Raw genomic sequence first — 144,179 nt, forward strand, 5'->3', positions numbered from 1 at the left:
TTAAGTTTGTATATTTTACACTGTCATCACTCTACAGCACTATGTTTTCACAGATTAAATAAAGCCTGTATGTAAGACACGTTAGCCATGCATCGAAATTGGTCATAGGTAATAGAAACCTAGCCCCCCGCAGGTTGTTTGTTTTATTGCTTTACAACTTTTATATGGCGAAAAACACAGATAAGACTGAAAAAGCAGTTTCTGCTCTTGCACTCCTCTTTAAAAGAAACTGCTGTATTTTAAGCCAAAACAACTGTTCTGTTTGATAGAACAATATGTCTATATGCTGCCATAGCAGATTCATGGCCCAAACTATTTTTAATTAGTCCGTTTTACCCTGGAAACCCCTGTTTACAGACGTCTCGCAACCGCTTTTGTTTCAACCCAGCCATAAAACGAAGGTAGCTAACTATATTTACTATTCAAAATGTCATTTTTAGCTTACAATCATTAATTGATGTCTAATATTTCGTTTAAAAAAAAAAAAACGACTTTAAAAATGATTCACTTGTATATTTTAAACTTTTAAACAAATGACGTCACAATGAAAAAAATGGTGTCTGTAAAAACGTCACAGATGTGTACGTCATAACTATCGCTTATTTGTATTTTTTTTTTGTTACTGTTCATTTTCTCCGATATGTTAGATGACATATAATCGATCCAAAGAAAAATGAAAAAAAAAAAACAACATTTAAAAGGGTAAATATATGAAAAAGAAAATCTCGACCACTCCTTGATGTCTGCTATTTTGCATCGCGACCCTTGTTAAATTATCATGTTTTATCCATTAAATCCCCCCAAAATCCAGCACTGGCAATTCACAGCTGTGTCTTGACACTCCGTGATACATGCTACATGGAGTTCTTTGATGGAAACAAGGTAAGTACGCAATAATATCTCGTTAAAATCATGGTGTCTGTAATTCTGCTCTCGCGTGCTCTCATCTCCAGATAGGGTTTTGCAGTTTTAAAAAAAAAAGTTTATTTTTAAAAATGCCCTCCTGTTCAAAATTTTTCTTCCCCGAGAAAATTGAGATTTTAATATTTACAATGATGTATCACAAGTGCATATCGGACAATTTAGAAATTTGGCCAAACTGGGGATTTCAGAGCGGAACTTCAAGTCACCTGAGAATTTTCCGCCATATACAATATTTCCTGGAAAACTAATTTTAAAATCATATATAGAAAAGTCAATTACGTACAATGACACTTTTCGGCCACCAAGGAGGGGCTCGCCCCCCGCTTATGAGCACATAAAGAAAATTTGAAAAAAAAAAAAAAAAACGTTCGAAAGGGTAAATATTTGAAAAAAAAAAAAATCTCGACCACTCCTTGATGTTGGCGATTTCTGCATTGCGACCCTTGTTACATTACCATGTTTCACCCATAAAATAAAATAAAATAAAAAAATCTGCCTGTGGCCATTCATTGCTGTGTCTTGACACTCGGTGATACATGCTACATGGAGTTTTTGGATCGAAAAGAGGTAAGTACCCGATAATATCTCATTAAAATCATGGCGCCTCTAATTATGCTCTCGCATGCTCTCACCTCTAGATAGGGTTTTGCTGTTTAAATTTTTATTTTTTTTTTTCAAATGCCCTCCTGTTAAAACATTTTCTTCCCCCAGAAAATTGAGATTTAAACTTTACAAGGATGTATCACACAAGCATATAGGACAATTTTTAAATTTGGCCAAATTGGGGTATATACTGCATCGATCTCGAGTTAACTACCAGTTAACTATGAAGCATGCGATTAACTGCGACTAAAAATTCGAATCCCTCGACAGCAGTACTTTTAACATTAAAAATGATCTCTCATCACAGGGATCTGTTTGTCACATATCATCGAACGTGAACCAACCTTCCTCCTGGAACTTTACTGCAGCCGCTGTCATTCCCGAACATTTTCTGAACACTTGACGATGTGCCTTGTAGCTTTGTTAGCGGTTGGCCAGCTAGGCTAGGCTAGGCTAGGCCAAAGTAGGTCGATAAACTTCAACAAGTGCTGAGACTTGATGACTGATGTTTAAGTCCGTAATGTGGCTGATACCGGACACGACGTCGAGGCTCCGGTTTAGTTAAGTGACTGAAATCGAGGAAAACAAGACGCCCACCAAGAAAAAAATGTTCCACCTTGGCCTATCTTTTATCATTTGCTTTTCCGTTCAGGATGATGGGAAAGACAGTGCTCCAGCCCAATTACACCGTAAAACCTGTGCAGCCCAGCCCTCCTCCCGCAGCCCAGCAAAGGAGCCATCGTTCACCCCCCCCCCCCCCGAATCCAGGTTGGTCCCTCAGGCCACCCGCGCACCCATCAACCGGCACGCACCACCAACCCCATGCCTACCCCCACCCCCGCCCGCTCACCCGGGCCACGAGCCACAGCCGCAGCCCCCCAACCGGCACGTAATGCCACGGGACCCCCAGCGGTCCACCAAGCCGAAGGCAGGGAAGGGTCCCCCACCAGTTCAGGCAACACCCCGCTGATACACCGGCGCCCAGCCAGCGACCCGCGACGGAGCGCAGAGCGGATGTCCAGCAAGAGAAGAGAGGGGAAGGCGGGGGCAGGAGAACGCCAAGGAACTGCCACGGGGTGATGCAAGATTGGAGCCCCGACCCCCCACCCCACTCCCGCGGCCGGCAGCCCAGGCAGAGGGGAGGCCACACCCCAGGAGCCACGCCATAAGGAAAAAGTGTGGGACCCACCTACCACCCTATAGACCCTACTCACGTGACGTCACAGCCACGCCCCCGCCCCATGTTGTCCGTCTACTCGTCATGTTAATGCATTAGCGCTTCGTAAATTCCTCCTATTATGGCGTGTCTTTCTGCTCGTTAACATTAATAATCAAAATGGTGAAGTCGTGTGTGGCGGTCGGTTGCAAAAACAGAGAAGATAGTTGGAGAGACTTGAAGTTTTACCGTATTCCGAGAGACCCGGAGAGGAGAGCGAGATGGACTGCTGCAATTCGACGAGAAAACTGGGCTCCAAACGACTACCACAGATTATGTAGTAGTCATTTTATATCTGGTAAGATGCATTTAATATATATTTAGAGGGTTTTGGGCTGACAACCACAATTAAGATCATTGCTGGGCTAATCGCCGACAACATACACTCAGACGTTGTGAATGAACTACCTGAAAATATATAATTATAAGGGGATAATAAGACAGTTGTCATACAATTAATTTACAATTTCACTATTGAGGTCAAAAGCCAAAAAATAAATTCAACTAGGGACAATCTGGAGTAGTGCTATGGCACTTCATATTTATTACATATTATATATGTATGTAGTGAGAGTGCTATCGCTAAACCATATAAACATTAAAAGCCGTCCATTGACAAATGACATGAAATACATTAGACTTGACAGTGGATGTTAGCAAGAACAAAAGATATTGAATTGAAAATTTCGTAACTCAAGTTCCCGAGCACAAGATAGATTCCTGCCGAATTTTCGTGGACGAGGACCTGTTTCACCCAACCAGCAACGAAGTAATTTATAAGCCTCCAAGCTCTTAAAGTTTTTCAAAGTTTCGTGAGAATAGGCTGATTTTGTGTGGACAAGATAGTTGTAAATATCAGCGTAGCAGATGTCAGGCAAAGACGGCGAAGACAGCGGGTCGAAAAAAATCGATGTAGGCATCAAATATGGATCTGGCGAATGGATAAACTGAAGCTTTTCCACATAACGCCTTTTAAGCAACGCATCCAATGAGTTTACAGCGTCAGATAACACCCGGGGCTTCCATGAATTGCTCTATAACTTGCACGACTAATTGAAAACAATGAGAATAGGTCTAAAAAATACGGACAATATGGCGGCTGGATACAGCGACACGTCATTTTGTGACGTAGGTGAGTAGGGTCTATTACTGTGGCTGCCAGGTTCCCGGCTGGCAGCCACCACCCAGCACCGTGATGGGATTGTGAGGGGAGGGTAGTGCAATGTATGCATTAAAATAGGAGAGCTTGGCTTGGGGCAGTGGGACCGCAGCATGGAGTTTCTGCCCAGCCGCCCGTCCCACCGCCCTTTGCCGGAGCTCTCCTGTGGAGTATGATGTGTGTGGTGCATTTAAAAAAGGTGCAGGGATAGCCCGCAGTCCATTGACAAGAAGGGCAGACCCAGATGGCGTCTGCTGCAGGGGCTTGTTTGAGTCCGACACAAGACAAATGGAACACATTTCTTTGTCAAATAATCCGAGAGACGGTGACCAGTCGGGATGTGTTGTCAGCATTTCATATGCAGGTTTACCTAGGAACAAAGCAGTGAGCATTGCTACCGATGCAGACTTACACAACGGGAAAAAAAAAAACGTATTGAAACCAAAACAGTGGATAAATCGTTCAACTTACAAGAGTAGAGATGACGGGAACACACTCTCATTCCAGCAGAAATATGATCAAAAGAAATACTTTTCCGACGAACTGCTGCGACCCAAGCCATCCTTCGTGCCTTCGTGATCTGATATTTGGTCCTGCATGCAGGACAACGGTGAAAAGTGAGTCCACTTTTCCTTGCCCTTTTTTGTCGTGGGTGGGAGACGGTGTTGCACCCGGTAACACAACAATACACACCCATAATTTCTTTCTAATACACCGGAGGAATTAGTTCAGCACTACCACATGTTACAATCCCTGTTGAGTCTGACGGACCGGAAGTAAAGGATATTACCAGCATGGTGGCATATCCAAACAATGACGTAGTAAGTCCCACTCCCTATTATCATTTCCCCTATAAGGATCATGGGAGATGTAGTTCTGCACAAGAATCATTCAGTGTGTTCAGCAATGCCCTCTGGCGGTCAGCAGGCATGAAGTAGAAGAACAATTTTATTACAGTACTGTATTTTCATTTCAAGAAATACTGTATAATGATTAAGATATGACGGTGCATTCATGCATTATTAAACATCAAAATGACATGTTTGTCAATACAAATCACTGTAGAAGTGCAACTTTGACAATATTTTCTAAAACCAATTCAAAGTGCATTGTGTGAACATCTTTTCTAAGGATTGGTGTCAAAAGATGAAGCAAATCTACCTGTCACAAGTCAATGCTTCAAAAACAACAACAAAAGTTTGCATCTAACACATCTAACAGAAATGTATCATTTTTAGAATTATTTTGTTGAATTTGACTATGTACCTGAAAATAAAAAATTGACATGAAGTTCACAGCTCACGCAATGTGAGGCTCTAAAATGCCAATTCAGCTCATTAGAGTGAAGATGTGGACATACAATAACGGGTACGGAGGGGAGGGGGCACTGAACTTTGCCAGGACTCTAACTAAAGTACTCTCATATAAATATAAGAAGGCATTTTAAAAAAGTACTCCGATGTGGCTATATGACGACTCCGATGTGGCTTTATGACTGTTATTTAGCCTATTTTCAAGTATTATTAAAAACACATGTGAGATACACAATTTATCTCTATATATTATCTGTATTCGTGAGTATTGGCAGGTGACCAGTGTGAGCTCAACTTTGCACGCCTCGCATCCAGGAGCAGGAGGGCCAGGAGGCCCCCCCGGTGGCCGAAACGTGTCATTGCAGGTGATTGACTTACCTATATATATATACAGTGGGGAGAACAAGTATTTGATACACTGCCAATGGATTATATATATATATATATATATATATATATATATATATACACACACACACACACACACACACACACACACACACACACATACATACATACAGTATATATAAGTTCTAAAGCAATAAAACTGCAACAAAAATTAATGAAATGAACAAAAAACATTTTTATAATGGATCGAGATTATTTTTCGAGCACCTTAAACAGTCATTTGCTTTGCATAAAGTTAAAAAAAAAAATAATAATAATATATATATATATATACACAGTGGGGAGAACAAATATTTGATACACTGCCAATGGGTTTTCCCATTGGCAGTGTATCAAATACTTGTTCTACCCACTGTGTATATATATATATATATATATATATATATATATATATATATATATATATATATATATATATATATATATATATATACATTGGGGCAAATAAGTATTTAGTCAACCACTAATTGTGCAAGTTCTCCCACTTGAAAATATTAGAGAGGCCATTAATTGTCAACATGGGTAAACCTCAACCATGAGAGACAGAATGTGAAAAAAACCCCAAACAAACAGAAAATCACATTGTTTGATTTTTAAAGAATTTATTTGCAAATCATGGTGGAAAATAAGTATTTGGTCTATACCAAAAGTTCATTTCAATACTTTGTTGTGTACCCTTTGTTGGCAATAACGGAGACAAAACGTTCTCTGTAACTCTTCACAAGCTTTTCACACACTGTTGCTAGTATTTTGGCCCATTCCTCTATGCAGATCTCCTCTAGAACAGTGATGTTTTGGGGCTGTCGTTGGGCAACACGGACTTTCAACTCCTTCCTCACCCCGTGGCGTGAAAATGATAATAAGAACGGGGAGCAAAAATCCCAGAACCACACTGGGGCACCTAGTGAATGACCTACAGAGAGCTGGGACCACAGTAACAAAGGCTACTATCAGTAACACAATGCGCCGCCAGGGACTCAAATCCTGCACTGCCAGACGTGTCCCCCTGCTGAAGAAAGTACACGTCCAGGCCCATCTGCGGTTCGCTAGAGAGCATTTGGATGATCCAGAAGAGGACTGGGAGAATGTGTTATGCTCAGATGAAATCAAAATAGAATTTTTTAGTAGAAACACAGGTTCTCTTATTTGTAGGAGAAAGAATACTGAATTGCATTCGAAGAACACCATACCCACTGTGAAGCATGGGGTGGAAACATCATGCTTTGGGGCTGTTTTTCGGCAAAGGGACCAGGACGACTGATCTGTGTAAAGGAAAGAATGAATGGGGCCATGTATCGAGAGATTTTGAGTGAAAATCTCCTTCCATCAGCAAGGGCATTGAAGATGAGACGTGGTTGGGTCTTTCAGCATGACAATGATCCCAAACACATAGCCAGGGCAACAAAGGAGTGGCTTCGTAAGAAGCATTTCATGGTCCTGGAGTGGCCTAGCCAATCTCCCGATCTCAACCCCATAGAAAATATGTGGAGGGAGTTGAAAGTCTGTGTTGCCCAACGACAGCCCCAAAATATCACTGCTCTAGAGGAGATAATAAAGTATTGAGATGAGATTGAGATAGACCAAATACTTATTTTCCATCATGATTTGCAAATAAATTCTTTAAAAATCAAACAATGTGATTGTTTTTTTTTTTTTTCCACATTTTGTCTCTCATGGTTGAGGTTTACCCATGTTGACAATTACAGGCCTCTCTAATACAGTGGTACCTCTACATACGAAGTTAATTTGTTCCAGGACCTTGTTTGTAAGTCGAAATGGTTGTATGTCGAGCAGGATTTTCTCATAGGAATGCATTATAATTCCATTAATTCCACAGCCCAAAAACCTACACTAAATCCTTAAAAAATACTGCTGGTACTATTAAAAATGGCAATTACACATAGCAAAACCAATAAATTATAAATACAAATCGGAATAATATAATAATAATAATAACAATAATTCCTGTAATAATGTAACAAATCAGGTTCCAATGTGGCGGACGTTTTTGGCTGTACCTGAACGCACCGCGGAGCTGACGTGCCAGAGACAGAGCGGTAAGCTTGAGAGTTTCACTTTCAATGTTTTCTTGAGAACACCGTCAATTGCGGTAGGCATTTTGTGTTGAATAAGTTTTGAAATAAATGATAAAAACGTGGCGAAGCTGGCGATTAAGTTAAGCTGACAATAATAATTGTCAGCTTAACTTATAAAGACTGGCGAACGGTGGTCGTCGGAGGACCGTGGAGATGTATTCTTGAGCCAGTTCACGGATGCGCACCCCACGCTTATTTTTCTATAATTTCCAACTCCATTTAAAAGCTAAGCGTCACCTTTTTCTTTGTTTCACCACCTGTACCAAGCTTTTTGAAACCTTATGTGTTGATTTCTCACACAAGAAAATCCGCCGTGCGTCTGCGGTGCTGTCATGTCATTGTATTTCGAGCATGTAGTCGGATGTAGTAAAAAATGGCAAGTCAAATTTTACATCGGATGTCGAAAAGATCGTGTGTCGAAGCGATTGTATGTCAAGGTACCACTGTATTTTCAAGTGGGAGAACTTGCACAATTAGTGGTTGACTAAATACTTATTTGCCCCACTGTATTTTGATTGAAGCAACTTTTTTTTTTAAATTGAAGCAACTTTTTCTGATTGAATAATGAAGACCCAAATCTACCACCATATGGCTCCGCTCATCGGATAAAATTTTTGACTGGGGTAACTACATTGGCACGATACAGGCGGGCGTACCAAATTCAATGGATGACCATCTTGGCAAAAAGTATTGACAAAGCAGCCTGATTTAGAATTCCCCTCAAGAATGATGGGAAACAAAAAACGCTCATTGACAACTTATTTTGATTATTCTTGTTAATTTTATTGCTAACACTGCGTTTTGGGGTCATCAACATATTGTGCCCCCCCCTTACCCCAAAAGTCAAACTCCGCCTATGCTAAGCCTGTGCTCCACTGTATTTTTACGGACTATAACTTCGCTTGCTAATTCCCATTAGCAGTTCTGGGGTTCCTGTCTATCCGTCCTGGGAGTGGATCTCTCCTGACTGTGGTACTCCTCAAGATTTCTCATTTTTCTCCCAATTGACTCTGGAGTTTTTCCTTGCCGGCGTGGAGGGTCTTAAGGATAGGGGATACCCAGGACTTGAACTGTATCTATTCATCTTTGTTGCTTCATTTCTAATTGTGTATCATATTGCCTCTGTAAAGCCCTTTGAGACTTCTGTTGTGATTGAGGGCTATACAAATAAAATTGAATTGAATTGAATTGTGCAGTCCTCCTCGTCTCGCAGAGCAAACAGGTGTTGTGCCGAAAAATACCCCCCGCGTGAACTGTCTCCTCTGACTGGAGCGCTTATTTATAACGCTTTATTGAGGTGAAAACATCAAATGTTTTCATGGACGCATTACAGTAATGGATTTAAGACTGTAAAATCAGTTTTACATGAATAAATTACACAAAATACTAGTACTGTATTTTAGTAAAAAATCGTGGACTGGGCCACATAACCATCTTTGAACAGAAATGTATTAGTCTAGAGGTTTTCACGACCATATCTCAATGAGAATCACACAGGTATGACTTTTATTAGCTCAAGCAGAGTAAAATAATACATATTCAAAGGACAAGAATTATTAGTTCAAGCAGAGTAAAATAATACATATTCACAGTACAAGAAAGTCATTTCTGTGTCCATCGATTGGTAAGAAAAAGCTGTTTGTACGAGTGATGTGTGGGCGCTCCCGTCAGGGGAGACCTTTCACGCGGGGCTCACATTTTTCGGCACAACACCGGCAGACACGTGCAAAAGCTGCATCCGCTATACTCAACAATAATGAAAGCATCTCTTGAAAGTGTGTTTAAGAATCAGTTTCCAAAATTAGGAAATCCTTTATCTTTTAGCTCTTCTAAATCAAATAAGGAATTGGATTAGAAGGAATTGTACTCATGCTTCGTCGTAGCTACCAGCTGTATGTAAAGTGCATAGCTGCTTATTCAGCTACAGTACGACTTTAATCTCATAGTCCTTTTATACCCCCTTTATTTGGCTTTAATACTGTTGTAATATATCATTGTCAATCAGGAATAGTAAGTTTTCATATTATATATAATAACCCCCCCCCCCCCCAACATAATATTTGTGAGCCAATCATAATTTTCCATAATAATATAATTATTTGATTCGTTAATGATTCTGAATTTTTGCAATTTAGGGTCTAATCTTTCAAATATTGCCTGTGAAAAGTGTAGTTTGAAAGAGAGAGTACTGTATGAATAATGCCACTTTACTTGAGAGTTAAATCAGGTCAGCCAATACTTTTGGCAATAGTGTGGATCCACATGATACAAGGACTGGACAAAGCACATGTAAGGCACCAAAAGGGCCAATCCTCAACAGGATTTGAGCAAGCTCTACATAATACACTCGTCCTGCGTGCACAATCTGATGAAGAGAGCATGGATTACAGGCAAAACACTCACTGTCCACTGCTTCTTACACAAACACACGCGTGTCTCTTCATCCGATCCTTCCGAATGAATCCTCGACCACAAACTGAGCATGAAAAAGGTTTTTCCCCAGTGTGGGTTTTTGTGTGTGTGTTTAAGTTGCTCTTGCGACTGAATCCTTGACCACAAACGGCACATGAAAAAGGTTTTTCGCCAGTATGGGTTCTGTCGTGTATTTTTAAAGCGCTCTTTTGACTGAATCCTTGACCACAAACTGAGCAGGAAAAAGGTTTTTCCCCAGTGTGGGTTCTTGTGTGTAGTTTTATGTGTTGCCTCTGAGCAAATCTTTGACCACAAACTGAGCAGGAAAAAGGTTTTTCGCCAGTATGGGTTCTTTCGTGTATTTTTAAGGACATCTTGCAACTGAATCCTTGACCACAAACTGAGCAGGAAAAAGGTTTTTCGCCAGTGTGGGTTCTTGTGTGTATTTTTAAGTGTTCCTTTTGAGTGAATCTTTGACCACAAACTAAGCAGGAAAACGGTTTTTCCCCGGTGTGGGTTCTTTCGTGTGTTTTTAAGGTTGCCTTGTGAGTGAATCCTTGACCACAGACTGAGCAGGAAAAAGGTTTTTCGCCAGAGTGGGTTCTTGTGTGCGTGTTTAAGTTGCTCTTGCGACTGAATCCTTGACCACACACTGAGCAGGAAAAAGGTTTTTCGCCAGTGTGGGTTCTTGTGTGTTGTTCTAATTGTTGCTTTACAGTGAATCTTTGACCACAAACTAAGCAGGAAAAAGGTTTTTCGCCGGTGTGGGTTTTTTTGTGTCTATTTAAGGTTGCTTTTTGAGCGAATCCTTGACCGCACACTGAGCAGGCAAAAGGTTTTTCACCAGTATGGATTCTTCTGTGCATTATTAAGGAGCTCTTAAAACTAAATCCTTGACCACAAACTGAACAGGAAAATGGTTTTTTGCCAGTATGGGTTCTTGTATGTTGTTCTAACTGTTGCTTTGCAGTGAAACTTTTACCACAAACTGAGCAGACAAAAGGTTTTTCACCAGTGTGGTTCCTCATATGCCTACGACAACCATATTTATTTGCAAAGGTTTTCCCACACTGAGAGCATTTGCAGAGTTTGTCCTCACGGTGAGATTTCTTATGACCATCATCATTGTAAGGAGAGTGTGACGTGGTGCCATTTGTGTCAGATGGAAGGATGAAAATGTTTGCTTGCAATCCTTTTGTTGAGCTGCTGCGGCCACTTGGAGGCTCCGCCCCTCCGCTGGCCTCACTCGGACCATCTTCAATCTTCAAGGGCTCACCAGTCGACCTGGTGATACCTTCCTCCTCTTTAACATATGGCAGCTCCTCCGCCTCTTTTTTTATTGGAAGTTGCTCTTCTCTCTCTGTCTGTTGACAGGGCTCTGGCTCCCCCTCCTTGATTTGGGGGAGCTCAACATCCTCTTTAACGCCAGGAGAGTCTGGCTCCTGCCGGTCAGCAATTAGATTTTTTCTGAAACCTGCAAGACACAAGAAAACCACTGAAATATTTTATGGACCAACACCGCGTCATCGGCCAGTCTGTCCTTTGTGCAAAACTTGAAGATGAGTACAGTGATCTCTCGAGACTTTGCGGTTCACGTTGCGCGGATTCAATGCATTGCGGGGTTAAAAAAAGTATTCATCAAAAATTAAAAGTGAAAAATTACTCATCATTTCATTTTGAGGCACAAGAGACATTGTTCCGTATCGAGATGCGACCGAAAATTCAGCGCTGAAAAAAATCGGCCAAAAAGAGCTAAATGGCACCGTTCATTTTCGGACAGAATTGGTAGGTTTAGCTCAGTAAACATCTCATTCATTCACTATTTACATGCATCTAGCATGAGGGACAAACCCAAGTTTGACCCCCCTAGCAACAGTTGCTAACGTCATGATTATTAATGAGCAAAGGTGACGTGCTCCGTGCGGTACGCTATTGTCGGCGCTGCTGTGATGTGTGCAACATTCCGCTGCCAATCTTTGCAAGCGCTACAGCATTAATTATTATCTAATTTTAGAACTGATATCATCTAGTTAATTTTTGCAACGTAACTCAATGACCAACTGGTGTCCAGCTAATAATACGATAAAGTTCACTTCACCTGCGCTACGCAGCCAATCGTAGAATTAACAGTGTTGTGCAAGCTAAGAAACGCAAATGCTAAGCCCTTATCATGGCGAAAGGAACGGAGAGCGATACTTCACTCATCAAGCCAATGTAAAAACGAAATGTGGTTCTTTTAAAATGGAATAGCTGTCAGTGTATATGCAAACAGAAGTACAAGCGGTGAAACTGAGCGATTTTTTTCTGTGCGTACATTGCAAATTTATACTGTCTTAATCAGATAATTTTCTTATATCTAGTCAAATAATCTTCTCCATCTCGTTTTGAATGTTAAAGACTTTTTAACAGGTGAATGCGTCAGATTATTCCACTTACTTTAAGTAAATATTACCATTTGGTCTTATTAAGCCCATACACCTAGTTTTTTCACCTCAATTCAGAAAAATCTGCTGTCAAATGATGTTTCGAACAGTTGAAATAAGAACATTTCTGACCGTTCAAAGCTTTTTATTAGGGCTGTCAAGCGATTCAAATTTTTAATCGCGTTAATCACAGCTTAAAAATTAATTAATCGTAATTAATTGCAATTCAAACCCTCTCTAAAATATGCCATATTTTTTTGTAAATTATTCTTGGAATGGAAAGATACGACACAAGACGGACATAAACATTCAACATACTGTACATAAGAACTATTTGTTTATTATAACAATAAATCCACAAGATGGCATTAACATTATTAACATTCTTTCTGTGAAAGGGATCCACGGATAGAAAGACTTGTAGTTCTCAAAAGATAAATTTGATTACATAGTATAGTAATTTTATAATTTTTGAGAGATAGGAATATCATTTTTGTTGTTCACTCAATGATACTGTAGCGACTTAACTGTTCCGCCCAAATGCGTGATACGAAGTTGGGCAACCATGACTGTCAGTGGTGGCTGCAAATGATATACAGCAGTGTTTTTCAACCGGTGTGCAGCGGCACACTAGTGTGCCGTGAGAGATCGTCAGGTGTGCCGCGAGAAGTCATCCAATATGGCTTTTTTTTTTTTTACGAGTTTGTAACAGTCATCTCCTTAAATGGTGTTCCTCCCGACATCCACCATGCGGTGGTGCTGCTTTATTTACATTGAATATCTTCTTCTGTTGCTGCTTACTTTTATGTTGGAGTTTGCGAACACGTGTGTGTGAACCGCTGAGCTCCCTAGTGACGAGTGGTGAAGGTGGATTTATTATTTTTTTGTGAATAAATGTGCATAGGTGGAAGCTTCTCCCCCTTTTGTTTTACTTTTATGCACGCATCCTACTTATCACGCGTTACAAGTTGCAGTAGGAAAGGAGTAGGTAGAAGCTTGCGGTTGTGTGCAAATGAGCAATGTGTCGCGTTCAAGAACTGCTCAGATTTTGAGCTATCAGCTACCTTGCTGTCCGCGAAAATGTGGACCCCAGCACGTCTACTGTCCATCATTTGATTAGAGTCGTCAAGTGCCAATATACACGGAAGTGTCCTTTCCATTTCATCCATATTTGAGACCGTCAATCCTCCCCCTGGTTTATTCCAACACATTGTTGAGGACAGCAAGGTAGCTGATGGCTAAAAATCCAAGCAGTTCTTGAACGTGATGCGAGCAGTTGCATTTGCTCTCGTTTCAAACCAAGTCGATTGACTATTTTGTTTGCCTCCGTGAAAACACAGGGAGAAAAAAGGCAACTTTTTTGAGAGACACTACAAAGGAAAATGAGAAAGCCCTTAAAGCCAGTTACCTTGTTGCTAAACTTGTTGCTGAATCCAAAAAAAGAGGCAAAACTACCTGCCTGCAAAGCCATTGTCAATGAGATGCTTGCGATTAAAGACAATTCTAAAGTACCCGTCTGACAATTCTGAGCTTTTCAAGCCTAACTGCTATAAAAAATAAAAACAGAGAGAGACTAAGAGCTGTTGACGAAGATTCTTGCAAGGATATCAGCTTTGTGTTCATCCATACAGGCTCAAATTTAACAAAGCGTAAGTATAAATATTAAGAAATTATTTCATAATTAAATATACTGTACAGAAAGTAATTTTGGAACATTTTTGGTTTGTGGTGTGCCACGAGATTTTTTCCCAATGTAAAAACGTGCCGTGACTCAGAAAAGGTTGAAAAACACTGGTATACAGTATGTGCTGCGTTGTTTTCAATTAGGCGTGTTAAGAAAAAGAACGTCTCTTGCTCCGCCCAAATGCATGATGGGAAGTTGGGCAACCACGACTGTCAGTGGTGGCTGCAAATGGTATACGGCAGGGGTCATGAATTAAAAATCCTCTGGATCTGAAATTAAAAAATTACAACAAACTTGGGTCCGGAAGTATTTTTAATGCTTCTTTTTTTCCCAAAAATACAAACGTATCTTCACGTGGCCATGCTGATAATTACAACATTAAAAAATGTAAATAAAAGGTGCATAAAACTAAAAAAAGTGCTTTAATTGGATCATTAAATAGCAACATAAGAGCTTGTTCAAGACTTTTTTTTTTTTAATTGTGGATGCTGACGGGGACTTGCTTTATTTTTTGACACCTCTTCTTTTTGCTTTCCATGAGGCAAAGTTTCAGCAACTGCACTCATACAATCCTTGACAATCGGTGCGTCACTGAAAGACTTTTTGTTTTGACCCAATATCCACGCTATTCTGAGGTAGCATTCATTTGCGTGTTGCTGCGCAGTGAATGAATGAACCATGAGCGTTGAGGTGCGATCATATTGAGCCCTTAAGCCCGCTATTTTTTGAGAACGGATGGCAGAGTTCATAGGGAAACTTTGCGAAAAAGCTTCGTGCTTCGTCTCATAATGCCTTTTCAAATTGCTGCTCTTTACAAGCGCTACCGTCTCTGAACAGATGAGCCATAGTGGTCTTGTGCTGCCGCCAGGTGAAATGAACAAACATGTTTTTGGCTGTCACTCCGCAGAATCTGGAAAGCGAGTGTGAGACATGCTGTTCTAAAAATAACTTTCAAATGCTTCACTCCCATTGGCTGGCTCACGCGCGTCAACGCTAAGGTTTTTGTTTGTTGCCCACCTCCACTCTGCAAACCCGCAGACAAAAATAATTTTAGTTGTTGCAACGTGTATTAGTCGCGACAGCTTGAGATCCGGTCCAGACGGCTTGGGGGTCTGGAACCGGACCGAGGTCCGCAGTTCCGTGACCTCTGGTATACGGTATGTTCTGCGCTGTGTTCTTTTTTTTTTTTTTTTTTTTTTTTTTAAACCTGTCCTGTACAGCTGTTTGACACAGAGAATGGAAGTCTAAGTGCCCGGATTCTGAACAGTTTTAATGTTTCACATTGAGAGTCTGGTGATCATTCAAAATACCTTTTTATTATGACAAAGCAGCGAACAGGAAGGGATTATGGGGGGACAGAAGAAAAGAAATACAAGAGAAGAAGGAAAAGAAACACATACACAAACAACAACTAGAAATACATTGAACATCTAAGCTAGTTACTAATATGCTGGTGCTATCGTCAGCGAGATGTATTTCCGGTTTACACCATGTGGGGGCCTATTGGCCAGTGAAAGAGGAGAATGCGGGTGGGGGTGTCTATAAGCTAAGTGATTGAAAGGGGTAGAGTGTACACAAATCAGTTCTGTGATCTAGAACCCAGTAATCGTGTGAATCTCTTATGAGTGTAAGCCCGTTGGCGACCAACCCTACGCCGCCGCATCGCCAATCCCGGCACCGGGACCCCCAACCAGAGCATGCCCTACCACATCCAGCAGCACGCAGGCCCCACCGGGCGCGTGACAGCCACGCAGACGGGCGGAGAAGCCGCGCGGGCGCCAACCCAGGGCCACGGCCCCCACCCAGCCAGCCCGGGGAGGGTAGGGCGGGCGGGGGGGCGGGGGGCCATGCGCAGCCCATCCCTCCTCCCGCAGCCCAGCAAAGGAGCCATCGTCCCCCCCCCCCCCCCGGGACCCAGGGTGGTCCCCCGGGCCACCCGCGCACCCATCAACCGGCCTTCAGGGATGGCAGGAGGGGACGCACCACCAACCCCACGCCTACACCCACCCCCACCCGCCCACCCGGGCCACGAGCCACAGCCGCAGCCCCCCAACCGGCACGACACGCCACGGGACCCCCAGCGGCCCACCAAGCCCCAGGCAAGGCAGGGTCCCCCGCCGGTGCAGGCGACACCCCGCCGATACACCGGCGCCCAGCCAGCGACCCGTGACGGAGCGCAGGGCGGATGCCCAGCCAGAGAAGAGAGGGGAAGGCGGAGGCAGGAGAACGCCCAGGAACTGCCACGGGGCGATGCAAGATCGGAGACCCGACCCCCCAACCTATTCCCGCGGCCGGCAGCCGAGGCAGAGGGGAGGCCACACCCCAGGAGCCACGCCATATAGAAAAAGTGTGGGACCCACCTACCACCCTATTACTGTGGCTGCCAGGTTCCCGACTGGCAGCCATCACCCAGCACCGTGATGGGGGTGTGAGGGGAGGGTAGTGCAATGTATGCATTAAAATAGGAGAGCTTGGCTTGGGGCAGTGGGACCGCAGCATGGAGCTTCTGCCCAGCCGCCCGTCCCACCGTCCTTTGCCAGAGCCCTCCTGTGGAGTATGATGTGTGGTGCATTTAAAAAAGGTGCAGAGATGGCGGGGCCTGTGGTGAGGAGGCAGCCGTGAGGTGCCCCCACCCCCAACAGGTCCCAACCATCCCACAACCTTGGTGTGTGGTGCATTAAAAACAGGGGGGAGCCGGGCCGGGACTGTAAAGCCCCGTCCCAACTCCCCCCGGAGAAATGTATGAGCATGTAAGTGCCAGGGTGAAAAATATTTACAGTGCCGAAGTGAGAAGTGCGTGAGTTAAGAGGCAGGCTCCCGCGGGCGTGGCCCCGTCCACCAGAACCACCGGCCGCAGGGCGGAAGAGGCGTCAGGGCCCCGATGAATCTCCGCCCCAGACCTCCCACGGCGCCTCCGCGACCGCCCCCACCCCCACCCACCGAGCACCCACCCCGCACCCCGAGCAGGCGCCACACCAAGCGCCGGCGACCAGGGGAGGTCCACCCCACCGGCAAGGGACAGCAAGCATCACCCAAGGCCCCGCGGGCCCCAAGAGGCCCCGCCAACGACCCCGCCGGCCGGGGGGCAGCAGCAGCCGCCGCGGCCCATGGAAGCGGACAGGGCCGGAAGCAGACCAAGGGGACGGAAGCGCGCCCCCAACAACCCACCCCCGGGCCATGAGGGGCGCGCGGCATGACACCAGAGGGCACCTCCCCGGCACCCGGTACAGGGAGACGCGGCTCCGGCCGGGCGGACCTGGGAGGGAACCATGGCTGCCGCATGCACCCCCCGGCCCCCACCCCAACTCCACCCCACCCCACCCCACCCCACCCCGGCCGGCCGGGGAAGGGCCGCGGCCCCGGACCGGGCCCCGGACCGGGCCCCGCGCGGCCCCCCCACCCGCCCACGACACCAGCGCGCACCTGATGGGACCCCCGCACAGCCAGACGCAACCAGACAAGCCCCGGCCGAAAATCCCGGGGGCCAAGACCGGCGATGGGACGGCCCAGGGCAGGACGCCAACAAACTCCACCTGTAAAGCTGACAGAAGAAGAGGTTTATCAAACACCATTAGATGTATGCCAAGGACCGGTGAAGTGTATTATTTACGCATAGTTCCTTAATTGTTCCAAGTCTGATGATATATAGGGTGTTCCAAAAAAAAAAGTTGCATATGTTCCCCAGCAGCTGGAAACCAAATTGTCTATGAGTATCCTTGTAAAATAAGCCCATTGACCGACTAAACTGTGAAGGAAGAAAATGTATTTATTACATGCTGTTGGGAGTGTATAAAACAGTTCGGATTTAAACATGTCCTGTTTCCAGCTGCAGAAGGATGCATACAACTTCCCTGGACACCCCGCATACATCAATTTATGTGTACATTTTTATTATTGTGGCATTCCTTCGCAGGTGAGAGAGAATCCTTATTCTATGTTCATCATTCTTGCGACCGTTTCCCACTGTTGTTCGGATTTGTCCATTTTATTTGTCTGTTTGGCAGATATTTTCTCTCATGTTATATATTCAATGATTAGATTTAGCCATTGGTTAATGCTAATGTTTTGTTTGTTTTTCCAATTCAACAACATTGTTTTTTTGGCTATCGTTAGACTTGCTAGTAGTGGACGGGTTTGATGGATAGAGATATTCACTGTATTCAGATCGCCAAGCAGACAAAGAGTTGGAGACAATGGAATCCTGCAGTTCAATAGGAAAGAGAGTTTCTTCGTTACCTGTGCCCAGAAATCTTGTATTGGTTTACATTGCCAAAGAGCATGAAAGTATGTATCTGAAGTATCTTCGTTGCAGTCTGTACATTTATCGGATTGGGAGAACCCCATTTTGTGCATTTTAGATTGAGTAATATGCCATCTGTGCAGTATTTTGAACTGTATGCGCTGTGTTCAATTAGGCGCGTTAAGAAAAAGATTGTCTCCTCCACCCAAATGCATGATGGGAAGTTGGGCAACCATGACTGTCAGTAATGGCTGCAAATGATACAATATGTTCTGCGTTGTGTTCATTAATTGAACACATCGTTAAGAGAAAGATCAATTCCTGCTCCGCACAAATGCATGATGGGAAGTTGGGCAACCATGACTGTTAGTAGTGGCTGCCAAAGCTTAAGCCAATAAAAGGCGCGGTCCAGTAAACGCCTGTGTCCACTCGCATTTCTCTGCCTTTTCGCTCTTGTTTTAAATGAACTTTGCGGAGTTGCCAATGGAACACAGCAACAGATTTGTGTCAGTGATCAAATGTGTATCGTGCATGAATTTGCCATCAGTATGTTTTACAAAGCGTTACGCTCTTGTTTGCTCTACTCAGCGTTGTACACAGGTAATGCGCATAATATACTGTATATACATCATGTAATTACTTGAAACAAAGCAAAACGTTTAATAAAGGAAATCTTTCAATTTGCAAACAAGTCAAATCTATGTCATGGCGCAAACCTTGCGTCGGTTAAAGAGTCCATTTCACGGCTACCAAGTAAGCAAAACCACTATATGAAAAAGGAATAAAAAACGCTAAATAAGACTGAGCGACATTTCCGTACTTATGAGAAGGTACGGTATTTAATTTTCTGCTTCATCTGACAAAAAAAAAAAAAAAAAAAAAAAAAACACGCTTGGGATGACCTTGAAGTTGTATGAACTCTTCCTCCTCCACCTTGATGAACGGCAACTCTTTCTCCTCCTCCTTGATGCATGGCGACTCCTGGAGCGCAGGAAGATCAGCTTGGCTGGCACCTGCAAGATAGAGAATAAATCTTGAGCCATACCCGCCCAAAATGTCAATTATGTACATTTGGGTCAGGTCGGGTCAGGCCGGACTTCTCTCTCGCTAACATTTTTTGAATATATACATATTTATATATGCATACTAAAACGATGTATGGACGTTAAACTAAGGAATACTTGTTATAAAATAAATAATTTGGATAAAACAGAGAAAGCGCTGTGCATGCCTGTACACGTGAACGCTGTGGCCCTGCCCTCTTTATAATCTTCCCCTCCAGCCCCTCCTGGTATTTCCTTTTCGATATGGGGCAGCAAGAAGTGAAAAACAAACTAAAGGCGGGGGAATTGAAAATGCAAACTTGCACCTGTAGGAGTGGGGTATGGAAAGGCTCCAAATTGATTGTTGAAGATGCTATACAGAAACCTGTGTCGCCTTCGCTGAATGTAAATGAACGTGGCGCTTTCCTGTCATACGAGAAATATAACACATTTTTCCAGCATAATTTTGTTGTATAAATGAAATTATATTGATCATAAAAATGTGTAGACTACAGTCCCTGACAAAAGTCTTGTCGCTTATCCATTTTGTAAAAACAATTGCTAATAACCTGACTTTTAATTATTCAATTGGTTTCAGAAATGGCTCATATGAAAGCTAAGGCCCTCACAAATAATGTTATATGTACAAAAATATATTTGTTTCACTGAAAAAAGATTTATCCCTTAATGAAGACATAAAGGTCAAATTTTGGCAAGACAAAAGTTTTGTCGCCGACAGAAAGTAGTGTGAAAATTGAAGAAAAAAATGTACTTCAAATACAAAAATATTTTACATAACATAAGCCAACTAGGCCTGCAAGCAGGACTGAACGGGCCCTCGCAATCTTGCGCAACTCGGACGTCACGCAACTCGGACAGTGTGCAGGTCAGGGTGGTGGCAGATCGTCCTCTCTAATCACCTCTTTAGAACCTAACATGCTCGAAAGTCGGCTCTTTAAATTCACACACCTAATAGATAAAAACCCCTATTGGAAAGAGTACTACAAAAAAGGAGGCGCTACTGAGCTGTGCAGCCAAGCCCTTATTCAAAACCAAAATGAATCTTCTAACTGGGCCTATTCGACCAAGTGTGCCAAATTCTGTGGCTCTATAAGCTGCCTGAGTCTCTGAAAAAAAATATTTCCTTTTAATGGCGAACAAAGGGTCATCACGGCAGCAGACAGAGACATGTGGATATGGGCCGTGAAATAAGTATTACTAAAGGTCTTGAAATTACAATGACCAACCTGAAAAGAACTGGACATATATTAGAAAAAATTAGTGACTTTCTATTGCCACTAGTTGGCGCTGTAGGGTTGATGCAAATGACCCCTACAGGACCCTTCAGCGTATGACTCAACAAGCACGATATGTTTGGCGGAGATGTGTTGTACAAGTTATGACTGTTCAAAACTTTTGGTGGGACGAAATGGGTTCAGTCATTTTTACTTCTCCTGTTGGACCCTTCTGCTTCACCCAAACCTCAGTATTTTTCATCAGGCACCTGAACACATGTCTTAAGGCTCCCCTCTTGCAGGTTTGAGGTCAACAGATTTTTTTTCCTTGGAGGAGGAACCTGTCTCGTAAAAAAAGGCATTTCCTGTTCTCACTAGGAGGCGCCAGGCACAAATGGTAAATTTTCAATCCAGTCCTGCTCAGGCTGGTATACCTCACACACATGCGCTAGGCGTAATGGGTAATATTTCAATGCACTCGTGTTAAGGGTGGGATGTCGCACATACATGCCAGATATGAAAAAGATTTAACGTTGTTTCAAGGAGCTATTAGTCATTTACTGAATTTGTATTTTGCCGAAAAAATGGCTGACTTTGGCACCACGCCCAGGTCAGACCCATGAATGAAAACGCACCATTTTGAAAATTTTAGATCTCCTATGTCTCCGAATAGTCTAACCAATTTTGAAGATGATCCAACTAATTTCCTCTGTGACAAGGTCTCAAATGTGCACCCTGTTAATTGATAAAAATTTCACATTTGATCCAAAATATCCGATTTCCTATTGGGTTTGGAATATGGGTTCAAGAGACTTTTTGGAGCAGTTTTGCACAAGGTATTGACTCCCCAAATTTCATAACTCTACATTAAAAAAACCTAATAGGAAACGCCTTTTTGAAAAATTCAAGGGGGCGCCACTGAGCCATTTTGTTACATTTTTTTGTAACGCCATAAGATTATCGAAATCCACGCAAAGCCGCACGTTTGTACACAATTTGGTGAGTTTTCGTGCATGTTCAGGCCTCCAAATGTATACTTTACTACAAATGGATAAAAAATTCACATTCGATCCAAAATAACCGATTTTCTGTTGGATTTGGAAAATGGGTGCAAGAGACTTTTTGGAGCAGTTTTGCATAAGGTATGGACTCCCCAAATTTCATTGCTCTACGTTGAAAAAACCCAATAGAAAAGGCCTTTTTTAGAACTCCTTTCTGTCGCCACTAGTTGGCACTGTAGAGTTGATGCAAATGACCCCTACCAGACCCTTCAGAGTATGACTCTCAACAAGCACGGGAAGTTTGGCGCAGATATGTTGTATATCTGCCGAGTTATGATTGTTCAAAGTCTTTTGCGAGACAAATTGTTGACGGTCATTTCACTTTCCTGTTTGGACCCCTCCGCTTCAACGAAACCTCAATATTTTTCATCAGGCACCTGAACACAGGTCTTAAGGCTCCCCTGATGCAGGTTTGAGGTCAACAGATTTTTTTTCCTTGGAGGAGGAACCTGTCTCGTAAAAAAAGGCATTTCCTGTTCTCACTAGGAGGCGCCAGGCACAAATGGTAAATTTTCAATCCAGTCCTGCTCAGGCTGGTATACCTCACACACATGCGCTAGGCGTAATGGGTAATATTTCAATGCACTCGTGTTAAGGGTGGGATGTCGCACATACATGCCAGATATGAAAAAGATTGAACGTTGTGTGATGGAATTATTAGTCATTTACTGAATTTGTCATTTTGCCGAAAAAATGGCCGACTTTGGCACCACGCCCAGGTCAGACCCATGAATGAAAACGCACCATTTTAAAACTTCATAAAACTTCAACCTCATATGTCTCCTGAATAGTCTTACCAATTTTGAAGATGATCCAACTAACCCCCTCGGCGAAAAAGCCTCAAGTGTGCACCCTGTAAATCGATAAAAATTTCATATTCGATCCAAAATAACCGATTTCCTGTTGGGTTTGGAATATGGGTGTATATGCTTTTTTGGAGCGGTTTTGGACAAGGTATAGACTCCCCAAATTTCATTGCTCTACGTTGACAGACCCTAATGTTATAGGCCAATTTTAAAATTTCAAGGGGGCGCCACTGTGCCATTTTGTTACATGTTTTCGTAACGTTGCAAGATTATTGAACGTTATGCAAAGCCACATGTATGTCCAAATTTTGGTGAGTTTTCGTGCATGTTCAAGCCTCCAAATGTAAACTCCTACTGTGAACCGATAAAAATTTCACATTCGATCCAAAATACCCGATTTCCTGTTGGATTTGGAATACGGGTGCAAGAGACTTTTTGGAGCAGTTTTGCATAAGGTATCTACTCCCCAAATTTCCTCGCTCTATGTTGAAAAAACCCAATAGGAAAGGCCTTTTTAAAACTTCTTTCTGTCGCCACTAGTTGGCACTGTAGAGTTGATGCAAATGACCCCTACAAGAACCTTCAGGGTATGACTCTCAACAAACACGGGATGTTTGGCACAGATATGTTGCATATCTGCCGAGTTATGACTGTTCAAAGTTTTTGGCGAGACAAATTGTTGACGGTCATTTTCACTTCCAGTTTGGACCTCTCCGCTTCAACGAAGACTAAATATTTTTCATCAGGCACCTGAACAAATGTCTTGAGGCCCCCCTGAAACAGGTTTGAGGTCAATAGATTTTTTTCCCTTGGAGGAGGAGCCTGCCTCGTAAAGAAGGCCATTTCCTGTTCCCACTAGGGGGCGCCAGGCCTAATGGGTAATATTTCAATGCAGTCGTGTTGAGGCTGGGATATCTCATATACATGCTAGAAATGAAAAAGATTGAACGTTGTATCACGGAGTTTTTAATCATTTTCTGAATTTGGTGTTTTGCCCAAAAATGGCCGACTTTGGGACCACGCCCAGGTCAGACCCTTGAATGAAAACTCACCATTTTGAAAACTTAAGATCTCATATGTCTCCTGAATAGTCTGACCATTTTTGGAGACCATCCAACTATTTCCTTCAGCGACAAGGTCTGAAATGTAAATCGATAAAATTTCACATTTGATCCAAAATTTCCGGCTTCCTGTTGGGTTTGGAATATGGGTGCCAGAGACTTTTTGGAGCAGTTTTGCACACTGTATTGACTCGCCAAATTTCATTGTTCTACGTTGAAAAAACCTAATAGGAGAGGCCTTTTTGAAAATTTCAAGGGGGCGCCACTGAGCGATTTTGTTAAATTTTTTTCGTAGATTATCAAAATTTACGTAAAGTTGCATGTATGTGCAAATTTTGGTGAGTTTTCGTGCATGTTCAGGCCTCCAAATGTAAACTCCAACTGTGAACCGATAAAAATTTCACATTTGATCCAAAATACCCGATTTCCTGTGGAATTTGGAATATGGGTGCAAGAGGCTTTTTTGAACAGTTAGGCATAAGGTATCTACTCCCCAAATTTCATTGCTCTACGTTGAAAACCTGAGAGGAGAGGCCTTTTTGAAAATTTTAAGGGTCAAGGGGGCGCCACTGAGCCATTTTTTGACATTTTTTCAAAACGACGCAAGATTATCGAAATTTACGCAAAGCCGCACGTATGTGCAAATTTTGGTGACTTTTCGTGCATGTTCAGGCCTCCAAATTGGCCATTTTCATTTGCCCTGAAAAAAGAATAATAATAACTAGGCCTGCAAGCAGGACTGAACGGGCCCTCGCAATCTAGCGCAACTCGGACGTCACGCAACTCGGACTGTGTGCAGGTCAGGGTGGTGGCAGATCCTCCTCTCTAATCATCTCATTAGAACCTAACATGCTCGAAAGTCGCCTATTTACATTCCCACACCCAAGAGATAAAAACGCCTATTGGAGAGAGTACTACAAAAAAGGAGCCACTACTGAGCTGTGCAGCCAAGCCCTTATTCAAAACCAAAATTAATCTTCTAACTTGGCCAATTCGACAAAGTGTGCCAAATATTGTGGCTCTATAAGCTGCCTGAGTCTCTGAAAAAAAATATTTCCTTTAAATGGCGAACAAAGGGTCGTCACGGCAACAGACAGAGACACGTGGACATGGGCCGTAAAAAAGTATTTTAATAGGTCTTGAAACTACAATGACCAACATGAAAAGAACTGGACATGTTTTGGAAAAACGAGTGACTTTCTATCGCCACTAGTTGGCGCTGTAGGGTTGATGCAAATGACCCCTACAAGGCCCTTCAGGGTATGACTCTCAACAAGCACGGGAAGTTTGGCGCAGATATCTTGTATATCTGCCGTGTTATGACTGTTCAAAGTTTTTGGAGAGAAAAATTGTTGACAGTCATTTTCACTTTCCTGTTTGGACCCCTCCGCTTCAACGAAACTTCAATATTTTTCATCAGGCACCTGAAGACAGGTCTTAAGGCTTCCCTTTTGCAGGTTTGAGGTAGATTGATTTTTTTCCCTTTAGAGGAGGAGTGTGTCCCGTAAAAAAGGGCATTTCCTGTTCCCACTAGGAGGCGCCAGGCACAAATGGTAAATTTTCAATCCAGTCGTGCTCAGGCTGGTATACCTCACACACATGGCAGATTTAAAATAGATTGAACGTTGTATGAGGGAGTTATCAGTCATTTTCCGAATTCGATGTTTTGGCGAAAAAATGGCCGACTTTGGCACCTCGCCCAGGTCAGGCCCGTGAATGAAAACACACCATTTTGATAACTTAAGATTTCATATGCCTCATGAACAGTCTCGCCAATTTTGAGAATGATCAAACTTATTCCCTAGGTGCCAAGGTGTAAAATGTGCACACTGTAAATCGATAAAAAATTCACATTCAATCCAAAATACCCGATTTCCTGTTGGGTTTGGAATACGCATGCAAGAGACTTTTTGGAGCAGTTTTGTACAAGGTATTGACTCTCCGAATTTCATCCCTCTACGTTGAAAAAACCTAAATGGAGAGGCCTTTTTTAAAATTTCAAGGGGGCGCCAGTGAGCCATTTTGTTACATATTTTCGTAACGTTGCAAGATTATTGAACGTTATGCAAAGCCGCATGTATGTCGAAATTTTTGTGAGTTTTCGTTTATGTTCAAGCCTCCAAATGTAAACTACTGTGAACCGATAAAAATTTCACATTTGATCCAAAATACCCGATTTCCTGTTGGATTTGGAATACGGGTGCAAGAGACTTTTTGGAGCAGTTTTGCATAAGGTATCTACTCCCCAAATTTCCTCGCTCTATGTTGAAAAAACCCAATAGGAAAGGCCTTTTTTAAAACTTCTTTCTGTCGCCACTAGTTGGCACTGTAGAGTTGATGCAAATGACCCCTACAAGAACCTTCAGGGTATGACTCTCAACAAACACGGGAAGTTTGGCGCAGATATGTTGCATATCTGCCGAGTTATGACTGTTCAAAGTTTTTGGCGAGACAAATTGTTGACGGTCATTTTCACTTCCAGTTTGGATCTCTCCGCTTCAACGAAACCTCAATATTTTTTATCAGGCACCTGAACACATGTCTTGAGGCTCCCCTGAAACAGGTTTGAGGTCAATAGATTTTTTTTCCCTTGGAGGAGGATCCTCTCTCGTAAAGAATGCCATTTCCTTTTCCCACTAGGGGGCGCCAGGCCTAATGAGTAATATTTCAATGCAGTTGTGTTCAGGCTGGGATATCTCATATACATGCTAGAAATAAAAAAGATTGAACGTTGTATCACGGAGTTTTTAATCATTTTCTGAATTTGGTATTTTGCCCAAAAATGGCCAACTCTGGGACCACGCCCAGGCCAGACCCTTGGATGAAAACTCACCATTTTGAAAACTTAAGATCTCATATGTCTCCTGAATAGTCTGACCAATTTTGAAGACGATCCAACTATTTTCTTCAGCGACAAGGTCTCAAATGTAAATCGATAAAATTTCGCATTTGATCCAAAATTTCCGACTTCCTGTTGGATTTGGAATATAGGTGCAAGAGACTTTTTGGAGCAGTTTTACACATTGTATTGACTCACCAAATTTCATCATTCTACGTTGAAAAAACCTAATAGGACAGGCCTTTTTGAAAATTTCAAGGGGGCGCCACTGAGCCTTTTTGTTAATTTTTTTCAAAGATTATCAAAATTTACGCAAAGTTGAACATATGTGCACATTTTGGTGAGTTTTCGTGCATGTTCAAGCCTCCAAATGTGAACTCCAACTGTGAACCGAAAAAATTTCAGATTCGATCCAAAATAACCGATTTCCTGTTGGATTTGGAATATGGGTGCAAGAGGCTTTTTTGAGCAGTTAGGCATAAGGTATCTACTCCCCAAATTTCATTGCTCTACGTTGAAAACCTGAGAGGAGAGGCCTTTTTGAAAATTTTAAGGGTCAAGGGGGCGCCACTGAGCCATTTTTTGACATTTTTTCAAAACGACACAAGATTATCGAAATTTACGCGAATCTGCACGTATGTGCAAATTTTGGTGACTTTTCGTGCATGTTCAGGCCTCCAAATTGGCCATTTTCATTTGCCATGAAAAAAGAAGAATAATAATAATCCTTTGCATTACAATAGGGCCTTCGCACGCCTAGTGCTCGGGCCCTAACTAGGCCTACAAGCAGGACTGAACGGGCCCTCGCAATCTAGCGCAACTCGGACGTCACGCAACTCGGACTGTGTGCAGGTCAGGGTGGTGGCAGATCCTCCTCTCTAATCATCTCATTAGAACCTAACATGCTCGAAAGTCGCCTATTTACATTCCCACACCCAAGAGATAAAAACTCCTATTGGAGAGAGTACTACAAAAAAGGAGCCACTACTGAGCTGTGCAGCCAAGCCCTTATTCAAAACCAAAATTAATCTTCTAACTGGGCCAATTCGACCAAGTGTGCCAAATATTGTGGCTCTATAAGCTGCCTGAGTCTCTGAAAAAAAATATTTCCTTTAAATGGCGAACAAAGGGTCGTCACGGCAACAGACAGAGACACGTGGACATTGGCCGTAAATAAGTATTTTAATAGGTCTTGAAACCACAATGACCAACCTGAAAAGAGCTGGACATGTATTGGAAAAACGAGTGACTTTCTATTGCCACTAGTTGGCGCTGTAGGGTTGATGCAAATGACCCCTACAAGGCCCTTCAGGGTATGACTCTCAACAAGCACGGGAAGTTTGGCGCAGATATGTTGTATATCTGCCAAGTTATGACTGTTCAAAGTTTTTGGAGAGAAAAATTGTTAACAGTCATTTTCACTTTCCTGTTTGGACCCTTCCGCTTTAACGAAACTTCAATATTTTTCATCAGGCACCTGAAGACAGGTCTTAAGGCTTCCCTTATGCAGGTTTGAGGTAGATTGATTTTTTCCTTTTAGAGGAGGAGTGTGTCCCGTAAAAAAGGGCATTTCCTGTTCCCACTAGGAGGTGCCAGGCACAAATGGTAAATGTTCAATCCAGTCCTGCTCAGGCTGGTATACCTCACACACATGCCAGATTTAAAATAGATTGAACGTTGTATGAGGGAGTTATCAGTCATTTTCCGAATTTGGTGTTTTGGCGAAAAAATGGCCGACTTTGGCACCCCGCCCAGGTCAGGCCCGTGAATGAAAACACACCATTTTGATAACTTAAGATTTCATATGCCTCATGAACAGTCTCGCCAATTTTGAGAATGATCAAACTAATTCCCTAGGTGCCAAGGTGTAAAATGTGCACACTGTAAATCGATAAAAATTTCACATTCAATCCAAAATACCCGATTTCCTGTTGGGTTTGGAATACGCATGCAAGAGACTTTTTGGAGCAGTTTTGTACAAGGTATCGACTCTCCGAATTTCATCCCTCTACGTTGAAAAAACCTAAATGGAGAGGCCTTTTTGAAAATTTCAAGGGGGCGCCACTGAGCCATTTTGTTACATGTTTTCGTAACTTTGCAAGATTATTGAACGTTATGCAAAGCCGCATGTATGTGCAAATTTTGGTGAGTTTTTATGCATATTCAAGCCTCAAAATGTAAACTCTTACTGTGAACCCATGAAAATTTCACATTCGATCCAAAATACCCGATTTCCTGTTGGATTTGGAATATGGGTGCAAGAGACTTTTTGGAGCAGTTTTGCATAAGGTATCTACTCCCCAAATTTCCTCGCTCTATGTTGAAAAAACCCAATAGGAAGGGCCTTTTTTAAAACTTCTTTCTGTCGCCACTAGTTGGCAGTGTAGAGTTGATGCAAATGACCCCTACAAGAACCTTCAGGGTATGACTCTCAACAAACATGGAAAGTTTGGCGCAGATATGTTGCATATCTGCCGAGTTATTACTGTTCAAAGTTTTTGGCGAGACAAATTGTTGACGGTCATTTTCACTTCCGGTTTGGACCTCTCCGCTTCAACGAAACCTCAATATTTTTCATCAGGCACCTGAACACATGTCTTGAGGCTCCCCTGAAACAGGTTTGAGGTCAATAGATTTTTTTCCCCTTGGAGGAGGAGCCTGTCTCGTAAAGAAGGCCATTTCCTGTTTCCACTAGGGGCGCCAGGCCTAATGGGTAATATTTCAATGCAGTCGTGTTCAGGCTGGGATATCTCATAAACATGCTAAAAATGAAAAAGATTGAACGTTGGATCACGGAGTTTTTAATCATTTTCTGAATTTGGTATTTTGCCTAAAAATGGCCGACTTTGGGACCACGCCCAGGCCAGACCCTTGAATGAAAACACACCATTTTGAAAACTTAAGATCTCATAGGTCTCCTGAATAGTCTGACCAATTTTGAAGACGATCCAACTTTATCCTTCAGCGACAAGGTCTCAAATGTAAATCGATAAAATTTCGCATTTGACCCAAAATTTCCGGCTTCCTGTTGGGTTTGGAATATGGGTGCAAGAGACTTTTTGGAGCAGTTTTGTACAATGTATCGACTCACTAAATTTCATTGTTCTACGTTGAAAAAACCTAATAGGAGAGGCCTTTTTGAAAATTTACAGGGGGCGCCACTGAGCCATTTTGTTAAATTTTTTTGTAGATTATCAAAATTTACGCAAAGTTGAATGTATGTGCAAATTTTGGTGAGTTTTCGTGCATGTTCAAGCCTCCAAACGTAAACTCCAACTGTGAACCGGAAAAATTTCACATTCGATCCAAAATACCCGATTTCCTGTTGGATTTGGAATATGGGTGCAAGAGGCTTTTTTGAACAGTTAGGCATAAGGTATCTACTCCCCAAATTTCATTGCTCTACGTTGAAAACCTGAGAGGAGAGGCCTTTTTGAAAATTTTAAGGGTCAAGGGGGCGCCACTGAGCCATTTTTTGACATTTTTTCAAAACGACGCAAGATTATCGAAATTTACGCGGATCTGCACGTATGTGCAAATTTTGGTGACTTTTCGTGCATGTTCAGGCCTCCAAATTGGCCATTTTCATTTGCCATGAAAAAAGAATAATAATAATAATAATAATAACTAGGCCTGCAAGCAGGACTGAACGGGCCCTCGCAATCTAGCGCAACTCGGACGTCACGCAACTCGGACTGTGTGCAGGTCAGGGTGGTGGCAGATCCTCCTCTCTAATCATCTCATTAGAACCTAACATGCTCGAAAGTCGCCTCTTACATTACCACACCCAAGAGATAAAAACCCCTATTGGAGAGATTACTACAAAAAAGGAGCCACTACTGAGCTGTGCAGCCAAGCCCTTATTCAAAACCAAAATTAATCTTCTAACTGGGCCAATTTGACCAAGTGTGCCAAATATTGTGGCTCTATAAGCTGCCTGACTCTCTGGAAAAAAATATTTCCTTTAAATGGCGAACAAAGGGTCGTCATGGCAACAGACAGACACGTGGACATGGGCCGTAAATAAGTATTTTAATAGGTCTTGAAACTACAATGACCAAACTGAAAAGAACTGGATATGTATTGGAAAAACGAGTGACTTTCTATTGCCACTAGTTGGCGCTGTAGGGTTGATGCAAATGACCCCTACAAGGCACTTCAGGGTATGACTCTCAACAAGCACGGGAAGTTTGTCGCAGATATGTTGTATATCTGCCGAGTTATGACTGTTCAAAGTTTTTAGCGAGACAAATTGTTGACGGTCATTTTCACTTTCCTGTTTGGACCCCTCCGCTTCAACGAAACCTCAATATTTTTCATCAGGCACCTGAACACAGGTCTTAAGGCTTCCCTTATACAGGTTTGAGGTAGATTGTTTTTTTCCCTTTAGAGGAGGTGTGTGTCCCGTAAAAAAAGGGCTTTTCCTGTTCCCACTAGGAGGCGCCAGGCACAAATGGTAAATTCTCAATCCAGTCCTGCTCAGGCAGGTATACCTCACACACATGCCAGATTTAAAATAGATTGAACGTTGTATGAGGGAGTTATCAGTCATTTTCTGAATTTGGTGTTTTGGCGAAAAAATGGCCGACTTTGGCACCCCGCCCAGCTCAGGCCCGTGAATGAAAACACACCATTTTGATAACTTAAGATTTCATATGCCTCATGAACAGTCTCGCCAATTTTGAGAATGATCAAACTAATTCCCTAGGTGCCAAGGTGTAAAATGTGCACACTGTAAATCGATAAAAATTTCACATTCAATCCAAAATACCCGATTTCCTGTTGGGTTTGGAATACGCATGCAAGAGACTTTTTGGAGCAGTTTTGTACAAGGTATCGACTCTCCGAATTTCATCCCTCTACGTTGAAAAAACCTAAATGGAGAGGCCTTTTTGAAAATTTCAAGGGGGCGCCACTGAGCCATTTTGTTACATGTTTTCGTAACGTTGCAAGATTATCGAACGTTATGCAAAGCCGCATGTATGTCCAAATTTTTGTGAGTTTTCGTGCATGTTCAAGCCTCCAAATGTAAACTCCTACTGTGAACCGATAAAAATTTCACATTCGATCCAAAATACCCGATTTCCTGTTGGATTTGGAATACGGGTGCAAGAGACTTTTTGGAGCAGTTTTGCACAAGGTATCGACTCCCCAAATTTCATCACTCTCTGTTAAAAAAACCTAATAGGAAACGCCTTTTTGAAAAATTCAAGGGGGCGCCACTGAGGCATTTTGCTACATTTTTTCGTAACATTGCAAGATTATCGAACGTTATCTAAAGCCGCATGTATGTGCAAATTTGTACAAGTTTTTGTGCATATTCAAGCCTCCAAATGTAAACTCCTACTGTGAACCCATGAAAATTTCACATTCGATCCAAAATACCCGATTTCCTGTTGGATTTGGAATATGGGTGCAAGAGACTTTTTGGAGCAGTTTTGCATAAGGTATCTACTCCCCAAATTTCCTTGCTCTATGTTGAAAAAACCCAATAGGAAAGGCCTTTTTTAAAACTTCTTTCTGTCGCCACTAGTTGGCACTGTAGAGTTGATGCAAATGACCCCTACAAGAACCTTCAGGGTATGACTCTCAACAAACACGGGAAGTTTGGCGCAGATATGTTGTATATCTGCCGAGTTATGACTGTTCAAAGTTTTTTGCGTGACAAATTGTTGACGTTCATTTTCACTTTCCTGTTTGGACCCCTCCGCCTCAACGAAACCTCAATATTTTTCATCAGGCACCTGAACACAGGTCTTAAGGCTCCCCTGATGCAGGTTTGAGGTCAACAGATTTTTTTCCCTTGGAGGAGGAACCTGTCTCGTAAAAAAAGGCATTTCCTGTTCTCACTAGGGGGCGCTAGACCTAATGGGTAATATTTCAATGCACTCGTGTTAAGGGTGGGATACCACACATACATGCCAAATATGAAAAAGATTGAACGTTGTGTCAAGGAACTATAAGTCATTTACTGAATTTGTCATTTTGCCGAAAAAATGGTCGACTTTGGCACCACGCCCAGGTCAGACCCGTAAATGAAAACGCACCATTTTCAAAACTTAAGATTTCATATGTCTCCTGAACAGTCTCACCAATTTTGAAGATGATCCAACTAACTCCCTCGGCGAAAAGGTCTCAAATGTGCACCCTGTAAATCGATAAAAATTTCATATTTGATCCAAAATAACCGATTTCCTGTTGGGTTTGGAATATGCGTGTAAATGCTTTTTTGGAGCGGTTTTGGACAAGGTATAGACCCCCCAAATTTCATTGCTCTACGCTGACAGACCCTAATGTTATAGGCCAATTTTAAAATTTCAAGGGGGCGCCACTGAGCCATTTTGTTATATTTTTTTGCAACGTTGCAAAATTATCGAAATTTACAATTTTCCGGACGTATGTGCAAATTTTGGTGACTTTTCGTGCATGTTCAGGCCTCCAAATTGGCCGTTTTCATTTGCCCTGAAAAAAAAAAAAAAAAATAAAATAAAAAAAAAAATAATCCTTTGCAAAACAATAGGGCCTTCGCACGCTTAGTGCTCGGGCCCTAACTAGGCCTGCAAGCAGGACTGAACGGGCCCTCGCAATCTAGCGCAACTCGGACGTCACGCAACTCGGACTGTGTGCAGGTCAGGGTGGTGGCAGATCCTCCTCTCTAATCATCTCATTAGAACCTAACATGCTCGAAAGTCGCCTATTTACATTCCCACACCCAAGAGATAAAAACCCCTATTGGAGAGAGTACTACAAAAAAGGAGCCACTACTGAGCTGTGCAGCCAAGCCCTTATTCAAAACCAAAATTAATCTTCTAACTGGGCCAATTCGACCAAGTGTGCCAACTATTGTGGCTCTATAAGCTCCCTGAGTCTCTGAAAAAAAATATTTCCTTTAAATGGCGAACAAAGGGTCGTCACGGCAACAGACAGAGACACGTGGACATGGGCCGTAAAAAAGTTTTTTTAATAGGTCTTGAAACTACAATGACCAACATGAAAAGAACTGGACATGTTTTGCAAAAACGAGTGACTTTCTATCGCCACTAGTTGGCGCTGTAGGGTTGATGCAAATGACCCCTACAAGGCCCTTCAGGGTATGACTCTCAACAAGCACGGGAAGTTTGGCGCAGATATGTTGTATATCTGCCGAGTTATGACTGTTCAAAGTTTTTGGAGAGAAAAATTGTTGACAGTCATTTTCACTTTCCTGTTTGGACCCCTCCGCTTCAACGAAAATTCAATATTTTTCATCAGGCACCTGAAGACAGGTCTTAAGGTTTCCCTTATGCAGGTTTGAGGTAGATTGATTTTTTCCCTTTAGAGGAGGAGTGTGTCCCGTAAAAAAGGGCATTTCCTGTTCCCACTAGGAGGCGCCAGGCACAAATGGTAAATTTTCAATCCAGTCCTGCTCAGGCTGGTATACCTCACACACATGCCAGATTTAAAATAGATTGAACGTTGTATGAGGGAGTTATCAGTCATTTTCCGAATTCGGTGTTTTGGCGAAAAAATGGAAGAATTTGGCGCCCCGCCCAGGTCAGGCCCGTGAATGAAAACACACCATTTTTATAACTTAAGATTTCATATGCCTCATGAACAGTCTCACCAATTTTGAGAATGATCAAACTAATTCCCTAGGTGCCAAGGTGTAAAATGTGCACACTGTAAATCGATAAAAAGTTCACATTCAATCCAAAATACCCGATTTCCTGTAGGATTTGGAATGTGTGTGCAAGAGACTTTTTGGAGCAGTTTTGCACAAAGTTTTGACTCTCCAAATTTCATCACTCTATGTTAGAAAAACCTAAATGGAGAGGCCTTTTTGAAAATTTCAAGGGGGCGCCACTGAGCCATTTTGTTACATGTTTTCGTAACGTTGCAAGATTATCGAACGTTATCCAAAGCCGCATGTATGTGCAAATTTTGGTGAGTTTTTATGCATATTCAAGCCTCCAAATGTAAACTCTTACTGTGAACCCATGAAAATTTCACATTCGATCCAAAATACCCGATTTCCTGTTGGATTTGGAATATGGGTGCAAGAGACTTTTTGGAGCAGTGTTGCATAAGGTATCTACTCCCCAAATTTCCTTGCTCTATGTTGAAAAAACCCAATAGGAAAGGCCTTTTTTAAAACTTCTTTCTGTCGCCACTAGTTGGCACTGTAGAGTTGATGCAAATGACCCCTACAAGAACCTTCAGGGTATGACTCTCAACAAACACGGAAAGTTTGGCGCAGATATGTTGCATATCTGCCGAGTTATGACTGTTCAAAATTTTTGGCGAGACAAATTGTTGACGGTCATTTTCACTTGCAGTTTGGACCTCTCCGCTTCAACGAAACCTCAATATTTTTCATCAGGGACCTGAACACATGTCTTGAGGCTCCCCTGAAACAGGTTTGAGGTCAATAGATTTTTTTCCCTTGGAGGAGGAGCCTGTCTCGTAAAGAAGGCCATTTCCTGTTCCCACTAGGGGGCGCCAGGCCTAATAGGTAATATTTCAAAGCAGTCGTGTTCAGGCTGGGATATCTCATATACATGCTAGAAATGAAAAAGATTGAACGTTGTATCACAGAGTTTTTAATCATTTTCTGAATTTGGTATTTTGCCCAAAAATGGCCGACTTTGGGACCACGCCCAGGCCAGACCCTTGAATGAAAACACACCATTTTGAAAACTTAAGATCTCATAGGTCTCCTGAATAGTCTGACCAATTTTGAAGACGATCCAACTTTATCCTTCAGCGACAAGGTCTCAAATGTAAATCGATAAAATTTCGCATTTGACCCAAAATTTCCGGCTTCCTGTTGGGTTTGGAATATGGGTGCAAGAGACTTTTTGGAGCAGTTTTGCACAATGTATCGACTCGCCAAATTTCATCGTTCTACGTTGAAAAAACCTAATAGGAAAGGCCTTTTTGAAAATTTCAAGGGGGCGCCACTGAGCCATTTTGTTAATTTTTTTTTGTAGATTATCAAAATTTACGCAAAGTTGCATGTATGTGCAAATTTTGGTGAGTTTTCGTGCATGTTCAGGCCTCCAAATGTAAACTCCAACTGTGAACCGATAAAAATTTCACATTTGATCCAAAATATCCGATTTCCTGTTGGATTTGGAATATGGGTGCAAGAGGCTTTTTTGAACAGTTAGGCATAAGGTATCTACTCCCCAAATTTCATTGCTCTACGTTGAAAACCTGAGAGGAGAGGCCTTTTTGAAAATTTTAAGGGTCAAGGGGGCGCCACTGAGCCATTTTTTGACATTTTTTCAAAACGACACAAGATTATCGAAATTTACGCAAAGCCGCACGTATGTGCAAATTTTGGTGACTTTTCGTGCATGTTCAGGCCTCCAAATTGGCCATTTTCATTTGCCCTGAAAAAAGAATAATAATAATAATAATAATAATAAAAAAAAAAAAAAAAAAAATAATAATAATAATAATAATAATCCTTTGCAAAACAATAGGGCCTTCGCACGCTCAGTGCTCGGGCCCTAATAATAATCCTTTGCATTACAATAGGGCCTTCGCACGCCTAGTGCTCGGGCCCTAATAATCCTTTGCAAAACAATAGGGCCTTCGCACGTCTAGTGCTCGGGCCCTAACTAGCCCTGCAAGCAGGACTGAACGGGCCCTCGCATATGGCGCAACTCGGACGTCAAACAAAGTCGGAGGGCAGGCAGGTCGGGGCGGTGGCAGTCGACAACAGACAGATATGCAGGCAGATATATTGCATGTCTGAATGTTCAGAATTAGTGGGGAGAGAAAATGGCGACGGTCATTATGACTTTCCTATTGGACCCCTCTGCTTTAACAAAACAAAATTGTTTATTAGGCACCTGAACACGTTTATTATGACTTTCCTTATGGACCCCTCTGCTTTAACGAAACAAAATTGTTGATCAGGCACCTGAACACATGTCTTAAGGCTTGCCTGATTCAGGTTTGAGGTCAATTGATTTTTGTCCCTGAGAAGCAGGAGCCTTTCTCTTTAATTAAAAGGGTGTTTCCTGTTCCCACTAGGGGGCGCCAGGCGTAATGGGTAATATTTCAATAAAGTCATGTGCAGGCTGAAATACTTCACATTCATGCCAAATATGAAAAAGATTGCACCTTCAATCAGGAAGTTATTACCGTATTTTTGGGACTACAAGTCGCACCTGAGTATAAGTCGCACAAGCCGTAAAATGCCCAACAAAGAGAAAAAAAACATATAAGTCTTACCGGAGTATAAGTCGCATTTTTGGGGGAAATTTACCAGATAAAATCCAACACGTAGAACAGCTATGTCATCTTGAAAGGCAATTGAATATAAAAATACAATAGAGAACAACATGCTGAATAAATGTGCAGTGTACAGTGCATAAACAACGAAATGCGAATATACTGTCCTCACCAGGACGCTACCGCTCGGTCCTGGCTATATACAGCGAACTCCAAAAAGACAATGCTGGACGTCCACATAATTTGTTGAATCGATTTGGTCCTCGATAGCAAACAGGTTCACATCAACTTAAATAAATGATAATTAGGTACTATTACAGCAATAACGTAACAGATTAGCATGCGTTCGCTCGCATTAGCACACCATTCAAACAACCACACAACTGGCTGTAAGTGTCCGCTCACGGGTGGAAAACACACAACAACAACAGAAAAGATGATACACGCAGGCGTTGCCTCTGTAGAGATATTTTAAAAGCATAAACAATGAACGTAGGTTCGCAGCCGTCTTTCCCTCTCGCTAACTCGCTCGCTCACTCACTCACTCACTCACTCACTCACTCACTCACTCACTCACTCACTCACTCACTCACTCACTCACTCACTCACTCACTCACTCACTCACTCACTCACTCACTCACTCACTCAGAGCTACGTAGCTGTCTGTCTTCTTCTGGTGTGCGAGCGCTCTTCTTCACGTAAACAAGTGCGAGTGCGCTCCCAGGTGGGCGTAAAAGCGCCACAAACTAAATGCATCCATTTCAATATAAAAAAGTCAATTATACAATTGAACATACATTGCCAAAGGCAGAACGCGAACGTGGCCATAGCTATTAAGAGTTATTCAGATAACTATAGCATGCTAACAAGTTTACAAAACCATTAGTCCAAAACACCAAAATAACATGGGAAATTTTATCATAATGTGTTAATAATTTCACACATAAGTCGCTGCTGAGTATAAGTCGCACCCCAAACCAAAATATGAAAACAACCGCGACTTATAGTCCGAAAAATACAGTAGTCATTTACTGAATTGTATTGTCAAAAATAAGACACATTTGCTCCCCTGCCCAGGAAAGGGTCGTGAATGAAATGTCACCATTTTGATAACCTAACATCTCATATGTGTCATGAACAGTCTGACCAATTTTGAGGAGCATTCAACTTACTGCCTCGGCGTAATGGTCTCAAACGTGCACGCAGGTTTTGGACAAAAAATGCCATGTTCTGCAAGATTCAATCCATAATACCTGATTTCCTGTTGGGTTTGGAATATGGGTGCAAGAGATTTTTTGGAGCAGTTTTGCACAACGTATCCACTCCCCAAATTTCATCACTCTACGTCGAAAAAAACTAATAGGACAGGCCTTTTTTAAAAATTGAAGGGGGCGCCACTGAGCCATTTTATTACATCTTTTGGCAATGTTGCTAAATTCATGAAATTTACATGAAGCCGCATGTATGTGCACATTTTGGTGAGTTTTCGAGCATGTTCAGACCTTGAAATTGGCCATTTTGAGACAAAAGGCCGAGGGTCTTTTCACTTTCCTGTTTGGGTACTGCTACATCAACGAAAACTCAATATTTTTCATCAGATACCTAAAGACATGTCTTAAGGCTCCCCTGATGCAGGTTTGAGGTCAATTGATGTTTTTCACCAGGAGGAGGAGCCTTTCTCGTAAAAAAGGGTGTTTCCTCTTCCCACAAGGGGGCGCCAGGCCTAATGGAAAATATTTCAATGCAGTCGTGTTCAGGTTAAGACACCTTACATGCATGCCAAATATGAAAAAGATTGGACCTTGTATCAGGAAGTTATTAATCATTTACTGAAATTGGCGCGTTGCCAAAAAAACACCCGACTTTGGTACCCCGCCCAGGTCAGGCCCGTAGACGAAAACTCACCATTTTCACAACTTAGTATCTCATATGTCTCATGAAGACGTACACCAATTTTCAGAAAGATCCAACGTACTGGCTCAGCGCAATGGTCTGAAACGTGCATGCTAGTTTTCGCCCAAAATGCAATGTTTTTCAACATTCAATCCAAAATATCCCATTTCCTGTTAGGTTTGGAATATGGGTGCTGCAGACTTTTTGAAGCGTTTCTGGACAACGTATCCACTCCCCAAATTTCATCGCTCTACGTTGAAAAACATCAAAGCAAAGGGCATTTTTAAAATTTAGAGGGGGCGCCACTGAGCCATTTTTTGATTTTTTTATTAAACGTTGCTAAATTTTCAAAATTTTCGCGAAGCCGGATGTATGTGCAAATTTTGGTGAGTTTTTGGGCATGTTCAGGCCTCCAAATTGGCCATTTTCATTTGCCATGAAAAAAAAAAAATAATAATAATAATCCTTCGAAGAACAATAGGGCCTCGCACGCTGAGAGTGCTCGGGCCCTAACTAGGCCTGCAAGCAGGACTGAACGGGCCCTCGCAATCTAGCGCAACTCGGACGTCACGCAACTCGGACTGTGTGCAGGTCAGGGTGGTGGCAGATCCTCCTCTCTAATCATCTCATTAGAACCTAACATGCTCGAAAGTCGCCTATTTACATTCCCACACCCAAGAGATAAAAACCCCTATTGGAGAGAGTACTACAAAAAAGGAGCCACTACTGAGCTGTGCAGCCAAGCCCTTATTCAAAACCAAAATTAATCTTCTAACTGGGCCAATTCGACCAAGTGTGCCAAATATTGTGGCACTATAAGCTGCCTGAGTCTCTGAAAAAAAATATTTCCTTTAAATGGCGAATAAAGGGTCATAACGGCAACAGACAGAGACACGTGGACATGGGCCGTAAATAAGTATTACAATAGGTCTTCAAACTACAATGACCAACCTGAGAAGAACTGGACATGTATTGGAAAAACGAGTGACTTTCTATTGCCACTAGTTGGCGCTGTAGGGTTGATGCAAATGACCCCTACAAGGCCCTTCAGGGTATGACTCTCAACAAGCACGGGAAGTTTGGCGCAGATATGGTGTATATCTGGCGAGTTATGACTGTTCAAAGTTTTTGGAGAGAAAAATTGTTGACAGTCATTTTCACTTTCCTGTTTGGACCCCTCCGCTTGAACGAAACTTCAATATTTTTCATCAGGCACCTGAAGACAGGTCTTAAGGCTTCCCTTATGCAGGTTTGAGGTAGATTGATTTTTTTCCCTTTAGAGGAGGAGTGTGTCCCGTAAAAAAGGGCATTTCCTGTTCCCACTAGGGGGCGCCATGCCTAATGGGTAATATTTCAATCCAGTCCTGCTCAGGCTGGTATACCTCACACACATGCCAGATTTAAAATAGATTGAACGTTGTATGAGGGAGTTATCAGTCATTTTCCGAATTCGGTGTTTTGGCGAAAAAATGGCCGACTTTGGAACCCCGCCCATGTCAGGCCCGTGAATGAAAACACACCATTTTGATAACTTAAGATTTCATATGCCTCATGAACAGTCTCGCCAATTTTGAGAATGATCAAACTAATTCCCTAGGTGCCAAGGTGTAAAATGTGCACACTGTAAATCGATAAAAATTTCACATTCAATCCAAAATACCCGATTTCCTGTTGGGTTTGGAATACGCATGCAAGAGACTTTTTGGAGCAGTTTTTTTACAAGGTATCGACTCTCCGAATTTCATCCCTCTACGTTGAAAAAAACTAAATGGAGAGGCCTTTTTGAAAATTTCAAGGGGGCGCCACTGAGCCATTTTGTTACATGTTTTCGTAACGTTGCAAGATTATTGAACGTTATGCAAAGCCGCATGTATGTCCAAAGTTTTGTGAGTTTTCATGCATGTTCAAGCCTCCAAATGTAAACTCCTTCTGTGAACCGATAAAAATTTCACATTCGATCCAAAATACCCGATTTCCTGTTGGATTTGGAATACGGGTGCAAGAGACTTTTTGGAGCAGTTTTGCATAAGGTATCTACTCCCCAAATTTCCTCACTCTATGTTGAAAAAACCCAATAGGAAAGGCCTTTTTTAAAACTTCTTTCTGTCGCCACTAGTTGGCACTGTAGAGTTGATGCAAATGACCCCTACACGAACCTTCAGGGTAGGACTCTCAACAAACACGGGAAGTTTGGCGCAGATATGTTGTATATCTACCGAGTTATGACTGTTCAAAGTTTTTGGCGAGACAAATTGTTGACGGTCATTTTCACTTACAGTTTGGACCTCTCCGCTTCTACAAAACCTCAATATTTTTCATTAGGCACCTGAACACATGTCTTGAGGCTCCCCTGAAACAGGTTTGAGGTCAATAGATTTTTTTCCCCTTGGAGGAGGAGCCTGTCTCGTAAAGAAGGCCATTTCCTGTTTCCACTAGGGGCGCCAGGCCTAATGGGTAATATTTCAATGCAGTCGTGTTCAGGCTGGGATATCTCATAAACATGCTAGAAATGAAAAAGATTGAACGTTGTATCACGGAGTTTTTAATCATTTTCTGAATTTGGTATTTTGACCAAAAATGGCCGACTTTGGGACCACGCCCAGGCCAGACCCTTGAATGAAAACACACCATTTTGAAAACTTAAGATCTCATAGGTCTCCTGAATAGTCTGACCAATTTTGAAGACGATCCAACTTTATCCTTCAGCGACAAGGTCTCAAATGTAAATCGATAAAATTTCACATTTGACCCAAAATTTCCGGCTTCCTGTTGGGTTTGGAATATGGGTGCAAGAGACTTTTTGGAGCAGTTTTGTACAATGTATCGACTCACTAAATTTCATTGTTCTACGTTGAAAAAACCTAATAGGAGAGGCCTTTTTGAAAATTTCAAGGGGGCGCGACTGAGCCATTTTGTTAAATTTTTTTGTAGATTATCAAAATTTACGCAAAGTTGAATGTATGTGCAAATTTTGGTGAGTTTTCGTGCATGTTCAAGCCTCCAAACGTAAACTTCAACTGTGAACCGAAAAAATTTCACATTCGATCCAAAATACCCGATTTCCTGTTGGATTTGGAATATGGGTGCAAGAGGCTTTTTTGAACAGTTAGGCATAAGGTATCTACTCCCCAAATTTCATTGCTCTACGTTGAAAACCTGAGAGGAGAGGCCTTTTTGAAAATTTTAAGGGTCAAGGGGGCGCCACTGAGCCATTTTTTGACATTTTTTCAAAACGACGCAAGATTATCTAAATTTACGCGAATCTGCACGTATGTGCAAATTTTGGTGACTTTTCGTGCATGTTCAGGCCTCCAAATTGGCCATTTTCATTTGCCATGAAAAAAGAATAATAATAACTAGGCCTGCAAGCAGGACTGAACGGGCCCTCGCAATCTAGCGCAACTCGGACGTCACGCAACTCGGACTGTGTGCAGGTCAGGGTGGTGGCAGATCCTCCTCTCTAATCATCTCATTAGAACCTAACATGCTCGAAAGTCGCCTCTTACATTACCACACCCAAGAGATAAAAACCCCTATTGGAGAGAGTACTACAAAAAAGGAGCCACTACTGAGCTGTGCAGCCAAGCCCTTATTCAAAACCAAAATTAATCTTCTAACTGGGCCAATTCGACCAAGTGTGCCAAATATTGTGGCTCTATAAGCTGCCTGACTCTCTGGAAAAAAAATATTTCCTTTAAATGGCGAACAAAGGGTCGTCACGGCAACAGACAGAGACACGTGGACATGGGCCGTAAATAAGTATTTTAATAGGTCTTGAAACTACAATGACCAACCTGAAAAGAGCTGGACATGTATTGGAAAAACGAGTGACTTTCTATTGCCACTAGTTGGCGCTGTAGGGTTGATGCAAATGACCCCTACAAGGCCCTTCAGGGTATGACTCTCAACAAGCACGGGAAGTTTGGCGCAGATATGTTGTATATCTGCCGAGTTATGACTGTTCAAAGTTTTTGGAGAGAAAAATTGTTAACAGTCATTTTCACTTTCCTGTTTGGACCCTTCCGCTTCAACGAAACTTCAATATTTTTCATCAGGCACCTGAAGACAGGTCTTAAGGCTTCCATTATGCAGGTTTGAGGTAGATTGATTTTTTCCTTTTAGAGGAGGAGTGTGTCCCGTAAAAAAGGGCATTTCCTGTTCCCACTAGGAGGCGCCAGGCACAAATGGTAAATGTTCAATCCAGTCCTGCTCAGGCTGGTATACCTCACACACATGCCAGATTTAAAATAGATTGAACGTTGTATGAGGGAGTTATCAGTCATTTTCCGAATTTGGTGTTTTGGCGAAAAAATGGCCGACTTTGGCACCCCGCCCAGGTCAGGCCCGTGAATGAAAACACACCATTTTGATAACTTAAGATTTCATATGCCTCATGAACAGTCTCGCCAATTTTGAGAATGATCAAACTAATTCCCTAGGTGCCAAGGTGTAAAATGTGCACACTGTAAATCGATAAAAATTTCACATTCAATCCAAAATACCCGATTTCCTGTTGGGTTTGGAATACGCATGCAAGAGACTTTTTTGAGCAGTTTTGTACAAGGTATCGACTCTCCGAATTTCATCCCTCTACGTTGAAAAAACCTAAATGGAGAGGCCTTTTTGAAAATTTCAAGGGGGCGCCACTGAGCCATTTTGTTACATGTTTTCGTAACGTTGCAAGATTATTGAACGTTATGCAAAGCCGCATGTATGTGCAAATTTTGGTGAGTTTTTATGCATATTCAAGCCTCAAAATGTAAACTCTTACTGTGAACCCAAGAAAATTTCACATTCGATCCAAAATACCCGATTTCCTGTTGGATTTGGAATATGGGTGCAAGAGACTTTTTGGAGCAGTTTTGCATAAGGTATCTACTCCCCAAATTTCCTCGCTCTATGTTGAAAAAACCCAATAGGAAAGGCCTTTTTTAAAACTTCTTTCTGTCGCCACTAGTTGGCACTGTAGAGTTGATGCAAATGACCCCTACAAGAACCTTCAGGGTATGACTCTCAACAAACACGGAAAGTTTGGCGCAGATATGTTGCATATCTGCCGAGTTATGACTGTTCAAAGTTTTTGGCGAGACAAATTGTTGACGGTCATTTTCACTTCCAGTTTGGACCTCTCCGCTTCAACGAAACCTCAATATTTTTCATCAGGCACCTGAACACATGTCTTGAGGCTCCCCTGAAACAGGTTTGAGGTCAATAGATTTTTTTCCCTTGGAGGAGGAGCCTGTCTCGTAAAGAAGGCCATTTCCTGTTTCCACTAGGGGCGCCACGCCTAATGGGTAATATTTCAATGCAGTCGTGTTCAGGCTGGGATATCTCATAAACATGCTAAAAATGAAAAAGATTGAACGTTGGATCACAGAGTTTTTAATCATTTTCTGAATTTGGTATTTTGCCTAAAAATGGCCGACTTTGGGACCACGCCCAGGCCAGACCCTTGAATGAAAACACACCATTTTGAAAACTTAAGATCTCATAGGTCTCCTGAATAGTCTGACCAATTTTGAAGACGATCCAACTTTATCCTTCAGCGACAAGGTCTCAAATGTAAATCGATAAAATTTCGCATTTGACCCAAAATTTCTGGCTTCCTGTTGGGTTTGGAATATGGGTGCAAGAGACTTTTTGGAGCAGTTTTGTACAATGTATCGACTCACTAAATTTCATTGTTCTACGTTGAAAAAACCTAATAGGAGAGGCCTTTTTGAAAATTTCAAGGGGGCGCCACTGAGCCATTTTGTTAATTTTTTTGTAGATTATCAAAATTTACGCAAAGTTGAATGTATGTGCAAATTTTGGTGAGTTTTCGTGCATGTTCAAGCCTCCAAACGTAAACTCCAACTGTGAACCGAAAAAATTTCACATTCGATCCAAAATACCCGATTTCCTGTCGAATTTGGAATATGGGTGCAAGAGGCTTTTTTGAACAGTTAGGCATAAGGTATCTACTCCCCAAATTTCATCGCTCTACGTTGAAAACCTGAGAGGAGAGGCCTTTTTGAAAATTTTAAGGGTCAAGGGGGCGCCACTGAGCCATTTTTTGAAATTTTTTCAAAACGACGCAAGATTATCAAATTTTACGCGAATCTGCACGTATGTGCAAATTTTGGTGACTTTTCGTGCATGTTCAGGCCTCCAAATTGGCCATTTTCATTTGCCATGAAAAAAGAATAATAATAATAATAATAATAATAATAATAACTAGGCCTGCAAGCAGGACTGAACGGGCCCTCGCAATCTAGCGCAACTCGGACGTCACGCAACTCGGACTGTGTGCAGGTCAGGGTGGTGGCAGATCCTCCTCTCTAATCATCTCATTAGAACCTAACATGCTCGAAAGTCGCCTATTTACATTCCCACACCCAAGAGATAAACACCCCTATTGGAGAGAGTACTACAAAAAAGGAGCCACTACTGAGCTGTGCAGCCAAGCCCTTATTCAAAACCAAAATTAATCTTCTAACTGGGCCAATTCGACCAAGTGTGCCAACTATTGTGGCTCTATAAGCTCCCTGAGTCTCTGAAAAAAAATATTTCCTTTAAATGGCGAACAAAGGGTCGTCACGGCAACAGACAGAGACACGTGGACATGGGCCGTAAAAAAGTATTTTAATAGGTCTTGAAACTACAATGACCAACATGAAAAGAACTGGACATGTTTTGGAAAAACGAGTGACTTTCTATCGCCACTAGTTGGCGCTGTAGGGTTGATGCAAATGACCCCTACAAGGCCCTTCAGGGTATGACTCTCAACAAGCACGGGAAGTTTGGCGCAGATATCTTGTATATCTGCCGAGTTATGACTGTTTAAAGTTTTTGGAGAGAAAAATTGTTGACAGTCATTTTCACTTTCCTGTTTGGACCCCTCCGCTTCAACGAAACTTCAATATTTTTCATCAGGCACCTGAAGACAGGTCTTAAGGTTTCCCTTATGCAGGTTTGAGGTAGATTGATTTTTTCCCTTTAGAGGAGGAGTGTGTCCCGTAAAAAAGGGCATTTCCTGTTCCCACTAGGAGGCGCCAGGCACAAATGGTAAATTTTCAATCCAGTCCTGCTCAGGCTGGTATACCTCACACACATGCCAGATTTAAAATAGATTGAACGTTGTATGAGGGAGTTATCAGTCATTTTCCGAATTCGGTGTTTTGGCGAAAAAATGGAAGAATTTGGCGCCCCGCCCAGGTCAGGCCCATGAATGAAAACACACCATTTTTATAACTTAAGATTTCATATGCCTCATGAACAGTCTCACCAATTTTGAGAATGATCAAACTAATTCCCTAGGTGCCAAGGTGTAAAATGTGCACACTGTAAATCGATAAAAAGTTCACATTCAATCCAAAATACCCGATTTCCTGTAGGATTTGGAATGTGTGTGCAAGAGACTTTTTGGAGCAGTTTTGCACAAAGTTTTGACTCTCCAAATTTCATCACTCTATGTTAGAAAAACCTAAATGGAGAGACCTTTTTGAAAATTTCAAGGGGGCGCCACTGAGCCATTTTGTTAAATTTTTTCGTAACGTTGCAAGATTATCGAACGTTATCCAAAGCCGCATGTATGTGCAAATTTTGGTGAGTTTTTATGCATGTTCAAGCCTCCAAATGTAAACTCCTACTGTGAACCGATAAAAATTTCACATTCGATCAAAAATACCCGATTTCCTGTTGGATTTGGAATACGGGTGCAAGAGACTTTTTGGAGCAGTTTTGCACAAGGTATCGACTCCCCAAATTTCATCACTCTCTGTTAAAAAAACCTAATAGGAAACGCCTTTTTGAAAAATTCAAGGGGGCGCCACTGAGGCATTTTGCTACATTTTTTTCGTAACATTGCAAGATTATCGAACGTTATCTAAAGCCGCATGTATGTGCAAATTTTTACGAGTTTTTGTGAATATTCAAGCCTCCAAATGTAAACTCCTACTGTGAACCCATGAAAATTTCACATTCGATCCAAAATACCCGATTTCCTGTTGGATTTGGAATATGGGTGCAAGAGACTTTTTGGAGCAGTTTTGCATAAGGTATCTACTCCCCAAATTTCCTTGCTCTATGTTGAAAAAACCCAATAGGAAAGGCCTTTTTTAAAACTTCTTTCTGTCGCCACTAGTTGGCACTGTAGAGTTGATGCAAATGACCCCTACAAGAACCTTCAGGGTATGACTCTCAACAAACACGGGAAGTTTGGCGCAGATATGTTGTATATCTGCCGAGTTATGACTGTTCAAAGTTTTTTGCGTGACAAATTGTTGAAGTTCATTTTCACTTTCCTGTTTGGACCCCTCCGCCTCAACGAAACCTCAATATTTTTCATCAGGCATCTGAACACAGGTCTTAAGGCTCCCCTGATGCAGGTTTGAGGTCAACAGATTTTTTTCCCTTGGAGGAGGAACCTGTCTCGTAAAAAAAGGCATTTCCTGTTCTCACTAGGGGGCGCTAGACCTAATGGGTAATATTTCAATGCACTCGTGTTAAGGGTGGGATACCGCATATACATGGCAGATATGAAAAAGATTGAAAGTTGTGTCAAGGAATTATTAGCCATTTACTGAATTCGGTGTTTTGCCGAAAAAATGGCCGACTTTGGCACCACGCCCAGGTCAGACCCGTGAATGAAAACACACCATTTTAGAAACTTAAGATCTCATATGTCTCCTGAACAGTCTCACCAATTTTGAAGATGATCCAACTAACTCCCTCGGCGAAAAGGTCTCAAATGTGCACCCTGTAAATCGATAAAAATTTCATATTTGATCCAAAATAACCGATTTCCTGTTGGGTTTGGAATATGCGTGTAAATGCTTTTTTGGAGCGGTTTTGGACAAGGTATAGACCCCCCAAATTTCATTGCTCTACGCTGACAGACCCTAATGTTATAGGCCAATTTTAAAATTTCAAGGGGGCGCCACTGAGCCATTTTGTTATATTTTTTTGCAACGTTGCAAAATTATCGAAATTTACAATTTTCCGGACGTATGTGCAAATTTCGGTGACTTTTCGTGCATGTTCAGGCCTCCAAATTGGCCGTTTTCATTTGCCCTGAAAAAAAAAAAAAAAAAAAAAATAAAATAAAATAATCCTTTGCAAAACAATAGGGCCTTCGCACGCTTAGTGCTCGGGCCCTAATAATAATAATAAAAATCCTTTGCATTACAATAGGGCCTTCGCACGCCTAGTGCTCGGGCCCTAATAACTAGGCCTGCAAGCAGGACTGAACGGGCCCTCGCAATCTAGCGCAACTCGGACGTCACGCAACTCGGACTGTGTGCAGGTCAGGGTGGTGGCAGATCCTCCTCTCTAGTCATCTCATTAGAACCTAACATGCTCGAAAGTCGCCTATTTACATTACCACACCCAAGAGATAAAAACTCCTATTGGAGAGAGTACTACAAAAAAGGAGCCACTACTGAGCTGTGCAGCCAAGCCCTTATTCAAAACCAAAATTAATCTTCTAACTGGGCCAATTCGACCAAGTGTGCCAAATATTGTGGCTCTATAAGCTGCCTGAGTCTCTGAAAAAAAATATTTCCTTTAAATGGCGAACAAAGGGTCGTCACGGCAACAGACAGAGACACGTGGACATGGGCCGTAAAGAAGTATTTTAATAGGTCTTGAAACTACAATGACCAACCTGAAAAGAGCTGGACATGTATTGGAAAAACGAGTGACTTTCTATTGCCACTAGTTGGCGCTGTAGGGTTGATGCAAATGACCCCTACAAGGCCCTTCAGGGTATGACTCTCAACAAGCACGGGAAGTTTGGCGCAGATATGTTGTATATCTGCCAAGTTATGACTGTTCAAAGTTTTTGGAGAGAAAAATTGTTAACAGTCATTTTCACTTTCCTGTTTGGACCCTTCCGCTTCAACGAAACTTCAATATTTTTCATCAGGCACCTGAAGACAGGTCTTAAGGCTTCCCTTATGCAGGTTTGAGGTAGATTGATTTTTTTCCTTTCAGAGGAGGAGTGTGTCCCGTAAAAAAGGGCATTTCCTGTTCCCACTAGGAGGCGCCAGGCACAAATGGTAAATGTTCAATCCAGTCCTGCTCAGGCTGGTATACCTCACACACATGCCAGATTTAAAATAGATTGAACGTTGTATGAGGGAGTTATCAGTCATTTTCCGAATTTGGTGTTTTGGCGAAAAAATGGCCGACTTTGGCACCCCGCCCAGGTCAGGCCCGTGAATGAAAACACACCATTTTGATAACTTAAGATTTCATATGCCTCATGAACAGTCTCGCCAATTTTGAGAATGATCAAACTAATTCCCTAGGTGCCAAGGTGTAAAATGTGCACACTGTAAATCGATAAAAATTTCACATTCAATCCAAAATACCCGATTTCCTGTTGGGTTTGGAATACGCATGCAAGAGACTTTTTTGAGCAGTTTTGTACAAGGTATCGACTCTCCGAATTTCATCCCTCTACGTTGAAAAAACCTAAATGGAGAGGCCTTTTTGAAAATTTCAAGGGGGCGCCACTGAGCCATTTTGTTACATGTTTTCGTAACGTTGTAATATTATTGAACGTTATGCAAAGCCGCATGTATGTGCAAATTTTGGTGAGTTTTTATGCATATTCAAGCCTCAAAATGTAAACTCTTACTGTGAACCCATGAAAATTTCACATTCGATCCAAAATACCCGATTTCCTGTTGGATTTGGAATATGGGTGCAAGAGACTTTTTGGAGCAGTTTTGCATAAGGTATCTACTCCCCAAATTTCCTCGCTCTATGTTGAAAAAACCCAATAGGAAAGGCCTTTTTTAAAACTTCTTTCTGTCGCCACTAGTTGGCACTGTAGAGTTGATGCAAATGACCCCTACAAGAACCTTCAGGGTATGACTCTCAACAAACACGGAAAGTTTGGCGCAGATATGTTGCATATCTGCCGAGTTATGACTGTTCAAAATTTTTGGCGAGACAAATTGTTGACGGTCATTTTCACTTCCAGTTTGGACCTCTCCGCTTCTACAAAACCTCAATATTTTTCATTAGGCACCTGAACACATGTCTTGAGGCTCCCCTGAAACAGGTTTGAGGTCAATAGATTTTTTTCCCTTGGAGGAGGAGCCTGTCTCGTAAAGAAGGCCATTTCCTGTTCCCACTAGGGGGCGCCAAGCCTAATGGGTAATATTTCAATGCAGTCGTGTTCAGGCTGGGATATCTCATATACTTGCTAGAAATGAAAAAGATTGAACGTTGTATCAAGGAGTTTTTAATCATTTTCTGAATTTGGTGTTTTGCCCAAAAATGGCCAACTTTGGGACTACGCCCAGGCCAGACCCTTGGATGAAAACTCACCATTTTGAAAACTTAAGATCTCATATGTCTCCTGTATAGTCTGACCAATTTTGAAGACGATCCAACTATTTTCTTCAGCGACAAGGTCTCAAATGTAAATCGATAAAATTTCACATTTGATCCAAAATTTCCGACTTCCTGTTGGATTTGGAATATAGGTGCAAGAGACTTTTTGGAGCAGTTTTACGCAATGTATCGACTCACCAAATTTCATTGTTCTACGTTGAAAAAACCTAATAGGAGAGGCCTTTTTGAAAATTTCAAGGGGCGCCACTGAGCGATTTTGCTAAATTTTTTTGTAGATTATCAAAATTTACGCAAAGTTGCATGTATGTGCAAATTTTGGTGAGTTTTCGTGCATGTTCAGGCCTCCAAACGTAAACTCCAACTGTGAACCGAAAAAATTTCACATTTGATCCAAAATATCCGATTTCCTGTCGGATTTGGAATATGGGTGCAAGAGGCTTTTTTGAACAGTTAGGCATAAGGTATCTACTCCCCAAATTTCATCGCTCTACGTTGAAAACCTGAGAGGAGAGGCCTTTTTGAAAATTTTAAGGGTCAAGGGGGCGCCACTGAGCAATTTTTTGAAATTTTTTCAAAACGACGCAAGATTATCAAATTTTATGCGAATCTGCACGTATGTGCAAATTTTGGTGACTTTTCGTGCATGTTCAGGCCTCCAAATTGGCCATTTTCATTTGCCATGAAAAAAGAATAATAATAACTAGGCCTGCAAGCAGGACTGAACGGGCCCTCGCAATCTAGCGCAACTCGGACGTCACGCAACTCGGACTGTGTGCAGGTCAGGGTGGTGGCAGATCCTCCTCTCTAATCATCTCATTAGAACCTAACATGCTCGAAAGTCGCCTATTTACATTCCCACACCCAAGAGATAAAAACCCCTATTGGAGAGAGTACTACAAAAAAGGAGCCACTACTGAGCTGTGCAGCCAAGCCCTTATTCAAAACCAAAATTAATCTTCTAACTGGGCCAATTCGACCAAGTGTGCCAACTATTGTGGCTCTATAAGCTCCCTGAGTCTCTGAAAAAAAATATTTCCTTTAAATGGCGAACAAAGGGTCGTCACGGCAACAGACAGAGACACGTGGACATGGGCCGTAAAAAAGTATTTTAATAGGTCTTGAAACTACAATGACCAACATGAAAAGAACTGGACATGTTTTGGAAAAACGAGTGACTTTCTATCGCCACTAGTTGGCGCTGTAGGGTTGATGCAAATGACCCCTACAAGGCCCTTCAGGGTATGACTCTCAACAAGCACGGGAAGTTTGGCGCAGATATCTTGTATATCTGCCGAGTTATGACTGTTTAAAGTTTTTGGAGAGAAAAATTGTTGACAGTCATTTTCACTTTCCTGTTTGGACCCCTCCGCTTCAACGAAACTTCAATATTTTTCATCAGGCACCTGAAGACAGGTCTTAAGGTTTCCCTTATGCAGGTTTGAGGTAGATTGATTTTTTCCCTTTAGAGGAGGAGTGTGTCCCGTAAAAAAGGGCATTTCCTGTTCCCACTAGGAGGCGCCAGGCACAAATGGTAAATTTTCAATCCAGTCCTGCTCAGGCTGGTATACCTCACACACATGCCAGATTTAAAATAGATTGAACGTTGTATGAGGGAGTTATCAGTCATTTTCCGAATTCGGTGTTTTGGCGAAAAAATGGAAGAATTTGGCGCCCCGCCCAGGTCAGGCCCATGAATGAAAACACACCATTTTTATAACTTAAGATTTCATATGCCTCATGAACAGTCTCACCAATTTTGAGAATGATCAAACTAATTCCCTAGGTGCCAAGGTGTAAAATGTGCACACTGTAAATCGATAAAAAGTTCACATTCAATCCAAAATACCCGATTTCCTGTAGGATTTGGAATGTGTGTGCAAGAGACTTTTTGGAGCAGTTTTGCACAAAGTTTTGACTCTCCAAATTTCATCACTCTATGTTAGAAAAACCTAAATGGAGAGACCTTTTTGAAAATTTCAAGGGGGCGCCACTGAGCCATTTTGTTAAATTTTTTCGTAACGTTGCAAGATTATCGAACGTTATCCAAAGCCGCATGTATGTGCAACTTTTGGTGAGTTTTTATGCATGTTCAAGCCTCCAAATGTAAACTCCTACTGTGAACCGATAAAAATTTCACATTCGATCAAAAATACCCGATTTCCTGTTGGATTTGGAATACGGGTGCAAGAGACTTTTTGGAGCAGTTTTGCACAAGGTATCGACTCCCCAAATTTCATCACTCTCTGTTAAAAAAACCTAATAGGAAACGCCTTTTTGAAAAATTCAAGGGGGCGCCACTGAGGCATTTTGCTACATTTTTTTCGTAACATTGCAAGATTATCGAACGTTATCTAAAGCCGCATGTATGTGCAAATTTTTACGAGTTTTTGTGAATATTCAAGCCTCCAAATGTAAACTACTGTGAACCCATGAAAATTTCACATTTGATCCAAAATACCCGATTTCCTGTTGGATTTGGAATACGGGTGCAAGAGACTTTTTGGAGCAGTTTTGCATAAGGTATCTACTCCCCAAATTTCCTTGCTCTATGTTGAAAAAACCCAATAGGAAAGGCCTTTTTTAAAACTTCTTTCTGTCGCCACTAGTTGGCACTGTAGAGTTGATGCAAATGACCCCTACAAGAACCTTCAGGGTATGACTCTCAAAAAACACGGGAAGTTTGGCGCAGATATGTTGTATATCTGCCGAGTTATGACTGTTCAAAGTTTTTTGCGTGACAAATTGTTGAAGTTCATTTTCACTTTCCTGTTTGGACCCCTCCGCCTCAACGAAACCTCAATATTTTTCATCAGGCATCTGAACACAGGTCTTAAGGCTCCCCTGATGCAGGTTTGAGGTCAACAGATTTTTTTCCCTTGGAGGAGGAACCTGTCTCGTAAAAAAAGGCATTTCCTGTTCTCACTAGGGGGCGCTAGACCTAATGGGTAATATTTCAATGCACTCGTGTTAAGGGTGGGATACCGCATATACATGGCAGATATGAAAAAGATTGAAAGTTGTGTCAAGGAATTATTAGCCATTTACTGAATTCGGTGTTTTGCCGAAAAAATGGCCGACTTTGGCACCACGCCCAGGTCAGACCCGTGAATGAAAACACACCATTTTAGAAACTTAAGATCTCATATGTCTCCTGAACAGTCTCACCAATTTTGAAGATGATCCAACTAACTCCCTCGGCGAAAAGGTCTCAAATGTGCACCCTGTAAATCGATAAAAATTTCATATTTGATCCAAAATAACCGATTTCCTGTTGGGTTTGGAATATGCGTGTAAATGCTTTTTTGGAGCGGTTTTGGATAAGGTATAGACCCCCCAAATTTCATTGCTCTACGCTGACAGACCCTAATGTTATATGCCAATTTTAAAATTTCAAGGGGGCGCCACTGAGCCATTTTGTTATATTTTTTTGCAACGTTGCAAAATTATCGAAATTTACAATTTTCCGGACGTATGTGCAAATTTTGGTGACTTTTCGTGCATGTTCAGGCCTCCAAATTGGCCGTTTTCATTTGCCCTGAAAAAAAAAAAAAAAAAAAAAAAAAAAAAAAATAATCCTTTGCAAAACAATAGGGCCTTCGCACGCTTAGTGCTCGGGCCCTAATAATAATAACTAGGCCTGCAAGCAGGACTGAACGGGCCCTCGCAATCTAGCGCAACTCGGACGTCACGCAACTCGGACTGTGTGCAGGTCAGGGTGGTGGCAGATCCTCCTCTCTAATCATCTCATTGGAACCTAACATGCTCGAAAGTCGCCTATTTACATTCCCACACCCAAGAGATAAAAACTCCTATTGGAGAGAGTACTACAAAAAAGGAGCCACTACTGAGCAGTGCAGCCAAGCCCTTATTCAAAACCAAAATTAATCTTCTAACTGGGCCAATTCGACCAAGTGTGCCAAATATTGTGGCTCTATAAGCTGCCTGAGTCTCTGAAAAAAAATATTTCCTTTAAATGGCGAACAAAGGGTCGTCACGGCAACAGACAGAGACACGTGGACATTGGCCCTAAATAAGTCTTTTAATAGGTCTTGAAACTACAATGACCAACCTGAAAAGAGCTGGACATGTATTGGAAAAACGAGTGACTTTCTATCGCCACTAGTTGGCGCTGTAGGGTTGATGCAAATGACCCCTACAAGGCCCTTCAGGGTATGACTCTCAACAAGCACGGGAAGTTTGGCGCAGATATGTTGTATATCTGCCAAGTTATGACTGTTCAAAGTTTTTGGAGAGAAAAATTGTTAACAGTCATTTTCACTTTCCTGTTTGGACCCTTCCGCTTCAACGAAACTTCAATATTTTTCATCAGGCACCTGAAGACAGGTCTTAAGGCTTCCCTTATGCAGGTTTGAGGTAGATTGATTTTTTCCCTTTAGAGGAGGAGTGTGTCCCGTAAAAAAGGGCATTTCCTGTTCCCACTAGGAGGCGCCAGGCACAAATGGTAAATTTTCAATCCAGTCCTGCTCAGGCTGGTATACCTCACACACATGCCAGATTTAAAATAGATTGAACGTTGTATGAGGGAGTTATCAGTCATTTTCCGAATTCGGTGTTTTGGCGAAAAAATGGCCGACTTTGGCACCCCGCCCATGTCAGGCCCGTGAATGAAAACACACCATTTTTATAACTTAAGATTTCATATGCCTCATGAACAGTCTCGCCAATTTTGAGAATGATCAAACTAATTCCCTAGGTGCCAAGGTGTAAAATGTGCACACTGTAAATCGATAAAAATTTCACATTCAATCCAAAATACCCGATTTCCTGTTGGGTTTGGAATACGCATGCAAGAGACTTTTTGGAGCAGTTTTGTACAAGGTATCGACTCTTCGAATTTCATCCCTCTACGTTGAAAAAACCTAAATGGAGAGGCCTTTTTGAAAATTTCAAGGGGGCGCCACTGAGCCATTTTGTTACATGTTTTTGTAACGTTGCAAGATTATTGAACATTATGGAAAGCCGCATTTATGTCCAAATTTTTGTGAGTTTTCGTGCATGTTCAAGCCTCCAAATGTTAACTCTTACTGTGAACCCATGAAAATTTCACATTCGATCCAAAATACCCGATTTCCTGTTGGATTTGGAATATGGGTGCAAGAGACTTTTTGGAGCAGTTTTGCATAAGGTATCTACTCCCCAAATTTCCTTGCTCTATGTTGAAAAAACCCAATAGGAAAGGCCTTTTTTAAAACTTCTTTCTGTCGCCACTAGTTGGCACTGTAGAGTTGATGCAAATGACCCCTACAAGAACCTTCAGGGTATGACTCTCAACAAACACGGAAAGTTTGGCGCAGATATGTTGCATATCTGCCGAGTTATGACTGTTCAAAGTTTTTGGCGAGACAAATTGTTGACGGTCATTTTCACTTCCAGTTTGGACCTCTCCGCTTCAACGAAAACTCAATATTTTTCATCAGGCACCTGAACACATGTCTTGAGGCTCCCCTGAAACAGGTTTGAGGTCAATAGATTTTTTTCCCTTGGAGGAGGAGCCTGTCTCGTAAAGAAGGCCATTTCCTGTTTCCACTAGAGGCGCCAGGCCTAATGGGTAATATTTCAATGCAGTCGTGTTCAGGCTGGGATATCTCATAAACATGCTAGAAATGAAAAAGATTGAACGTTGGATCACTGAGTTTTTAATCATTTTCTGAATTTGGTATTTTGCCTAAAAATGGCCGACTTTGGGACCACGCCCAGGCCAGACCCTTGAATGAAAACACACCATTTTGAAAACTTAAGATCTCATATGTCTCCTGAATAGTCTGACCAATTTTGAAGACGATCCAACTATTTTCTTCAGCGACAAGGTCTCAAATGTAAATCGATAAAATTTCACATTTGATCCAAAATTTCCGGCTTCCTGTTGGGTTTGGAATATGGGTGCAAGAGACTTTTTGGAGCAGTTTTGCACAATGTATCGACTCGCCAAATTTCATTGTTCTACGTTGAAAAAACCTAATAGGAAAGGCCTTTTTGAAAATTTCAAGGGGGCGCCACTGAGCCATTTTGTTAAATTTTTTTGTAGATTATCAAAATTTACGCAAAGTTGCATGTATGTGCAAATTTTGGTGAGTTTTCGTGCATGTTCTGGCCTCCAAATGTAAACTCCAACTGTGAACCGATAAAAATTTCACATTTGATCCAAAATATCCGATTTCCTGTTGGATTTGGAATATGGGTGCAAGAGGCTTTTTTGAACAGTTAGGCATAAGGTATCTACTCCCCAAATTTCATTGCTCTACGTTGAAAACCTGAGAGGAGAGGCCTTTTTGAAAATTTTAAGGGTCAAGGGGGCGCCACTGAGCCATTTTTTGACATTTTTTCAAAACGACACAAGATTATCGAAATTTACGCAAAGCCGCACGTATGTGCAAATTTTGGTGACTTTTCGTGCATGTTCAGGCCTCCAAATTGGCCATTTTCATTTGCCCTGAAAAAAGAATAATAATAATAATAACTAGCCCTGCAAGCAGGACTGACGGGCCCTCGCGTATGGCGCAACTCGGACGTCAAACAAAGTCGGAGGGCAGGCAGGTCGGGGCGGTGGCAGTCGACAACAGACAGATATCCAGGCAGATATATTGCATGTCTGAATGTTCAGAATTAGTGGGGAGAGAAAATGGCGACGGTCATGATGACTTTCTTATCGGACCACTCTGCTTTAACAAAACAAAAGTGTTTATTAGGCACCTGAACACGGTCATTATGACTTTCCTATTGGACCCCTCTGCTTTAAGGAAACAAAAGTCTTACCGGAGTATAAGTCGCATTTGTGGGTGAAATTTACTTGATAAAATCCAACACATAGAACAGATATGTCATCTTGAAAGGCAATTTCATATAAAGATACAATAGAGAACAACATGCTGAATAAATGTACAGTGTACAGTGCATAAACAACGAAATGCGAATATACTGTCCTCACCAGGACGCTACCGCTCGGTCCTGGCTATAGACAGCGAACTCCAAAAAGACAATTCTGGATGTCCGCATAATTTGTTGAATCAATTTGGTCCTCGATAGCAAACAGGTTCACATCACCGTAAATAAATGATAATTACGTACTATTACAGCAATAATGTAACAGATTAGCATGCGTTCGCTAGCATTAGCACACCATTCAAACAACCACACAACTGGCTGTAAGTGTCCGCTCGCGGGTGGAAAACACACAACAACAGAAAAAATGATACACGCAGGCGTTGCCTCTGTAGAGATATTTTAAAGGCATAAACAATGAACGTAGGTTCGCAGCCGTCTTTCTCTCTTGCTAACTCGCCCACTCACTCACTCACTCACTCACTCACTCACTCACTCACTCACTCACTCACTCACTCACTCACTCACTCACTCACTCACTCACTCACTCACTCACTCACTCACTCACTCACTCACTCAGAGCTATGTGGCTGTCTGTCTTCTTCTGGTGTGCGAGCGCTTATTCACGTAAACAAGTGCGAGTGCGCTCCCAGGTGGGCGTGAAAGCGCCACAAACTAAATGCATCCATTTCAATATAAAAAAGTCAATTATACAATTGAACATACATTGCCAAAGGCAGAACGCGAACGTGGCCATAGCTATTAACAGTTATTCAGATAACTATAGCATGCTAACAAGTTTACAAAACCATCAGTCCAAAACACCAAAATAACACGGGAAATTATATCATAATGTGTTCATAATTTCACTCACCAGGGGGCACCAGGCCTAATGGTTTTGTAAACCTGTTAGCATGCTATAGTAATCTGAATAACTGTTAATAGCTATGGCCACGTTCGCGTTCTGCCTTTGGCAATGTATGTTCAATTGTATAATTGACTTTTTTATATTGAAATGGATGCATTTAGTTTGTGGCGCTTTCACGCCCAACTGGGAGCGCACTCGTTATTATTATTTTTTCATGGCAAATGAAAATGGCCATAGCTATTAAGAGTTATTCAGATAACTATAGCATGCTAACAAGTTTACAAAACCATTAGTCCAAAACACCTAAATAACATGGGAAATGTTATCATAATGTGTTAATAATTTCACACATAAGTCACGGCTGAGTATAAGTCGCACCCCAAACCAAAATATGAAGAAAAAAAAACACGACTTATAGTCGGAAAAATACAGTAGTCTTTTACTGAATTGTATTGTCAAAAATAAGACACATTTGCTCCCCTGCCCAGGAAAGGGCCGTGAATGAAATGTCACCATTTTGATAACCTAACATCTCATATGTGTCATGAACATTCATTCATTCATTCATTTTCCATGCCGCTTTTCCTCACGAGGGTCGCGGAGGTGCTGGAGCCTATCCCAGCTAACTCGGGGCAGTAGGCAGGGGACACCCTGAACTGGTTGCCAGCCAATTGCAGGGCACAAGGAGACATACAACCATTCACGCGCACACTCATACCTACGGACAATTTAGAGTGCTCAATCAGCCTACCATGCATGTTTTTGGGATGTCTGACCAATTTTGAGAAGCATTCAACTTACTGCTTCGGCGTAATGGTCTCAAACGTGCATGCAGGTTTTTGACAAAAATGCAAGATTCAATCCATAATACCCGTTAACAAGTTTACAAAACCATTAGTCCAAAACACCTAAATAACATGGGAAATGTTATCATAATGTGTTAATAATTTCACACATAAGTCACTGCTGAGTATAAGTCGCACCCCAAACCAAAATATGAAGAAAAAAAAACACGACTTATAGTCGGAAAAATACAGTAGTCTTTTACTGAATTGTATTGTCAAAAATAAGACACATTTGCTCCCCTGCCCAGGAAAGGGCCGTGAATGAAATGTCACCATTTTGATAACCTAACATCTCATATGTGTCATGAACATTCATTCATTCATTCATTTTCCATGCCGCTTTTCCTCACGAGGGTCGCGGAGGTGCTGGAGCCTATCCCAGCTAACTCGGGGCAGTAGGCAGGGGACACCCTGAACTGGTTGCCAGCCAATTGCAGGGCACAAGGAGACATACAACCATTCACGCGCACACTCATAGCTACGGACAATTTAGAGTGCTCAATCAGCCTACCATGCATGTTTTTGGGATGTCTGACCAATTTTGAGAAGCATTCAACTTACTGCTTCGGCGTAATGGTCTCAAACGTGCATGCAGGTTTTTGACAAAAATGCAAGATTCAATCCATAATACCCGATTTCCTGTTGGGTTTGGAATATGGGTGCAAGAGACTTTTTGGAGCAGTTTTGCACAACGTATCCACTCCCCAAATTTCATCACTCTACGTCGAAAAAAACTAATAGGACAGGCCTTTTTTAAAAATTGAAGGGGGCGCCACTGAGCCATTTTATTACATCTTTTGGCAATGTTGCTAAATTCATGAAATCTACATGAAGCCACATGTATGTGCACATTTTGGTGAGTTTTCGAGCATGTTCAGACCTTGAAATTTGCCATTTTGAGAGAAAATGCCGAGGGTCTTTTCACTTTCCTGTTTGGATACTGCAACATCAACAAAAACTCAATATTTTTCATCAGATACCTAAAGACATGTCTTAAGGCTCCCCTGATGCAGGTTTGAGATCAATTGATGTTTTTCACCAGGAGGAGGAGCCTTTTTCGTAAAAAAGGGTGTTTCCTCTTCCCACAAGGGGGCGCCAGGCCTAATGGAAAATATTTCAATGCAGTCGTGTTCAGGTTAAGACACCTTACATGCATGCCAAATATGAAAAAGATTGGACCTTGTATCAGGAAGTTATTAATCATTTACTGAAATTGGCGCGTTGCCAAAAAAACACCCGACTTTGGTACCCCGCCCAGGTCAGGCCCGTGGACGAAAACTCACCATTTTCACAACTTAGTATCTCATATGTCTCATGAACACTTACACCAATTTTGAGGAAGATCCAACGTACTGGCTCGGCGCAACGGTCTGAAACGTGCATGCTGGTTTTCGCCCAAAATGCTATGTTTTTCAACATTCAATCCAGAATATCCCATTTCCTGTTGGGTTTGGAATATGGGTGCTTTAGACTTTTTGAAGCGGTTCTGGACAACGTATCCACTCCCCAAATTTCATCGCCCTACGTTGAAATACATCAAAGCAAAGGGCATTTTGAAAATTGCAAGGGGGCGCCACTGAGCCATTTTTTTATTTTTTTTGTAAACGTTGCCAAATTGTCGAAATTTTCGCGAAGCCGGATGTATGTGCAAATTTTGGTGAGTTTTTGAGCATGTTCAGGCCTTCAAATTGGCCATTTTCATTTGCCATGAAAAAAAAAAAATAATAATAATAATCCTTCGAAGAACAATAGGGCCTCGCACGCTGAGAGTGCTCGGGCCCTAATAATAATAACTAGGCCTGCAAGCAGGACTGAACGGGCCCTCGCAATCTAGCGCAACTCGGACGTCACGCAACTCGGACTGTGTGCAGGTCAGGGTGGTGGCAGATCCTCCTCTCTAATCATCTCATTAGAACCTAACATGCTCGAAAGTCGCCTATTTACATTCCCACACCCAAGAGATAAAAACCCCTATTGGAGAGAGTACTACAAAAAAGGAGCCACTACTGAGCTGTGCAGCCAAGCCCTTATTCAAAACCAAAATTAATCTTCTAACTGGGCCAATTCGACCAAGTGTGCCAACTATTGTGGCTCTATAAGCTCCCTGAGTCTCTGAAAAAAATTTTTTCCTTTAAATGGCGAACAAAGGGTCGTCACGGCAACAGACAGAGACACGTGGACATGGGCCGTAAAAAAGTATTTTAATAGGTCTTGAAACTACAATGACCAACATGAAAAGAACTGGACATGTTTTGGAAAAACGAGTGACTTTCTATCGCCACTAGTTGGCGCTGTAGGGTTGATGCAAATGACCCCTACAAGGCCCTTCAGGGTATGACTCTCAACAAGCACGGGAAGTTTGGCGCAGATATCTTGTATATCTGCCGAGTTATGACTGTTCAAAGTTTTTGGAGAGAAAAATTGTTGACAGTCATTTTCACTTTCCTGTTTGGACCCCTCCGCTTCAACGAAACTTCAATATTTTTCATCAGGCACCTGAAGACAGGTCTTAAGGTTTCCCTTATACAGGTTTGAGGTAGATTGATTTTTTCCCTTTAGAGGAGGAGTGTGTCCCGTAAAAAAGGGCATTTCCTGTTCCCACTAGGAGGCGCCAGGCACAAATGGTAAATTTTCAATCCAGTCCTGCTCAGGCTGGTATACCTCACACACATGCCAGATTTAAAATAGATTGAAGGTTGTATGAGGGAGTTATCAGTCATTTTCCGAATTCGGTGTTTTGCCGAAAAAATGGAAGAATTTGGCGCCCCGCCCAGGTCAGGCCCGTGAATGAAAACACACCATTTTTATAACTCAAGATTTCATATGCCTCATGAACAGTCTCACCAATTTTGAGAATGATCAAACTAATTCCCTAGGTGCCAAGGTGTAAAATGTGCACACTGTAAATCGATAAAAAGTTCACATTCAATCCAAAATACCCGATTTCCTGTAGGATTTGGAATGTGTGTGCAAGAGACTTTTTGGAGCAGTTTTGCACAAAGTTTTGACTCTCCAAATTTCATCACTCTATGTTAGAAAAACCTAAATGGAGAGGCCTTTTTGAAAATTTCAAGGGGGCGCCACTGAGCCATTTTGTTAAATTGTTTCGTAACGTTGCAAGATTATCGAACGTTATCCAAAGCCGCATGTATGTGCAAATTTTGGTGAGTTTTTATGCATATTCAAGCCTCCAAATGTAAACTCTTACTGTGAACCCATGAAAATTTCACATTCGATCCAAAATACCCGATTTCCTGTTGGATTTGGAATATGGGTGCAAGAGACTTTTTGGAGCAGTTTTGCATAAGGTATCTACTCCCCAAATTTCCTTGCTCTATGTTGAAAAAACCCAATAGGAAAGGCCTTTTTTAAAACTTCTTTCTGTCGCCACTAGTTGGCACTGTAGAGTTGATGCAAATGACCCCTACAAGACCCTTCAGGGTATGACTCTCAACAAACACGGAAAGTTTGGCGCAGATATGTTGCATATCTGCCGAGTTATGACTGTTCAAAATTTTTGGCGAGACAAATTGTTGACGGTCATTTTCACTTCCAGTTTGGACCTCTCCGCTTCAACGAAACCTCAATATTTTTCATCAGGGACCTGAACACATGTCTTGAGGCTCCCCTGAAACAGGTTTGAGGTCAATAGATTTTTTTCCCTTGGAGGAGGAGCCTGTCTCGTAAAGAAGGCCATTTCCTGTTCCCACTAGGGGGCGCCAGGCCTAATGGGTAATATTTCAATGCAGTCGTGTTCAGGCTGGGATATCTCATATACATGCTAGAAATGAAAAAGATTGAACGTTGTATCACGGAGTTTTTAATCATTTTCTGAATTTGGTATTTTGCCCAAAAATGGCCGACTTTGGGACCACGCCCAGGTCAGACCCTTGAGTGAAAACTCACCATTTTGAAAACTTAAGATCTCATATGTCTCCTGAATAGTCTGACCAATTTTGAAGACGATCCAACTATTTTCTTCAGCGACAAGGTCTCAAATGTAAATCGATAAAATTTCACATTTGATCCAAAATTTCCGGCTTCCTGTTGGGTTTGGAATATGGGTGCAAGAGACTTTTTGGAGCAGTTTTGCACAATGTATCGACTCGCCAAATTTCATTGTTCTACGTTGAAAAAACCTAATAGGAAAGGCCTTTTTGAAAATTTCAAGGGGGCGCCACTGAGCCATTTTGTTAAATTTTTTTGTAGATTATCAAAATTTACGCAAAGTTACATGTATGTGCAAATTTTGGTGAGTTTTCGTGCATGTTCAGGCCTCCAAATGTAAACTCCAACTGTGAACCGATAAAAATTTAACATTTGATCCAAAATATCCGATTTCCTGTTGGATTTGGAATATGGGTGCAAGAGGCTTTTTTGAACAGTTAGGCATAAGGTATCTACTCCCCAAATTTCATTGCTCTACGTTGAAAACCTGAGAGGAGAGGCCTTTTTGAAAATTTTAAGGGTCAAGGGGGCGCCACTGAGCCATTTTTTGACATTTTTTCAAAACGACACAAGATTATCGAATTTTACGCAAAGCCGCACGTATGTGCAAATTTTGGTGACTTTTCGTGCATGTTCAGGCCTCCAAATTGGCCATTTTCATTTGCCCTGAAAAAATAATAATAATAATAATAATAATAATAATAATAATCCTTTGCAAAACAATAGGGCCTTCGCACGCTCAGTGCTCGGGCCCTAATAATAATCCTTTGCAAAACAATAGGGCCTTCGCACGCTCAGTGCTCGGGCCCTAATAATAATAATAATAATAATAATCCTTTGCATTACAATAGGGCCTTCGCACGCCTAGTGCTCGGGCCCTAATAACTAGGCCTGCAAGCAGGACTGAACGGGCCCTCGCAATCTAGCGCAACTCGGACGTCACGCAACTCGGACTGTGTGCAGGTCAGGGTGGTGGCAGATCCTCCTCTCTAGTCATCTCATTAGAACCTAACATGCTCGAAAGTCGCCTATTTACATTACCACACCCAAGAGATAAAAACTCCTATTGGAGAGAGTACTACAAAAAAGGAGCCACTACTGAGCTGTGCAGCCAAGCCCTTATTCAAAACCAAAATTAATCTTCTAACTGGGCCAATTCGACCAAGTGTGCCAAATATTGTGGCTCTATAAGCTGCCTGAGTCTCTGAAAAAAAATATTTCCTTTAAATGGCGAACAAAGGGTCGTCACGGCAACAGACAGAGACACGTGGACATGGGCCGTAAAGAAGTATTTTAATAGGTCTTGAAACTACAATGACCAACCTGAAAAGAGCTGGACATGTATTGGAAAAACGAGTGACTTTCTATTGCCACTAGTTGGCGCTGTAGGGTTGATGCAAATGACCCCTACAAGGCCCTTCAGGGTATGACTCTCAACAAGCACGGGAAGTTTGGCGCAGATATGTTGTATATCTGCCAAGTTATGACTGTTCAAAGTTTTTGGAGAGAAAAATTGTTAACAGTCATTTTCACTTTCCTGTTTGGACCCTTCCGCTTCAACGAAACTTCAATATTTTTCATCAGGCACCTGAAGACAGGTCTTAAGGCTTCCCTTATGCAGGTTTGAGGTAGATTGATTTTTTTCCTTTCAGAGGAGGAGTGTGTCCCGTAAAAAAGGGCATTTCCTGTTCCCACTAGGAGGCGCCAGGCACAAATGGTAAATGTTCAATCCAGTCCTGCTCAGGCTGGTATACCTCACACACATGCCAGATTTAAAATTGAACGTTGTATGAGGGAGTTATCAGTCATTTTCCGAATTTGGTGTTTTGGCGAAAAAATGGCCGACTTTGGCACCCCGCCCAGGTCAGGCCCGTGAATGAAAACACACCATTTTGATAACTTAAGATTTCATATGCCTCATGAACAGTCTCGCCAATTTTGAGAATGATCAAACTAATTCCCTAGGTGCCAAGGTGTAAAATGTGCACACTGTAAATCGATAAAAATTTCACATTCAATCCAAAATACCCGATTTCCTGTTGGGTTTGGAATACGCATGCAAGAGACTTTTTGGAGCAGTTTTGTACAAGGTATCGACTCTCCGAATTTCATCCCTCTACGTTGAAAAAACCTAAATGGAGAGGCCTTTTTGAAAATTTCAAGGGGGCGCCACTGAGCCATTTTGTTACATGTTTTCGTAACGTTGTAATATTATTGAACGTTATGCAAAGCCGCATGTATGTGCAAATTTTGGTGAGTTTTTATGCATATTCAAGCCTCAAAATGTAAACTCTTACTGTGAACCCATGAAAATTTCAAATTCGATCCAAAATACCCGATTTCCTGTTGGATTTGGAATATGGGTGCAAGAGACTTTTTGGAGCAGTTTTGCATAAGGTATCTACTCCCCAAATTTCCTCGCTCTATGTTGAAAAAACCCAATAGGAAAGGCCTTTTTTAAAACTTCTTTCTGTCGCCACTAGTTGGCACTGTAGAGTTGATGCAAATGACCCCTACAAGAACCTTCAGGGTATGACTCTCAACAAACACGGAAAGTTTGGCGCAGATATGTTGCATATCTGCCGAGTTATGACTGTTCAAAATTTTTGGCGAGACAAATTGTTGACGGTCATTTTCACTTCCAGTTTGGACCTCTCCGCTTCTACAAAACCTCAATATTTTTCATTAGGCACCTGAACACATGTCTTGAGGCTCCCCTGAAACAGGTTTGAGGTCAATAGATTTTTTTCCCTTGGAGGAGGAGCCTGTCTCGTAAAGAAGGCCATTTCCTGTTCCCACTAGGGGGCGCCAAGCCTAATGGGTAATATTTCAATGCAGTCGTGTTCAGGCTGGGATATCTCATATACTTGCTAGAAATGAAAAAGATTGAACGTTGTATCACGGAGTTTTTAATCATTTTCTGAATTTGGTGTTTTGCCCAAAAATGGCCAACTTTGGGACTACGCCCAGGCCAGACCCTTGGATGAAAACTCACCATTTTGAAAACTTAAGATCTCATATGTCTCCTGTATAGTCTGACCAATTTTGAAGACGATCCAACTATTTTCTTCAGCGACAAGGTCTCAAATGTAAATCGATAAAATTTCACATTTGATCCAAAATTTCCGACTTCCTGTTGGATTTGGAATATAGGTGCAAGAGACTTTTTGGAGCAGTTTTACGCAATGTATCGACTCACCAAATTTCATTGTTCTACGTTGAAAAAACCTAATAGGAGAGGCCTTTTTGAAAATTTCAAGGGGCGCCACTGAGCGATTTTGCTAAATTTTTTTGTAGATTATCAAAATTTACGCAAAGTTGCATGTATGTGCAAATTTTGGTGAGTTTTCGTGCATGTTCAGGCCTCCAAACGTAAACTCCAACTGTGAACCGAAAAAATTTCACATTTGATCCAAAATATCCGATTTCCTGTCGGATTTGGAATATGGGTGCAAGAGGCTTTTTTGAACAGTTAGGCATAAGGTATCTACTCCCCAAATTTCATCGCTCTACGTTGAAAACCTGAGAGGAGAGGCCTTTTTGAAAATTTTAAGGGTCAAGGGGGCGCCACTGAGCCATTTTTTGAAATTTTTTCAAAACGACGCAAGATTATCAAATTTTACACGAATCTGCACGTATGTGCAAATTTTGGTGACTTTTCGTGCATGTTCAGGCCTCCAAATTGGCCATTTTCATTTGCCATGAAAAAAGAATAATAATAATAATAATAATAACTAGGCCTGCAAGCAGGACTGAACGGGCCCTCGCAATCTAGCGCAACTCGGACGTCACGCAACTCGGACTGTGTGCAGGTCAGGGTGGTGGCAGATCCTCCTCTTTAATCATCTCATTAGAACCTAACATGCTCGAAAGTCGCCTATTTACATTCCCACACCCAAGAGATAAAAACCCCTATTGGAGAGAGTACTACAAAAAAGGAGCCACTACTGAGCTGTGCAGCCAAGCCCTTATTCAAAACCAAAATTAATCTTCTAACTCGGCCAATTCGACCAAGTGTGCCAACTATTGTGGCTCTATAAGCTCCCTGAGTCTCTGAAAAAAAATATTTCCTTTAAATGGCGAACAAAGGGTCGTCACGGCAACAGACAGAGACACGTGGACATGGGCCGTAAAAAAGTATTTTAATAGGTCTTGAAACTACAATGACCAACATGAAAAGAACTGGACATGTTTTGGAAAAACGAGTGACTTTCTATCGCCACTAGTTGGCGCTGTAGGGTTGATGCAAATGACCCCTACAAGGCCCTTCAGGGTATGACTCTCAACAAGCACGGGAAGTTTGGCGCAGATATCTTGTATATCTGCCGAGTTATGACTGTTCAAAGTTTTTGGAGAGAAAAATTGTTGACAGTCATTTTCACTTTCCTGTTTGGACCCCTCCGCTTCAACGAAACTTCAATATTTTTCATCAGGCACCTGAAGACAGGTCTTAAGGTTTCCCTTATGCAGGTTTGAGGTAGATTGATTTTTTTCCCTTTAGAGGAGGAGTGTGTCCCGTAAAAAAGGGCATTTCCTGTTCCCACTAGGAGGCGCCAGGCACAAATGGTAAATTTTCAATCCAGTCCTGCTCAGGCTGGTATACCTCACACACATGCCAGATTTAAAATAGATTGAACGTTGTATGAGGGAGTTATCAGTCATTTTCCGAATTCGGTTTTTGGCGAAAAAATGGAAGAGTTTGGCGCCCCGCCCAGGTCAGGCCCATGAATGAAAACACACCATTTTTATAACTTAAGATTTCATATGCCTCATGAACAGTCTCACTAATTTTGAGAATGATCAAACTAATTCCCTAGGTGCCAAGGTGTAAAATGTGCACACTGTAAATCGATAAAAAGTTCACATTCAATCCAAAATACCCGATTTCCTGTAGGATTTGGAATGTGTGTGCAAGAGACTTTTTGGAGCAGTTTTGCACAAAGTTTTGACTCTCCAAATTTCATCACTCTATGTTAGAAAAACCTAAATGGAGAGGCCTTTTTGAAAATTTCAAGGGGGCGCCAGTGAGCCATTTTTTTACATGTTTTCGTAACGTTGCAAGATTATTGAACGTTATGCAAAGCCGCATGTATGTCGAAATTTTTGTGAGTTTTCGTGCATGTTCAAGCCTCCAAATGTAAACTCCTACTGTGAACCGATAAAAATTTCACATTTGATCCAAAATACCCGATTTCCTGTTGGATTTGGAATACGGGTGCAAGAGACTTTTTGGAGCAGTTTTGCATAAGGTATCTACTCCCCAAATTTCCTCGCTCTATGTTGAAAAAACCCAATAGGAAAGGCCTTTTTTAAAACTTCTTTCTGTCGCCACTAGTTGGCACTGTAGAGTTGATGCAAATGACCCCTACAAGAACCTTCAGGGTATGACTCTCAACAAACACGGAAAGTTTGGCGCAGATATGTTGCATATCTGCCGAGTTATGACTGTTCAAAGTTTTTGGCGAGACAAATTGTTGACGGTCATTTTCACTTCCAGTTTGGACCTCTCCGCTTCAACGAAACCTCAATATTTTTCATCAGGCACCTGAACACATGTCTTGAGGCTCCCCTGAAACAGGTTTGAAGTCAATAGATTTTTTTCCCTTGGAGGAGGAGCCTGTCTCGTAAAGAAGGCCATTTCCTGTTCCCACTAGGGGGCGCCAGGCCTAATGAGTAATATTTCAATGCAGTCGTGTTCAGGCTGGGATATCTCATATACATGCTAGAAATGAAAAAGATTGAACGTTGTATCACGGAGTTTTTAATCATTTTCTGAATTTGGTATTTTGCCCAAAAATGGCCGACTTTGGGACCACGCCCAGGTCAGACCCTTGGATGAAAACTCACCATTTTGAAAACTTAAGATCTCATATGTCTCCTGAATAGTCTGACCAATTTTGAAGACGATCCAACTATTTTCTTCAGCGACAAGGTCTCAAATGTAAATCGATAAAATTTCGCATTTGATCCAAAATTTCCGACTTCCTGTTGGATTTGGAATATAGGTGCAAGAGACTTTTTGGAGCAGTTTTACACAATGTATCGACTCACCAAATTTCATCATTCTACGTTGAAAAAACCTAATAGGACAGGCCTTTTTGAAAATTTCAAGGGGGCGCCACTGAGCCTTTTTGTTAATTTTTTTCAAAGATTATCAAAATTTACGCAAAGTTGAACATATGTGCACATTTTGGTGAGTTTTCGTGCATGTTCAAGCCTCCAAATGTGAACTCCAACTGTGAACCGAAAAAATTTCAGATTCGATCCAAAATAACCGATTTCCTGTTGGATTTGGAATATGGGTGCAAGAGGCTTTTTTGAGCAGTTAGGCATAAGGTATCTACTCCCCAAATTTCATTGCTCTACGTTGAAAACCTGAGAGGAGAGGCCTTTTTGAAAATTTTAAGGGTCAAGGGGGCGCCACTGAGCCATTTTTTGACATTTTTTCAAAACGACGCAAGATTATCGAAATTTACGCGAATCTGCACGTATGTGCAAATTTTGGTGACTTTTCGTGCATGTTCAGGCCTCCAAATTGGCCATTTTCATTTGCCATGAAGAAAGAATAATAATAATAATAATAATAATAATAATAATAATAATAATCCTTTGCATTACAATAGGGCCTTCGCACGCCTAGTGCTCGGGCCCTAACTAGGCCTGCAAGCAGGACTGAACGGGCCCTCGCAATCTAGCGCAACTCGGACGTCACGCAACTCGGACTGTGTGCAGGTCAGGGTGGTGGCAGATCCTCCTCTCTAATCATCTCATTAGAACCTAACATGCTCGAAAGTCGCCTATTTACATTCCCACACCCAAGAGATAAAAACCCCTATTGGAGAGAGTACTACAAAAAAGGAGCCACTACTGAGCTGTGCAGCCAAGCCCTTATTCAAAACCAAAATTAATCTTCTAACTGGGCCAATTCGACCAAGTGTGCCAACTATTGTGGCTCTATAAGCTCCCTGAGTCTCTGAAAAAAAATATTTCCTTTAAATGGCGAACAAAGGGTCGTCACGGCAACAGACAGAGACACGTGGACATGGGCCGTAAAAAAGTATTTTAATAGGTCTTGAAACTACAATGACCAACATGAAAAGAACTGGACATGTTTTGGAAAAACGAGTGACTTTCTATCGCCACTAGTTGGCGCTGTAGGGTTGATGCAAATGACCCCTACAAGGCCCTTCAGGGTATGACTCTCAACAAGCACGGGAAGTTTGGCGCAGATATCTTGTATATCTGCCGAGTTATGACTGTTTAAAGTTTTTGGAGAGAAAAATTGTTGACAGTCATTTTCACTTTCCTATTTGGACCCCTCCGCTTCAACGAAACTTCAATATTTTTCATCAGGCACCTGAAGACAGGTCTTAAGGTTTCCCTTATGCAGGTTTGAGGTAGATTGATTTTTTCCCTTTAGAGGAGGAGTGTGTCCCGTAAAAAAGGGCATTTCCTGTTCCCACTAGGAGGCGCCAGGCACAAATGGTAAATTTTCAATCCAGTCCTGCTCAGGCTGGTATACCTCACACACATGCCAGATTTAAAATAGATTGAACGTTGTATGAGGGAGTTATCAGTCATTTTCCGAATTCGGTGTTTTGGCGAAAAAATGGCCGACTTTGGCACCCCGCCCATGTCAGGCCCGTGAATGAAAACACACCATTTTTATAACTTAAGATTTCATATGCCTCATGAACAGTCTCGCCAATTTTGAGAATGATCAAACTAATTCCCTAGGTGCCAAGGTGTAAAATGTGCACACTGTAAATCGATAAAAATTTCACATTCAATCCAAAATACCCGATTTCCTGTTGGGTTTGGAATACGCATGCAAGAGACTTTTTGGAGCAGTTTTGTACAAGGTATCGACTCTTCGAATTTCATCCCTCTACGTTGAAAAAACCTAAATGGAGAGGCCTTTTTGAAAATTTCAAGGGGGCGCCACTGAGCCATTTTGTTACATGTTTTTGTAACGTTGCAAGATTATTGAACATTATGGAAAGCCGCATTTATGTCCAAATTTTTGTGAGTTTTCGTGCATGTTCAAGCCTCCAAATGTTAACTCTTACTGTGAACCCATGAAAATTTCACATTCGATCCAAAATACCCGATTTCCTGTTGGATTTGGAATATGGGTGCAAGAGACTTTTTGGAGCAGTTTTGCATAAGGTATCTACTCCCCAAATTTCCTTGCTCTATGTTGAAAAAACCCAATAGGAAAGGCCTTTTTTAAAACTTCTTTCTGTCGCCACTAGTTGGCACTGTAGAGTTGATGCAAATGACCCCTACAAGAACCTTCAGGGTATGACTCTCAACAAACACGGAAAGTTTGGCGCAGATATGTTGCATATCTGCCGAGTTATGACTGTTCAAAATTTTTGGCGAGACAAATTGTTGACGGTCATTTTCACTTCCAGTTTGGACCTCTCCGCTTCAACGAAAACTCAATATTTTTCATCAGGCACCTGAACACATGTCTTGAGGCTCCCCTGAAACAGGTTTGAGGTCAATAGATTTTTTTCCCTTGGAGGAGGAGCCTGTCTCGTAAAGAAGGCCATTTCCTGTTTCCACTAGAGGCGCCAGGCCTAATGGGTAATATTTCAATGCAGTCGTGTTCAGGCTGGGATATCTCATAAACATGCTAGAAATGAAAAAGATTGAACGTTGGATCACTGAGTTTTTAATCATTTTCTGAATTTGGTATTTTGCCTAAAAATGGCCGACTTTGGGACCACGCCCAGGCCAGACCCTTGAATGAAAACACACCATTTTGAAAACTTAAGATCTCATATGTCTCCTGAATAGTCTGACCAATTTTGAAGACGATCCAACTATTTTCTTCAGCGACAAGGTCTCAAATGTAAATCGATAAAATTTCACATTTGATCCAAAATTTCCGGCTTCCTGTTGGGTTTGGAATATGGGTGCAAGAGACTTTTTGGAGCAGTTTTGCACAATGTATCGACTCGCCAAATTTCATTGTTCTACGTTGAAAAAACCTAATAGGAAAGGCCTTTTTGAAAATTTCAAGGGGGCGCCACTGAGCCATTTTGTTAAATTTTTTTGTAGATTATCAAAATTTACGCAAAGTTGCATGTATGTGCAAATTTTGGTGAGTTTTCGTGCATGTTCTGGCCTCCAAATGTAAACTCCAACTGTGAACCGATAAAAATTTCACATTTGATCCAAAATATCCGATTTCCTGTTGGATTTGGAATATGGGTGCAAGAGGCTTTTTTGAACAGTTAGGCATAAGGTATCTACTCCCCAAATTTCATTGCTCTACGTTGAAAACCTGAGAGGAGAGGCCTTTTTGAAAATTTTAAGGGTCAAGGGGGCGCCACTGAGCCATTTTTTGACATTTTTTCAAAACGACACAAGATTATCGAAATTTACGCAAAGCCGCACGTATGTGCAAATTTTGGTGACTTTTCGTGCATGTTCAGGCCTCCAAATTGGCCATTTTCATTTGCCCTGAAAAAAGAATAATAATAATAATAATAATAATAACTAGGCCTGCAAGCAGGACTGAACGGGCCCTCGCAATCTAGCGCAACTCGGACGTCACGCAACTCGGACTGTGTGCAGGTCAGGGTGGTGGCAGATCCTCCTCTCTAATCATCTCATTAGAACCTAACATGCTCGAAAGTCGCCTATTTACATTCCCACACCCAAGAGATAAAAACCCCTATTGGAGAGAGTACTACAAAAAAGGAGCCACTACTGAGCTGTGCAGCCAAGCCCTTATTCAAAACCAAAATTAATCTTCTAACTGGGCCAATTCGACCAAGTGTGCCAACTATTGTGGCTCTATAAGCTCCCTGAGTCTCTGAAAAATTTTTTTTCCTTTAAATGGCGAACAAAGGGTCGTCACGGCAACAGACAGAGACACGTGGACATGGGCCGTAAAGAAGTATTTTAATAGGTCTTGAAACTACAATGACCAACCTGAAAAGAGCTGGACATGTATTGGAAAAACGAGTGACTTTCTATTGCCACTAGTTGGCGCTGTAGGGTTGATGCAAATGACCCCTACAAGGCCCTTCAGGGTATGACTCTCAACAAGCACGGGAAGTTTGGCGCAGATATGTTGTATATCTGCCAAGTTATGACTGTTCAAAGTTTTTGGAGAGAAAAATTGTTAACAGTCATTTTCACTTTCCTGTTTGGACCCTTCCGCTTCAACGAAACTTCAATATTTTTCATCAGGCACCTGAAGACAGGTCTTAAGGCTTCCCTTATGCAGGTTTGAGGTAGATTGATTTTTTTCCTTTCAGAGGAGGAGTGTGTCCCGTAAAAAAGGGCATTTCCTGTTCCCACTAGGAGGCGCCAGGCACAAATGGTAAATGTTCAATCCAGTCCTGCTCAGGCTGGTATACCTCACACACATGCCAGATTTAAAATAGATTGAATGTTGTATGAGGGAGTTATCAGTCATTTTCCGAATTTGGTGTTTTGGCGAAAAAATGGCCGACTTTGGCACCCCGCCCATGTCAGGCCCGTGAATGAAAACACACCATTTTGATAACTTAAGATTTCATATGCCTCATGAACAGTCTCGCCAATTTTGAGAATGATCAAACTAATTCCCTAGGTGCCAAGGTGTAAAATGTGCACACTGTAAATCGATAAAAATTTCACATTCAATCCAAAATACCCGATTTCCTGTTGGGTTTGGAATACGCATGCAAGAGACTTTTTGGAGCAGTTTTGTACAAGGTATCGACTCTCCGAATTTCATCCCTCTACGTTGAAAAAACCTAAATGGAGAGGCCTTTTTGAAAATTTCAAGGGGGCGCCACTGAGCCATTTTGTTACATGTTTTCGTAACGTTGTAATATTATTGAACGTTATGCAAAGCCGCATGTATGTGCAAATTTTGGTGAGTTTTTATGCATATTCAAGCCTCAAAATGTAAACTCTTACTGTGAACCCATGAAAATTTCACATTCGATCCAAAATACCCGATTTCCTGTTGGATTTGGAATATGGGTGCAAGAGACTTTTTGGAGCAGTTTTGCATAAGGTATCTACTCCCCAAATTTCCTCGCTCTATGTTGAAAAAACCCAATAGGAAAGGCCTTTTTTAAAACTTCTTTCTGTCGCCACTAGTTGGCACTGTAGAGTTGATGCAAATGACCCCTACAAGAACCTTCAGGGTATGACTCTCAACAAACACGGAAAGTTTGGCGCAGATATGTTGCATATCTGCCGAGTTATGACTGTTCAAAATTTTTGGCGAGACAAATTGTTGACGGTCATTTTCACTTCCAGTTTGGACCTCTCCGCTTCTACAAAACCTCAATATTTTTCATTAGGCACCTGAACACATGTCTTGAGGCTCCCCTGAAACAGGTTTGAGGTCAATAGATTTTTTTCCCTTGGAGGAGGAGCCTGTCTCGTAAAGAAGGCCATTTCCTGTTCCCACTAGGGGGCGCCAAGCCTAATGGGTAATATTTCAATGCAGTCGTGTTCAGGCTGGGATATCTCATATACTTGCTAGAAATGAAAAAGATTGAACGTTGTATCACGGAGTTTTTAATCATTTTCTGAATTTGGTGTTTTGCCCAAAAATGGCCAACTTTGGGACTACGCCCAGGCCAGACCCTTGGATGAAAACTCACCATTTTGAAAACTTAAGATCTCATATGTCTCCTGTATAGTCTGACCAATTTTGAAGACGATCCAACTATTTTCTTCAGCGACAAGGTCTCAAATGTAAATCGATAAAATTTCACATTTGATCCAAAATTTCCGACTTCCTGTTGGATTTGGAATATAGGTGCAAGAGACTTTTTGGAGCAGTTTTACGCATTGTATCGACTCACCAAATTTCATTGTTCTACGTTGAAAAAACCTAATAGGAGAGGCCTTTTTGAAAATTTCAAGGGGGCGCCACTGAGCGATTTTGTTAAATTTTTTTGTAGATTATCAAAATTTACGCAAAGTTGCATGTATGTGCAAATTTTGGTGAGTTTTCGTGCATGTTCAGGCCTCCAAACGTAAACTCCAACTGTGAACCGAAAAAATTTCACATTTGATCCAAATTATCCGATTTCCTGTCGGATTTGGAATATGGGTGCAAGAGGCTTTTTTGAACAGTTAGGCATAAGGTATCTACTCCCCAAATTTCATCGCTCTACGTTGAAAACCTGAGAGGAGAGGCCTTTTTGAAAATTTTAAGGGTCAAGGGGGCGCCACTGAGCCATTTTTTGAAATTTTTTCAAAACGACGCAAGATTATCAAATTTTACGCGAATCTGCACGTATGTGCAAATTTTGGTGACTTTTCGTGCATGTTCAGGCCTCCAAATTGGCCATTTTCATTTGCCATGAAAAAAGAATAATAATAACTAGGCCTGCAAGCAGGACTGAACGGGCCCTCGCAATCTAGCGCAACTCGGACGTCACGCAACTCGGACTGTGTGCAGGTCAGGGTGTTGGCAGATGCTCCTCTCTAATCATCTCATTAGAACATAACATGCTCGAAAGTCGCCTATTTACATTCCCACACCCAAGAGATAAAAACCCCTATTGGAGAGAGTACTACAAAAAAGGAGCCACTACTGAGCTGTGCAGCCAAGCCCTTATTCAAAACCAAAATTAATCTTCTAACTGGGCCAATTCGACGAAGTGTGCCAAATATTGTGGCTATATAAGCTGCCTGAGTCTTTGAAAAAAAATATTTCCTTTAAATGGCGAATAAAGGGTCGTCACGGCAACAGACAGAGACACGTGGACATGGGCTGTAAATAAGTATTACAATAGGTCTTCAAATTACAATGACCAACCTGAAAAGAACTGGACATGTATTGGAAAAACGAGTGACTTTCTATTGCCACTAGTTGGCGCTGTAGGGTTGATGCAAATGATCTCTACAAGGCCCTTCAGGGTATGACTCTCAACAAGCACGGGAAGTTTGGCGCAGATATGTTGTATATCTGCCGAGTTATGACTGTTCAAAGTTTTTGGAGAGAAAAATTGTTGACAGTCATTTTCACTTTCCTGTTTGGACCCCTCCGCTTCAACGAAACTTCAATATTTTTCATCAGGCACCTGAAGACAGGTCTTAAGCCTTCCCTTATGCAGGTTTGAGGTCAACAGATTTTTTTTCCTTGGAGGAGGAACCTGTCTCGTAAAAAAAGGCATTTCCTGTTCTCACTAGGGGGCGCTAGGCCTAATGGGTAATATTTCAATGCACTCGTGTTAAGGGTGGGATGTCGCACATACATGCCAGATATGAAAAAGATGGAACGTTGTGTGAAGGAACTATTAGTCATTTACTGAATTTGTCATTTTGCCGAAAAAATGGCCGACTTTGGCACCCCGCCCAGGTCAGGCCCGTGAATGAAAACACACCATTTTGATAACTTAAGATTTCATATGCCTCATGAACAGTCTCGCCAATTTTGAGAATGATCAAACTAATTCCCTAGGTGCCAAGGTGTAAAATGTGCACACTGTAAATCGATAAAAATTTCACATTCAATCCAAAATACCCGATTTCCTGTTGGGTTTGGAATATGCATGCAAGAGACTTTTTGGAGCAGTTTTGTACAAGGTATCGACTCTCCGAATTTCATCCCTCTACGTTGAAAAAACCTAAATGGAGAGGCCTTTTTGAAAATTTCAAGGGGGCGCCACTGAGCCATTTTGTTACATGTTTTCGTAACGTTGCAAGATTATTGAACGTTATGCAAAGCCACATGTATGTCCAAATTTTTGTGAGTTTTCGTGCATGTTCAAGCCTCCAAATGTAAACTCCTACTGTGAACCGATAAAAATTTCACATTCGATCCAAAATACCCGATTTCCTGTTGGATTTGGAATACGGGTGCAAGAGACTTTTTGGAGCAGTTTTGCACAAGGTATCGACTCCCCAAATTTCATCACTCTCTGTTAAAAAAACCTAATAGGAAACGCCTTTTTGAAAAATTCAAGGGGGCGCCACTGAGGCATTTTGCTACATTTTTTCGTAACATTGCAAGATTATCGAACGTTATCTAAAGCCGCATGTATGTGCAAATTTGTACAAGTTTTTGTGCATATTCAAGCCTCCAAATGTAAACTCCTACTGTGAACCCATGAAAATTTCACATTCGATCCAAAATACCCGATTTCCTGTTGGATTTGGAATATGGGTGCAAGAGACTTTTTGGATCAGTTTTGCATAAGGTATCTACTCCCCAAATTTCCTTGCTCTATGTTGAAAAAACCCAATAGGAAAGGCCTTTTTTAAAACTTCTTTCTGTCGCCACTAGTTGGCACTGTAGAGTTGATGCAAATGACCCCTACAAGAACCTTCAGGGTATGACTCTCAACAAACACGGGAAGTTTGGCGCAGATATGTTGTATATCTGCCGAGTTATGACTGTTCAAAGTTTTTTGCGTGACAAATTGTTGACGTTCATTTTCACTTTCCTGTTTGGACCCCTCCGCCTCAACGAAACCTCAATATTTTTCATCAGGCACCTGAACACAGGTCTTAAGGCTCCCCTGATGCAGGTTTGAGGTCAACAGATTTTTTTCCCTTGGAGGAGGAACCTGTCTCGTAAAAAAAGGCATTTCCTGTTCTCACTAGGGGGCGCTAGACCTAATGGGTAATATTTCAATGCACTCGTGTTAAGGGTGGGATACCACACATACATGCCAAATATGAAAAAGATTGAACGTTGTGTCAAGGAACTATAAGTCATTTACTGAATTTGTCATTTTGCCGAAAAAATGGTCGACTTTGGCACCACGCCCAGGTCAGACCCGTGAATGAAAACGCACCATTTTCAAAACTTAAGATTTCATATGTCTCCTGAACAGTCTCACCAATTTTGAAGATGATCCAACTAACTCCCTCGGCGAAAAGGTCTCAAATGTGCACCCTGTAAATCGATAAAAATTTCATATTTGATCCAAAATAACCGATTTCCTGTTGGGTTTGGAATATGCGTGTAAATGCTTTTTTGGAGCGGTTTTGGACAAGGTATAGACCCCCCAAATTTCATTGCTCTACGCTGACAGACCCTAATGTTATAGGCCAATTTTAAAATTTCAAGGGGGCGCCACTGAGCCATTTTGTTATATTTTTTTGCAACGTTGCAAAATTATCGAAATTTACAATTTTCCGGACGTATGTGCAAATTTTGGTGACTTTTCGTGCATGTTCAGGCCTCCAAATTGGCCGTTTTCATTTGCCCTGAAAAAAAAAAAAAAAAAAAAAAATAAAAAAAAAAATAATCCTTTGCAAAACAATAGGGCCTTCGCACGCTTAGTGCTCGGGCCCTAACTAGGCCTGCAAGCAGGACTGAACGGGCCCTCGCAAACTAGCGCAACTCGGACGTCACGCAACTCGGACTGTGTGCAGGTCAGGGTGGTGGCAGATCCTCCTCTCTAATCATCTCATTAGAACCTAACATGCTCGAAAGTCGCCTATTTACATTCCCACACCCAAGAGATAAAAACCCCTATTGGAGAGAGTACTACAAAAAAGGAGCCACTACTGAGCTGTGCAGCCAAACCCTTATTCAAAACCAAAATTAATCTTCTAACTTGGCCAATTCGACCAAGTGTGCCAAATATTGTGGCTCTATAAGCTGCCTGAGTCTCTGAAAAAAAATATTTCCTTTAAATGGCGAACAAAGGGTCGTCACGGCAACAGACAGAGACACGTGGACATGGGCCGTAAAAAAGTATTTTAATAGGTCTTGAAACTACAATGACCAACATGAAAAGAACTGGACATGTTTTGGAAAAACGAGTGACTTCCTATCGCCACTAGTTGGCGCTGTAGGGTTGATGCAAATGACCCCTACAAGTTCCTTCAGGGTATGACTCTCAACAAGCACGGGAAGTTTGGCGCAGATATGTTCTATATCTGCCGAGTTATGATTGTTCAAAGTTTTTGGAGAGAAAAATTGTTGACAGTCATTTTCACTTTCCTGTTTGGACCCCTCCGCTTCAACGAAACTTCAATATTTTTCATCAGGCACCTGAAGACAGGTCTTAAGGCTTCCCTTATGCAGGTTTGAGGTAGATTGGTTTTTTCCCTTTAGAGGAGGAGTGTGTCCCGTAAAAAAGGGCATTTCCTGTTTCCACTAGGAGGCGCCAGGCACAAATGGTAAATTTTCAATCCAGTCCTGCTCAGGCTGGTATACCTCACACACATGCCAGATTTAAAATAGATTTAACATTGTATGAGGGTGTTATCAGTCATTTTCCGAATTTGGTGTTTTGGCGAAAAAATGGAAGAATTTGGCGCCCCGCCCAGGTCAGGCCCGTGAATGAAAACACACCATTTTTATAACTTAAGATTTCATATGCCTCATGAACAGTCTCGCCAATTTTGAGAATGATCAAACTAATTCCCTAGGTGCCAAGGTGTAAAATGTGCACACTGTAAATCGATAAAAAGTTCACATTCAATCCAAAATACCCGATTTCCTGTAGGATTTGGAATGTGTGTGCAAGAGACTTTTTGGAGCAGTTTTGCACAAAGTTTTGACTCTCCAAATTTCATCACTCTATGTTAGAAAAACCTAAATGGAGAGGCCTTTTTGAAAATTTCAAGGGGGCGCCACTGAGCCATTTTCTTAAATTGTTTCGTAACGTTGCAAGATTATCGAACGTTATCCAAAGCCGCATGTATGTGCAAATTTTGGTGAGTTTTTATGCATATTCAAGCCTCCAAATGTAAACTCTTACTGTGAACCCATGAAAATTTCACATTCGATCCAAAATACCCGATTTCCTGTTGGATTTGGAATATGGGTGCAAGAGACTTTTTGGAGCAGTTTTGCATAAGGTATCTACTCCCCAAATTTCCTTGCTCTATGTTGAAAAAACCCAATAGGAAAGGCCTTTTTTAAAACTTCTTTCTGTCGCCACTAGTTGGCACTGTAGAGTTGATGCAAATGACCCCTACAAGAACCTTCAGGGTATGACTCTCAACAAACACGGAAAGTTTGGCGCAGATATGTTGCATATCTGCCGAGTTATGACTGTTCAAAATTTTTGGCGAGACAAATTGTTGACGGTCATTTTCACTTCCAGTTTGGACCTCTCCGCTTCAACGAAACCTCAATATTTTTCATCAGGGACCTGAACACATGTCTTGAGGCTCCCCTGAAACAGGTTTGAGGTCAATAGATTTTTTTCCCTTGGAGGAGGAGCCTGTCTCGTAAAGAAGGCCATTTCCTGTTCCCACTAGGGGGCGCCAGGCCTAATGGGTAATATTTCAATGCAGTCGTGTTCAGGCTGGGATATCTCATATACATGCTAGAAATGAAAAAGATTGAACGTTGTATCACGGAGTTTTTAATCATTTTCTGAATTTGGTATTTTGCCCAAAAATGGCCGACTTTGGGACCACGCCCAGGTCAGACCCTTGAGTGAAAACTCACCATTTTGAAAACTTAAGATCTCATATGTCTCCTGAATAGTCTGACCAATTTTGAAGACTATCCAACTATTTTCTTCAGCGACAAGGTCTCAAATGTAAATCGATAAAATTTCACATTTGATCCAAAATTTCCGGCTTCCTGTTGGGTTTGGAATATGGGTGCAAGAGACTTTTTGGAGCAGTTTTGCACAATGTATCGACTTGCCAAATTTCATCGTTCTACGTTGAAAAAACCTAATAGGAAAGGCCTTTTTGAAAATTTCAAGGGGGCGCCACTGAGCCATTTTGTTAAATTTTTTTGTAGATTATCAAAATTTACGCAAAGTTGCATGTATGTGCAAATTTTGGTGAGTTTTCGTGCATGTTCAGGCCTCCAAATGTAAACTCAAACTGTGAACCGATAAAAATTTCACATTTGATCCAAAATATCCGATTTCCTGTTGGATTTGGAATATGGGTGCAAGAGGCTTTTTTGAACAGTTAGGCATAAGGTATCTACTCCCCAAATTTCATTGCTCTACGTTGAAAACCTGAGAGGAGAGGCCTTTTTGAAAATTTTAAGGGTCAAGGGGGCGCCACTGAGCCATTTTTTGACATTTTTTCAAAACGACACAAGATTATCGAAATTTACGCAAAGCCGCACGTTTGTGCAAATTTTGGTGACTTTTCGTGCATGTTCAGGCCTCCAAATTGGCCATTTTCATTTGCCCTGAAAAAAGAATAATAATAATAATAATAATAATAATAATAATAATAATAATAATCCTTTGCAAAACAATAGGGCCTTCGCACGCTTAGTGCTCGGGCCCTAACTAGGCCTGCAAGCAGGACTGAACGGGCCCTCGCAATCTAGCGCAACTCGGACGTCACGCAACTCGGACTGTGTGCAGGTCAGGGTGGTGGCAGATCCTCCTCTCTAATCATCTCATTAGAACCTAACATGCTCGAAAGTCGCCTATTTACATTCACACACCCAAGAGATAAAAACCCCTATTGGAGAGAGTACTACAAAAAAGGAGCCACTACTGAGCTGTGCAGCCAAGCCCTTATTCAAAACCAAAATTAATCTTCTAACTGGGCCAATTCGACCAAGCGTGCCAAATATTGTGGCTCTATAAACTGCCTGAGTCTCTGAAAAAAAATATTTCCTTTAAATGGCGAACAAAGGGTCGTCACGGCAACAGACAGAGACACGTGGACATGGGCCGTAAATACGTATTTTAATAGGTCTTGAAACTACAATGACCAACCTGAAGAGAACTGGACATGTTTTGGAAAAACGAGTGACTTTCTATTGCCACTAGTTGGCGCTGTAGGGTTGATGCAAATGACACCTACAAGGCCCTTCAGGGTATGACTCTCAACAAGCACGGGAAGTTTGGCGCAGATATGTTGTATATCTGCCGTGTTATGACTGTTCAAAGTTTTTGGAGAGAAAAATTGTTGACAGTCATTTTCACTTTCCTGTTTGGACCCCTCCGCTTCAACGAAACTTCAATATTTTTCATCAGGCACCTGAAGACAGGTCTTGAGGCTTCCCTTAAGCATGTTTGAGGTAGATTGATCTTTTCCCTTTAGAGGAGGAGTGTGTCCCGTAAAAAAGGGCATTTCCTGTTCCCACTAGGAGGCGCCAGGCACAAATGGTAAATTTTCAATCCAGTCCTGCTCAGGCTGGTATACCTCACACACATGCCAGATTTAAAATAGATTGAACGTTGTATGATGGAGTTATCAGTAATTTTCCGAATTCGGTGTTTTGGCGAAAAAATGGCCGACTTTGGCACCCCGCCTAGGTCAGGCCCGTGAATGAAAACACACCATTTTGATAACTTAAGATTTCATATGCCTCATGAACAGTCTCGCCAATTTTGAGAATGATCAAACTAATTCCCTAGGTGCCAAGGTGTAAAATGTGCACACTGTAAATCGATAAAAATTTCACATTCAATCCAAAATACCCGATTTCCTGTTGGGTTTGGAATACGCATGCAAGAGACTTTTTGGAGCAGTTTTGTGCAAGGTATCGACTCTCCGAATTTCATCCCTCTACGTTGAAAAAACCTAAATGGAGAGGCCTTTTTGAAAAATTCAAGGGGGCGCCACTGAGCCATTTTGTTACATGCTTTCGTAACGTTGCAAGATTATTGAACGTTATGCAAAGCTGCATGTATGTCCAAATTTTTGTGAGTTTTCGTGCATGTTGAAGCCTCCAAATGTAAACTCCTACTGTGAACCGATAAAAATTTCACATTCGATCCAAAATACCCGATTTCCTGTTGGATTTGGAATACGGGTGCAAGAGACTTTTTGGAGCAGTTTTGCATAAGGTATCTACTCCCCAAATTTCCTTGCTCTATGTTGAAAAAACCCAATAGGAAAGGCCTTTTTTAAAACTTCTTTCTGTCGCCACTAGTTGGCACTGTAGAGTTGATGCAAATGACCCCTACAAGAACCTTCAGGGTATGACTCTCAACAAACACGGGAAGTTTGGCGCAGATATGTTGTATATCTGCAGAGTTATGACTGTTCAAAGTTTTTTGCGTGACAAATTGTTGACGTTCATTTTCACTTTCCTGTTTGGACCCCTCCGCCTCAACGAAACCTCAATATTTTTCATCAGGCACCTGAACACAGGTCTAAAGGCTCCCCTGATGCAGGTTTGAGGTCAACAGATTTTTTTCCCTTGGAGGAGGAACCTGTCTCGTAAAAAAAGGCATTTCCTGTTCTCACTAGGGGGCGCTAGACCTAATGGGTAATATTTCAATGCACTCGTGTTAAGGGTGGGATACCACACATACATGCCAAATATGAAAAAGATTGAACGTTGTGTCAAGGAACTATTAGTCATTTACTGAATTTGTCATTTTGCCGAAAAAATGGTCGACTTTGGCACCACGCCCAGGTCAGACCCGTGAATGAAAACGCACCATTTTCAAAACTTAAGATTTCATATGTCTCCTGAACAGTCTCACCAATTTTGAAGATGATCCAACTAACTCCCTCGGCGAAAAGGTCTCAAATGTGCACCCTGTGAATCGATAAAAATTTCATATTTGATCCAAAATAACCGATTTCCTGTTGGGTTTGGAATATGCGTGTAAATGCTTTTTTGGAGCGGTTTTGGACAAGGTATAGACCCCCCAAATTTCATTGCTCTACAATGACATACCCTAATGTTATAGGCCAATTTTAAAATTTCAAGGGGGCGCCACTGAGCCATTTTGTTATATTTTTTTGCAACGTTGCAAAATTATCGAAATTTACAATTTTCCGGACGTATGTGCAAATTTTGGTGACTTTTCGTGCATGTTCAGGCCTCCAAATTGGCCGTTTTCATTTGCCCTGAAAAAATAAAATAAAATAAATAATAATAAAAATAATCCTTTGCAAAACAATAGGGCCTTCGCACGTCTAGTGCTCGGGCCCTAATAATAATAATAATCCTTTGCAAAACAATAGGGCCTTCGCACGCTCAGTGCTCGGGCCCTAATAATAATAATAATAATACTAATAATAATAATCCTTTGCAAAACAATAGGGCCTTCGCACGCTTAGTGCTCGGGCCCTAATAATAATAATAATAATAATAATAATAATAATCCTTTGCATTACAATAGGGCCTTCGCACGCCTAGTGCTCGGGCCCTAACTAGGCCTGCAAGCAGGACTGAACGGGCCCTCGCAATCTAGCGCAACTCGGACGTCACGCAACTCGGACTGTGTGCAGGTCAGGGTGGTGGCAGATCCTCCTCTGTAATCATCTCATTAAAACCTAACATGCTCGAAAGTCGCCTATTTACATTCCCACACCCAAGAGATAAAAACCCCTATTGGAGAGAGTACTACAAAAAAGGAGCCACTACTGAGCTGTGCAGCCAAGCCCTTATTCAAAACCAAAATTAATCTTCTAACTGGGCCAATTCGACCAAGTGTGCCAAATATTGTGGCTCTATAAGCTGCCTGAGTCTCTGAAAAAAAATATTTCCTTTAAATGGCGAACAAAGGGTCGTCACTGCAACAGACAGAGACACGTGGACATGGGCCGTAAAAAAGTATTTTAATAGGTCTTGAAACTACAATGACCAACCTGAAAAGAACTGGACATGTATTGGAAAAACGAGTGACTTTCTATCGCCACTAGTTGGCGCTGTAGGGTTGATGCAAATGACCCCTACAAGGCCCTTCAGGGTATGACTCTCAACAAGCACGGGAAGTTTGGCACAGATATGTTGTATATCTGGCGAGTTATGACTGTTCAAAGTTTTTGGAGAGAAAAATTGTTGACAGTCATTTTCACTTTCCTGTTTGGACCCCTCCGCTTCAACGAAACTTCAATATTTTTCATCAGGCACCTGAAGACAGGTCTTAAGGCTTCCCTTATGCAGGTTTGAGGTAGATTGATTTTTTCCCTTTAGAGGAGGAGTGTGTCCCGTAAAAAAGGGCATTTCCTGTTCCCACTAGGAGGCGCCAGGCACAAATGGTAAATGTTCAATCCAGTCCTGCTCAGGCTGGTATACCTCACACACATGCCAGATTTAAAATAGATTGAACGTTGTATGAGGGAGTTATCAGTCATTTTCCGAATTCGGTGTTTTGGCGAAAAAATGGCCGACTTTGGCACCCCGCCCATGTCAGGCCCGTGAATGAAAACACACCATTTTTATAACTTAAGATTTCAAATGCCTCATGAACAGTCTCGCCAATTTTGAGAATGATCAAACTAATTCCCTAGGTGCCAAGGTGTAAAATGTGCACACTGTAAATCGATAAAAATTTCACATTCAATCCAAAATACCCGATTTCCTGTTGGGTTTGGAATACGCATGCAAGAGACTTTTTGGAGCAGTTTTGTACAAGGTATCGACTCTTCGAATTTCATCCCTCTACGTTGAAAAAACCTAAATGGAAAGGCCTTTTTGAAAATTTCAAGGGGGCGCCACTGAGCCATTTTGTTACATGTTTTCGTAACGTTGCAAGATTATTGAACATTATGGAAAGCCGCATTTATGTCCAAATTTTTGTGAGTTTTCGTGCATGTTCAAGCCTCCAAATGTTAACTCTTACTGTGAACCCATGAAAATTTCACATTCGATCCAAAATACCCGATTTCCTGTTGGATTTGGAATATGGGTGCAAGAGACTTTTTGGAGCAGTTTTGCATAAGGTATCTACTCCCCAAATTTCCTTGCTCTATGTTGAAAAAACCCAATAGGAAAGGCCTTTTTTAAAACTTCTTTCTGTCGCCACTAGTTGGCACTGTAGAGTTGATGCAAATGACCCCTACAAGAACCTTCAGGGTATGACTCTCAACAAACACGGAAAGTTTGGCGCAGATATGTTGCATATCTGCCGAGTTATGACTGTTCAAAGTTTTTGGCGAGACAAATTGTTGACGGTCATTTTCACTTCCAGTTTGGACCTCTCCGCTTCAACGAAAACTCAATATTTTTCATCAGGCACCTGAACACATGTCTTGAGGCTCCCCTGAAACAGGTTTGAGGTCAATAGATTTTTTTCCCTTGGAGGAGGAGCCTGTCTCGTAAAGAAGGCCATTTCCTGTTTCCACTAGGGGCGCCAGGCCTAATGGGTAATATTTCAATGTAGTCGTGTTCAGGCTGGGATATCTCATAAACATGCTAGAAATGAAAAAGATTGAACGTTGGATCACTGACTTTTTAATCATTTTCTGAATTTGGTATTTTGCCTAAAAATGGCCGACTTTGGGACCACGCCCAGGCCAGACCCTTGAATGAAAACACACCATTTTGAAAACTTAAGATCTCATAGGTCTCCTGAATAGTCTGACCAATTTTGAAGACGATCCAACTATTTTCTTCAGCGACAAGGTCTCAAATGAAAATCGATAAAATTTCACATTTGATCCAAAATTTCCGGCTTCCTGTTGGGTTTGGAATATGGGTGCAAGAGACTTTTTGGAGCAGTTTTGCACAATGTATCGACTCGCCAAATTTCATCGTTCTACGTTGAAAAAACCTAATAGGAAAGGCCTTTTTGAAAATTTCAAGGGGGCGCCACTGAGCCATTTTGTTAAATTTTTTTGTAGATTATCAAAATTTACGCAAAGTTGCATGTATGTGCAAATTTTGGTGAGTTTTCGTGCATGTTCAGGCCTCCAAATGTAAACTCCAACTGTGAACCGATAAAAATTTCACATTTGATCCAAAATATCCGATTTCCTGTTGGATTTGGAATATGGGTGCAAGAGGCTTTTTTGAACAGTTAGGCATAAGGTATCTACTCCCCAAATTTCATTGCTCTACGTTGAAAACCTGAGAGGAGAGGCCTTTTTGAAAATTTTAAGGGTCAAGGGGGCGCCACTGAGCCATTTTTTGACATTTTTTCAAAACAACACAAGATTATCGAAATTTACGCAAAGCCGCACGTATGTGCAAATTTTGGTGACTTTTCGTGCATGTTCAGGCCTCCAAATTGGCCATTTTCATTTGCCCTGAAAAAAGAATAATAATAATAATAATAATAATAATAATCCTTTGCAAAACAATAGGGCCTTCGCACGCTCAGTGCTCGGGCCCTAATAATAATAATCCTTTGCAAAACAATAGGGCCTTCGCACGTCTAGTGCTCGGGCCCTAATAATAATCCTTTGCAAAACAATAGGGCCTTCGCACGCTCAGTGCTCGGGCCCTAATAATAATAATAATAATCCTTTGCAAAACAATAGGGCCTTCGCACGTCTAGTGCTCGGGCCCTAATAATAATAATAATCCTTTGCAAAACAATAGGGCCTTCGCACGTCTAGTGCTCGGGCCCTAATAATAATAATAATAATAATAACTAGGCCTGCAAGCAGGACTGAACGGGCCCTCGCAATCTAGCGCAACTCGGACGTCACGCAACTCGGACTGTGTGCAGGTCAGGGTGGTGGCAGATCCTCCTCTCTAATCATCTCATTAGAACCTAACATGCTCGAAAGTCGCCTCTTACATTACCACACCCAAGAGATAAAAACCCCTATTGGAGAGAGTACTACAAAAAAGGAGCCACTACTGAGCTGTGCAGCCAAGCCCTTATTCAAAACCAAAATTAATCTTCTAACTGGGCCAATTCGACCAAGTGTGCCAAATATTGTGGCTCTATAAGCTGCCTGACTCTCTGGAAAAAAAATATTTCCTTTAAATGGCAAACAAAGGGTCGTCACGCCAACAGACAGACACGTGGACATGGGCCGTAAATAAGTATTTTAATAGGTCTTGAAACTACAAAGAAAAAACTGAAAAGAACTGGACATGTATTGGAAAAACGAGTGACTTTCTGTTGCCACTAGTTGGCGCTGTAGGGTTGATGCCAATGACCCCTACAAGGCACTTCAGGGTATGACTCTCAACAAGCACGGGAAGTTTGTCGCAGATATGTTGTATATCTGCCGAGTTATGACTGTTCAAAGTTTTTAGCGAGACAAATTGTTGACATTCATTTTCACTTTCCTGTTTGGACCCCTCCGCTTCAACGAAACCTCAATATTTTTCATCAGGCACCTGAACACAGGTCTTAAGGCTTCCCTTATGCAGGTTTAAGGTAGATTGATTTTTTCCCTTTAGAGGAGGTGCGTGTCCCGTAAAAAAAGAGCATTTCCTGTTCCCACTAGGAGGCGCCAAGCACAAATGGTAAATTTTCAATCCAGTTCTGCTCAGGCTGGTATACCTCACACACATGCCAGATTTAAAATAGATTGAACGTTGTATGAGGGAGTTATCAGTCATTTTCCGAATTCGGTGTTTTGGCGAAAAAATGGCCAACTTTGGCACCCCGCCCAGGTCAGGCCCGTGAATGAAAACACACCATTTTGATAACTTAAGATTTCATATGCCTCATGAACAGTCTCGCCAATTTTGAGAATGATCAAACTAATTCCCTAGGTGCCAAGGTGTAAAATGTGCACACTGTAAATCGATAAAAATTTCACATTCAATCCAAAATACCCGATTTCCTGTTGGGTTTGGAATACGCATGCAAGAGACTTTTTGGAGCAGTTTTGTACAAGGTATTGACTCTCCGCATTTCATCCCTCTACGTTGAAAAAACCTAAATGGAGAGGCCTTTTTGAAAAATTCAAGGGGGCGCCACTGAGGCATTTTGTTACATTTTTTCGTAACATTGCAAGATTATCGAACGTTATCCAAAGCTGCATGTATGTCCAAATTTTTGTGAGTTTTCGTGCATATTCAAGCCTCCAAATTTAAACTCCTACTGTGAACCCATGAAAATTTCACATTCGATCCAAAATACCTGATTTCCTGTTGGATTTGGAATACGGGCGCAAGAGACTTTTTGGAGCAGTTTTGCATAAGGTATCTACTCCCCAAATTTCCTTGCTCTGTGTTGAAAAAACCCAATAGGAAAGGCCTTTTTTAAAACTTCTTTCTGTCGCCACTAGTTGGCACTGTAGAGTTGATGCAAATGACCCCTACAAGAACCTTCAGGGTATGACTCTCAACAAACACGGGAAGTTTGGCGCAGATATGTTGTATATCTGCCGAGTTATGACTGTTCAAAGTTTTTTGCGTGACAAATTGTTGACGTTCATTTTCACTTTCCTGTTTGGACCCCTCCGCCTCAACGAAACCTCAATATTTTTCATCATGCACCTGAACACAGGTCTTAAGGCTCCCCTGATGCAGGTTTGAGGTCAACAGATTTTTTTCCCTTGGAGGAGGAACCTGTCTCGTAAAAAAAGGCATTTCCTGTTCTCACTAGGGGGCGCCAGACCTAATGGGTAATATTTCAATGCACTCGTGTTAAGGGTGGGATACCACACTTACATGCCAAATATGAAAAAGATTGAACGTTGTGTCAAGGAACTATTAGTCATTTACTGAATTTGTCATTTTGCCGAAAAAATGGTCGACTTTGGCACCACGCCCAGGTCAGACCCGTGAATGAAAACGCACCATTTTCAAAACTTAAGATTTCATATGTCTCCTGAACAGTCTCACCAATTTTGAAGATGATCCAACTAACTCCCTCGGCGAAAAGGTCTCAAATGTGTACCCTGTAAATCGATAAAAATTTCATATTTGATCCAAAATAACCGATTTCCTGTTGGGTTTGGAATATGCGTGTAAATGCTTTTTTGGAGCGGTTTTGGACAAGGTATAGACCCCCCAAATTTCATTGCTCTACGCTGACAGACCCTAATGTTATAGGCCAATTTTAAAATTTCAAGGGGGCGCCACTGAGCCATTTTGTTATATTTTTTGCAACGTTGCAAAATTATCGAAATTTACAATTTTCCGGACGTATGTGCAAATTTTGGTGACTTTTCGTGCATGTTCAGGCCTCCAAATTGGCCGTTTTCATTTGCCCTGAAAAAAAATAAAAATAAAATAATAATAATCCTTTGCAAAACAATAGGGCCTTCGCACGCTCAGTGCTCGGGCCCTAATAATAATAATAATAATAATCCTTTGCAAAACAATAGGGCCTTCGCACGTCTAGTGCTCGGGCCCTAATAATCCTTTGCAAAACAATAGGGCCTTCCAACGCCTAGTGCTCGGGCCCTAATTAAGTCGTGGTGCTGTGAGATCCAAATGTAACATTTTGTATGACTTCCATGGGCTTCGGCAAAGATTCATACAAATTATTGATGAAGTCAACAGGAACATCAAAGAAAGCAGTCTTGCATGCCTCCAAGACTTCATCAACATTCTTGGGTTTCGTCCTCCACGCTTCCTCTTTCATCTTACCCCAGACATGCTCAATGATATTCATGTCTGGTGACTGGGCTGGCCAGTCCTGGAGGAATCTTGATCTTCTTTGCCTTGAGGAACTTTGAGGTAGAGATTGAAGTATGCGATGGAGCACCATCCTGCTGCAGAATTTGTCCCTTTTTATGATTAGGAATGTAAGCGGCAGCTAAGATTTGTTGATTTTTCAGACTATTTATGTTGCCTTCCACCCTGCAGATCTCTCGCACACCCCCATACTGGATTTAACCCCAGACCATGATTTTGCCACCCTAAACCTCACTGTTTTCTGAGTGAATCTCGGATCCATGCGGGCTCCAGTAGGTTTCCTGCAATATTTGCGGCGACTGTGGTGTAATTCAATGGAAGATTCATCTGAAAATTCCACCTTTTGCCACAAAACTGTAAAGTTTGGTGAAGCCCATGAAAACAGTAAAGTTTGGTGAAGCCCATGGAAGTCAAATAAGCCTGTCGCAATATGCAATAATTCCATTTATCGCACGGTAAATAAAAATGAAGGCAATAATTTTTCCGCTGCGATTTATCGCCTTGCGTGCGTGCGGCTGACGTGCTGTTAAAAGTTCAGCTTCCTTGTTACCAACTACGCAAAATGCATTTTTGTTCTGGGTCCGGCATAAAAATAGCGCCGGAGTCAATCGTTCCCATTATATCCAATTGTTCAACGTATACCGGCCGCGTCAGTGCTCCGGATTGACTGCGGACCATCTCCGGCGTGCCGGAGTCCGCCGGATGGCTTAGGCTATTTTATAGTTTAGTGCAGTTTAGGTTTAGTGCAGGACTGCAGGTGGAGGGAAAAAAAAGGTGGGGCTGTGGAACGAATTATTGGAATTATAATGTATTCTTTTGGGAAAATCCAGCTCGACATACGACCATTTCGACTTACAAACAAGCTCCTGGAATGAATTAACCTCGTATGTAGAGGTACCACTGTACTAAACATGGAACGCCATAGCAGAAGCTACGAGAGGAAAAGTTTTCATTTGCCTAGATGCTTAAATTATTAAGTGAAATTTTATTTTATTCTTAAAAAATACATTTTGTTTATTCTGTGTTTCTGTGCAGTATTCATATTGTTCTTTTACTTAAAAGAGGCATGGTCTATTGTTTTTAGTTGTGATTTCTTAAAAAGTATTTTTGAATTTAAGAGTAAACATTTATTGCGTTTAAATGGGTGTACGTGATCTATTAATATATACTGTATTTTCACAGTGTTATTGTAATTTTATTTTTTAAATTGGGGGGTGCAATAATGTCGCATATCGCAATAATTTATGAAATAAATTATCGCACACTAAAATTTGTTATCGCGACAAGCCGAAAGTCAAACAAAATATTAAATTTGGATCTCACAGCACCACTACTTAATTCGCTTATGTTATGTAGCATATTTTTGTATTTTAAGTACATCTTTTGTTCAATTTTCACACTACTTTCTGTAGGCGAAAAAAAACTGTTGTCTTGCCAAAATATGACTTTTATGTCTTCATTAAATGATCTTTTTTTTTTCAGTGAAACAACTAAGCGACAAGACTTTTGTCAGGGACTGTATTTAAACATTGAGAAAACTTGAGAAAGAGCGTTTTTTTTCGGCCAATTGGAAGAGATTAAAATAAATGTGAAATCCACTATAGGCCTGATAGAACAGACACACAAATATAAAAGATATAAATGTTTATTGAATATGCATCTTACAGTTTTGTTTAACAGGGAGAATTAGTTACAAAAGAATTATCATTATGCCCAGGCATCGTCACAAATGTGATCACACAAAACACAACCACACATCACATCCCCGCATTTCCTCCTTCTCATTAAAACATTAAATTTCAGGGAGCGGGGGTCAGCGGATTGGTTTATTAACAATTCAGTGTAGGTTTTCGGGCTGTGGAACAAATTAATGCAATTATAATGTATTTTTATGGGGAATTCCTGCTCAACATATGACCATTTTGACTTACAAACGAAGTCCGGGAACAAATTAACTTCGTATGTAGGGGTACCACTGTACTAAATTATTGATTTGGCTTAATTTGATTATAACGTTTCTTTCTCGATATCCCCCCTCTCACCCTTCTCCTGGGAGAGCTCCAAAGATGTCCTTATCTGTTGCCCTTGATCTCTCTTCCCAAGGCCGGTCGCAGGGCCCTGCGACTATTATTTTGTTTACATGCACGCACATGTAATGATACACTCGAGCACGCACACACTCAAAAATACCCCTTCCCCTCCCTCCAATCCACGTCTGTCTCCTTTTCTTGCTCTTTTTTTATTGCATAATGGGTGTCAAGCTCGCCCCTGCCCAAAAAGCAGAGTTCAACCTAGGCGCTAATGCAAAACTCCATCGCTGAAATCGTCCGTGCCTCTTGCTCTTTGCTGACGTAATTGCTGCATTAATTCACATTTGGGAGACTTGACAGTTCAGAGCGCCGCCACAGATCAGATTTTAACCACACCCAAAAGTGACCTAGATCGTAAATGAAATGGTCCACTTTTATGTCCCGTCCAGACCGTCAAATTAAAGTGCCTATGACTACAAAAAGCATATTTATTTCATATTTCACGCGGTCTTGTATGCCCCTGAATGAAATGGATCGCTTGGATGTATGTGGAAGCGATCGTTTTATTGATTCAATTTTTGAATCCCGCGCAATAAAAATGAGTGACTTCTGGCTCCAGTGTCGGGTTAAGGACGAATGCGAATGTGACGTCACCCGGGTCAGCATCTCACAATACAGCATTGCTTTATAGATATGCAGATGGACTGCGGATTCAGCAGAGAAAGCCCCCTCAAGACCCCCATTAAAGACCCCGCAATCGAATCCTTCCACTTTGGGGCAGTTCGCATCGCGACTCTACGACACCAAGACGCAATGACTGTGTTGCGAAGTGGCCTCGCGTTTGTATGGTGTCGGCAAACCTTGGAATCCTGCCTCCGAAGTGGAAGAATTCGATTGCGGGGGCTTGAAGGGGGGCTTGCTTCGTATGCATATCAAAAGCTCCTGCGGTGCAGGAGTTTGGACCCGCGCCAATAACATCAGCACTCGTACACGTCACACTCGGCGTGCGCAGCGGTACGACTAAGCATTAAAGACAGCAAATATGGCGGAACGTCGGCTTTAATTTACTATTTTTACAATATTTTTAATTTAACTATGTTGAATGTTTCCATTTTTGTGCCTTTTGGAACAAAAGGCAATTGCCATTGCTTGGAGTGGGCGGGCATATTGTCTTCCGGGCTGAGGAGGTTTTTGGGGTCACAGTGCATTATTCGCTGTCGCCTTGTAAATCTGCACTGCCCCCAAGGCCCTGGCATGAATACTACATTGTTTTGATGCGGAATTGCGACATTGGTCGAATGGAGATGGAACCATATCGATGCAAACATGAAATTTTTCGTGTTCTCGGACAGCAGTGTTGGGCATGTTACTTTAAAAAAGTAATTAGTTAAAGTTACTCACTACTTCTTCCAAATAGTAACTGAGTTAGTAAGTGAATTACTCTTTGGTAAAAGTAACTAGTTAGAAGGGAAAGTAACTTTCCGTTACTTTAAAAAGGAGTTGTTGTATGTCAAAGAATTTGGAATTTTCTGAGCAGTATTCGAGTCAGTTGAATAGAGAAGAACAGACAGGTAGTTGCGTTACACAACCTTGTAACCTTGTAGAACCTCACCAGCAACAGATTTATCCTACACTTGAAGTGCAACAAAATTAAACAGTAAACAATATAATAAAATAACAATCAGCAGTAAACAATATAAAGTGAGTTTAAAAAATTAAATCTCACAACCTGAGACAACTGGTCAAGTCGACATAGCCTACTGTACTTCAAGTATTTTGACTTGAAATAGTGTTTGTATTTCCACCTCGTAAAGGACAAATTTTCTTCTGAATGCTCTGCCATCATATCCCTCCCCTCTGCATCTGTTTTGCATGTGTGTGTTTGCTGCACGCGCTGTTCCGGTTTGTGTGTGAAAACACCGGCTCTGATTGGCTTACCATAACACTCACTTTAACCCTCAGCCAATCACAATCACTTCCATCGCATCTATCCAGGGGGTGCATTCAGGTAGCCTCGTCACCCTCAAAGCGTCTGCCGTCCTCAAGATGGGAGCAGCATTCTTGCTGGCTCACAGTGGGGAATGGGAACAAGGCTAGCATTCAGGTGTAGCAAACACAGAAACATTAGCAAGCTTTGGAATGCATAGCCTAATTGCATAAGCAGGGACAAACAGCCTTGAGTCATACGAAGTACATGCTGTAATATTCTGATAAAGAATTATCCGAGGCACTCTAAAGTGCACATGGCGCCAATATTGTTTTGCTCACATGATGTGAGCTAGAGACATGGCCTGCCAAGAGCCGTACGTTTGTGTTAATGTTGAAGTTATATGTTCTATTAAAGAAACAGACTGCCAGCACGCCCTGCGTGGTATATCTTTGCTAAGAAAAAGCGCAAAACAAAACACGTGCGCTATTCTCGAACCTGAACGCACCCCAAGTCTGACGACAAGTCTGATGACAAATTAACAGAGCAGAGTAGACTTGCTGCTGCTGATAGTTTCTTCAATTTATTCAGAGTAAGCTTTTGACCGTCAGTAAGGGTAACGGTGTTGTAACGACGAAAAAAACAATTAGTTAGATTACCCCGTTAATGAAAAAACAACGGCGTTATTTATAACAGCGTTATCCCCAACACTGTCAGAGTGTCACCATGTAAAGGGCCGCTTTGGGTTCAATGGTTTGCGTCTTTGCCTTCAATGTTCGCCGAAACTATTTTAAGGCGAGGTCATTCCGCAACACAGTCATTGCGTCTTGGAGTCGCAGAGCCATGTAACCGGCCTTGGGAAGAGAGAACAAGGGTAACAGATGAGGCCAACTGTGCTGCTCTCCCAGGAGAAGGGAGCAGGGGTTGGGGGATCGGGAAAGGGAAAACATTTCAAATTAGGCATGTGCCGGTATGATATTATGACGGTACGATAACCGTGAGCAAAAATACCGCGGTTTCACGGTATCACAGTATTGCAATTATAGCTCCAAAAAATTTTGAGATGTATGGGTTAAAAAAACAAACTTTTTTCCATTGAACAGGATTTTTTTTTCAGACCATAGTTGCAAATTGGAACATGAATATATTGTTAAAATAAATAAATTATCAATAAAAAAATATTTTGAATAAAATTAAAATAAATATAACTTATAGACTATACTCACAGCCACAGCTCAAGTTGCTCAAGATTAGAGCAACAACAAAATAATTTCTATAAAAAAGTAAAAACACTTCTGAATAAATTTTAAAAAAAAATTATACTGCATGACTTTTTTTTTGAGGGTGGAAAAGCTTAAGTGAAGTTTCGCCATTTTCAGCCACTGTGTCAACTCTAGTCTACATGATGTCATGCCTTTGTGTTAAAAAGAACATAAAGAATTCATAAGTTAGTTAAAAAGCCAATAGTTTTGTGGAAAGGTTTCATCAAAAAAAAAAAAAAAAAAAAAAAAAAAACATTAGGAGTGAGACCTCTCATTGATCCAGCGAACGTGGATTTGTGCTTAAGGCAAGATCATCTTTCACAATTAGCGATCTTTGACGCCATCACTTTTCCCCCTTCATTCAAGCGACTCAAGCTTGTTTTCTCACTCTGCGGCTGTAACACTCAACGAAGTTGCTCTCCCAGATAAGCCTAGGCTAACATTCATCTTAGTAAGCTTTTAGTTAGTTTGTATATTGAATTTGAAAGGAAAATGTGTGTTTTGTTTTTGGCGAACTTTTTCCATGGTGCTAGCTAATCTGTTGAAGCTACTCACATGGAAAAATCTAATTGTACAACATTTTAAATGTATTTCTTTTGTATATTACACTTACCATGATTTGAGAGCTCAATAAATTGAAGAACAGTACGCCTTATGTTTGGAGTATTTGTTTTTGGGTTAGCTGGCTGTCTAGCCGATAGCGTCACTTTCACACACAGCAACACATGGGAGGGGGTGAGCGCTGCTGCGCTAAGCCGCTTCTGGCTGCATTTTTGACACAAGAAAAATAGCGAATACCGTACTACCGTCTGACGGAAAATTTTAGTGGTTTTGAAACCACGACGTTTTCACACCACAGTAAACCATGAAACCGGTAACCGGCACATGCCTATATCAAATGAAGCCAATTCAATAATTTTGTATGTCCAAAAACAATTGGTTCTCAGTAAAAATAACGCTCATCAAGGCAAAAGTGAGACTGCAGTTTCCCCAAGTCCATGCCGACAGTTGCTGTCTGCCTCAAACAGTTCCGCCTGCTGTCGAGCATCGTGGATTTTTTAATAATAAGCATCTGATATGATGAAGTCATCAGGAACCTCAAAGAAAGCAGTCTTGCATGCCTTCCAGAGTTCATCAACATTCTTGGGTTTCGTCTTACATGCTTCCTCTTTCATCCTACCCCAGACATGCTCAATAATGTTCATGTCTGGTGACTGGGCTGGCCATTCCTGGAGGATCTTGATCTTATTTGCCTTGAGGAACTTTGAGGTAGAGATTGAAGTATGCGAGGGAGTACCATCCTGCTGCTGAATTTGTCCCTTTTTATGGTTAGGAATGAAAGAGGCAGCTAATATTTGTTGATATTTCAGACTATTTATCTCTCAGGGTGCAGACAATTAAAAAACCGTGTGGCATTTGCCAAGGCCCACAGCCTGTCAAAAGGATGGACGCTGTAAAAGTGGCAAAAGGTGGATTTTTTTTAGATGAATCTTCCATTGAATTACACTACAGTCGCCACAGATATTGCAGAAGACCTACTGGAGCCCGCATGGATCCGAGATTCACTCAGAAAACAATTAAGTTTGGTGGCTACATCATGACCAAAATCATGGTCTGGGGTTACATCTAGTATGGAGGTGTGCGGGAGATCAGCATGTTGGAAGGCAACATAAATAGTACAATATATTTTTTGTTCAATTTTCACACTAATTTCTGTAGTCGACAAAACTTGTCTTGCCAAAATTTGACCTTTATGTCTTCATCGAATGATAAATCTTTTTTCAGTGAAACAAATATATTTTTGTACATTCAACATCATTTGGGAGGGTCTTAGCTTTCATATGAGGCATTTCTGAAATCAATTGAATAATTAAAAGTCAGGTTATTAGCAATTGTTTCTACAAACGGATAAGCAACAAGACTTTTGTCAGGGACTGTACAGTATGTTTAATTTATATTATTCATACATTATTTTATGTACATTATTCAGATTATTAATAATTGATTTGATAGTTTCAGACTATTCTTTCATGTTCTAATGTTAACGTATGCATTTATAGAGATTTTTATAGACCTATTCATATATATATATTAAAGATACACGATAATATCGGTGTCCGATAATTATCGGCCGATAATGGCAATTATGACGTCACACAGATAATCCAGATAATAAAAAATTCAACCGATAATGCAATCCGATAATTATATACTTGATTTAGCCTCCAAATGTGCACAACCGAAGAATTCAGCACGCCACCTCCTCAACCCTTCCCCTCTCTGAAGCCCCTGAGGGAGGAGGGGTTGAGGAGGCGGAGTTACACGACAAGAAATAGTTGAATATTATGGCGGCTGTTACTAAAAAAACGACGCTCTCGCCATTTGCGAAACATGTACCGCAGAAGTTCCATGAGGCCGAAAGAAAGCGTCCTCATTCAAAACCGCTAACCCAGCATCCATTTAAAACTGCATCACAAAGATTTTTGGAACGAATACCAGGCTGCTGCTGCTAGCGGGAATGCTAAAGCTATTGTAAACACTAAGTTAAAACTAGGGGCTTGTGACGATACAGAGTCGGGTTGTTTGGGAAAGCAGCCCAAGGCGGGTGGTAAACTCTCATCTAAGGCTAAACACCGGCACGATTGGAGACCGATAGTCGGCAAGTAGCCGTCTTCCGACGGAGCCCGCCGCTCTGGCCGGTCCGGCAGGCCACCGCCGCCTCGCCGTCGGCGGGGCGGGCAGAGCCCGGTTCCCCGGCTTCAGGACCTCCGGCGAACACCCCGGTTTCTCGAGCGTTCCCTCACGGCATGTGAGCAGAGCCAGGCCCCGAATACGCCGCGGCCCCGGGCGGATTATCCGGTACGAACGTAGCCGCCGCCGAGAGGAGACACGATTTTTTTTTTTTTTTTACCGAGATGACCTGAGAGCCAAAGCCCTGGATAAAAAAATAATGCAGTTTATACGACCACCATTCTTCATGAAAAACATGCCAATCACATTTTCACCACTACATCTGGAAAAGTGATGTCCAGTAAGCAAGCTTATCATGACGGCGCAGTGGTTAGATGATAATTTAAACATGGAGAAAACAAAGTCAGCCCGTCAATAATGCATTCAGTATGTAAAATGACGAGCGGTCAGATGACTTTGTAATGCTGCCTTTATTTTCGGCTTAACAAAACTCAGGCACAAAACAACACGCACGGAGATGCGAGCTCCAACTGCATCCAAATAGTACTGCCGTTTATCAGTTTAGCTGCTGTGAAGCGAATGTCGCGACTCGTGAGTGCCGCAAATGTAAACAAAGCGCTGCAGAATGGGTACATGACATTTCGCTATTTTAAGTTAATCATTTTCACAGTGTGCAACAAAGCATATAACATTAGCAATCACTTTTCAAATTAATTTAACTTATTTGTCTGCTCAATTACAGTCACAGTAGATGATCTAAACTTATTGGCACTTATCAACACTTATTAATTTAAATATGCACATTCCTGTTGTAATGAAATAACAATAATATTCTGTAGCCACAAATATTCAAAATCTTTTCTTCTTCCAAGTTTTTTTTAGGATTAAGTATAATAATGTATTGCTTGAAATAAGGCTGTTAAGATTATTTTCAGCTAGCTATTTTTCTTCCAAGAAATCTGAGAGAAATACACCTGAAGCGCTGGCAGATAATTTCACTTATTTCCAATAGATTTACACTTAAAACTGACTAGTTTTAAGGAAGTGTGTTTTGCAGTGTATTAATGTTATGTTAGGAATGGCTTACTTTTAAAGGCATTTTTGTGCAACTTAGGTATTTACTCTGTAAGTAATTGTTGCCAAAAGTTTACCATTACACAATGTCAGACAATGTCATTATTTAGATGTTGGAATTGACGACTTGTTCATATTTTATGTTGAAAAAAAAAAGAAAAATTATATTTTTGCACAGTAATATTTTCTTTTGTTTAAAATTTTACATAAATCTTTTAATAGAATTATCGGCTTGACATTATCGGTTATCGTTAGGAATGAGGAGGAAATTATCGGTTATCGGTATTGGTTGAAAAATGTATTATCGTGCATCACTAATATATATATATATATATATATATATATATATATATACACTTCCCAAAAAATGTTTTTTTTTTTTTTTTTTTTTTTTAAAAGGGGAGGTGACACTACTTTGCGGTTTTTCACCATAAACAGCGGTAAGTGATGTAATGGGAAAGGGGGGGGGCATTTATATTATATATGGCGGTAAACGGAGACAAGGCTGGAAAAGCAGTTTCTGCTCTTGCACCCCTCTTTAAAATAAACTGCTGTATTTTAAGCCAAAACAACAGTTGTGTTTGATAGAACAATGTGTCTGTATGCTGGCATAGCAGATTCATGGCGCGATAAGCCCCCAAACTATTTTTAATTTGTCGGTTTTACCCTGAAAACCCCTGTTTAGAGACGTCGCGCAACCCACTTTGGTTGCAACCCAGCCATGAAAAGAAAGTAAGTAATTGTATTGATTGATTGAAATGTCTTTCATTTTTAGCTTAGAATCATTAATTGATATCTAATATTTAGTTTAAAAAAGAAAGACTTAAAAATTATTAATTCGCATATTTTAAACTTTTAAACAAATTACATCACAATGAAAAAATTGGCGTCTGTAAAAAAGTTACAGATATCTACCTCATAACTATCGTTTAATTGTATTTTTTTCGTGACTGTCACATTTTCCTCAATATTTTAGATGATAAATAATCGATCCAAACAAAGAAAAAAGAAAAAAAAAAAAAAAAAAAGAAAGTTTAAAAGGGTAAATATATGAAAAAGAAAATCCCGACCACTCCTTGATGTCTGTGATCTCTGCATCGTGACCCTTGTTATATTACCATGTTTCACCCTTAAAATTCCCCAAAAATCCAGCAGTGGCAATTTATAGCTGTGTCTTGACACTCGGTGATACATGCTACACGGAGTTTTTGGATCGAAAAGAGGTAGGTACGCGATAATATCTCGAGCCCGATCTGACGTCACCACTCGGTGACGTCAACAATGGCGAGCTATTAGTTTATTTTTTGATTGAAAATTTTGCAAATTTTATCAAAACGAAAACATTAAGAGGGGTTTTAATATAAAATTACTATAATTTGTACTCAAATTTATCTTTTAAGAACTACAAATCTTTCTATCCGTGGATCCCTTTAACAGAAAAAATGTTAATCATGTTAATGCCATCTTGTGGATTAAATGTTATGATAAACAAATACAGTACCTACGTACAGTATGTTGAATGTTTAAGTCCATCTTATGTCTTATCTTTCCATTCTAACGATAATTTACAGAAAAATATGGCATATTTTGGAGACTGTTTGAATTGCGATTAGTTACGATTGATTTTTAAGCTGTGATTAATTCCATTAAAAATTTAATCGTTTGACATTTCTCAACAATGTTGACATTTCTCAACAATGTTGAGTGGTCTTAAGAAAAATGTTCATTTTTTTTTGCATTCTGGATAGTTATGAGATTATTAACAAATTTGTATTTATAATTTATTTTAATATGAGTTATGTTCAAAATTTGAAATTTAAATTTGCTAATTAAATCCAGACATTTATTCTGGAAGTTTTTAAACCGTTTCTTTCGTTTTTTTTTTTTTTTTTTTTTTTTTAAACAATGGTTTCAATGGAACAGTGTATCACCTGAACCAATACATATGAAAGTTAGTATAAGTCAATACAGATACATTTTGCATTGGTTATTTAGAGTATCAATTAATTAGATTTATATTTGTAAGAAATGTAGCCCTGGGCCCCATTCAGCCGATCTGTTTGGTCTTATTAATGTCCCGTCCCCAGCATAAAGTGTACATGCACGTTATGCTGTTATATCGTCCCTACCAATATTTAAACCAAACATACGCCCTTGGTCTGTCATGTACAGTATACGTATCATCGAACGTGAACCAACCTTCTAGTGTGTGAAGAACAAACTCTGCGTGCATTATTTTGCACACAGTCGACTGTTGTTGACGTGGGAGCTCCTCTTCAACTCCACAATGTTCCTCATCAGCCGCTGTCGTTCTCCCGGACATTTTCTGAACGTTTTGATTGAGGACGTGCCTTGCAGCTTTGTTAGCAGTTGGCCAGCTAGGCTAGGCTAAAGTAGGTCGCAAAACTTCAACGAGTGCTGAGACTGATGTTTGAGTCCGTAATGTGGCCAATGCCGGATACGTCGGCGAGACTTCGTTTTAGTTAAGTGACTGAAATTGATAAAAAAGAAGACGCGCACAAAGAAAGCAGTGGTCCACCTTGGCCAGTCTTTGTTTTCTGCATTTCCGTCCAGGACTGCAGGATGGGAAAGACAGTGCTCCAGCCCATTCATTCCCACCGTAAAACCCGCCTAGTTCTATAATAAAAAACAAAAACAGCTGAAATTAATACTTCCCTTTCAAGATATAAATGTTTCTCTTACACAAATCAATCTATATTTTGACTTGATTGAAAAAAAAAAATGTCAACAGTGGGATCGTAGCATGGTCATTTCTCCTATAAGGATCATGGGATGTGTAGTTCTTCACATGAATCATTCAGCGCGTTCAGCAACGCCCTCTGGCGATCAGTAGGGATGAAGTAGAACGATTATGTTATTTTGATTTCAAGAAATACTGTAAAAAAAAAAAAAAAAAATCATTTGCCGGTCTATTTATTCATCATTAAACATCTAAATTACACGTTTGTCAATACAAATCACCATAGAAGTACATCTTTGACAATATTTTTGTGTGTTTTTTGTGTGAACATTTTTTCTAAGGATCGGTGTCATAATCTGAAGCAAATCTACCTGTCACCAGTCAATGCATCAATAAAAACAAATCATAATGCGCTGAAAAAAAAAAAAACAAGAAAGAAACACTGCATCCAAAATTAATGTAATGTCATTTTTAGAATTATTTAATTTAATTTGACTCTGTACCTTAAAAATAAAATTAAAAAATGACATGCAGTTCGGATGGGCGCCGTTTGTAAAGAAGATCATGCTGAAAATTGCGACTTCATTTTCTTACATTTAGCGCCACACAGTGTTAAAAACGTAGAGTGAAATTTTTAGTCACTTTTTTTTTTTTGCACATTTACAACATTGTTTAGCAACATAAATATTTATTTTTAAATAATAAGTATTGGACTTAAATGTGTAAATACAGAACTAAATATTTATTTAAATCGTAAATGTTAAATGTATTTCCGAAATGTAAATCTGATATGTATATCCTAAATATTTATCTGAAATTTATGTTTGAAATATTTATTTTAAATCTGAATTTTATATTTATATCTTAAATCTAAACACTAACTCTAAATACAAATTTAAATGTTATACAGTGGGGCAAATAAGTATTTAGTCAACCACCAACTGTGTTAGTTCTCCTAGTTGAATAGATTAGAGAGGCCAGTAATTGTCAACATGGGTAAACCTCAACCATGAGAGACAATGTGAAAAAAAAAACCAGAAAATCACATTGTTTGACTTTTAAAGAATTTATTTGCAAATCGTGGTGGAAAATAAGTATTTGGCCAATACCAAAAGTGTATATACCGAAGTGAATAGATCTCACTGTCAAAAGGTGAGAATGGCATTTTTAAACTCAGTTTGAGGATTGCGCTCAAACCAAATGTCCTACAACCAAATTTCCAAATGTAACTACTAGATTGTGATACATTACACTATTGGGTGAAGTTTGATTAACTTCTGCGCAGTGGTTTGGGAGTTATAATCAAAATTACATTTCTCGGCCGAAGTGAATAGATCTCACTGTCAAAAGGTGAGATGGCATTTTTGAACTCAGTTTGAAGATTGCGCTCAAACCAAATGTCCTAGAACCAAATTTCTAAATGTAACTTCTAGATTGTGATACAATACACTATTGGGTGAAGTTTGGTTCACTTCTGCGCAGCGGTTTGGGAGTTATAATCAAAATTACCTTTCTCGGCCGAAGTGAATAGATCTCAATGTCAAAAGTTGAGAATGGCATTTTTGAACTCAGTTTTAGAATTGCGCTCAAACCAAATGTCCTAGAACCAAATTTCTAAATGTAACTACTAGATTGTGATACAATACTCTATTGGGTGAAGTTTGGTTCACTTCTGCGCAGCGGTTCGGGAGTTATAATCAAAATTACCTTTCTCGGCCGAAGTGAATAGATCTCACTGTCAAAAGTTGAGAATGGCATTTTTGAACTCAGTTTTAGAATTGCGCTCAAACCAAATGTCCTAAAACCAAATTTCTAAATGTAACTTCTAGATTGTGATACAATACACTATTGGGTGAAGTTTGGTTCACTTCTGCGCAGCGGTTTGGGAGTTTTAATCAAAATTACATTTCTTGGCCGAAGTGAATAGATCTCACTGTCAAAAGGTGAGAAAAGCATTTTTGAACTCAGTTTGAGGGTTGCGCTCAAACCAAATGTCATTGTACCAAATTTCAAAATGTAACTACTAGATTGTGATACAATACTCTATTGGGTGAAGTTTGGTTCACTTCTGCGTAGCGGTTTGGGAGTTATAATCACAATTACATTTCTCGGCCGAAGTGAATAGATCTCACTGTCAAAAGGTGAGAAAGGCATTTTTGAACTCATTTTGAGGATTGCGCTCAAACCAAATGTCCTAGAACCAAATTTCCAAATGTAACTACTAGATTGTGATATAATACACTATTGGGCGAAGTTTGGTTCACCTCTGCGCAGCGGTTTGGGAGTTATAATCAAAATTACATTTCTCGGCCGAAGTGAATAGATCTCACTGTCAAAAGGTGAGAATGGCATTTTTAAATTCAGTTTGAGGATTGCGCTCAAACCAAATGTCCTAGAACCAGATTTCCAAATGTAACTACTAGATTGTGATACATTACACTATTGGGTGAAGTTTGATTAACTTCTGCGCAGTGGTTTGGGAGTTATAATCAAAATTACATTTCTCGGCCGAAGTGAATAGATCTCACTGTCAAAAGGTGAGATGGCATTTTTGAACTCAGTTTGAAGATTGCGCTCAAACCAAATGTCCTAGAACCAAATTTCTAAATGTAACTTCTAGATTGTGATACAATACATTATTGGGTGAAGTTTGGTTCACTTCTGCGCAGCGGTTCGGGAGTTATAATCAAAATTACCTTTCTCGGCCGAAGTGAATAGATCTCACTGTCAAAAGTTGAGAATGGCATTTTTGAACTCAGTTTTAGAATTGCGCTCAAACCAAATGTCCTAAAACCAAATTTCTAAATGTAACAACTAGATTGTGATACATTAAACTATTGGGTGACGTTTGATTAACTTCTGCGCAGTGGTTTGGGAGTTATAATCAAAATTACATTTCTCGGCCGAAGTGAATAGATCTCACTGTCAAAAGGTGAGATGGCATTTTTGAACTCAGTTTGAAGATTGCGCTCAAACCAAATGTCCTAGAACCAAATTTCTAAATGTAACTTCTAGATTGTGATACATTAAACTATTGGGTGACGTTTGATTAACTTCTGCGCAGTGGTTTGGGAGTTATAATCAAAATTACATTTCTCGGCCGAAGTGAATAGATCTCACTGTCAAAAGGTGAGATGGCATTTTTGAACTCAGTTTGAAGATTGCGCTCAAACCAAATGTCCTAGAACCAAATTTCTAAATGTAACTTCTAGATTGTGATACAATACACTATTGGGTGAAGTTTGGTTCACTTCTGCGCAGCGGTTCGGGAGTTATAATCAAAATTATCTTTCTCGGCCGAAGTGAATAGATCTCACTGTCAAAAGTTGAGAATGGCATTTTTGAACTCAGTTTTAGAATTGCGCTCAAACCAAATGTCCTAAAACCAAATTTCTAAATGTAACAACAAGATTGTGATACAATACACTATTGGGTGAAGTTTGGTTCACTTCTGCGCGGCGGTTTGGGAGTTATAATCAAAATTACGTTTCTCGGCCGAAGTGAATAGATCTCACTGTCAAAAGGTGAGAAAAGAATTTTTGAACTCAGTTTGAGGATTGCGCTCAAACCAAATGTCATTGTACCAAATTTCAAAATGTAACTACTAGATGGTAATACAATACACTATTGGGTGAAGTTTGGTTCACTTCTGCGCAGCGGTTTGGGAGTTCTAATCAAAATGACATTTCTCGGCCTAAGTGAATAGATCTCACTGTCAAAAAGTGAGATGGCGTTTTTGAACTCAGTTTGAAGATAGCGCTCAAACCAAATGTCCTAGAACCAAATTTCTAAATGTAACTACTAGATTGTGATACAATACACTATTGGGTGAAGTAGGGCTCACTTCTGCGCAGCGGTTTGTGAGTTATAATCAAAATTACATTTCTCGGCCGAAGTGAGTAGAGCTCACTGTCAAAAGGCGTAAATGGCTTTTTTAAATTAGTTTGAGGATTGCGCTCAAACCAAATGTCCTAGAACCAAATTTCCAAATGTAACTACTAGATTGTGATACAATATACTATTGGATGAAGTTTGGTTCACTTCTGTGCAGCGGTTTGGGAGTTAACATCAAAATTACATTTCTCGGCCGAAGTGAGTAGAGCTCACTGTCAAAAGGCGTAAATGGTTTTTTTGAACTAAGTTTGAGGATTGCGCTCAAACCAAATGTCCTAGAACCAAATTTCCAAATGTAACTACTAGATTGTGATACAATACACTATTGGGTGAAGTAGGGCTCACTTCTGCGCAGCGGTTTGTGAGTTATAATCAAAATTACATTTCTCGGCCGAAGTGAATAGATCTCACTGTCAAAAGGTGAGAATGGCATTTTTAAACTCAGTTTGAGGATTGCGCTCAAACCAAATGTCCTACAACCAAATTTCCAAATGTAACTACTAGATTGTGATACATTACACTATTGGATGAAGTTTGATTAACTTCTGCGCAGTGGTTTGGGAGTTATAATCAAAATTACATTTCTCGGCCGAAGTGAATAGATCTCACTGTCAAAAGGTGAGATGGCATTTTTGAAATCAGTTTGAGGATTGCGCTCAAACCAAATGTCGTATAACCAAATTTCTAAATGTAACTTCTAGATTGTGATACAATACACTATTGGGTGAAGTTTGGTTCACTTCTGTGCAGCGGTTTGGGAGTTGTAATCAAAATTACATTTCCCGGCCGAAGTGAATAGATCTCACTGTCAAAAGGTGAGAATGGCATTTTTAAACTCAGTTTGAGGATTGCGCTCAAACCAAATGTCCTAGAGCCAAATTTCTAAATGTAACTACTAGATTGTGATACAATAGACTATTGGGTGAAGTTTGGTTCACTTCTGCGCAGCGGTTTGGGAGTTAACATCAAAATTACATTTCTCGGCCGAAGTGAGTAGAGCTCACTGTCAAAAGGCGTGAATGGCTTTTTTGAACTAAGTTTGAGAATTTCGCTCAAACCAAATGTCCTAGAACCAAATTTCTAAATGTAACTTCTAGATTGTGATACAATACACTATTGGGTGAAGTTTGGTTGACTTCTGCGCAGCGGTTTGGGAGTTAACATCAAAATTACATTTCTCGGCCATATCGCGTAGATCTCACTGAGAAAAGGCTTAAATGACTTTTTTTTAACTAAGTTTGAGGATTGCACTCAAACCAAATGTCCTAGAACTAAATTTCCAAATGTAACTACTAGATTGTGATAAAATACACTATTGGTTGAAGTAGGACTCACTTCTGCGCAGCGGTTTGTGAGTTATAATCAAAATTACATTTCTCGGCCGAAGTGAATAGTTCTCACTGTCAAAAGGTGAGAATGGCATTTTTAAACTAAGTTTGAGGATTGCGCTCAAACCAAATGTCCTAGAACCAAATTTCCAAATGTAACTACTAGATTGTGATACAATATACTATTGGATGAAGTTTGGTTCACTTCTGCGCAGCGGTTTGGGAGTTAACATCAAAATTACATTTCTCGGCCGAAGTGAGTAGAGCTCACTGTCAAAAGGCGTAAATGTTTTTTTTTAACTAAGTTTGAGGATTGCGCTCAAACCAAATGTCCTAGAACCAAATTTCCAAATATAACAACTAGATTGTGATACAATACACTATTGGGTGAAGTAGGGCTCACTTCTGCGCAGCGGTTTGTGAGTTATAATCAAAATTACATTTCTCGGCCGAAGTGAGTAGAGCTCACTGTCAAAAGGCGTATGGCTTTTTTAAATTAGTTTGAGGATTGCGCTCAAACCAAATGTCCTAGAACCAAATTTCCAAATGTAACTACTAGATTGTGATACATTACACTATTGGGTGAAGTTTGGTTCACTTCTGCGCAGCGGTTTGGGAGTTACCATCAAAATTACATTTCTCTGCCGAAGTGAGTAGAGCTCACTGTCAAAAGGCGTAAATGGCTTTTTTGAACTAAGTTTGAGGATTTCGCTCAAACCAAATGTCCTAGAACCAAATTTCCAAATGTAACTACTAGATTGTGATACAATATACTATTGGATGAAGTTTGGTTCACTTCTGTGCAGCGGTTTGGGAGTTAACATCAAAATTACATTTCTCGGCCGAAGTGAGTAGAGCTCACTGTCAAAAGGCGTAAATGGTTTTTTTGAACTAAGTTTGAGGATTGCGCTCAAACCAAATGTCCTAGAACCAAATTTCCAAATGTAACTACTAGATTGTGATACAATACACTATTGGGTGAAGTAGGGCTCACTTCTGCGCAGCGGTCTGTGAGTTATAATCAAAATTACATTTCTCGGCCGAAGTGAATAGATCTCACTGTCAAAAGGTGAGAATGGCATTTTTAAACTCAGTTTGAGGATTGCGCTCAAACCAAATGTCCTACAACCAAATTTCCAAAGGTAACTACTAGATTGTGATACATTACACTATTGGATGAAGTTTGATTAACTTCTGCGCAGTGGTTTGGGAGTTATAATCAAAATTATATTTCTCGGCCGAAGTGAATAGATCTCACTGTCAAAAGGTGAGATGGCATTTTTGAAATCAGTTTGAGGATTGCGCTCAAACCAAATGTCGTATAACCAAATTTCTAAATGTAACTTCTAGATTGTGATACAATACACTATTGGGTGAAGTTTGGTTCACTTCTGTGCAGCGGTTTGGGAGTTGTAATCAAAATTACATTTCCCGGCCGAAGTGAATAGATCTCACTGTCAAAAGGTGAGAATGGCATTTTTAAACTCAGTTTGAGGATTGCGCTCAAACCAAATGTCCTAGAGCCAAATTTCTAAATGTAACTACTAGATTGTGATACAATAGACTATTGGGTGAAGTTTGGTTCACTTCTGCGCAGCGGTTTGGGAGTTAACATCAAAATTTCATTTCTCGGCCGAAGTGAGTAGAGCTCACTGTCAAAAGGCGTAAATGTTTTTTTTTTAACTCAGTTTGAGGATTGCGCTCAAACCAAATGTCATTGTACCAAATTTCAAAATGTAACTACTAGATGGTGATACAATACACTATTGGGTGAAGTTTGGTTCACTTCTGCGGAGCGGTTAGGGAGTTATCATCAAAATTACATTTCTCGGCCGAAGTGAGTAGAGCTCACTGTCAAAAGGCGTGAATGGCTTTTTTGAACTAAGTTTGAGGATTTCGCTCAAACCAAATGTCCTAGAACCAAATTTCCAAAGGTAACTACTAGATTGTGATACAATACACTATTGGGTGAAGTTTGGTTCACTTCTGCGCAGCGGTTTGGGAGTTAACATCAAAATTACATTTCTCGGCCGAAGTCAGTAGAGCTCACTGTCAAAAGGCTTCAATGTTTTTTTTTAACTAAGTTTGAGGATTGCGCTCAAACCAAATGTCCTAGAACTAAATTTCCAAATGTAACTACTAGATTGTGATAAAATACACTATTGGTTGAAGTAGGGCTCACTTCTGCGCAGCGGTTTGTGAGTTATAATCAAAATTACATTTCTCGGCCGAAGTGAATAGTTCTCACTGTCAAAAGGTGAGAATGGCATTTTTAAACTAAGTTTGAGGATTGCGCTCAAACCAAATGTCCTAGAACCAAATTTCCAAATGTAACTACTAGATTGTGATACAATATACTATTGGATGAAGTTTGGTTCACTTCTGCGCAGCGGTTTGGGAGTTAACATCAAAATTACATTTCTCGGCCGAAGTGAGTAGAGCTCACTGTCAAAAGGCGTAAATGTTTTTTTTTAACTAAGTTTGAGGATTGCGCTCAAACCAAATGTCCTAGAACCAAATTTCCAAATATAACAACTAGATTGTGATACAATACACTATTGGGTGAAGTAGGGCTAACTTCTGCGCAGCGGTTTGTGAGTTATAATCAAAATTACATTTCTCGGCCGAAGTGAGTAGAGCTCACTGTCAAAAGGCGTAAATGGCTTTTTTAAATTAGTTTGAGGATTGCGCTCAAACCAAATGTCCTAGAACCAAATTTCCAAATGTAACTACTAGATTGTGATACAATATACTATTGGATGAAGTTTGGTTCACTTCTGTGCAGCGGTTTGGGAGTTAACATCAAAATTACATTTCTCGGCCGAAGTGAGTAGCGCTCACTGTCAAAAGGCGTAAATGGTTTTTTTGAACTAAGTTTGAGGATTGCGCTCAAACCAAATGTCCTAGAACCAAATTTCCAAATGTAACTACTAGATTGTGATACAATACACTATTGGGTGAAGTAGGGCTCACTTCTGCGCAGCGGTTTGTGAGTTATAATCAAAATTACATTTCTCGGCCGAAGTGAATAGATCTCACTGTCAAAAGGTGAGAATGGCATTTTTAAACTCAGTTTGAGGATTGCGCTCAAACCAAATGTCCTACAACCAAATTTCCAAATGTAACTACTAGATTGTGATACATTACACTATTGGATGAAGTTTGATTAACTTCTGCGCAGTGGTTTGGGAGTTATAATCAAAATTACATTTCTCGGCCGAAGTGAATAGATCTCACTGTCAAAAGGTGAGATGGCATTTTTGAAATCAGTTTGAGGATTGCGCTCAAACCAAATGTCGTATAACCAAATTTCTAAATGTAACTTCTAGATTGTGATACAATACACTATTGGGTGAAGTTTGGTTCACTTCTGTGCAGCGGTTTGGGAGTTGTAATCAAAATTACATTTCCCGGCCGAAGTGAATAGATCTCACTGTCAAAAGGTGAGAATGGCATTTTTAAACTCAGTTTGAGGATTGCGCTCAAACCAAATGTCCTAGAGCCAAATTTCTAAATGTAACTACTAGATTGTGATACAATAGACTATTGGGTGAAGTTTGGTTCACTTCTGCGCAGCGGTTTGGGAGTTAACATCAAAATTACATTTCTCGGCCGAAGTGAGTAGAGCTCACTGTCAAAAGGCGTGAATGGCTTTTTTGAACTAAGTTTGAGAATTTCGCTCAAACCAAATGTCCTAGAACCAAATTTCCAAAGGTAACTACTAGATTGTGATACAATACACTATTGGGTGAAGTTTGGTTCACTTCTGCGCAGCGGTTTGGGAGTTAACATCAAAATTACATTTCTCGGCCGAAGTCAGTAGAGCTCACTGTCAAAAGGCTTCAATGTTTTTTTTTAACTAAGTTTGAGGATTGCACTCAAACCAAATGTCCTAGAACTAAATTTCCAAATGTAACTACTAGATTGTGATAAAATACACTATTGGTTGAAGTAGGACTCACTTCTGCGCAGCGGTTTGTGAGTTATAATCAAAATTACATTTCTCGGCCGAAGTGAATAGTTCTCACTGTCAAAAGGTGAGAATGGCATTTTTAAACTAAGTTTGAGGATTGCGCTCAAACCAAATGTCCTAGAACCAAATTTCCAAATGTAACTACTAGATTGTGATAAAATACACTATTGGTTGAAGTAGGACTCACTTCTGCGCAGCGGTTTGTGAGTTATAATCAAAATTACATTTCTCGGCCGAAGTGAGTAGAGCTCACTGTCAAAAGGCGTATGGCTTTTTTAAATTAGTTTGAGGATTGCGCTCAAACCAAATGTCCTAGAACCAAATTTCCAAATGTAACTACTAGATTGTGATACATTACACTATTGGGTGAAGTTTGGTTCACTTCTGCGCAGCGGTTTGGGAGTTACCATCAAAATTACATTTCTCTGCCGAAGTGAGTAGAGCTCACTGTCAAAAGGCGTAAATGGCTTTTTTGAACTAAGTTTGAGGATTTCGCTCAAACCAAATGTCCTAGAACCAAATTTCCAAATGTAACTACTAGATTGTGATACAATATACTATTGGATGAAGTTTGGTTCACTTCTGTGCAGCGGTTTGGGAGTTAACATCAAAATTACATTTCTCGGCCGAAGTGAGTAGAGCTCACTGTCAAAAGGCGTAAATGGTTTTTTTGAACTAAGTTTGAGGATTGCGCTCAAACCAAATGTCCTAGAACCAAATTTCCAAATGTAACTACTAGATTGTGATACAATACACTATTGGGTGAAGTAGGGCTCACTTCTGCGCAGCGGTCTGTGAGTTATAATCAAAATTACATTTCTCGGCCGAAGTGAATAGATCTCACTGTCAAAAGGTGAGAATGGCATTTTTAAACTCAGTTTGAGGATTGCGCTCAAACCAAATGTCCTACAACCAAATTTCCAAATGTAACTACTAGATTGTGATACATTACACTATTGGATGAAGTTTGATTAACTTCTGCGCAGTGGTTTGGGAGTTATAATCAAAATTACATTTCTCGGCCGAAGTGAATAGATCTCACTGTCAAAAGGTGAGATGGCATTTTTGAAATCAGTTTGAGGATTGCGCTCAAACCAAATGTCGTATAACCAAATTTCTAAATGTAACTTCTAGATTGTGATACAATACACTATTGGGTGAAGTTTGGTTCACTTCTGTGCAGCGGTTTGGGAGTTGTAATCAAAATTACATTTCCCGGCCGAAGTGAATAGATCTCACTGTCAAAAGGTGAGAATGGCATTTTTAAACTCAGTTTGAGGATTGCGCTCAAACCAAATGTCCTAGAGCCAAATTTCTAAATGTAACTACTAGATTGTGATACAATAGACTATTGGGTGAAGTTTGGTTCACTTCTGCGCAGCGGTTTGTGAGTTATAATCAAAATTACCTTTCTCGGCCGAAGTGAATAGATCTCACTGTCAAAAGTTGAGAATGGCATTTTTGAACTCAGTTTTAGAATTGCGCTCAAACCAAATGTCCTAAAACCAAATTTCTAAATGTAACTTCTAGATTGTGATACAATACACTATTGGGTGAAGTTTGGTTCACTTCTGCGCAGCGGTTTGGGAGTTTTAATCAAAATTACATTTCTTGGCCGAAGTGAATAGATCTCACTGTCAAAAGGTGAGAAAAGCATTTTTGAACTCAGTTTGAGGGTTGCGCTCAAACCAAATGTCATTGTACCAAATTTCAAAATGTAACTACTAGATTGTGATACAATACTCTATTGGGTGAAGTTTGGTTCACTTCTGCGTAGCGGTTTGGGAGTTATAATCACAATTACATTTCTCGGCCGAAGTGAATAGATCTCACTGTCAAAAGGTGAGAAAGGCATTTTTGAACTCATTTTGAGGATTGCGCTCAAACCAAATGTCCTAGAACCAAATTTCCAAATGTAACTACTAGATTGTGATATAATACACTATTGGGCGAAGTTTGGTTCACCTCTGCGCAGCGGTTTGGGAGTTATAATCAAAATTACATTTCTCGGCCGAAGTGAATAGATCTCACTGTCAAAAGGTGAGAATGGCATTTTTAAATTCAGTTTGAGGATTGCGCTCAAACCAAATGTCCTAGAACCAGATTTCCAAATGTAACTACTAGATTGTGATACATTACACTATTGGGTGAAGTTTGATTAACTTCTGCGCAGTGGTTTGGGAGTTATAATCAAAATTACATTTCTCGGCCGAAGTGAATAGATCTCACTGTCAAAAGGTGAGATGGCATTTTTGAACTCAGTTTGAAGATTGCGCTCAAACCAAATGTCCTAGAACCAAATTTCTAAATGTAACTTCTAGATTGTGATACAATACATTATTGGGTGAAGTTTGGTTCACTTCTGCGCAGCGGTTCGGGAGTTATAATCAAAATTACCTTTCTCGGCCGAAGTGAATAGATCTCACTGTCAAAAGTTGAGAATGGCATTTTTGAACTCAGTTTTAGAATTGCGCTCAAACCAAATGTCCTAAAACCAAATTTCTAAATGTAACAACTAGATTGTGATACATTAAACTATTGGGTGACGTTTGATTAACTTCTGCGCAGTGGTTTGGGAGTTATAATCAAAATTACATTTCTCGGCCGAAGTGAATAGATCTCACTGTCAAAAGGTGAGATGGCATTTTTGAACTCAGTTTGAAGATTGCGCTCAAACCAAATGTCCTAGAACCAAATTTCTAAATGTAACTTCTAGATTGTGATACATTAAACTATTGGGTGACGTTTGATTAACTTCTGCGCAGTGGTTTGGGAGTTATAATCAAAATTACATTTCTCGGCCGAAGTGAATAGATCTCACTGTCAAAAGGTGAGATGGCATTTTTGAACTCAGTTTGAAGATTGCGCTCAAACCAAATGTCCTAGAACCAAATTTCTAAATGTAACTTCTAGATTGTGATACAATACACTATTGGGTGAAGTTTGGTTCACTTCTGCGCAGCGGTTCGGGAGTTATAATCAAAATTATCTTTCTCGGCCGAAGTGAATAGATCTCACTGTCAAAAGTTGAGAATGGCATTTTTGAACTCAGTTTTAGAATTGCGCTCAAACCAAATGTCCTAAAACCAAATTTCTAAATGTAACAACAAGATTGTGATACAATACACTATTGGGTGAAGTTTGGTTCACTTCTGCGCGGCGGTTTGGGAGTTATAATCAAAATTACGTTTCTCGGCCGAAGTGAATAGATCTCACTGTCAAAAGGTGAGAAAAGAATTTTTGAACTCAGTTTGAGGATTGCGCTCAAACCAAATGTCATTGTACCAAATTTCAAAATGTAACTACTAGATGGTAATACAATACACTATTGGGTGAAGTTTGGTTCACTTCTGCGCAGCGGTTTGGGAGTTCTAATCAAAATGACATTTCTCGGCCTAAGTGAATAGATCTCACTGTCAAAAAGTGAGATGGCGTTTTTGAACTCAGTTTGAAGATTGCGCTCAAACCAAATGTCCTAGAACCAAATTTCTAAATGTAACTACTAGATTGTGATACAATACACTATTGGGTGAAGTAGGGCTCACTTCTGCGCAGCGGTTTGTGAGTTATAATCAAAATTACATTTCTCGGCCGAAGTGAGTAGAGCTCACTGTCAAAAGGCGTAAATGGCTTTTTTAAATTAGTTTGAGGATTGCGCTCAAACCAAATGTCCTAGAACCAAATTTCCAAATGTAACTACTAGATTGTGATACAATATACTATTGGATGAAGTTTGGTTCACTTCTGTGCAGCGGTTTGGGAGTTAACATCAAAATTACATTTCTCGGCCGAAGTGAGTAGAGCTCACTGTCAAAAGGCGTAAATGGTTTTTTTGAACTAAGTTTGAGGATTGCGCTCAAACCAAATGTCCTAGAACCAAATTTCCAAATGTAACTACTAGATTGTGATACAATACACTATTGGGTGAAGTAGGGCTCACTTCTGCGCAGCGGTTTGTGAGTTATAATCAAAATTACATTTCTCGGCCGAAGTGAATAGATCTCACTGTCAAAAGGTGAGAATGGCATTTTTAAACTCAGTTTGAGGATTGCGCTCAAACCAAATGTCCTACAACCAAATTTCCAAATGTAACTACTAGATTGTGATACATTACACTATTGGATGAAGTTTGATTAACTTCTGCGCAGTGGTTTGGGAGTTATAATCAAAATTACATTTCTCGGCCGAAGTGAATAGATCTCACTGTCAAAAGGTGAGATGGCATTTTTGAAATCAGTTTGAGGATTGCGCTCAAACCAAATGTCGTATAACCAAATTTCTAAATGTAACTTCTAGATTGTGATACAATACACTATTGGGTGAAGTTTGGTTCACTTCTGTGCAGCGGTTTGGGAGTTGTAATCAAAATTACATTTCCCGGCCGAAGTGAATAGATCTCACTGTCAAAAGGTGAGAATGGCATTTTTAAACTCAGTTTGAGGATTGCGCTCAAACCAAATGTCCTAGAGCCAAATTTCTAAATGTAACTACTAGATTGTGATACAATAGACTATTGGGTGAAGTTTGGTTCACTTCTGCGCAGCGGTTTGGGAGTTAACATCAAAATTACATTTCTCGGCCGAAGTGAGTAGAGCTCACTGTCAAAAGGCGTGAATGGCTTTTTTGAACTAAGTTTGAGAATTTCGCTCAAACCAAATGTCCTAGAACCAAATTTCTAAATGTAACTTCTAGATTGTGATACAATACACTATTGGGTGAAGTTTGGTTGACTTCTGCGCAGCGGTTTGGGAGTTAACATCAAAATTACATTTCTCGGCCATATCGCGTAGATCTCACTGAGAAAAGGCTTAAATGACTTTTTTTTAACTAAGTTTGAGGATTGCACTCAAACCAAATGTCCTAGAACTAAATTTCCAAATGTAACTACTAGATTGTGATAAAATACACTATTGGTTGAAGTAGGACTCACTTCTGCGCAGCGGTTTGTGAGTTATAATCAAAATTACATTTCTCGGCCGAAGTGAATAGTTCTCACTGTCAAAAGGTGAGAATGGCATTTTTAAACTAAGTTTGAGGATTGCGCTCAAACCAAATGTCCTAGAACCAAATTTCCAAATGTAACTACTAGATTGTGATACAATATACTATTGGATGAAGTTTGGTTCACTTCTGCGCAGCGGTTTGGGAGTTAACATCAAAATTACATTTCTCGGCCGAAGTGAGTAGAGCTCACTGTCAAAAGGCGTAAATGTTTTTTTTTAACTAAGTTTGAGGATTGCGCTCAAACCAAATGTCCTAGAACCAAATTTCCAAATATAACAACTAGATTGTGATACAATACACTATTGGGTGAAGTAGGGCTCACTTCTGCGCAGCGGTTTGTGAGTTATAATCAAAATTACATTTCTCGGCCGAAGTGAGTAGAGCTCACTGTCAAAAGGCGTATGGCTTTTTTAAATTAGTTTGAGGATTGCGCTCAAACCAAATGTCCTAGAACCAAATTTCCAAATGTAACTACTAGATTGTGATACATTACACTATTGGGTGAAGTTTGGTTCACTTCTGCGCAGCGGTTTGGGAGTTACCATCAAAATTACATTTCTCTGCCGAAGTGAGTAGAGCTCACTGTCAAAAGGCGTAAATGGCTTTTTTGAACTAAGTTTGAGGATTTCGCTCAAACCAAATGTCCTAGAACCAAATTTCCAAATGTAACTACTAGATTGTGATACAATATACTATTGGATGAAGTTTGGTTCACTTCTGTGCAGCGGTTTGGGAGTTAACATCAAAATTACATTTCTCGGCCGAAGTGAGTAGAGCTCACTGTCAAAAGGCGTAAATGGTTTTTTTGAACTAAGTTTGAGGATTGCGCTCAAACCAAATGTCCTAGAACCAAATTTCCAAATGTAACTACTAGATTGTGATACAATACACTATTGGGTGAAGTAGGGCTCACTTCTGCGCAGCGGTCTGTGAGTTATAATCAAAATTACATTTCTCGGCCGAAGTGAATAGATCTCACTGTCAAAAGGTGAGAATGGCATTTTTAAACTCAGTTTGAGGATTGCGCTCAAACCAAATGTCCTACAACCAAATTTCCAAATGTAACTACTAGATTGTGATACATTACACTATTGGATGAAGTTTGATTAACTTCTGCGCAGTGGTTTGGGAGTTATAATCAAAATTATATTTCTCGGCCGAAGTGAATAGATCTCACTGTCAAAAGGTGAGATGGCATTTTTGAAATCAGTTTGAGGATTGCGCTCAAACCAAATGTCGTATAACCAAATTTCTAAATGTAACTTCTAGATTGTGATACAATACACTATTGGGTGAAGTTTGGTTCACTTCTGTGCAGCGGTTTGGGAGTTGTAATCAAAATTACATTTCCCGGCCGAAGTGAATAGATCTCACTGTCAAAAGGTGAGAATGGCATTTTTAAACTCAGTTTGAGGATTGCGCTCAAACCAAATGTCCTAGAGCCAAATTTCTAAATGTAACTACTAGATTGTGATACAATAGACTATTGGGTGAAGTTTGGTTCACTTCTGCGCAGCGGTTTGGGAGTTAACATCAAAATTTCATTTCTCGGCCGAAGTGAGTAGAGCTCACTGTCAAAAGGCGTAAATGTTTTTTTTTTAACTCAGTTTGAGGATTGCGCTCAAACCAAATGTCATTGTACCAAATTTCAAAATGTAACTACTAGATGGTGATACAATACACTATTGGGTGAAGTTTGGTTCACTTCTGCGGAGCGGTTAGGGAGTTATCATCAAAATTACATTTCTCGGCCGAAGTGAGTAGAGCTCACTGTCAAAAGGCGTGAATGGCTTTTTTGAACTAAGTTTGAGGATTTCGCTCAAACCAAATGTCCTAGAACCAAATTTCCAAAGGTAACTACTAGATTGTGATACAATACACTATTGGGTGAAGTTTGGTTCACTTCTGCGCAGCGGTTTGGGAGTTAACATCAAAATTACATTTCTCGGCCGAAGTCAGTAGAGCTCACTGTCAAAAGGCTTCAATGTTTTTTTTTAACTAAGTTTGAGGATTGCGCTCAAACCAAATGTCCTAGAACTAAATTTCCAAATGTAACTACTAGATTGTGATAAAATACACTATTGGTTGAAGTAGGGCTCACTTCTGCGCAGCGGTTTGTGAGTTATAATCAAAATTACATTTCTCGGCCGAAGTGAATAGTTCTCACTGTCAAAAGGTGAGAATGGCATTTTTAAACTAAGTTTGAGGATTGCGCTCAAACCAAATGTCCTAGAACCAAATTTCCAAATGTAACTACTAGATTGTGATACAATATACTATTGGATGAAGTTTGGTTCACTTCTGCGCAGCGGTTTGGGAGTTAACATCAAAATTACATTTCTCGGCCGAAGTGAGTAGAGCTCACTGTCAAAAGGCGTAAATGTTTTTTTTTAACTAAGTTTGAGGATTGCGCTCAAACCAAATGTCCTAGAACCAAATTTCCAAATATAACAACTAGATTGTGATACAATACACTATTGGGTGAAGTAGGGCTAACTTCTGCGCAGCGGTTTGTGAGTTATAATCAAAATTACATTTCTCGGCCGAAGTGAGTAGAGCTCACTGTCAAAAGGCGTAAATGGCTTTTTTAAATTAGTTTGAGGATTGCGCTCAAACCAAATGTCCTAGAACCAAATTTCCAAATGTAACTACTAGATTGTGATACAATATACTATTGGATGAAGTTTGGTTCACTTCTGTGCAGCGGTTTGGGAGTTAACATCAAAATTACATTTCTCGGCCGAAGTGAGTAGAGCTCACTGTCAAAAGGCGTAAATGGTTTTTTTGAACTAAGTTTGAGGATTGCGCTCAAACCAAATGTCCTAGAACCAAATTTCCAAATGTAACTACTAGATTGTGATACAATACACTATTGGGTGAAGTAGGGCTCACTTCTGCGCAGCGGTTTGTGAGTTATAATCAAAATTACATTTCTCGGCCGAAGTGAATAGATCTCACTGTCAAAAGGTGAGAATGGCATTTTTAAACTCAGTTTGAGGATTGCGCTCAAACCAAATGTCCTACAACCAAATTTCCAAATGTAACTACTAGATTGTGATACATTACACTATTGGATGAAGTTTGATTAACTTCTGCGCAGTGGTTTGGGAGTTATAATCAAAATTACATTTCTCGGCCGAAGTGAATAGATCTCACTGTCAAAAGGTGAGATGGCATTTTTGAAATCAGTTTGAGGATTGCGCTCAAACCAAATGTCGTATAACCAAATTTCTAAATGTAACTTCTAGATTGTGATACAATACACTATTGGGTGAAGTTTGGTTCACTTCTGTGCAGCGGTTTGGGAGTTGTAATCAAAATTACATTTCCCGGCCGAAGTGAATAGATCTCACTGTCAAAAGGTGAGAATGGCATTTTTAAACTCAGTTTGAGGATTGCGCTCAAACCAAATGTCCTAGAGCCAAATTTCTAAATGTAACTACTAGATTGTGATACAATAGACTATTGGGTGAAGTTTGGTTCACTTCTGCGCAGCGGTTTGGGAGTTAACATCAAAATTACATTTCTCGGCCGAAGTGAGTAGAGCTCACTGTCAAAAGGCGTGAATGGCTTTTTTGAACTAAGTTTGAGAATTTCGCTCAAACCAAATGTCCTAGAACCAAATTTCCAAAGGTAACTACTAGATTGTGATACAATACACTATTGGGTGAAGTTTGGTTCACTTCTGCGCAGCGGTTTGGGAGTTAACATCAAAATTACATTTCTCGGCCGAAGTCAGTAGAGCTCACTGTCAAAAGGCTTCAATGTTTTTTTTTAACTAAGTTTGAGGATTGCACTCAAACCAAATGTCCTAGAACTAAATTTCCAAATGTAACTACTAGATTGTGATAAAATACACTATTGGTTGAAGTAGGACTCACTTCTGCGCAGCGGTTTGTGAGTTATAATCAAAATTACATTTCTCGGCCGAAGTGAATAGTTCTCACTGTCAAAAGGTGAGAATGGCATTTTTAAACTAAGTTTGAGGATTGCGCTCAAACCAAATGTCCTAGAACCAAATTTCCAAATGTAACTACTAGATTGTGATAAAATACACTATTGGTTGAAGTAGGACTCACTTCTGCGCAGCGGTTTGTGAGTTATAATCAAAATTACATTTCTCGGCCGAAGTGAGTAGAGCTCACTGTCAAAAGGCGTATGGCTTTTTTAAATTAGTTTGAGGATTGCGCTCAAACCAAATGTCCTAGAACCAAATTTCCAAATGTAACTACTAGATTGTGATACAATAGACTATTGGGTGAAGTTTGGTTCACTTCTGCGCAGCGGTTTGGGAGTTAACATCAAAATTTCATTTCTCGGCCGAAGTGAGTAGAGCTCACTGTCAAAAGGCGTAAATGTTTTTTTTTTAACTCAGTTTGAGGATTGCGCTCAAACCAAATGTCATTGTACCAAATTTCAAAATGTAACTACTAGATGGTGATACAATACACTATTGGGTGAAGTTTGGTTCACTTCTGCGGAGCGGTTAGGGAGTTATCATCAAAATTACATTTCTCGGCCGAAGTGAGTAGAGCTCACTGTCAAAAGGCGTGAATGGCTTTTTTGAACTAAGTTTGAGGATTTCGCTCAAACCAAATGTCCTAGAACCAAATTTCCAAAGGTAACTACTAGATTGTGATACAATACACTATTGGGTGAAGTTTGGTTCACTTCTGCGCAGCGGTTTGGGAGTTAACATCAAAATTACATTTCTCGGCCGAAGTCAGTAGAGCTCACTGTCAAAAGGCTTCAATGTTTTTTTTTAACTAAGTTTGAGGATTGCGCTCAAACCAAATGTCCTAGAACTAAATTTCCAAATGTAACTACTAGATTGTGATAAAATACACTATTGGTTGAAGTAGGGCTCACTTCTGCGCAGCGGTTTGTGAGTTATAATCAAAATTACATTTCTCGGCCGAAGTGAATAGTTCTCACTGTCAAAAGGTGAGAATGGCATTTTTAAACTAAGTTTGAGGATTGCGCTCAAACCAAATGTCCTAGAACCAAATTTCCAAATGTAACTACTAGATTGTGATACAATATACTATTGGATGAAGTTTGGTTCACTTCTGCGCAGCGGTTTGGGAGTTAACATCAAAATTACATTTCTCGGCCGAAGTGAGTAGAGCTCACTGTCAAAAGGCGTAAATGTTTTTTTTTAACTAAGTTTGAGGATTGCGCTCAAACCAAATGTCCTAGAACCAAATTTCCAAATATAACAACTAGATTGTGATACAATACACTATTGGGTGAAGTAGGGCTAACTTCTGCGCAGCGGTTTGTGAGTTATAATCAAAATTACATTTCTCGGCCGAAGTGAGTAGAGCTCACTGTCAAAAGGCGTAAATGGCTTTTTTAAATTAGTTTGAGGATTGCGCTCAAACCAAATGTCCTAGAACCAAATTTCCAAATGTAACTACTAGATTGTGATACAATATACTATTGGATGAAGTTTGGTTCACTTCTGTGCAGCGGTTTGGGAGTTAACATCAAAATTACATTTCTCGGCCGAAGTGAGTAGAGCTCACTGTCAAAAGGCGTAAATGGTTTTTTTGAACTAAGTTTGAGGATTGCGCTCAAACCAAATGTCCTAGAACCAAATTTCCAAATGTAACTACTAGATTGTGATACAATACACTATTGGGTGAAGTAGGGCTCACTTCTGCGCAGCGGTTTGTGAGTTATAATCAAAATTACATTTCTCGGCCGAAGTGAATAGATCTCACTGTCAAAAGGTGAGAATGGCATTTTTAAACTCAGTTTGAGGATTGCGCTCAAACCAAATGTCCTACAACCAAATTTCCAAATGTAACTACTAGATTGTGATACATTACACTATTGGATGAAGTTTGATTAACTTCTGCGCAGTGGTTTGGGAGTTATAATCAAAATTACATTTCTCGGCCGAAGTGAATAGATCTCACTGTCAAAAGGTGAGATGGCATTTTTGAAATCAGTTTGAGGATTGCGCTCAAACCAAATGTCGTATAACCAAATTTCTAAATGTAACTTCTAGATTGTGATACAATACACTATTGGGTGAAGTTTGGTTCACTTCTGTGCAGCGGTTTGGGAGTTGTAATCAAAATTACATTTCCCGGCCGAAGTGAATAGATCTCACTGTCAAAAGGTGAGAATGGCATTTTTAAACTCAGTTTGAGGATTGCGCTCAAACCAAATGTCCTAGAGCCAAATTTCTAAATGTAACTACTAGATTGTGATACAATAGACTATTGGGTGAAGTTTGGTTCACTTCTGCGCAGCGGTTTGGGAGTTAACATCAAAATTACATTTCTCGGCCGAAGTGAGTAGAGCTCACTGTCAAAAGGCGTGAATGGCTTTTTTGAACTAAGTTTGAGAATTTCGCTCAAACCAAATGTCCTAGAACCAAATTTCCAAAGGTAACTACTAGATTGTGATACAATACACTATTGGGTGAAGTTTGGTTCACTTCTGCGCAGCGGTTTGGGAGTTAACATCAAAATTACATTTCTCGGCCGAAGTCAGTAGAGCTCACTGTCAAAAGGCTTCAATGTTTTTTTTTAACTAAGTTTGAGGATTGCACTCAAACCAAATGTCCTAGAACTAAATTTCCAAATGTAACTACTAGATTGTGATAAAATACACTATTGGTTGAAGTAGGACTCACTTCTGCGCAGCGGTTTGTGAGTTATAATCAAAATTACATTTCTCGGCCGAAGTGAATAGTTCTCACTGTCAAAAGGTGAGAATGGCATTTTTAAACTAAGTTTGAGGATTGCGCTCAAACCAAATGTCCTAGAACCAAATTTCCAAATGTAACTACTAGATTGTGATAAAATACACTATTGGTTGAAGTAGGACTCACTTCTGCGCAGCGGTTTGTGAGTTATAATCAAAATTACATTTCTCGGCCGAAGTGAGTAGAGCTCACTGTCAAAAGGCGTATGGCTTTTTTAAATTAGTTTGAGGATTGCGCTCAAACCAAATGTCCTAGAACCAAATTTCCAAATGTAACTACTAGATTGTGATACATTACACTATTGGGTGAAGTTTGGTTCACTTCTGCGCAGCGGTTTGGGAGTTACCATCAAAATTACATTTCTCTGCCGAAGTGAGTAGAGCTCACTGTCAAAAGGCGTAAATGGCTTTTTTGAACTAAGTTTGAGGATTTCGCTCAAACCAAATGTCCTAGAACCAAATTTCCAAATGTAACTACTAGATTGTGATACAATATACTATTGGATGAAGTTTGGTTCACTTCTGTGCAGCGGTTTGGGAGTTAACATCAAAATTACATTTCTCGGCCGAAGTGAGTAGAGCTCACTGTCAAAAGGCGTAAATGGTTTTTTTGAACTAAGTTTGAGGATTGCGCTCAAACCAAATGTCCTAGAACCAAATTTCCAAATGTAACTACTAGATTGTGATACAATACACTATTGGGTGAAGTAGGGCTCACTTCTGCGCAGCGGTCTGTGAGTTATAATCAAAATTACATTTCTCGGCCGAAGTGAATAGATCTCACTGTCAAAAGGTGAGAATGGCATTTTTAAACTCAGTTTGAGGATTGCGCTCAAACCAAATGTCCTACAACCAAATTTCCAAATGTAACTACTAGATTGTGATACATTACACTATTGGATGAAGTTTGATTAACTTCTGCGCAGTGGTTTGGGAGTTATAATCAAAATTACATTTCTCGGCCGAAGTGAATAGATCTCACTGTCAAAAGGTGAGATGGCATTTTTGAAATCAGTTTGAGGATTGCGCTCAAACCAAATGTCGTATAACCAAATTTCTAAATGTAACTTCTAGATTGTGATACAATACACTATTGGGTGAAGTTTGGTTCACTTCTGTGCAGCGGTTTGGGAGTTGTAATCAAAATTACATTTCCCGGCCGAAGTGAATAGATCTCACTGTCAAAAGGTGAGAATGGCATTTTTAAACTCAGTTTGAGGATTGCGCTCAAACCAAATGTCCTAGAGCCAAATTTCTAAATGTAACTACTAGATTGTGATACAATAGACTATTGGGTGAAGTTTGGTTCACTTCTGCGCAGCGGTTTGTGAGTTATAATCAAAATTACATTTCTCTGCCGAAGTGAATAGATCTCACTGTAAAAAGTTGAGAATGGCATTTTTAAACTCAGTTTGAGGATTGCGCTCAAACCAAATGTCCTACAACCAAATTTCTAAATGTAACTACTAGACTGTGATACATTACACTATTGGGTGATGTTTGATTAACTTCTGCGCAGTGGTTTGGGAGTTATAATCAAAATTACATTTCTCGGCCGAAGTGAATAGATCTCACTGTTAAAAGGTGAGAATGTCATTTTTGAACTCAGTTTGAGGATTGCGCTGAAACCAAATGTCCTAGAACAAAAATTTCATAATGTAACTTCTAGATTGTGATACGATATACTATTGGATGAAGTTTGGTTCACTTCTGCGCAGCGGTTTGGGAGTTAACATCAAAATTACATTTCTCGGCCGAAGTGAGTAGAGCTCACTGTCAAAAGGCGTTAATGGTTTTTTTGAACTAAGTTTGAGGATTGCGCTCAAACCAAATGTCCTAGAACCACATTTCCAAATGTAACTACTAGATTGTGATACAATACACTATTGGGTGAAGTAGGGCTCACTTCTGCGCAGCGGTTTGTGAGTTATAATCAAAATTACATTTCTCGGCCGAAGTGAATGGATCTCACTGTCAAAAGGTGAGATGGCATTTTTTAACTCAGTTTGAGGATTGCGCTCAAACCAAATGTCGTAGAACCAAATTTCCAAATGTAACTTCTAGATTGTGATACATTACACGATTGGGTGAAGTTTGATTAACTTCTGCGCAGTGGTTTGGGAGTTATAATCAAAATTACATTTCTCGGCCGAAGTGAATAGATCTCACTGTCAAAAGGTGAGATGGCATTTTTAAACTCAGTTTGAGGAAGGCGCTCAAACCAAATGTCCTAGAACCAAATTTCCAAATGTAACTACTAGATTGTGATACAATACACTATTGGGTGAAGTAGGGCTCACTTCTGCGCAGCGGTTTGTGAGTTATAATCAAAATTACATTTCTCGGCTGAAGTGAATGGATCTCACTGTCAAAAGGTGAGATGGCATTTTTGAACTCAGTTTGAGGATTGCGCTCAAACCAAATGTCGTAGAACCAAATTTCCAAATGTAACTACTAGATTGTGATACATTACACTATTGGGTGATGTTTGATTAACTTCTGCGCAGTGGTTTGGGAGTTAACATCAAAATTACATTTTTCGGCCGAAGTGAGTAGAGCTCACTGTCAAAAGGCGTTAATGGTTTTTTTGAACTAAGTTTGAGGATTGCGCTCAAACCAAATGTCCTAGAACCAAATTTCCAAATGTAACTACTAGATTGTGATACATTACACTATTGGGTGAAGTTTGGTTCACTTCTGCGCAGCGGTTTGGGAGTTACCATCAAAATTACATTTCTCTGCCGAAGTGAGTAGAGCTCACTGTCAAAAGGCGTAAATGGCTTTTTTGAACTAAGTTTGAGGATTTCGCTCAAACCAAATGTCCTAGAACCAAATTTCCAAATGTAACTACTAGATTGTGATACAATATACTATTGGATGAAGTTTGGTTCACTTCTGCGCAGCGGTTTGGGAGTTAACATCAAAATTACATTTCTCGGCCGAAGTGAGTAGAGCACACTGTCATAAGGCGTAAATGGTTTTTTTGAACTAAGTTTGAGGATTGCGCTCAAACCAAATGTCCTAGAACCAAATTTCCAAATATAACTACTAGATTGTGATACATTACACTATTGGGTGAAGTTTGGTTCACTTCTGCGCAGCGGTTTGGGAGTCATAATCAAAATTACATTTCTCAGCCGAAGTGAATAGATCTCACTGTCAAAAGGTGAGAATGGCATTTTTAAACTAAGTTTGAGGATTGCGCTCAAACCAAATGTCCTAGAACCAAATTTCCAAATGTAACTACTAGATTGTGATACAATATACTATTGGATGAAGTTTGGTTCACTTCTGCGCAGCGGTTTGGGAGTTAACATCAAAATTACATTTCTCGGCCGAAGTGAGTAGAGTTCACTGTCAAAAGGCGTAAATGTTTTTTTTGAACTAAGTTTGAGGATTGCGCTCAAACCAAATGTCCTAGAACCAAATTTCCAAATATAACTACTAGATTGTGATACAATACACTATTGGGTGAAGTAGGGCTAACTTCTGCGCAGCGGTTTGTTAGTTATAATCAAAATTACATTTCTCGGCCGAAGTCAATAGATCTCAATGTATAAAGGTGAGAATGGCATTTTTAAACTCAGTTTGAGGATTGCGCTCAAACCAAATGCCCTACAACCAAATTTCCAAATGTAACTACTAGATTGTGATACATTACACTATTGGGTAAAGTTTGATTAACTTCTGCGCAGTGGTTTGGGAGTTATAATCAAAATTACATTTCTCGGCCGAAGTGAATAGAGCGCACTGTCAAAAGGTGAGAATGAAATTTTTAAACTCAGTTTGAGGAATGCGCTCAAACCAAATGTCCGAGAACAAAATTTCCAAATGTAACTACTAGATTGTGATACATTACACTATTGGGTGAAGTTTGGTCCACTTCTGCGCAGAGGTTTGGGAGTTACCATCAAAATTACATTTCTCTGCCGAAGTGAGTTGAGCTCACTGTCAAAAGGCGTAAATGTTTTTTTTGAACTAAGTTTGGGGATTGCGCTCAAACCAAATGTCCTACAACCAAATTTCCAAATGTAACTACTAGATTGTGATACATTACACTATTGGGTGAAGTTTGATTAACTTCTGTGCAGTGGTTTGGGAGTTATAATCAAAATTACATTTCTCGGCCGAAGTGAATAGATCTCACTGTCAAAAGGTGAGAATGGCATTTTTAAACTCAGTTTGAGGATTGCACTCGAACCAAATGTCCTATAACCAAATTTCCAAATGTAACTACTAGATTGTGATACATTACACTATTGGGTGAAGTTTGATTAACTTCTGCGCAGTGGTTTGGGAGTTATAATCAAAATTACATTTCTCGGCCGAAGTGAATAGATCTCACTGTCAAAAAGTGAGTTGGCATTTTTGAGCTCAGTTTGAAGATTGCGCTCAAACCAAATGTCCTAGAACCAAATTTCTAAATGTAACTTCTAGATTGTGATACAATACACTATTGGTGTCAGGGAATGCTGGGCAGGCAGGTGTGTGTGGACGCAAACGCAGGAAACAAAATGCAAGGCAGGAGGCAGAAGGCAATGAACTCAAAAAACGTTTTAATTATAACTAACAAAAACACAAAGTACAAACAAAACCACTGGGGATCAAAGGGCAAGATTAAAACAAAACTTACTTAAATCAGAGGGACTGGTACACGAGGGCTTGGAACGGACTTGAAGTTTGGCAGAGACGGACATAGACATAGACAATGACGCAGCAAGGAGTGAACAGAAAATGGGAGCTTATATACACACAAGCAGACAAGGGATAACGAGACAACAAGGAACAGGTGAGCACAGGAGGATAGTCTAGGAGAAGGCACATCAGGTGAAATCAATGGGCAATCACAGGGACAAGTCACACTAGGAGAAAACAAACACAAAACCTAACAGTACCCCCCCCTCAAGGGACGGATCCCAGACGTCCCGAGGAAACAAAAAGTCAGAAGGTTGCTCGGAGGAGGGAGCAACACCAGCCCGTCACGGCCAGTCAGGCGGGCGTCCAGGACGCCAGACGTGGGCCGATCGCACGGGTCGATCGGGAGGGCGCCCGGGGCGCCAGACATTGGGCGACCGCACAGGCAGATCAGGCGGGCGTCCCCGACGAGGTAGTGCTCGGTTGTCCATACCGCCACGTTTTGGCAGGAAACGGGGAGCAGCATCATCGGGGCGAGGGTCAGGAACAGAGTCGGAGTCGTCGTGCGGCCCAGGAACGGAGTCGGAGTCGTCGTGCGGCCCAGGAACGGAGTCGGAGTCGTCGTGCGGACCAGGAACGGAGTCGGAGTCGTCGTGCGGACCAGGAACGGAGTCGGAGTCGGAGTCGTCGTGCGGACCAGGAACAGAGTCGGAGTCGTCGTGCGGACCAGGAACAGAGTCGGAGTCGGAGTCGTCGTGCGGACCAGGAACAGAGTCGGAGTCGGAGTCGTCGTGCGGACCAGGAACAGAGTCGGAGTCGGAGTCGTCGTGCGGACCAGGAACAGAGTCGGAGTCGGAGTCGTCGTGCGGACCAGGAACAGAGTCGGAGTCGGAGTCGTCGTGCGGACCAGGAACAGAGTCGGAGTCGGAGTCGTCGTGCGGACCAGGAACAGAGTCGGAGTCGGAGTCGTCGTGCGGACCAGGAACAGAGTCGGAGTCGGAGTCGTCGTCGTCGTCGTCTGCTGGCGGGACAGCAGCGGTGTCGTCTGCTGGCGGGACAGCAGCGGTGTCGTCTGCTGGCGGGACAGCAGCGGTGTCGTCTGCTGGCGGGACAGCAGCGGTGTCGTCTGCTGGCGGGACAGCAGCGGAGTCGCAGGAGACTGCTGGCGGAGCAGCAGCGGAGTCGCAGGAGGCTGCTGGCGGAGCAGCAGCGGAGTCGCAGGAGGCTGCTGGCGGAGCAGCAGCGGAGTCGCAGGAGGCTGCTGGCGGAGCAGCAGCGGAGTCGCAGGAGGCTGCTGGCGGAACAGCAGCGGCGTCGCAGGAGGCTGCTGGCGGAACAGCAGCGGCGTCGCAGGAGGCTGCTGGCGGAACAGCAGCGGCGTCGCAGGAGGCTGCTGGCGGAACAGCATCGGCGTCGCAGGAGACTGCTGGCGGAACAGCAGCGGCGTCGCAGGAGACTGCTGGCGGAACAGCAGCGGCGTCGCAGGAGACTGCTGGCGGAACAGCAGCGGCGTCGCAGGAGACTGCTGGCGGAACAGCAGCGGAGTCGCAGGAGACTGCTGGCGGAACAGCAGCGGAGTCGCAGGAGACTGCTGGCGGAACAGCAGCGGAGTCGCAGGAGACTGCTGGCGGGAGAACAAGACTACGGGGAGTCGGCGCGGGAGCCACTTGACTGCGGAGAGTCGGCGCGGGAGCCACTTGACTGCGGGGAGTCGGCGCGGGAGCCACTTGACTGCGGGGAGTCGGCGCGGGAGCCACTTGACTGCGGGGAGTCGGCGCGGGAGCCACTTGACTGCGGGGAGTCGGCGCGGGAGCCACTTGACTGCGGGGAGTCGGCGCGGGAGCCACTTGACTGCGGGGAGTCGGCGCGGGAGCCACTTGACTGCGGGGAGTCGGCGCGGGAGCCACTTGACTGCGGGGAGTCGGCGCGGGAGCCACTTGACTGCGGGGAGTCGGCGCGGGAGCCACTTGACTGCGGGGAGTCGGCGCGGGAGCCACTTGACTGCGGGGAGTCGGCGCGGGAGCCACTTGACTGCGGGGAGTCGGCGCGGGAGCCACTTGACTGCGGGGAGTCGGCGCGGGAGCCACTTGACTGCGGGGAGCCGGCGCGGGAGCCACTTGACTGCGGGGAGCCGGCGCGGGAGCCACTTGACTGCGGGGAGCCGGCGCGGGAGCCACTTGACTGCGGGGAGCCGGCGCGGGAGGAACTTGACTGCGGGGAGCCGGCGCGGGAGGAACTTGACTGCGGGGAGCCGGCGCGGGAGGAACTTGACTGCGGGGAGCCGGCGCGGGAGGAACTTGACTGCGGGGAGCCGGCGCGGGAGGAACTTGACTGCGGGGAGCCGGCGCGGGAGGAACTTGACTGCGGGGAGCCGGCGCGGAAGCTTCGGGAACCCACGACGTCAGCACTGCCGCGCGCCGTCGGCGTTGACGGCCACGCCGAGGCTTTTGCTGAGTGCCTTCAGGTGGCAGGGGCGGCAGAATAGCCCCATTAGGCCGCAGTGAGCCTGGGCGTCCCCGCAGACCACCCCGGGGGGGTCCCCGATAGATGGCCCAACGGGATCCCAGGTAGGAGTCTTTGGCCAAGATTTCAGAACGGGACACCAAGTGCGACGGGTGGAAAGAAAAATTACCAGGGGAAACAGAGGGCGTGAAATCAAAATCCAGGTCGGAGTCAGAATCAGAGTCCAAAAATATATGCCGAGGGAACACAAAATCGGGGGAACGGGCAGAAAGCCGTCGGCGAGCATGCCGGTGCCGGTTGTTTCCCGCTGGGTCCACTAGTGGCTGCGTCATTCTGTCAGGGAATGCTGGGCAGGCAGGTGTGTGTGGACGCAAACGCAGGAAACAAAATGCAAGGCAGGAGGCAGAAGGCAATGAACTCAAAAAACGTTTTAATTATAACTAACAAAAACACAAAGTACAAACAAAACCACTGGGGATCAAAGGGCAAGATTAAAACAAAACTTACTTAAATCAGAGGGACTGGTACACGAGGGCTTGGAACGGACTTGAAGTTTGGCAGAGACGGACATAGACATAGACAATGACGCAGCAAGGAGTGAACAGAAAATGGGAGCTTATATACACACAAGCAGACAAGGGATAACGAGACAACAAGGAACAGGTGAGCACAGGAGGATAGCCTAGGAGAAGGCACATCAGGTGAAATCAATGGGCAATCACAGGGACAAGTCACACTAGGAGAAAACAAACACAAAACCTAACAATTGGGTGAAGTTTGGTTCACTTCTGTGCAGCGGTTTGGGAGTTTTAATCAAAATTACATTTCCCGGCCGAAGTGAATAGATCTCACTGTCAAAAGGTGAGAATGTCATTTTTGAACTCAGTTTGAGGATTGCGCTGAAACCAAATGTCCTAGAACCAAATTTCCCAATGTAACTACTAGATTGTGATACATTACACGATTGGGTGAAGTTTGATTAACTTCTGCGCAGTGGTTTGGGAGTTAAAATCAAAATTACATTTCTCGGCCGAAGTGAATAGATCTCACTGTCAAAAGGTGAGATGGCATTTTTGGACTCACTTTGTGGATTGCGCTCAAACCAAATGTCGTAGAACCAAATTTCCCAATGTAACTACTAGATTGTGATACATTACACGATTGGGTGAAGTTTGATTAACTTCTGCGCAGAGGTTTGGGAGTTAAAATCAAAATTACATTTCTCGGCCGAAGTGAATAGATCTCACTGTCAAAAGGTGAGATGGCATTTTTGAACTCAGTTTGAGGAAGGTGCTCAAACCAAATGTCCTAGAACCAAATTTCTAAATGTAACTTCTAGATTGTGATACAATACACTATTGGGTGAAGTTTGGTTCACTTCTGTGGAGCGGTTTGGGAGTTATAATCACATTTACATTTCTCGGCCGAAGTGAATAGATCTCACTGTCAAAAGGTGAGAAAGGCATTTTTGAACTCAGTTTGAGGACTGCGCTCAAACCAAATGTCCTAGAACCAAATTTCCAAATGTAACTACTAGATTGTGATATAATACACTATTGGGTGAAGTTTGGTTCACTTCTGCGCAGCGGTTTGGGAATTATAATCAAAATTACATTTCTCGGCCGAAGTGAATAGATCTCACTGTCAAAAGGTGAGAATGGAATTTTTAAACTCAGTTTGAGGATTGCACTGAAACCAAATGTCCGAGAACCAAATTTCCAAATGTAACTACTAGATTGTGATACAATATACTATTGGATGAAGTTTGGTTCACTTCTGCGCAGCGGTTTGGGAGTTAACATCAAAATTACATTTCTCGGCCGAAGTGAGTAGAGTTCACTGTCAAAAGGCGTAAATGTTTTTTTTGAACTAAGTTTGAGGATTGCGCTCAAACCAAATGTCCTAGAACCAAATTTCCAAATATAACTACTAGATTGTGATACAATACACTATTGGGTGAAGTAGGGCTAACTTCTGCGCAGCGGTTTGTGAGTTATAATCAAAATTACATTTCTCGGCCGAAGTGAATAGATCTCAATGTATAAAGGTGAGAATGGCATTTTTAAACTCAGTTTGAGGATTGCGCTCAAACCAAATGCCCTACAACCAAATTTCCAAATGTAACTACTAGATTGTGATACATTACACTATTGGGTCAAGTTTGATTAACTTCTGCGCAGTGGTTTGGGAGTTATAATCAAAATTACATTTCTCGGCCGAAGTGAATAGATCTCACTGTCAAAAAGTGAGTTGGCATTTTTGAACTCAGTTTGAAGATTGCGCTCAAACCAAATGTCCTAGAACCAAATTTCTAAATGTAACTTCTAGATTGTGATACAATACACTATTGGGTGAAGTTTGGTTCACTTCTGTGCAGCGGTTTGGGAGTTTTAATCAAAATTACATTTCCCGGCCGAAGTGAATAGATCTCACTGTCAAAAGGTGAGAAAGGCATTTTTAAACTCAGTTTGAGGATTGCGCTGAAACCAAATGTCCTAGAACAAAAATTTCATAATGTAACTTCTAGATTGTGATAAAATACACTATTGAGTGAAGTTTGGTTGACTTCTGTGCAGCGGTTTTTGAGTTAAAATCAAAATTACATTTCTCGGCCGAAGTGAATAGATCTCACTGTCAAAAGGTGAGATGGCATTTTTTAACTCAGTTTGAGGAAGGTGCTCAAACCAAATGTCCTAGAACCAAATTTCTAAATGTAACTTCTAGATTGTGATACAATACACTATTGGGTGAAGTTTGGTTCACTTCTGTGGAGCGGTTTGGGAGTTATAATCACATTTACATTTCTCGGCCGAAGTGAATAGATCTCACTGTCAAAAGGTGAGAAAGGCATTTTTGAACTCAGTTTGAGGACTGCGCTCAAACCAAATGTCCTAGAACCAAATTTCCAAATGTAACTACTAGATTGTGATATAATACACTATTGGGTGAAGTTTGGTTCACTTCTGCGCAGCGGTTTGGGAGTTTTAATCAAAATTACATTTCCCGGCCGAAGTGAATAGATCTCACTGTCAAAAGGTGAGAAAGGCATTTTTAAACTCAGTTTGAGGATTGCGCTGAAACCAAATGTCCTAGAACAAAAATTTCATAATGTAACTTCTAGATTGTGATAAAATACACTATTGAGTGAAGTTTGGTTGACTTCTGTGCAGCGGTTTTTGAGTTAAAATCAAAATTACATTTCTCGGCCGAAGTGAATAGATCTCACTGTCAAAAGGTGAGATGGCATTTTTGAACTCAGTTTGAGGAAGGTGCTCAAACCAAATGTCCTAGAACCAAATTTCTAAATGTAACTTCTAGATTGTGATACAATACACTATTGGGTGAAGTTTGGTTCACTTCTGTGGAGCGGTTTGGGAGTTATAATCACATTTACATTTCTCGGCCGAAGTGAATAGATCTCACTGTCAAAAGGTGAGAAAGGCATTTTTGAACTCAGTTTGAGGACTGCGCTCAAACCAAATGTCCTAGAACCAAATTTCCAAATGTAACTACTAGATTGTGATATAATACACTATTGGGTGAAGTTTGGTTCACTTCTGCGCAGCGGTTTGGGAATTATAATCAAAATTACATTTCTCGGCCGAAGTGAATAGATCTCACTGTCAAAAGGTGAGAATGGAATTTTTAAACTCAGTTTGAGGATTGCACTCAAACCAAATGTCCTAGAACCAAATTTCCAAATGTAACTACTAGATTGTGATACAATATACTATTGGATGAAGTTTGGTTCACTTCTGCGCAGCGGTTTGGGAGTTAACATCAAAATTACATTTCTCGGCCGAAGTGAGTAGAGTTCACTGTCAAAAGGCGTAAATGTTTTTTTTGAACTAAGTTTGAGGATTGCGCTCAAACCAAATGTCCTAGAACCAAATTTCCAAATATAACTACTAGATTGTGATACAATACACTATTGGGTGAAGTAGGGCTAACTTCTGCGCAGCGATTTGTGAGTTATAATCAAAATTACATTTCTCGGCCGAAGTGAATAGATCTCAATGTATAAAGGTGAGAATGGCATTTTTAAACTCAGTTTGAGGATTGCGCTCAAACCAAATGCCCTACAACCAAATTTCCAAATGTAACTACTAGATTGTGATACATTACACTTTTGGGTGAAGTTTGATTAACTTCTGCGCAGTGGTTTGGGAGTTATAATCAAAATTACATTTCTCGGCCGAAGTGAATAGATCTCACTGTCAAAAGGTGAGAATGAAATTTTTAAACTCAGTTTGAGGAATGCGCTCAAACCAAATGTCCGAGAACAAAATTTCCAAATGTAACTACTAGATAGTGATACATTACACTATTGGGTGAAGTTTGGTCCACTTCTGCGCAGAGGTTTGGGAGTTACCATCAAAATTACATTTCTCTGCCGAAGTGAGTTGAGCTCACTGTCAAAAGGCGTAAATGGTTTTTCTGAACTAAGTTTGGGGATTGCGCTCAAACCAAATGTCCTACAACCAAATTTCCAAATGTAACTACTAGATTGTGATACATTACACTATTGGGTGAAGTTTGATTAACTTCTGTGCAGTGGTTTGGGAGTTAACATCAAAATTACATTTCTCGGCCGAAGTGAATAGATCTCACTGTAAAAAGGTGAGAATGGCATTTTTAAACTCAGTTTGAGGATTGCGCTCAAACCAAATGCCCTACAACCAAATTTCCAAATGTAACTACTAGATTGTGATACATTACACTATTGGGTCAAGTTTGATTAACTTCTGCGCAGTGGTTTGGGAGTTATAATCAAAATTACATTTCTCGGCCGAAGTGAATAGATCTCACTGTCAAAAAGTGAGTTGGCATTTTTGAACTCAGTTTGAAGATTGCGCTCAAACCAAATGTCCTAGAACCAAATTTCTAAATGTAACTTCTAGATTGTGATACAATACACTATTGGGTGAAGTTTGGTTCACTTCTGTGCAGCAGTTTGGGAGTTTTAATCAAAATTACATTTCCCGGCCGAAGTGAATAGATCTCACTGTCAAAAGGTGAGAAAGGCATTTTTAAACTCAGTTTGAGGATTGCGCTGAAACCAAATGTCCTAGAACAAAAATTTCATAATGTAACTTCTAGATTGTGATAAAATACACTATTGAGTGAAGTTTGGTTGACTTCTGTGCAGCGGTTTTTGAGTTAAAATCAAAATTACATTTCTCGGCCGAAGTGAATAGATCTCACTGTCAAAAGGTGAGATGGCATTTTTTAACTCAGTTTGAGGAAGGTGCTCAAACCAAATGTCCTAGAACCAAATTTCTAAATGTAACTTCTAGATTGTGATACAATACACTATTGGGTGAAGTTTGGTTCACTTCTGTGGAGCGGTTTGGGAGTTATAATCACATTTACATTTCTCGGCCGAAGTGAATAGATCTCACTGTCAAAAGGTGAGAAAGGCATTTTTGAACTCAGTTTGAGGACTGCGCTCAAACCAAATGTCCTAGAACCAAATTTCCAAATGTAACTACTAGATTGTGATATAATACACTATTGGGTGAAGTTTGGTTCACTTCTGCGCAGCGGTTTGGGAGTTTTAATCAAAATTACATTTCCCGGCCGAAGTGAATAGATCTCACTGTCAAAAGGTGAGAAAGGCATTTTTAAACTCAGTTTGAGGATTGCGCTGAAACCAAATGTCCTAGAACAAAAATTTCATAATGTAACTTCTAGATTGTGATAAAATACACTATTGAGTGAAGTTTGGTTGACTTCTGTGCAGCGGTTTTTGAGTTAAAATCAAAATTACATTTCTCGGCCGAAGTGAATAGATCTCACTGTCAAAAGGTGAGATGGCATTTTTGAACTCAGTTTGAGGAAGGTGCTCAAACCAAATGTCCTAGAACCAAATTTCTAAATGTAACTTCTAGATTGTGATACAATACACTATTGGGTGAAGTTTGGTTCACTTCTGTGGAGCGGTTTGGGAGTTATAATCACATTTACATTTCTCGGCCGAAGTGAATAGATGTCACTGTCAAAAGGTGAGAAAGGCATTTTTGAACTCAGTTTGAGGACTGCGCTCAAACCAAATGTCCTAGAACCAAATTTCCAAATGTAACTACTAGATTGTGATATAATACACTATTGGGTGAAGTTTGGTTCACTTCTGCGCAGCGGTTTGGGAATTATAATCAAAATTACATTTCTCGGCCGAAGTGAATAGATCTCACTGTCAAAAGGTGAGAATGGAATTTTTAAACTCAGTTTGAGGATTGCACTCAAACCAAATGTCCTAGAACCAAATTTCCAAATGTAACTACTAGATTGTGATGCAATATACTATTGGATGAAGTTTGGTTCACTTCTGCGCAGCGGTTTGGGAGTTAACATCAAAATTACATTTCTCGGCCGAAGTGAGTAGAGTTCACTGTCAAAAGGCGTAAATGTTTTTTTTGAACTAAGTTTGAGGATTGCGCTCAAACCAAATGTCCTAGAACCAAATTTCCAAATATAACTACTAGATTGTGATACAATACACTATTGGGTGAAGTAGGGCTAACTTCTGCGCAGCGATTTGTGAGTTATAATCAAAATTACATTTCTCGGCCGAAGTGAATAGATCTCAATGTATAAAGGTGAGAATGGCATTTTTAAACTCAGTTTGAGGATTGCGCTCAAACCAAATGCCCTACAACCAAATTTCCAAATGTAACTACTAGATTGTGATACATTACACTTTTGGGTGAAGTTTGATTAACTTCTGCGCAGTGGTTTGGGAGTTATAATCAAAATTACATTTCTCGGCCGAAGTGAATAGATCTCACTGTCAAAAGGCTTAAATGGCTTTTTTTAACTAAGTTTGAGGATTGCGCTCAAACCAAATGTCCTAGAACCAAATTTCCAAATGTAACTACTAGGTTGTGATACAATACACTATTGGGTGAAGTTTGGTTGACTTCTGCGCAGCGGTTTGGGAGTCAACATCAAAATTACATTTCTCGGCCGAATCGCATAGATCTCACTGTGAAAAGGCTTAAATGACTTTTTTTTTTAACTGTTTGAGGATTGCGCTCAAACCAAATGTCCTAGAACCAAATTTCCAAATATTAATACTAGATTGTGTTAAAATACACTATTGGGTGAAGTTTGATTGACTTCTGCGTAGCGGTTTGGGAGTTAACATCAAAATTACATTTCTCGGCCGAATCACGTAGATCTAACTGTGAAAAGGCTTAAATGACTTTTTTTAACTAAGTTTGAGGATTGCGCTCAAACCAAATGTCCTAGAACCAAATTTCCAAATGTAACTACTAGATTGTGATACAATACACTATTGGGTGAAGTTTGGTTGACTTCTGCGCAGCGGTTTGGGAGTTAACATCAAAATTACATTTCTCGGCCGAATCGCGTAGATCTCACTGTGAAAAGGCTTAAATGACTTTTTTTTTAACTGTTTGAGGATTGCGCTCAAACCAAATGTCCTAGAACCACATTTCCAAATGTTAATACTAGATTGTGATACAATACACTATTGGGTGAAGTTTGATTTACTTCTGCGCAGCGGTTTGGGAGTTAACATCAAAATTACATTTCTCGGCCGAATCGCGTAGATCTCACTGTGAAAAGGCTTAAATGACTTTTTTTTAACTAAGTTTGAGGATTGCCCTCAAACCAAATGTCCTAGAACCAAATTTCCAAGTGTAACTACTAGATTGTGATACAATAAAATATTGGGTGAAGTTTGGTTGACTTCTGCGCTGCGGTTTGGGAGTTAACATCAAAATTACATTTCTCGGCCGAATCGCGTAGATCTCACTGTGAAAAGGCTGAAATGACTTTTTTAACTAAGTTTGAGGATTGCGCTCAAACCAAATGTCCTAGAACCAAATTTCCAAATGTAACTACTAGATTGTGATACAATACACTATTGGGTGAAGTTTGGTTGACTTCTGCGCTGCGGTTTGGGAGTTAACATCAAAATTACATTTCTCGGCCGAATCGCGTAGATCTCACTGTGAAAAGGCTTAAATGACTTTTTTTAACTAAGTTTGAGGATTGCGCTCAAACCAAATGTCCTAGAACCAAATTTCCAAATGTAACTACTAGATTGTGATACAATACACTATTGGGTGAAGTTTGGTTGACTTCTGCGCAGCGGTTTGGGAGTTAACATCAAAATTACATTTCTCGGCCGAATCGCATTGAACTCACTGTGAAAAGGCATAAATGACTTTTTTTAACTAAGTTTGAGGATTGCGCTCAAATCAAATGTCCTAGAACCAAATTTCCAAATGTAACTACTAGATTGTGATACAATACACTATTGGGTGAAGTTTGGTTGACTTCTGCGCAGCGGTTTGGGAGTTAACATCAAAATTACATTTCTCGGCCGAATCGCGTAGATCTCACTGTGAAAAGGCTTAAATGACTTTTTTTTTAACTGTTTGAGGATTGCGCTCAAACCAAATGTCCTAGAACCAAATTTCCAAATGTTAATACTAGATTGTGATACAATACACTATTGGGTGAAGTTTGATTTACTTCTGCGCAGCGGTTTGGGAGTTAACATCAAAATTACATTTCTCTGCCGAACCGCGTAGATCTCACTGTGAAAAGGCTTAAATGACCTTTTTTAAACAGTTTGAGGATTGCGCTCAAACCAAGTGTCCTAGAACCAAATTTCCAAATGTAACTACTAGATTGTGATACAATAAACTATTGGGTGAAATTTGGTTGACTTCTGCGCAGCGGTTTGGGAGTTAACATCAAAATTACATTTCTCGGCCGAATCGCGTTGATCTCACTGTGAAAAGGCTTAAATGACTTTTTTTAACTAAGTTTGAGGATTGCCCTCAAACCAAATGTCCTAGAACCAAATTTCCAAGTGTAACTACTAGATTGTGATACAATAAAATATTGGGTGAAGTTTGGTTGACTTCTGCGCTGCGGTATGGGAGTTAACATCAAAATTACATTTCTCGGCCGAATCGCGTAGATCTCACTGTGAAAAGGCTGAAATGACTTTTTTAACTAAGTTTGAGGATTGCGCTCAAACCAAATGTCCTAGAACCAAATTTCCAAATGTAACTACTAGATTGTGATACAATACACTATTGGGTGAAGTTTGGTTGACTTCTGCGCAGCGGTTTGGGAGTTAACATCAAAATTAGATTTCTCGGCCGAATCGCGTTGATCTCACTGTGAAAAGGCTTAAATGATTTTTTTTAACTGTCTGAGGATTGCGCTCAAACCAAATGTCCTAGAACCACATTTCCAAATGTTAATACTAGATTGTGATACAATACACTAGTGGGTGAAGTTTGGTTGACTTCTGCGCAGCGGTTTGGGAGTTAACATCAAAATTACATTTCTCGGCCGAATCGCATTGAACTCACTGTGAAAAGGCTTAAATGACTTTTTTTAACTAAGTTTGAGGATTGCGCTCAAACCAAATGTCCTAGAACCAAATTTCCAAATGTAACTACTAGATTGTGATACAATACACTATTGGGTGAAGTTTGGTTGACTTCTGCGCAGCGGTTTGGGAGTTAACATCAAAATTACATTTCTCGGCCGAATCGCGTAGATCTCACTGTGAAAAGGCTTAAATGATTTTTTTTAACTGTCTGAGGATTGCGCTCAAACCAAATGTCCTAGAACCAAATTTCCAAATGTTAATACTAGATTGTGATACAATACACTATTGGGTGAAGTTTGGTTGACTTCTGCGCAGCGGTTTGGGAGTTAACATCAAAATTACATTTCTCGGCGGAATCGCGTAGATCTCACTGTGAAAAGGCTTAAATGACTTTTTTTTGTAACTAAGTTTGAGGATTGCCCTCAAACCAAATGTCCTAGAACCAAATTTCCAATTGTAACTACTAGATTGTGATACAATACACTATTGGGTGAAGTTTGGTTGACTTCTGCGCTGCGGTTTGGGAGTTAACATCAAAATTACATTTCTCGGCCGAATTGCGTAGATCTCACTGTGAAAAGGCTTAAATGACTTTTTTTAACTAAGTTTGAGGATTGCGCTCAAACCAAATGTCCTAGAACCAAATTTCCAAATGTAACTACTAGATTGTGATACAATACACTATTGGGTGAAGTTTGGTTGACTTCTGCGCAGCGGTTTGGGAGTTAACATCAAAATTACATTTCTCGGCCGAATCGCATTGAACTCACTGTGAAAAGGCATAAATGACTTTTTTTAACTAAGTTTGAGGATTGCGCTCAAACCAAATGTCCTAGAACCAAATTTCCAAATGTAACTACTAGATTGTGATACAATACACTATTGGGTGAAGTTTGGTTGACTTCTGCGCAGCGGTTTGGGAGTTAACATCAAAATTACATTTTTCGGCCGAATCGCGTAGATCTCACTGTGAAAAGGCTTAAATGACTTTTTTTTTAACTGTTTGAGGATTGCGCTCAAACCAAATGTCCTAGAACCACATTTCCAAATGTTAATACTAGATTGTGATACAATACACTATTGGGTGAAGTTTGATTTACTTCTGCGCAGCGGTTTGGGAGTTAACATCAAAATTACATTTCTCGGCCGAATCGCGTAGATCTCACTGTGAAAAGGCTTAAATGACTTTTTTTTAACTAAGTTTGAGGATTGCCCTCAAACCAAATGTCCTAGAACCAAATTTCCAAGTGTAACTACTAGATTGTGATACAATAAAATATTGGGTGAAGTTTGGTTGACTTCTGCGCTGCGGTTTGGGAGTTAACATCAAAATTACATTTCTCGGCCGAATCGCGTAGATCTCACTGTGAAAAGGCTGAAATGACTTTTTTAACTAAGTTTGAGGATTGCGCTCAAACCAAATGTCCTAGAACCAAATTTCCAAATGTAACTACTAGATTGTGATACAATACACTATTGGGTGAAGTTTGGTTGACTTCTGCGCTGCGGTTTGGGAGTTAACATCAAAATTACATTTCTCGGCCGAATCGCGTAGATCTCACTGTGAAAAGGCTTAAATGACTTTTTTTAACTAAGTTTGAGGATTGCGCTCAAACCAAATGTCCTAGAACCAAATTTCCAAATGTAACTACTAGATTGTGATACAATACACTATTGGGTGAAGTTTGGTTGACTTCTGCGCAGCGGTTTGTGAGTTATAATCAAAATTACATTTCTCGGCCGAAGTGAATAGATCTCAATGTATAAAGGTGAGAATGGCATTTTTAAACTCAGTTTGAGGATTGCGCTCAAACCAAATGCCCTACAACCAAATTTCCAAATGTAACTACTAGATTGTGATACATTACACTTTTGGGTGAAGTTTGATTAACTTCTGCGCAGTGGTTTGGGAGTTATAATCAAAATTACATTTCTCGGCCGAAGTGAATAGATCTCACTGTCAAAAGGTGAGAATGAAATTTTTAAACTCAGTTTGAGGAATGCGCTCAAACCAAATGTCCGAGAACAAAATTTCCAAATGTAACTACTAGATAGTGATACATTACACTATTGGGTGAAGTTTGGTCCACTTCTGCGCAGAGGTTTGGGAGTTACCATCAAAATTACATTTCTCTGCCGAAGTGAGTTGAGCTCACTGTCAAAAGGCGTAAATGGTTTTTCTGAACTAAGTTTGGGGATTGCGCTCAAACCAAATGTCCTACAACCAAATTTCCAAATGTAACTACTAGATTGTGATACATTACACTATTGGGTGAAGTTTGATTAACTTCTGTGCAGTGGTTTGGGAGTTAACATCAAAATTACATTTCTCGGCCGAAGTGAATAGATCTCACTGTAAAAAGGTGAGAATGGCATTTTTAAACTCAGTTTGAGGATTGCGCTCAAACCAAATGCCCTACAACCAAATTTCCAAATGTAACTACTAGATTGTGATACATTACACTATTGGGTCAAGTTTGATTAACTTCTGCGCAGTGGTTTGGGAGTTATAATCAAAATTACATTTCTCGGCCGAAGTGAATAGATCTCACTGTCAAAAAGTGAGTTGGCATTTTTGAACTCAGTTTGAAGATTGCGCTCAAACCAAATGTCCTAGAACCAAATTTCTAAATGTAACTTCTAGATTGTGATACAATACACTATTGGGTGAAGTTTGGTTCACTTCTGTGCAGCGGTTTGGGAGTTTTAATCAAAATTACATTTCCCGGCCGAAGTGAATAGATCTCACTGTCAAAAGGTGAGAAAGGCATTTTTAAACTCAGTTTGAGGATTGCGCTGAAACCAAATGTCCTAGAACAAAAATTTCATAATGTAACTTCTAGATTGTGATAAAATACACTATTGAGTGAAGTTTGGTTGACTTCTGTGCAGCGGTTTTTGAGTTAAAATCAAAATTACATTTCTCGGCCGAAGTGAATAGATCTCACTGTCAAAAGGTGAGATGGCATTTTTGAACTCAGTTTGAGGAAGGTGCTCAAACCAAATGTCCTAGAACCAAATTTCTAAATGTAACTTCTAGATTGTGATACAATACACTATTGGGTGAAGTTTGGTTCACTTCTGTGGAGCGGTTTGGGAGTTATAATCACATTTACATTTCTCGGCCGAAGTGAATAGATCTCACTGTCAAAAGGTGAGAAAGGCATTTTTGAACTCAGTTTGAGGACTGCGCTCAAACCAAATGTCCTAGAACCAAATTTCCAAATGTAACTACTAGATTGTGATATAATACACTATTGGGTGAAGTTTGGTTCACTTCTGCGCAGCGGTTTGGGAGTTTTAATCAAAATTACATTTCCCGGCCGAAGTGAATAGATCTCACTGTCAAAAGGTGAGAAAGGCATTTTTAAACTCAGTTTGAGGATTGCGCTGAAACCAAATGTCCTAGAACAAAAATTTCATAATGTAACTTCTAGATTGTGATAAAATACACTATTGAGTGAAGTTTGGTTGACTTCTGTGCAGCGGTTTTTGAGTTAAAATCAAAATTACATTTCTCGGCCGAAGTGAATAGATCTCACTGTCAAAAGGTGAGATGGCATTTTTGAACTCAGTTTGAGGAAGGTGCTCAAACCAAATGTCCTAGAAACAAATTTCCAAATGTAACTACTAGATTGTGATACAATATACTATTGGATGAAGTTTGGTTCACTTCTGCGCAGCGGTTTGGGAGTTAACATCAAAATTACATTTCTCGGCCGAAGTGAGTAGAGTTCACTGTCAAAAGGCGTAAATGTTTTTTTTGAACTAAGTTTGAGGATTGCGCTCAAACCAAATGTCCTAGAACCAAATTTCCAAATATAACTACTAGATTGTGATACAATACACTATTGGGTGAAGTAGGGCTAACTTCTGCGCAGCGATTTGTGAGTTATAATCAAAATTACATTTCTCGGCCGAAGTGAATAGATCTCAATGTATAAAGGTGAGAATGGCATTTTTAAACTCAGTTTGAGGATTGCGCTCAAACCAAATGCCCTACAACCAAATTTCCAAATGTAACTACTAGATTGTGATACATTACACTTTTGGGTGAAGTTTGATTAACTTCTGCGCAGTGGTTTGGGAGTTATAATCAAAATTACATTTCTCGGCCGAAGTGAATAGATCTCACTGTCAAAAGGCTTAAATGGCTTTTTTTAACTAAGTTTGAGGATTGCGCTCAAACCAAATGTCCTAGAACCAAATTTCCAAATGTAACTACTAGGTTGTGATACAATACACTATTGGGTGAAGTTTGGTTGACTTCTGCGCAGCGGTTTGGGAGTCAACATCAAAATTACATTTCTCGGCCGAATCGCATAGATCTCACTGTGAAAAGGCTTAAATGACTTTTTTTTTTAACTGTTTGAGGATTGCGCTCAAACCAAATGTCCTAGAACCAAATTTCCAAATATTAATACTAGATTGTGTTAAAATACACTATTGGGTGAAGTTTGATTGACTTCTGCGTAGCGGTTTGGGAGTTAACATCAAAATTACATTTCTCGGCCGAATCACGTAGATCTAACTGTGAAAAGGCTTAAATGACTTTTTTTAACTAAGTTTGAGGATTGCGCTCAAACCAAATGTCCTAGAACCAAATTTCCAAATGTAACTACTAGATTGTGATACAATACACTATTGGGTGAAGTTTGGTTGACTTCTGCGCAGCGGTTTGGGAGTTAACATCAAAATTACATTTCTCGGCCGAATCGCGTAGATCTCACTGTGAAAAGGCTTAAATGACTTTTTTTTTAACTGTTTGAGGATTGCGCTCAAACCAAATGTCCTAGAACCACATTTCCAAATGTTAATACTAGATTGTGATACAATACACTATTGGGTGAAGTTTGATTTACTTCTGCGCAGCGGTTTGGGAGTTAACATCAAAATTACATTTCTCGGCCGAATCGCGTAGATCTCACTGTGAAAAGGCTTAAATGACTTTTTTTTAACTAAGTTTGAGGATTGCCCTCAAACCAAATGTCCTAGAACCAAATTTCCAAGTGTAACTACTAGATTGTGATACAATAAAATATTGGGTGAAGTTTGGTTGACTTCTGCGCTGCGGTTTGGGAGTTAACATCAAAATTACATTTCTCGGCCGAATCGCGTAGATCTCACTGTGAAAAGGCTGCAATGACTTTTTTAACTAAGTTTGAGGATTGCGCTCAAACCAAATGTCCTAGAACCAAATTTCCAAATGTAACTACTAGATTGTGATACAATACACTATTGGGTGAAGTTTGGTTGACTTCTGCGCTGCGGTTTGGGAGTTAACATCAAAATTACATTTCTCGGCCGAATCGCGTAGATCTCACTGTGAAAAGGCTTAAATGACTTTTTTTAACTAAGTTTGAGGATTGCGCTCAAACCAAATGTCCTAGAACCAAATTTCCAAATGTAACTACTAGATTGTGATACAATACACTATTGGGT

At 40.8% G+C, this 144,179-nt stretch overlaps 1 protein-coding gene across 1 annotated transcript; it reads right to left on the reverse strand.

Moving 5' to 3' along the window:
* Positions 1-7,315: 7,315 nt before the first annotated feature.
* LOC130927902 (gastrula zinc finger protein XlCGF26.1-like) lies at positions 7,316-101,413 on the reverse strand. Its single transcript, XM_057854014.1, has 3 exons — positions 100,837-101,413; positions 19,381-19,491; positions 7,316-11,605 (listed from the first exon to the last, which is right to left on the reverse strand). Exons 1-3 carry the CDS (start codon positions 100,958-100,960, stop codon positions 10,119-10,121), a joined length of 1,722 nt encoding a protein of 573 aa, XP_057709997.1. The 5' UTR covers positions 100,961-101,413; the 3' UTR covers positions 7,316-10,118.
* Positions 101,414-144,179: the final 42,766 nt, after the last annotated feature.

Source organism: Corythoichthys intestinalis, chromosome 13 (assembly GCF_030265065.1).
Source record: "Corythoichthys intestinalis isolate RoL2023-P3 chromosome 13, ASM3026506v1, whole genome shotgun sequence".
NCBI lineage: Eukaryota > Metazoa > Chordata > Actinopteri > Syngnathiformes > Syngnathidae > Corythoichthys > Corythoichthys intestinalis.

Coding starts and splice junctions, on each gene's coding strand:
- LOC130927902 (XM_057854014.1), bottom strand. CDS start 100,960: ATGTCCGGGAGAACGACAGCGGCTGATGAGGAACATTGTGGAGTTGAA. Junction 19,492..100,836: donor TGTTCTTCACACACTAGAAG/GTTGGTTCACGT, acceptor TCTATCTTGCAG/GTGCCAGCCAAGCTGATCTT. Junction 11,606..19,380: donor AGAGTTCATACAACTTCAAG/GTCATCCCAAGC, acceptor TGTGTCTTGCAG/GTTTCAGAAAAAATCTAATT.